Below are 144,179 nucleotides of genomic sequence, written 5' to 3' on the forward strand. Positions count from 1 at the left end.
TATATATATATATATATATATATATATATATATATATATATATATATATATTCTCTTTGGGGGGGGGGTATAGAAAGTAATACTTTTATTTAGGAAGGATGCTTTAAATTGATCAAAAGTGATGATAAAGACACTTATAATCTGTTTCAGATAAATGCTGTTCTTCTTAACTTTCTATTCATCAAAGAAACCTGAAAAAAAATCTACTCCGCTGTTTTAATAATAATAATAATAATAATAATAATATATATATATATATATATATATATATATATATATATATATATATATATATATATATATATATATATATATATATATATATATATATTTTTTTTTTTTTTTTTTTTTTTTTTTGAGTAGCAAATCAGAATATTAGAATGATTTCTGAAGGATCATGTGAGTGGAGTAATGATGGCAAAAATTCAGCTTTGAAATCACAGGAATAAATAACATTTTAAAATATATTCAAATAGAAAAGTTATTTTACATAGTAAAAATATTTCAGAGGAGAAGGTGAGCAGAAGAGAGAGAACACTAATCACTGCCGTTATAAAACTTGGCAGAGCCAGGACATTTGTACTGTATTCATCTGAAGAAGAAAGTCATATACACCTAGGATGGCTTGAGGGTGTGTAAAGGAGTGATTTTCATTTTCGGGTGAAATTCCCTTTAAGTATGGGTAAATGGGTATGCAACACAGGTAGCTTGGTTGTTAGGGTAGACTTGGTAGGTAGATCGCTGGTAGACATTAAATTAGGTTAGGTAGGTCTGTGGATGGGTTGGGAAGTTTTGCTTCGGTAGATATTAATAAGGTTTGCTCACTGGGAATTTGTAAGAGTCTGTTTTCTACAAAGCTGTAAAGCTATTGTGAAAAGCACCAAACAAATATAGTTTGATCTTGCTGGTACAGTATGTGTTTGTCCTGATGGCATTTTAGAAACTGAAATTGTTTGGAGTCAACACAGAATCCAGAAATTATGCCTTGAAAATGTCATTAATTTTGTTATAAATCAAGGTTTCCCTAAAAGAACGTTGCCAGCTTTGCTTTTCACTGACATGAACGAGCTGTAGTATGTTTATTTACATTTCCTGGATGTTCAGCTGTGACAGGTGCCTATGGTATCTGAGGCTTCCACTACATATGAACACACACACACACACACACACACACACACACATACATACATATACATACATATATAACCCCAACCTGAGTGTGTTTGAATGCACGTGTGTGGGCTGTCTTTTGAAGTTAAGCCATCACAGATAAACAGCTTCAGCAGGTTTTCAGCGTGATGAGCTAACTCAACGTGGGACACACTCCGTGCTGACGGTGGATGGAAAAAAGCGAGCGCCCACCACTTAGGATTCCAATCGAGCCAAGATCAATAGTGATGTGTTATTCCGCAATAAAACAGGCTCATCGGAAAGAAGCCGCTCTTGTGTTTTGTCATGTTTGATTTATTTCATCTCGATGGAGTACTTCTGCGTGGGTTCTGAGAGGCCGAGTTCTTGTTTGTTTGGAGAGAAAGAGGGTATAAGTCCAACGGCTCTTATTGTTTCTCTGTTAAGATTACGCAGACCCTCTTAAAGCGGTTGCTAATCCGACATGGTTCATCTTGGTGGCACACGGGGTGCGTTATGTAATGTTTAAAGCTCAGCTACTGTTTTCGAGCCAGACCTGAAAATGTTCTGATGGGTTGAGTGGATGCAGATGTTTTGGTGGAGGTTTTGCAGATGGTTGTCAAAATCTTTTTGTCGCACTTTATGCCAGCTATGTCTTTTGCGACGCATTATTCTATGAATTTCCTCAGACTTTCTGCCGCAATTCCCCAGTACAATCAAAAAGTCTGATTAAAAACATAGATTCTGAATTTCAAGGTATACAGAAACCTCCAGATGTCACGGCCATGTTTGGTCTGTATTGACATTGTCTACTTCAGCTATAAATAACAACACTATTATGTAACTAGAGAATAAGGTTATGCCTGAGGAAATGAACCACAAAAAAATTTAAATTACTTATTGATTTTCTTGCTTTTCAGACCCACATCCATCTTAGGTTTCAAAATATGTTTGACAGTAACCATATTCAATCTGAATAACATAGAGAAGCTTTGCTAGAAATTACCGATGGTCTGGAATGGGTAAGTATTTAGCAATGTGTTCTTTTTCCCTTTTCTTCCTGCATCTGTCTTTCTCTTTGAGAACATGCAGACAGTATGGAAAGAATGGGGAAAATTTGATTAGAGAGGAAATCCTTGAGAAAGCTTGTAAATTACAGCTAAAGTTCAGCAATCCTTCCCCCCCAAAAGGATGAGACAAGCTGCTAAGCGGCATAAATCTGCTGCAGAGAACTTCAGCATATCACGTCTCTATAATTCTCTTTCCTTTTCCTCTCACTCCTGCGCAGTATAATTGATCAGCATGGAAAATTTCAGCCGCAAATCTGATGCAATGTTCCCCATTTACCCAAAAACTTTGATTTAGATTCATATATATATATATATATATATATATATATATATATATATATATATATATATATATATATATATATATATATATGAATCTAAATCAAAGTCTCAAAAAAAAAAATTACAGGATCATAGCAACAAAATATTCGTCAAAATTTTATAATGCCTTTCTTCTGTATTTGTAAATTACTATCTTTTAGTAAAAGATATTTATACATTTTACAGTCTGTACAATTCCAAGATAACTATCTATGTATAATAATGCAATTTTTATCTCAACATAATAGACACAGTTTTCAAATGCTCTTGTCAAAACAAGTTGTTTTTCTTTTTACTGTGAAAGTTCTGCAGAGAGAATTGGAGATAAGCAAAATCTTTAAAACAGAAGTAAATCTTTGCCTTTTATGCTGGTGAGTCTTGTCTAGGTTCGTCTCCCAGAGCTTTTCTCTGCAGCTCTGATGTAATTACTGTATTCTACATTTGGCCGACCCGTTCACCACAATCCCAGAGGATCCCAATGATAAACAAAATATCAATCACAGACAATAAAGCTGGCAGGGGAAAGGAGCTCAGCCTTAAGAAAATACAAACAAGAACTTGGACCATCTTTCATAGAAATGAACCAAAAAAAATGATTTGACCAAAGTAATGATCAAAAGTTCAGACTTTTTAATAGGGCGTGTAGTTGAAAGCAATTTTCCTTTCCAGTCCCATGGGGGGAAGAGCAAAACCACGTTTCATGTTTTGCTAATGACACAGAATTAAAAAAAAATTAAAAATAATTAGTTGAGCACAAATATTAGAGCATGTGAAAATTTTAACTGTGCATGGAACTACTTTAGGTGAGCCAGACAGTTGATTTTCACTTTGCTGAAATGCATTAATTGTGACAGAATTGTTTCAATAAAACTGCATTTTTGGTCCATTTCTTACACAATTCCATCGTATGTCTTAGAATACAGTTTTAGTATAATTATGTGTCATTAACATTATAGCTGTGATATTTATAGTTACCATTACAGTTATCGTCCTTTTGATGCAGTTTGTTTTTCTTCTAGGCTTGAAAGCTTAAAAAGACAATATGCTTGGAAAAGAACAGCTCAGACATTCCTCGAAATATCGCCTTTTGTGTTTCATGGAGGAAACTCAGTCACACAGACTGGAACGACATGAGGATGAGAACTTAACACAAAATAACATCAAAAAGTCATTATAGCGAGTACTTTAAAGCTTTTGTTTGCCTCTGCCTGCAGTAAGTTAATAAATGTTTAATTGTTATGGCATCATGTGCACTCAAGTAAAGCGGTGGTGACCTTGACATATGTCTTCTCTCCTACCTCCTCCCTGACAACCACCGCAAAGCAGCCCAACACGAGCTTGCTATCTCTGACAACGCCTTCGCTCGCTTCCCCTTGCATACTTTGTGGTCCTGCCTGAACCCTCAGCATTGCTTACTGTAGACCCAGCACTTTGTCCTGCAGGAAAGCAGCTCTATCCCAGGGCAGACAAAACGTGCCACTTTAATGGCTTTCTCTTGTTTCTCACAGCTAAATGGAGAAAGACCACAAGCAACAGAACAGCCATAGCAGTGAAAAGGATAAGGCAAGTTTTGAACTTTACAAGAGGTAACTTGCTTGTGAATATGTTTTTTTTTTTCATGTCCTTATACTTCTTATGAACATTCTTTTCAGTCTGGCATTACTTTCTGTGTGATTTTATGCTTTAGTTGTTATCTTGGCATAGCACTTAATGCCAATACTGTTTGTTTCTTCATCTTTTAAAAGACAACTCTTTGGCAGGTAGTCATCATTTTTGTGCAGGATTCGACGTGTCATCGATTTCAACCCATGGACACATCTAGTGCACAGGAGACATTTGAGATAGGTAACTTTCAGAAAGAATAAATGAAAGTCCAACATTTAAGTAGCGAGCAGTGCTCACAAGAGGTATGCATTATTAGTAAACTTTTCTATGCTTATGCATCATATTTCCTGCCAACCAATAATGGTACAGAGGACCGTATTAATCTTACTGAGTGTTTCAAGACAGCGTTATGAAAGTATGATAGATGAGGTCATTATTTATCCCAAAATCATAGGGTTGCAAGCACCCAGTGATTAAAAAAGTTAGAATCTAAGACGCTATGCAATATACTGCAACTTCAAAAAATCCAGTCACATTTAAGCAGTTCAGTTGTGGATCTTGTTAAAGATTGAATTCTTGAAGATTTTTCACTAAATTTACTGCCACTATTTGCAGGGCAGGAATATGCACTGGGTTATCTACATGGGCCTTTCAGGCAATGCTTAGAAAGAGGTATATAACCTAAACTGTATAATGTAACATACTGGGTTACTAACTACCATTTTTGTAATTTGGACTCAGTAATGAATTACATTTTACCCAGCACTTGTCATAGAACAGATGTAAAGATTTGTTGTTATTTACATTGCTACATGACTTTAATTAACTTTAACTAGCTTACTATTTGTGGGAAAGATGCCCACAAAGATGAACCCAGGGGCCTTTTGGAAACTCAAATAAGTCGCGACTATTCTGAGTTGTGGTGCAATAATTAATGTAAATTCACTTGAGAAGTTGAGCCATGGTGGTCGTGTTGGTGAAACTGGTTTGAGTCCAGTTTGCGATGTTTACTGATTCGACTCCTCTTTACTCTTCATAGAATTTCTTAAAATTTCCTGTTTCCAGCTACCAGTCCACACTGAAACCAGAAATTCATGGACATTGAGAACATAGTTGGTATTTATACACTGGAACCATGAGGATTTCACTGGGGGCGAGGTTACCTAGTACAATGCTGAAGAAATACTAAAGAAACTAAGATCTTGAATCATTGTGGGCATAAATAAAATCATCATAATTATCAAGGAAACCATAACTTATTTCCTATGGTTTGTCTGTGAAAGTTGACCTACAAGCTGTTTTGGTTATGACAGACCACTAAAGACTGTTTAGAGGAACTACAGGAATCCTTGTAAATGGCCAGACCCGATTCTTCCCCTCTAATTCCTGGCAAGCGTTCCTGTCTCAGATAGGCAGAGCGTTTGACGTACTTGCGGAGGGGCCTCTCCCTGTCTGTGGGATTGGGACCATGCCATTCTCATTCAGGCACTTAGATGCAGAACTTATCTTGTTAGCTGAGCTGGCTTGCCCGTGACCCAGCCGCTGTGAGAGAGAAACTGCGGCCACAGGGCCACCAGCCCGTCAGGCTAAGCTCACAATCGGTTTTATGTGCAGCAAAGTCACACAATGAAATACTGTTCTCACCTTTGCTTGGTTAAAAGATTCTAAAACGGGACCATCTGCTAAATTGTGCTAAACTTTTTGTGCTTCATCGACATGCAGTAACACACTGATGTAGCAGGTGAAGTATGTGGTTACAAATCTGAGGTCACAGGAGATGCATTTAGGTGTAAATGGCAATCTGTCTCGGCTGATCGCTTATGTTTAGATCAACTGGAACAGATGTTAATTCCAGAAGTAAACAGAGGAGACATGTGTAGGATTAATGTCTTAAAGGGATGTAAATTCTGTCATCATTTACTCACCATTGCATCTTTTCAACCCTGTGTAAAAGTGATTCGGGCTTGGAACGACTACCCCTATCCCTTGAATTTGCTCTTTATTTTATCTTACGAGAAACAATCAGGATAGACAATCAAGACATTTAGCTTGCAGAGACAGAATAAAAGAAACAAAGTGGAAACTTGCTGTAGTTTTGCCAAGAAAATCTGCATGCTCTTGAAACCATGCATTATTAAAGCTTGTAAAATGAATTTCCTTTAGACGAATTAGACCATTTTTTGTAATCATCTGATCTCGCTTACATTTCATACAAGTTATTTTCGGGAGCCATGGAAGCATAGAGAGGCGAGTGATGAAGCACATTCCTCGTCATGTTCTCATAAGAGGACTCATCTCCACTTTTCCCCTTTTCATTCGTCTAATTTGATTAGTCAATGAAATTGCTGTCAGGCGGCGTTACGGGTAGCATCTTGTCACATAATATTGATTACGGTGCTTTGCAGCGTAGCAATTCTTAACTTAGTTTTGGGGTTATCAGAGAGTTGAGGGAAAGAATTTAAGGGTAAGATCACATAAACCACATCGCCCACTTTTGTTATGCATGTTCATGAAGTGCACAGCCTATCCGAAGACATTTGATGTTTAATATGCAGCTACATCACATATTTTAAATTTTTTATATTAAATTGTCTGTCTGATTTACAACTGACATTTTGAATGCTCAAAATTTTTGTGATTGAATTGTTTTTAGGGGCCACTCAGAAGCAAGGGGTCCCTGTTGTATTGCACACATCTGGACGTCTACCATCTCCTCTCCCATCGTGTTGTGTGTCCTCATAAAAAAGATCTAGCATGACAAATTAATCCAGTTGACAAATAGATAAGACATAAAACTTGCACCCAGTGACTCCCACACAGATAGAAGCAGCTGTTTGCTGGAGAAGACAAGGCTTGGGATCAGGGGCCTGAGGAGAACCGAGGAGCAGTCAGGGTCAAACAATGACGTTTGTTGTTAACAATTAGACTCTTCAAATCACAGAGGAGACATCCAAACAAGAGGTCACCGGCCTCTAAGAGATAACCATGCAGCAAGTGGGGGAAACGAGCGCAATGCTTGTTTAGAAAAAATAAGTGTTGAGGTAAACACTGTGCAGGGTTATTCCGAGTTCTGGGAAGGATGTAATGTTAGTGAATATGAGGAAGAGGAAAGTGGGATAAACAGAGACTACTTACGTCCAACGCGGAGATTGATCTGGTCGCGGCGCTGGCCGTCGGGGTTCTGGAAGCAGCTGTACAGGCCGTTGCTACTCATGTTCACTTCCATCAGGATGAGCCGCGGTCCTTCTTCCCGCCGACGGGCCTTCACGTCCGTACCGTTCACCTTCCATGTTACCGAGGCGTCGTTGTCCAGCGAGCCGCACTGCATAGTGACATCACTTCCTATCTTTTCATACTGAATCCTGGCACCTGAGGAAACACAACAGATGGTCGAATTCAATTACAACACATTTTTTTCTAAGCTGAAAAATTCAGCCGCTTTTGAGGCGCAGTGAAAAAGTATCAAATTATGTGTTTTTGTCTTTCCTAAAGCATACAATAAGACATTATTGTCCAGGACAGAAAGTTTTGTAGGTTTATTATGTAACCAAAATACCAATAAAAACCAGAAGAGAGAGGGAGAGGGAGAGAGAGAGAAAAGCATAATGTGGGACTTTTAATTAGAACAAGCATGAAAAACAAAGGGACTCTTATTTTAAAATGTCTATGCTTTACAATTGCTGGCTCCTCATTCTAAAACACCAGGGAGAAAAATATGCACTACTCGTACAACTTAATCATCATTAATGCTCTAAATCGTAACCCGGACTCAAAAAGTGCATTTTAATGGCACAGTTTTCTGTTTCCATTCGGTGTACTATATGCAGAAATGGCATATGATACGCATTTGGTAGATTTAGGGATGTGGGGAAGGTGCATATATATGTATGCCAAAATGCATATTGTATGCATGTCAAACACGTGTGGAAGCACATGCACGCCAAAGTCAGTTTAAAAAAATAAAATAAAAATATTAAAATAAAATTCTGCTGTTGACATGCATTTTCATGAGACTGGGCTCCTGTTTAAGTTTAACTCTTTCCCGGCCAGCATTTTTGAAAAAAGTTGCCAGCCACCTCCAGCGATTTTGATGATTTTCACAAAAATTTGTTGGCCTACAGTATATTTTGCTGTATGAATATTTGAATATGCAATACATCAAAATAAAGATCAAAAAAATCAGTTTTATTCTAGCTTAAAGCATTCTATTTTATCAACACTTGAATATAGGTAGGTTTCATAAAAATTTATAATTTTGAGCAAAACAATGAGAAAATCACTTTTTTTTATCAAAAACTACATTTGGATAAGATTCAGTGCGATTATCAAAGTATAAATCAAGTAAATCGTTTCCATCAACACCTTCGAAGCTTACACAGACATATACCACTTCCTGGATCAACATTTTACTCCGTAACATTATGCAGTTTTCACTGATATGCTGTCTATTGCTGATGATCGCATTATTTATCATATGCATCTGTTAACATAAGAGATCGCTAGTTTTTCCGTCCTGTTCATGTGTTTTTGTTTGGGAGGTTTTGTGCTCGTTCAGAAGATATGTAATAGCACCCCCAAGTGTATAACAGTGAAAACACGAAAAGCCGTAAAAACTTGTCAATGGCAGAGATGAATTGTCTTCTAAATGACAAGATAACTCGTCAAAGAGTTAATAATCACATTATAGGCTGTTTCATGATTCCTTTTATTCCATCCCAAAATTACAATGTAATAAAATATTAAGACTTTTTAGACTATTTTAGACCATTCAAGACATTTTATAGACCTCCCAGGAATTTTTATTTGTAAATGCGAGTGAAATGCTCACACTGTCGAGCTGTGCAACATACTTTTAAGACTAATACAGATTGCATTTCTGTTTTCCATGTTTTTTTTTTGTTTGTTTGTTTGTTTTTGCTATATAAACATGCTTTAGATTAACATATTTTTTTAGGTGTTTTGCACGTGACACACAAAAAAAGTGGTGTTCAAGATAATGTCTCAAGACCTTTTTTTTTTTGGGCCCTAACTCTTTCAATCATCACCACTCCTACAAAACCCCGGGCTCAAAGATAATCCAGTGTGAATTCCCATTGGTATTTGGGACATTTTGATGGTGTACATGTGCGCTCGTCTCAAACATGATAATCTTCATGACTTGAAGGCAGCATGTGACAGAATGAGAAGAGAACAAGGTTCTCTTAAAAGCTTGTTTCTGTCACATTGGATTATATGAGATTGTGTGGGGAACAGAGAATTGATAAATGAATTGGCTATGAATATCAAGTCAAATATTGAATACAATTGGCTTTCTGTGATAAGAAAATAACAGGGCTGTTTATTTTTCTACTTACAATCAGTTCAGTCATTACTTTTTCACAGGAGCAAGAAGTATGTGGTTGTTTTCTTACAGAATCTTTTTTTACACCCCAAGGCGTGTTGTTATAGGCTTTGACATCAAACGAAAATATATTTCTTCATGTCTCAACTACGAGCAATGCCCTATAGATGTCCGCTGTCATGCGACAGCTGCAACAATGAAAGAAACATAAGAAAAAAGTAGGTTCAGAATGCATAATCAGGCAAACAAACAAAATTTGGAGAACACATCAATGCTCTTCTTTGACTTTCATTACGCCGTCGTGACTCCAACAATGCACAGAGGTCGGAAAAAGCAATTTCTCTTTCTTCCACTGACCTGACTAACTACCCCTGTAGCTTAATCCACACGCTCTGGGCAAACCAAATCCATGAATTTTACATTTACTCCGATGTCAAAGCCTGTGATACCACAGTGTTCGGTAGAATAGAAAGTGAAAGGCTGTTGCGTTCAAAAGAGGAGGATGGCGACAGTGGCGAATGTCAAAGAAATGCCCATTAGTACTGGTTCAGTTCAGATAACATGACATGCAGTTATAAATTTGGCTGCACATTTTCTGCTTAAAGCAAACATGTTTATATCTTTTCAGATAATAACCTATAAGCTTATAAGTATTGTCAAAATTGTAAAAAATGATATTAATATCTTTGAGATGCTGATAAGGGAAACTCCCTCTATCCTGTAAGTCAATTTGATGTCTGCTAAGCAACCAAAAACTTATGCCTTGGAATCCAAACAGGACATTTTATAATGTGATCTATCATTTCAAAATGACAGAATGGGAATAGAATATCTTTTTGAATAAGTTCGGTGTTCATTTTAGCTCAAAGAAAAATCTCAGGTCACCCTGTACTGTGAATGTCTGTTGATTTCATCATCCTGATTATCATTCTATAGATTCTTCTCTACTTTAAAATTAAGGGTAATTATATTCTCTTTGCTTTAAACTAACATGTTATGCATTGCATGCAATCGTACTGTTTTGTATTCAACACAACTCCCCCTACACACTATCATTTCTTTGAACCAATTTAATCGTGTCCATTGACCAAACATAATTATCATTCTCAAACACATGTTAGATATCAAAAAAGAATAATTGCAAGGAGGTTAAACGCCTGACTTCAGACTGAACCTCTCAAAAGGCCATTTTATAGCTCCTTTTTTTTTTTTTTTCTCAAGAAACCCTCTGAAGACAGTTCTTTGTGGGGAATCTCAGTTGTGTAAGCCTGTGAAATATCTTCTCTCCAAACATATTTAGCACGGGAGTCATTGCTTTGCCCTCTGCCTTGTTCCCTTTGAGGACTCTCATTAAGGGGTTGTCTCTCACTTGTCGGCCCACTTTTGCCAGACCGTGTTGTTACGGAGCATCAAATAAATCCATTTCTTGTTTCCCGCCTGCTTATCTGTTGAGGCAGTGGCCAGGCGGCGATAGGGCACGTAAATGGTGGCGCATTGGCACAACACAACAAAGCCCAGTAACAATTGCTCGTATCTGCTACCTTTCGATAGCTCAGAATAGCTAATTCCCATTATGTAATTAGCAGGTACTTCTTTTAGGGCCATATCAGATTTTAGGTTTGCTTTCTTTCCAAGTGTTACCACATGGTGGCATAGCTAATACTCCGCAACTCAATATTATCTTTAGAACAGGAAATTAGGGTATCATCTTTGATTCCACAAGCCAAAAAACGTACAACACATGCAAATGTGCTATGAACATGGGCTGAATAGAGTTTCAAGGGCAATGAGTTTGAAATTCCCATTAGGAATATGATGGAAGGAAAATATGGTTTGAGTTTAAAGAAGTAGTCAAACTGACACTTGATAATGTAGATGTAAACTGGCTGCAGAGGTTAGCGGAGGCGTCATGTAGGGATGAGAGGAGAGGGACTTTACACCCACATGGAAGTGCTAAAGGTTTATGAGCGGGACATATGCAGTGTTGCTTGTGGAGGGAATTCTAGACCGGCCAACAGAGGACCGGATGGACTAGAACTAGCAGTCCTGGCTAGATGAGGAACAGCTGTCCTTCTGGAAAATGCGGCAAAAGCACAAAGCAGTTAATTGGCTGCGCAAACAGAAGCTGTCTGTGTAATTGAGTGTCCTTTGTTTTCAAACTTTCGGAGAAAAGGCCGTTCATGACAGCAGAGTACATATTTAGCTGTGTGTGAGAGCATGAGCACATTATTCCACATAATTCGACACTTTAGAAAGTTATTAAAGTGGGAAGTCACAGTCTGGGGTTAGCAATATATATATATATATATATATATATATATATATATATATATATATATATATATAAAGCCCATGGACAGGTTATTGCTAACCTGCAAGGCGAAGCAAAAAATAAATAAATAAATAAATAAATAATAATAATAATAATAATAATAATAATAATAATAAAATTAATTATTTGATTAATTGATTAAAAATACAATAAAACAAATAAAAAAAAAAAAACCTTCATAACATTATCTGTCAGAAATGTTATCAATGCTTTCAATAACAGTAGCACTAGTACACAGAACAAGTCGATTATAGAATGAAATAAAATGTGAAGTATGCCATTTCATTCAGTATAGTAGTTAAATGTTCACAAAGTCATGCTAAAAACATTCATAAGAGCACTAGACAAAATTATCATCTATATAGCAATGGTTCTTAATAAAAACTATAACAAAAATGATCAACCCCTAACATATGTAAAGTCTTAACACATTTTGATGCAATAAATATGATATAATTTAACAATGTTTATCCCTCCAAAACAGAGAAAACTGCTTTGTGAAAATGCACAGTGCAACCACACGTTTCATGCCAGGCATTGCCTGCTGAAAACCCTATGGCAGCAATACTGTCATGTTTGGGATACTGGTGCCCAGTATGGGATGCATGTACAGTATGTTGCTGTCCCAAGAGCATTCTTAACTAACTTAACCAGCAAAACCACACCAGCCAGCTTTACCAGCTTCAAACCTGGCATCAAAATAGTCCTTAACACCGCAATAATTCAAAAAGTTCAATTAGTAAAAGTTTTTCAGAGACTGATTCTTAAAATGTCGTTCCCCCAATTATGAATATTTGGTTCCATCCTTGATTTCATGGCATTAGCATGCCCTCAGAGCTGCATGAGTTTACAAGGACTCATTGCACAGTAGCCATGCCTGGGCAGAACTGCGGCATATGGAAGTTTTCCCTCCCTGGCTGATATTGTATTGTAACACAGAGGGATTTTCACACAAACAAAGGTCATGAAATGCTACATAGTCTAGAAAGGTCAATAGGATTAGAAAGTATCAGATTGATACTACATGGATCAGACAGCTTCATCATCAAACTCCTGGGCTTAGATGCTCTACATTGGGAATGTGTGTGCTGCTACTTGGTTTATTTTTTTTACACTTGTCGGTGGGGGTGCTCGCTGTTCCTCATTCTCTCTCCTCCCAGACCTCCCATGATGCACCACAGATTTTAGCTGAAGACCAACACACTTTCTACAAGTTTCCCTTTAGCTTGTGACCTAAGAAAACTGCTAATGGGTGTATGCTTAGCATGCTAACTACAATAAATTACTATCCAATTTATATTTAGAGATGGATTGCTCAAACCATGTTCAAAGCCAGTGTTCGATCCTTGCCCACAATTTACAGAATTATTGCTGGAGCCATGCTTTACGCCCACCAGTTGATTTTCATACCAAGATCATAAAATGTTATTTTATGGTTGCATTTCTCGAGAACAAATCATAAACAGCCCACAATGAATATTATTATGAATGCATACAGGGATGTCAATATGTGTTAATGCAAGGAATTGTCTATAATCAGTGATGGGATGGTTACTTTGGAAATGTAATAGGCTACAGATTACAAGTTTCCCTATTTAAAATGTAATAAGTATAGTGTAACAATTTAAATTGCTTTATTAAAGCAATGTAACTGATTACATTTGATTGCTTTTTGATTACTTTTCTAAATTTCTAACATATGTTTTCAACTGTTAATCATTTTTAAACATTTAAAGCAGGCAGGGTTAACCTTACAGTAGTACTCAACACTGATTACTGTCAGACTTTCAAAATCCTTCATCACTTGAATTAAGCTTGTAATAATTTAATTGTAAAGCACAGCGACCACAAAATCAGACTTTAGCACCTGTTTTTACTTCGAGATCATTCTGAGGTAAATACAGATTTAAAATTGAAAGAAACTGTTTAATAGCTGTGATACTGTTTTTGAAATGAAATCTTTGCATAACTATGAAACACTGACATCTAAGAATGCACTGAAAAAAATTAAAAACCTCTTTAAAAAGGCATAGACATAAGTCCAAATCTAATCTAATAAGCATGTGTCCTATTCTGTGTCCTAAATTCCTGAAACATTGTCGTCTCATATTTTATATTAGAGCAGTCAATGCAATTTGGGAAAGAAATCAATCATATCTGTATGTGTGTGAAAATATTCAGATGTTAACCCCTTTGTAATGGTTAGCATGTTCATAAGCAACTGTAATATTTAACTACACTTTTTTTTTCTCAGTAACTTTAACAGATTACATTTACATTTATTTTGTAATTAAATTTAGTAAATTTCCAAAACTGTCTATTATTATAATTACTTTTTGATCATTGTTCACAATCTATCTGCTTAAGTCTCATGTCTTACAATGTCCTTCAACTGCAGTAAAATCATATCATCTCTTCCAGGGATTCGGTTTTGTACAGCTCTGATTTATCTGTAACGTTTACATAATATATCTTTATATAACATTTATATAATAACTTTAATAGTCAGAAGGAAAACTGAGTAGGATATAATGATGTGGGCAATACACTGCCCTGTGCAGGTGTGTGTTTATAGAAAAATGATTCATACCATTAAAATAGCCATATTACCAGATTCCGTGCATCATTCTATGGTTTCTTTTAAAATAATGGCTTATTATTTTCCCAATTCATTGCACAATGGAACTTTTGATAAAAACTTGTTTCCCCAGACACATAGGGAGCCAGCCAGAGGAGATGAAACAGGATGTACAACTCAACAGCCCCTTGTGATGGAGAGCAGCATGAGGCAACGCTCCAATGCAAATTGGCACCAGAGGAGATTAAAGCACCCCATCCCACTCCCACCCAAAGCCCTAATACACAAAGGCAACCCTGATTGAACTGGATCCTAATCTCAGAAATGCACTCCACAGCAATGGCACCCCCCTCTTCATTTGCTAAAACATAGTAACATACATCCTTGGCATTCCACATGTGGAGCTGCTGCTGACAGGCTGTGTAGATATATGGAGCTGGGCTCGCTGTGCTCGTGTCATTGATTTGGTGCAATTTCAGGAATCACGTAAGTATTGTAAGATGGCCTATCAAGTGTGCAGGTTGTGTGTCTCAGGATCTCAGCTACACTGTTAGGCAGCATCAGACTATTCCAGCCACTGGTCCATATAGAATGTTACCATGGTGGTGGTGATGCTATGCTGTGATTAGGGTGATTGCGAAGTATGCAGGGCTCTGGTTTAGTCTTTCACCGTGTCCCAACCAACCGGGTGTTTCCAGTGTCACGTACTTATGCTTTTATGCAAAAGCCAATTAGAACATACTTAATGTTTAATGTTGCGTTTCATTCAAAGTTGGATGTGGGATATCTCTCCTCACCTACTGTACTTCCAATCATAAAGGCATTCCAGTGACTTATGGAGGTGCCAATGTAAAAAAAAAAAAAAAAAAAAAAAAAAAATATATATATATATATATATATATATATATATAATGCATGTTTGAGCTGTCTCAACTGAAAATATCTTGCTCTGACATATCTTAAAATATGTAAGTGTCATTGTTCTTTTTCAAGATGCACACCTTCAATGTTTTCTTTTAAGCCATTTTTGTAAAAATTGCTTAAATATCTTAATTTAACTAAGGCCTAATCCTGGCTTAAGCTAAGCCCCATTTGTGAAACCAGGCCTTGGTATGTTTTACACACCTGCAAATATTTGGCTAAACAACCACTGGGATATATTTGGTTTCCTAAAAAGTGTATGCTTATTATTAACTGTACATCTACCAGGATGTCGCTATGTTATGATGCCCAACTTCTGATCATCACGTTGACAAGATGGAATTTGAGTTACCACTCTTCCAACTTAGAATGTGTTGGTGCTTGAGAAGGGCTTAAGTGAGGTTTTTTCATATTTTTTCAAGTTGGAAGATAAAAAAAATTATGTCTTTCCAGGGCTGTCTTTGTTGGGATTTTGGACCAATGAGGCTTTGCAGCAACTCGCTAAAAGCAAGCAGATGGCAGATTCTGTTTGTTCCAGACGAAGCTTGAGAAATGTGATTCATTTCTTGTCGCTTCATTACGTTGCTTTGTGTCAGGGAACTCCAATATAACTTCTGTAAAGATCATGGCTTGACCTTTTGGAAGAAGAAGAAAAAATAAAATAAAATAAAATGTGTTGAACACTGCAGTGTAGCTACGATTTCAAAGGGATGAGTTTTCCTGCAAGCCAAAAATTATTCCATCCAACTCAATAAGCACAGTGTACAGTAAGTTTAAAGTTTAAAACATATATGTTTCCAAACCTGGTTTCATTCATTTTTGAAGGATGACCGTGGGTCAAGATTTTCCAGAGTGTAATGTTCACTGGTAACAAGTCAGATCAAAAAGCATTAAAAAGTCAACTGACAGTGTTCTGGAGTCTTCAGGTAAGTCACTGAGGCTTTCTTGCAGTGCCACAGGCATGCTATCAAGTCCTCTAGCTTATGAATATTTGTATACTTGGACTAATAACTGAGATGGCTGAAAAAAATAAAGCGTGGCAGAAATAAACTGATTGTAAAATCAAGTTTCAAGAACACTTTGCTGCCTGGTGAGTCTGCAATTATTTTCTAATTCATTCTTAGTATGAAGTAAATGGCGTGAACCTACTGCATTGGCCCTAGGCCCTTGGAGAAAACATGCCGTTATACCCAGATTACTTGCACATTTATTCCGCCGCTCTACCTCAGCTCTGCTTTGAATGAAGGAATTGCGTGGCCTTGCTGGTGGAATGTAAACATCCCGTGGCAGGCCTGTGTCTGCGGCCCCCTGTCCTCATCAGAAGGAGGAATGGAAATCTGCCTGCTCTACTCCTCCCTCTCTAACTACATCTCCACCGGCACACATGTCCTCCAGCACTGATCACAGATGAGCCGTACAAAATGAAGAGCAAACATACCTGGATGTCATTACAAAGCACTCCCATCGTTTACAGGAAGTACACTGAGGCCTAAAACCAACAATCGCTCCTTCCCTGTTCCCATTCCCTACGCAGGGTGGCAGCAGGAGGGAGGGTGAAGGAACGAGCTCCGGTAGGGGTCAGAAAGAATCCTGCCGTTCATTTTTTACGTCTGTTTTGACAGCCACTCAGAGCACCAACAACGCTTGGTGTAATTTGTCTCCATTTGCTCAGCCGTTGTTATCGTTTCCCCCAATCAATCCCGATGCAAAGGGTCTTTTGAGATGCTGATGTGTTTATGTCGAAAGAGAAAATTCTTGCGACGGGAATTTGATGATTGGTGCAAAGCATGTACTCCGATTTGAAAATGTTGCTATGCTGAAGCAAACACAAAGCATTTCTGAGTGGATGCCAGTGTCTCGGCCAGAGTAGCACTTTCAGATCATTCATCATGTCAAGCCTAGGCATGTCTCCGAAAGAAAGATAAATCATTCTTCTGATGAGAAAAATCACTTCGACCATGGTTTACAAGATCTCTCTGGACCAGAGGACGAAATGGTCTCTGGTGAACTGCAATCAAGAATATTCCTACATATTCCCATAAAACAAGGAACAACAGAGGATGGCTAAACTAAACATTTTCAAAGCTGATTAGTCTCTAGGTTGTGTGAACAGCTACTTCACTAGTCAGTCTTATGACAACCTGTATAATTAGGCTCAAGTTTATTAAACACCCATCAGATGCATTCCTTTAGAAGAGCTAAGTGAATGGGCAATATAACCAAACTCCTTTATCGCAGTGTCATAGACCACATACTGTAATAATAGTTAACATTGTTCAGAGCAGGTGATCTAAAATCAAATGGTAATTTTCTAGAATTTTTGTTGTAGGGGTGAATTTGTAACAAAAGCACTGCTTTGATGATGTAGAACTTGGGAATGGAATTAAAGACCCAACTTCTCAGAGGGAGTTTTGCGATGCTGACAGTTTCACAGCGTGTCTACACTGCAAATGCAGCAATATTGGAGGTTTGCAGCATAAAGAGCAAGTTTGATTATAATTGAAGAGATCTAATTTTGTTCACTAACCGTACACACACAGCATACCAATCATTATTATATTGTTAGCATGCAAAAAGTTTGCAAGAATTTGCATCTCAAAATTCTCGCAAAATATAACTTTAGTAGTTGACCTCATGAGTAATTTGCTGTCAGAGCTGCTGTCCTTAAAAGTTAGTACCATTTTCTTGGTTTTTGGTCTTGGCTGATACATGTAGTGTGTATTTTGGTTTTGACAACATCTGTTGTATTCTCACATCTGAGGGTGTCGATTGATTGTGAGTTTACAATACATCTTTGAATCAAAGCCATCTTGATCAAAACCTTAAACCTTCATGACGTACAGCATCTCTACTACAGGTTCTCGAGAGACAAGCAGTTGAGATAACAGGGTTTTCGGATTGACAGCAGACAGGAAACTGCAGCTGTTTGCTACGGGATGCTCTCGTTTACGAAGGGTACATGTTGTAGCAGGCCAACAGGCTCTTCTCTGACAAGCCTACTTTGTATTCTACACTATTATTCCCCATGAGAAAACCTTTCATAACACTGTCTTATGCTTCATCCTTATCTGTCCTACCTCCTTTCCCATCTACTTTTCCTCTGTTGTATCCATCTCTCTCATTCCTTTCTCTTAACAGCCCTTCCTAAACTCACACTCTGGGTTGGAGCCCTCACTGCAGGGCAACCAAAACCTACCGTGACTTCATCCAAATTCTCTTGTTACCTCAGGGTAATCCCAGCGTGATTGCCTCGCTTAGTGGCCCTTCTTGCTCCCAACAGGTGGCACGCTACTCACCAGACACTGCCACTTGCGAGGAAAACAACGTGCGAGTCTTGTTTGGATAACACTCTAGGATAATCTGTCCGGAAAGGGAGGGTCTGTTTGTGAGTGTCACTAGAATAACAGGTCCGTTTGAAGAACAGAACATTGGGTGGTTCCTTCAGCTACTAGGGACATAACTCTAGAGAGTGTTTCCAGTGGTGTACAGTCTTTGTAGAGCAGGGGTGTCAAACCCACAGCCCTGCAGAGTTTAGTTCCAATCCTGTTCTAACACACATACCAAGTAGTTTTCAAATAAGCCTGAAGGACTTAATTAGATGGATCAGGTGCATTTAATAGTATAGGTTGAATCTAAACTCTGCAGGGCTGTGGCCCTCCAGGAACTGAGTTTGACACTCCTGTTGTAGAGACAGAATGTGTGATGGATTGTGCAGACCTTCCATTGGTGTTAGATGTTACCTTGCATGATCTTGTAGCCACTGTTGCAGCAAGTCCGTCCACATCATCAGTAACACATGACTAGCTCCCCTGAGTTTTGAGTTCCTCATGTTTCCGCTCTGATCTCGATGGGTTCTGAATGTGAGGACATCACAGTGTCTACATCGCCTTTTATGTGTGCTAAGAATGGAGAAATTTGAGGAAACTAGACTAAAACGCAAAGACATTTGGGCCTGGTTTCACAGACAGGGTTTAGGTTAAACCAGAATTAGGCCATAGTTCAATTAGGACATTTAAGTAGCTTTTATAAACATGCTTTAAAAAAAAATAAAAATAAAAATAGCTGGTGTGCATCTTAAGACAAATCAATGACACTTTTTTTTCTTCACATATTTTAAGAAATGTTTCTCTCTGTTAAAACAGCCCAAGCATGCATTTTAATCTGGGACTAGGCTTAAGCCTTATTTGTGAAACCGGAGATTAGTTGACTAATACTTGTCTAAACAAAAACAGGAGAAGATTGCATTTGATTTAATTGAATTTAAAAGACTAAGACTAAGACTAAATTAAACATGGCTGACAAAATTAACACTACCCTCGAGAAGCAGGAATGAACACCTCTGGCCTTATGCAACACATGATATTATGATATGCACCAGGGGCATCAGAACCTTATGGGGGGAAATGTCCTTGACATTTTCAGAAATGTATAAATTGACTTCTCTCTTCTTTTGTGTAATCACTGCATTTTAAGTTTCGTTTTGAGCTTCGGTTTTAAGGGCCACCAGACAGCTGCTAAACCACACAGGAAATTAAAACTTATTGCAAGCATTAGTTTTTTGAAACAACCATTCCACTCCGATGTTTGCTTCTTCATGCACAACTCAAGCACACACACACACTGAAGCTCGGAATCTAAGAGCGCAATCTATCAGCAGATTTACCGCCACTGCCACACATGCAAACAGAGACATTAGATTATGTACAGTAATTGCACTAATATTATGACTACATATACAGTTGTGGCATTTATGATGATATTAAAACATAATTATCTTTGCACAATTTATCTCAAAGTATATTTTATGTCCATTCTAAATTGCAGCTCAAGGAGCGGAGGCATAAAAATGACAGCATGTTTAAACAACACGGATGTTTTTTTTGTTATGTTTTTTAAATGCATGGCACATCTTCTGATGAGCATAATTCAAGTAACATTTGTTAATTGTGATGACATTCATAAATACAACATAAAATATATTAATATGCACTTGACATGGAATGTGACCTTCAAAGGCTCATTTAGAAGCTGCTAATTGTGTATACTTAGCAAAACCCATATCATCTATCAGCCTGGAGGAAAGCTATCGACCTCTAAAGTTGTGCTTTTCTATTGCAGTGTGCATTGTAAAACACGTTTTTCATTGGTATAATCGCACTGAAAAAGCTATTTTATATTGATAACTCTGAGTTGTAAGAGTGGCGAGAGCTGATAACAAAGGTTAATACTAACAATCCTGAATTTCCTGACCAAATTGCTCCAACACACACCTCTCCGAGAGTGCGTGCAGATGGAGGCGTGAAGATTAATGTCCAGACTTTGCCATTTGACATATGTGGGCTCACTGTTGCTTTGCGAACGCCAATACCCTCTTTTCAAGCTAGGCCTCACGCAAACACAATGCTAGCTTCACTTTGATGAATTAGCATGGCTAGATGGAAATGAAAAACAAACGTTGAGGTAAGGGGACTGCCCTTTAGTGTCTTTAGAGGAGTACTCACCTATAACTGCAAGTGGTAAGAAAAAGTGAGATACAAAGACGGTAAGGGTGTATTATAGAGCTATCAACACAGCATCTGATGAGCTACTCTGGGTTTCTATGCTTGTGGGTGGAGTGAATGGGGCAGGATACATCAAATGGAGTCTGAAACAGATGGCATGCATACTTTTGTTGTCATTATTTGGGCCAATGGGTTCAGTTGGAATGCCTTAGTGACTGGTATAGAGGCAGCTAATGCTGAACAAGTAGATGTACTTAGTTGAATAGAGAAAGAATATCTGTCTTTTAAAAAAAAAAAATGAGAAAACTCAAAACTTTTAGGAAACCAACTTTAGGAGTTTGATACATAACAAATAATAAATTAATTAATTAATAAACAACACCAATAATAATAATAATAATAATAATAATAATAAACAACTGATAAATAAATATTGAAGGGAAGTTTAAAAGTAATGACTCTAAAAAATATATTGAGTAAAAGTTTAAATCTATCACTTAGAATATGTGTATTTGCAAATTATAATAATTATTTTCAAATATATATAAGTATTTCTCTAGATAAGTACTTTTTACAAATATCACAACTTTAGGCTGATTTGTAGTACTGAAAAACTACTGAGATCTACTGAGATAGAGGTTATTTACACTAAGTGCAAATAGAAATGTATTCTATTCACGCTAAGTGAAAATAGCAGTATTTTCTTAGCAATAGATGCTATTTACACTAAGTGCAAATAGTTATAGATTCTATTTACGTGATTGTCTGCTATTTATACTATATATATATATATATATATATATATATATATATATATATAATAACGTACTGAATATATAATTTTAATTCAAATATTAAATGGATGCCACCTTTATTGGGACAATTTAAAGCCCTCCCTATACCTACCCCTACTTTATTTTCAACTTTTCGATTATTTCCTTCATTTTATTGAAAATAAATGCCTTTCAAATGTGGCATGAAATTTTAAAAGAGAGAGAAAAAAGGCGGATTTGAATCTGGGTCGATTGCGTCAAAAAGACAATGGCATGCATTTTATCATCAACACCACTGGAGCTGTTGTTAAACTATTGTGTTTTGGAATGTTGACTACCCCAATCACACATTGGTGTACTTAGTGTACATAGACACTCTGAATTAAAACATGCTCTTAATAGAAAACCTGTATTCAGCAGTCATGCATGCATTGCATTGTGTCATTGACACATTAGCACACCTGCATACGCTTTCAGAATCAACTCTGCAAGAATGCTCACGTTTACGCTCCATGCACAATCTGTAAGCTGCAACCCACATTATATTCTCCAATGAGTCCACTTGTCAGCAGCTTTTATCCTCAACGGACCACAAATAGCATTTTTTTCTTAATAATGCATCATAAGACAATGAAAGTCTAGCACTTTCATCAAGTTCAGCATCAAGTTAAGCCTGTCTCACATAACTAATTTGATGATATACTCGGGGAACAGAGCACAAAGCTCAAAGTCGTTTGGGGAATGTTTTTGTCACCGTCAACATCTTTTGAAGGATTAATGAAGGGCAGAAATAGAAAGTATCACCAGACGGATCACAAATGCTTCATTTAATGTGTTCGGCTTAATGAGCTCATAGAGAGTCAACAGCAGAGACGGAAGCAATGAAAACGTGTGAAAAACAGAAGTAACAGTTAGAGGCACTCACAGGGTATCTTCAGCTATTTTCACACTTGGTTTGATTGTTTGTTTCTGTCTTTACAGCACGTTTGCATCATCATCGTGAGGACCATCATGAATAGTGTCAGCTGTACACCACTGCATGGAAGTAACAATTCAGAAGGAGATGATGCCATCTGCACTGTTTTATTCATGTTTTTGTCCCTTTGCTTTTCTGACCTACACACACACACACACACAATGGCACTCGCATCAGTCGGCTGTGGATACATTCAAAGAAATGTGAAGAATGTGAGCTATGCTCACCAAAGACAATCCCTGAGATCAGTAGCCATGAGAAATACATAACAGTAAAATGTCTCATTATCAATGGCTTTGTGAGCTAAGAACTGATATTTCACTTTTTTTATGATACTGTATTTGCTCTCAATTGTCAAAAAAGTGCTAATTTCAGGTTATTATTTAACCAAATACTGCAACTGTTGCATCATATATTTAAGATGTTTAACACAAGAAGTAAAATACAGTACAAATCTAGTTCAGACATGTTTTTCACTAACAAATATGAAAGTTAATACATAATTTTCACCACTACAGGATTTCATAGTAAAAGTAACTACATTATTTAACCTGATGTTGAAAACAGTTGCTGAATAAGAGTTTTGAATCTGTTTATTAAAGAGTTGGATTGAACTGATTAACACAATTTGATCAATCTGATCAAATTTGATCAATCTTTAAAGCAGTTATTTTTTTCGTATGACGTTTAAAAAATTACTGAATTATAACTTCTCTGTAAAGTTAAATATATTAATTAATATATATTAATATATTAATCCCGTTAAAGTAAAAATGTTTAATAAATCTTGAACTAAAAATTGGCAACTTATTTTTGCAGGATTTTAAATAAGCTTACTGCAATTATATACTACTGTATATGTAAACTGACTTTCATTAAGGTAAAAAAAAAAAATACCATTAACCACTAAAAAAGTAAAAAATAATAATTAAAAAATAAAATAAAATAAACAAAAATCATAAAAATAAATAAATAAATAAATTAATTAATTAATAATAATAATAATAATAATAATAATAATAATAATAATAATAATAATAATAATAAAACAATTAAATAAATAAATAAATAAATAAATAAATAAATAAATAAATAAATAGAACAGGGGTGTAAACTTTTTTTTTAAATTGGATGATCAGGGTAAATTGTACTTATTTTGTCTTCTGGGCAACATGTAAGTATTTGTAGCTTCTAAAGTACAGTACTAAATAGAAGAAAAAAAAATGTTTTACATGTCCAATTTTCACCATCTTTCTGAAGTTTATTTAAACTATTAATTATTAAGCTAGTTGTTTTGGCTACTTTGTTTACTAAATTTTGAGCAATTATGTATTTTACACTGATTATGTATTTTTAATCAGATGGTCATTGAAATATAAACATGATATATATGATCGTTAAACAAAATGAGAATAATTTACACATCAATCTATAGGCAATACAATCCCCCTGATTTTTATATTCCACTGTTTTCGGTTTGACATTGTTGCAGTTTGCTGGAGTTTCCAAAAACTGCGTTCACACCAAGCAACTAAACAAATCTCTCACATCAAAAAGGCTTTGGTCCACATCAAAAGCTGCAGAGTGAAATTGCTTTCAGTCTGATCTGCTTACAAATATGACTTGTACAGTGTCACCTTTAATAATGAATGGATATTTAAGAGGTTTTTTTTTTTTTTTTTCATCAGCCGACCAAATGATTGGAACGATACTTTTTGAAACTGTTCAACTTAAGCAGGTGTATAAAAAATTCAGGAAATCAAAATCACAGCATGATCCACATCATGATGCGCAGCTTGAGTTATTGCTGAAGTTGTTTCTGCAGGTTTTTTTTTTTTTTTTTTGTAAAACAAAAATGGTCCAAGAAAGCATTTGTACCATCATTCCTGATATAATGCAGTTTTGTTTTGTATACAGCAACTAGATTTTATTTAATGATTTTCATTTACTCTACTTTCTGCTGTCTGTTATTATCAATTTGATAAAATTATTATCAGCTAGGCTGTTCACAGCATGAATCTGTAATGAGTTAAGCACAATTTACACCAGGGCATAATATGAAAATGTTATGCTAAGTGGGATGTAGTTAGCTAGCTAATGAATCTAAGTTACATGTGTTTTGCCGCTAGTTACAGATAAAGTGCATGGACTGCATTAGCAGGGGTAAAGAGTATCGGCCCATTTCCCCCCTCTTTTACATGTTTGCCAGCATGATATCTCGGTTCCAACAGTTTTGTATAATTTGGGCATTTAATTTAATGTGATTATTTAGAAACAAACAAACAAAAAAAAAACACCTACATGGACATTCTGAAATAAGAAACGTCCTTGTTTTTGCCAATCAGCATTCAGCGCAACCTTTTACCAAGAACATGCAGCAGGTGCTCTTTTTTAGAATTATTATCTTTAATTTAATTTCTCAGCTGATAGATAAGATTAATGTAATAATTAATCAGCATATCATGTAATTAATCAATCCCTATTTATAATAACACATGAATAAAAAAAAAAAAAAAACAGATTTAGAAAATAAGACATTTTTAGAAGAAGTGTAATGGATGCATTGTTCTTCAGGACTCGACAGTAAGAGCTGTCACACTGAAGGTTTCCACAGTCAATGCTGGTAACATAATGCTCCGGAGGATGAAGCAAGCACAAAGGCAGAACGCGTGGGGCTGGAGGAAGAGAGGGAGATAGAGTAAATGCATCAGTATGAATAGAATGGTCTAGCTGTCCCAGAGAGCTTGCTGGATCGATACACCCCAGAGGTTAAACAGCCAACCTGCACTGTTTCAGATAATAAGTCCCCATCACCTGAAATCAAACACTGAAACACTGAACATGAGATCCACTCAGGACTTCAGGAGACTGTGCACTCCACACTCAACTCATCCTGGGCTTGTATTACGCCGGGTGAAGATTTAACCCTGTTGGGTCCCTTAAACCTTCAGGTTGCTGGTGTTGTGTCTGGTTTGCTCGTGTTGTTATGTTCTCAGGAAATGCTTCGTTTGAATTTGAGTCTTAAAGAAGAGACTTTTTGAAAGTAAGTAATAGCACTAAATATAGTGCAAAAAGAGGCTTTTCCATGAAGATGCAAGTAATCATACGTTGTGTTTCAAAGTTTCCCATTAAAAATTAAAGGTTATTTATTGGCAATGATGGTTCAATGAAGAACCTTTAACATCCATGTAATCTTTTCATTGAACAAAACATCCTTTAAGGTGAAAAAAAAAAAACTCTTTAGACTATTAAAATGTTCTTTGAAAACAACTTAAGAATCACTCCTTTAAAAACCCAAAATGTTATAGAAATGTCTTTTTATTAATTTATTATTTTATGGTTAGATTTTTAAATGATTCATCTTAGCCAGTACAGTACAGTACATACAGAAAGCCTAGAGGGCTTAAACCTTTAAGGGCAGGCCAAGGGCAACATATATGGCAAAACTGTTTTGAGATATGAGACAATCCTTGGTAGAAAAAAAAAAAGAAGAAGAAGAGGCTGCTGAAGGAAAGGAGCCTCTGCTCTGGCAGAAAGATGGACATGTCATTAACCTTCAAGTCATTAAGGTCTTGGAAGAGCAACAGTCCCAAACAGACCAAGATGATGTAGCACAGCTGGAGGTGTGTGCAGGAGTTAAGAGGTCCAGTTCTATAAAGCACGGACAGAGAGCTTGAGGAGATGGGTGACGAGTTGAAGACAGGTCTAGCCATCTAGAAGTGAGCTGGAGAGGGGATCGTCACACGGTCAGGAGGATCCTGAAGTGAAGTCTGTCCCAGGGGTAGAAATCACAGTCTGGTGATTGAATGGGCTACCTAAGTAGCCCCTCGAGACATTAATTAATTAGTTAATTAGTAAAAACAAATTATTGGTATGCTGAGCTAACGAATGTCTTTTTGCAGTACTGAAGACACCAGAACAGGGCAGACCAGTGTCCCATCAGATCATAGCAGGCAAACATGGTGTACCCAACAATGTGCTGTTGTTATTGTTTTTGAAGGAAGTCTATTTTTCTTAATTAATGGTTTAAAAACATTATAACCATTTAAAATAGCAGGTTTCTATTAAATTATATTGTGTGATGTATTTTTTTTTTTTATTTCCTGTGATCAAAGCTGAATTACTCCAGTCTTCGGTGTCACATGATCCTTCAGAAATTATTGTAATATACTGATTTGCTATTTTTTTATCAGTTTTGAAATATTTGAATACTGTTGTGGACACATGATTTTTATTTTCAGGACTGTTTGATTATATTCACAGCGTTAAACTACTTAGCACAAGCTGATTGGTTCATGTTGCATACACAGCCAAATAAGCTTTCTACTTTACATTTAAATGGTTGGTTAGCATTCATTAGAGCATTTTGCAGCACTTTTTCAGAGCTACTGTAAAACCCTCCACCTTCCCAGCTCCACCTGTATAGATTGCTACAGTTATTAATAAATACTCACAGCACCACATTGGCATATGTACTGGCAGTAGCATGTTCCTGTACTTACTTGCTTGAAGCAGCAATATTCTACAACAACAGCAATAACCAGCAGCAGCGTAACAGATCTATTCCGCCAAGACCATTAACAATATCATATCCATTACAAAGCTAAAATCTTCTGTGAGTTGTCATGAAAGAAATAGAAACAGAAATCTATTATGACATTGTAAATGCCTTTATTCTTACTGTCCTTGTGGACTAAATCTAAAAAAAAAAAAAAAACAAACAAACAAAAACACCTTACTGACCCCAAGGTTTTGAACCATAGTAGCAAGATCATTAAATGTAAGATTTACTAACAATGAAGCACCGGCCCAACAAGAGAACATTTCTGTTTTATCAAATGATCCTAAACTCTCTCACGCTGTTCTCAGACTAATGGGCCGACCTTATTATTGAGGCCTGGGACTAGCCTAGCAATGCTGTTCACAAGATATACTGAGGCTGGTTGACCAGCGCTGTATCTCTTGAAAAGCTCATTGACCAAGAAAGTCTTGCTGGTTAACTGTAACTGTAATCTTTCCGTTTAGCTGTGCTGATAGCAGATAGCTTATTGTTGAAATGCTTAGTGTCTGAGCTGGGCTTTCTTCTCCTGCTAGAGGTCTTGCCCGGGTGTCTCAGAAATCTCTTTAGCCCAACGAGCATGTTTAAGACGGCAGTATCCATCCAGGGTGCTGTAGTTTGGAAATCCAATTCCACCTTCCTTTGAACCAATTTCCTAGCTTGAATCACTTTTGCCAGTTTGGCTGAAAAGGTTACAGACAGAGCATGGGGGTGTTTTTCTTACTCTGATAGCTAACAGAGAGGACAGAGAATATCATAGCAAATCAATTGCAGCAAATCTTAAAGAGCTCTACTCCTTGTGCAAGAGCTCCCAGCGCTTTGCAGTATTTCTATTTTATATATGGCTCAGGTTCAAGTTCCAGTTAGTGTCTCTTCATTCATACCATGCACATAATGCACTGGATTGCAACTTTTAAGATTTATAGTACAATACTGAAAATGTGGCCCTGTGCTGCAAATATATATCATTTCTGTAATACCACCTGACATCTGACAGGTAGTTCATCTGCACATTTTAAAGTGGTGTTCTGAGAACACCAGCAGGGAAAACACTCAAATTCAAGCAGGGCAAAGGAAAGTTAATCATGCAATTATGAAAACGCATATGGAAAAATGTCTGCACGGACAGAGGTTGAAAAATACCTGGTAGATTATTCAAGACACTAGGGATTAAATTTCAAAAATCCTTTCTAATACTCGCTTTTTGGCATCTGGGGACCTGCTTATAAATGTTTTGTTTGGGTATGTGTGCATGCAGTGAAGCAGTAATGCACTTTAACAATAAGGGATCAAAAGGTTTAGGCGGATTTGTACCTTAAAGGTGAAGTGTGTAATATTTTCGGTCTTAAAATACTTTCTGCTCTCTCGGTGTAATGTGCAGAGACAACTATGAGTAAGCCATTCATACGCTGATTTCCCCAAAGAGTGTAAACACTGACAAACTTTCAAAACATTACTCTGTTTATTTGAGCGGTCTGACTAGTCGACGTCTGGCTCTATCAAATGCACTGTACGGAAAAAATCTGGAGAAAAACACAAAAGTCATTTTCTGCCAGGACATTATCCATTGAGTTTATAGACATTTCCTTTAACCCTAAAATGCAACACAATTCATTGTGTAATTCAAAATACAGGCTGTGAAAAAAAGAAAAGAAAAACGATACTGAAAAAAAAAAAAAAAAAAAAAATCATCAATAGGAGGTCAAAATGAGCTGTATGAATATTTGGGGAACATTTTTTTTGTTTTTTTGTTTTTTTACTATTACAAATGTAGTTTTATGTTGCTAGTGGCAAATTAAAGAAAAGAAAATAAGTTACCCTTAAAATCTTTAAAAATAAGTTTTATTGATAATTTTATTATTATTCTGAAACTATATATTATATTAAGTTGGAAGTATTTAATCATATGCTGCATTTTATGTGTTTTATTGTATGTTGCTATTATTATTATTATTATTATTATTATTATTATACAAGTATATTTACATATTTACATATTTTATATTCCCAGATTTATAGATTTTCAAAATCAAACAGGTAAGATATCAAAAGACAAAGCAATGCCACACACACACCTATTTGTTTCTACATAAAAATTAGTAAACAGAAGGCGAGAGGGACTGCCACCACATTATTATTTCATATGCGAGTGATTGTCCCAGTATGGTAAATGGACACAATTTCAAACACTGCATGTGCACCTTCACACACCTTTTTACATACGCAATACAGACCCCAGATTTTATTTCCCTATTTGCATCTGTTGTAAGCATTTCATTTTCCACTAAAGGTGCATCCACAGTTAACCGGCAACAGGGAAATAACACACCGTCCACACCAGCAATGCATTGCTCATGTCCTCCACATTAGTTTCCATTTACAAACAAAAACATCTGTGTGGAAGTGTGGGTGATTTAACAGCTGTCTGGATAGTCTGTGAAGTGGCCTTGGGGGATGCACTGATGTGCTGCTATAGACACTGTTTTAAATGAGAGAGAAAAATCACACAGGCTGTGAAGACAATTTGAGCTTAATTTTGCCTAACTCAAAACAATCACCACATTTATTTATTTTTCACTTTAAGGCAGACTACTCCTGTTTCAGTACACAATTTGAAATTGATTTTATATATTTTATTTTTTATTATAAATAATTATAACATTTAACTATATATATATTTTTTATTGCACTTTATTGCAGCTAGGTTGCCTAATTGCCATGCAAATGAATTCCAAAGGAATATGAGAGTGAGATTTTTTTTTTTTTAATATATATATATATATATATATTTCATTTTATTTCATTTCATTTTACTTTAGCTTTCATTTTACTTTAGGTTGCTTATGGAGGAAGATTACAGGTTCACTGAAAGCCAAATAAGAACTTTCAGACCTCAGTGTTATAAACCAAACAGAGCACATCACACTTGGAAAACTCTACAGTGCTGTGGCGGGAGCTTTGTTCTTTTGTGATGCTTCTCTACATCAGGAATTGGAAAACTTATAAAGACGAGGAAAACTGGATGAAGCTAACAATGGAAAAATCCTGTAAAGAAATGTAAGGAAATGTCGCTATCAGCATTGGGGCTGAAAGACGATTCATTTTCCAACAGGGTCATGACCCAAAACATTGGGCAAATGTTGAGGTGGTGTGGCTTAAAACCAGTGAAAGTCCAGACTTCAGTCCAATTAAGCATGTGTGAAATGACTCAAAAACTGCCGTTCTCAAACTGTCTTAATGGCTGCCAAGCAAATTTGCCAAAAGGAACGGGCAAAAATTTCAATGCCAAGACGTGCAGCTCTGCATAGAGACTCACAGAAGGAAGCTGCCAAGAGTTTATAGGGAGTAGGGGAATAATGAACAAGAGAATAGAGTTAATAATCTCCATCTAAAGCAATAATACACAAGTTGGAAGATAATTATTTTTGGTCTTGGAAAAACTGAGTAGTTCATTGTATAGTCTAATCAAGTCATGGCTAGGCACAGTCGTAATGTATCAGTTATTCTCCAGGCACAATCACTAACAGCCGTCTGAATCAAACATGATCACTAGCCCGGCATTGGGCGTGTGCTTTACTTTATAAAGTTCATTAAAATTGCAGAGGGGTTTTTTTTTTTTTTTTTGCCATTTTGCCAGCTTTGATCATTTTGCCAGTTGGGCAGTTAGATGGTCTTAGCACAGGGAATTCTACATTCTGAATAAAATCTAAAGGCTACACCCACAAGGAGAATATATATATATATATAGTGCTCCTGTAGCTCAAGTGGTAGAGCATTGCGTTACGAAGCGCAAGGTTGGGGGTTCGATTCCCAGGGAACACATGATAGGTAAAAATTGATAGCCTGAATGCACTGTAAGTCGCTTTGGATAAAAGCGTCTGCTAAGTGCATATATATATATATAAAGATGTCCTTGGAAGACCACAAAACTTTTAGCAACCCGGATTGATTATACGAATGATGGCTGTCTTGGTCTTCAATGTTATTTATTTATTTATTTTTATTTATGTCTATTTAGTTTTTCAGTTTTCATTTATTTGTTTTTTTTCTCATATTTATATTTTGCATGTTATTAATGGATTATATAATAGAAAAAAAAATCTTAAAATAAATAGCAAAATAAAATAGAGTTGCTCCCTAAATGTCTCGTTCACTCAGCACTAAATAAATAAATAACTTTCTGTATATGGAATAATTAAGGAATAACTTCTTAAATTGATATTATCTCGCTATTTGTTTCCCAGCGCTACTACTAACAAGCAGCATAACTATGAGATACACTTAGGGATTTTAAGTTTTTGCAAGATCATTTATAGAATACTGCAAACTGAATCCTGCTCATCTCTTGGAAACTCTCTTGATCTCACTAAGGAGAAATAATACTAGACTCTCTCTTGTCAAGCAGTGTTCACTGTACTGAACAAGAACACTACGCATGAACTCTCACAAATCCAGCAGGCTGATCCGCAGTTCAGCTCTGCCTTGCCAATTAGATGAATTTAGGCACAGCAGAGCGCTGAGACTGCAATGCATTGTGCAGCTCTATTAAGACTTCCAGCCCAGTGCCCAAATACATATTAAGAACTGCGCTGACCTCCATGAGTAAACATTCCCCATTAGCAAGCTCACAAAATCCTAGAATGGCTATGCTATTTGGCTCATGACCAAGGGTATGGACACTTAAGCTCTGTTCCAAAACCTAGTGAGCGGCCTACCAAAACAGTATTTTAAGGCATTTTAGACATGCTCTAGACAAAATAAAACAAAAAGAAAAATGGTCGGGGGCATCATTTTAGCCTAACAGCCTTATTTTGGCCTAATTGATAGTTAGCATTACTTGAAAAGTACAGCAATCCTAGAGAGGAACTCAACAAGTGCAACGTGTTTTCTATTTTTTTTTTTTTTAGGGTATCAAACTGTTATCTTAGCAACATGCTAACATGAAATGCTATTAATTTCAAATTAGAATGTTGTCTTAAACTTTAATGTATATATATATATATATATATATGACCTCATACTTACGGACACTAAATGAAGAACAAGAATTGGATTTACAAAAACAAGTCCCCGAGGGTACAGAGATGCTATCAGACAGGAAGTAAAAACGCATAACTTCTTCAGAGATAAGAATAAAAGATCGTTGTTATATATAACACTGTCACATTATTAATGATGAGTCACAGACTAGTTTCTGTTCGTACAAGAAAGGTCAAATAGTTTCTTCAAATATTTCACACAAAAATTAAAAAAAAAATTACTCAGACTCATGCCTTTCCAAATTTATTTATTTATTTTGTTCTGTTGTGGGGGAAATAATAAAACAAAACAAAATAAAATAAAACAAAATAAAATAAAATAAAATAAAATAAAATAAAATAAAATAAAATAAAATAAAATCTTGAATCTTACATTTCTTGAAGAATGTTGGTCAAAATCTTGGTAAAAAATAAAAAATAAAAAGAATATTCTCAAAATATCCTCATATTTTTACAGAAAAAAAGTAAGTTTTGGAAGTTCTAAAACAATTTTTTTTTTTTTTTTTTTTTTTTTTTTGGATAACCTATAGCTTAAAGTTGAAGAAATATTGAAGAGATTCATGCATATTTCCTCATTCATGTTTCACCCCAAAATCAGATGAATAAATATACATTTTCACTTATTAAAAACATACTTTGTTTCTGGACTGCCCTTGACAGGATTCATAAGATTCCCCTTTATTGCCTCATTTCCACAGTTTAATTAAATGAGGATAACAGTGCAACTACGGAAGGGAAGTACACAGCCTACATCTGTAGCTTCACACAAAACAGCTGTTTCCTCAGCGCCGTGTGTAGCCATGCCAGTTTTATGCTTTTCGTGTTGGGATTTCCAAGGAGAACATCTTAAGCATTGATTGATGCTGGGAAAAGGAACATTATTGACAGGGGAAAGTTTGAATGATTTATACACTGTCGTGAGAGGTTTATTTTTGCACATCTTCTGAGGTAAACAGTCCTTTAGACGTTTAAAAAGCAAATGTTGAAATGCTGAAGCTCGTTTCCTCGTCTGACACCCAATGTAAGTTGTGTTTAGTTTGAATCTTTAAGTGGTGCTAGAGCACCTTGAAAATGGTAGTGAAAGAGATATGTATTTAGAAGGGTGCTAATGGTGTTAGCACCTGGCTTCTTTCACAAGCTTCTTTTTGTGCTTGAAAATCGCCACCGCATTTGCTTTTATTGTCTCTTCACCCCCTGCCAATTCAAGGTATGAGCATGTGAGATGGTTCACACTTCTGAAGTAAACATAAATGCGCAATAGTGCCACAAAATCCACACAAATTCTCTAGGGAGGCAATGCTCACACACTCTCACACCTCTAACAAAGCCAAAGATGTTGATGAAATTCACACTTGCACCCCAAAGGGAGTCTGGTTTTCTATATTTAGGGAGGACAGCTATTAGACAGCTTCTAAATTATTCATCCATTTGCCTGATCCATAATCACAGATTACCAACCGAAGACAACGTCTTAATCCTGGTTTTAAAATCACGCATTTGAAATGCAAATATCTGAAAATCATCCATTTGCCTTAGATTTGTGTGCCAGCTTCATAATCCAGCAAGTCTGGACATGAGACACATCAGTCACCAACATTATTCATTCCACATTGCTATACTCGATCGAGATTCGTCATCAAACAGGGCACTTGTGTATTGTGAGGCCCTTTAGGCCACTAGAGACAAACATGTGATAGATTGAATTCAACAGCCTCTCCACACTGAGCCGGATTGGAAGTGACCAGGACAATGGATGCTCTGAAATATATTTGCTCTCATTCTCACTTAGGGTCTCATGAATAATTAAACTGTCAGAGATGGGCTTGTCTGGACTCAATCTCACTGACTGATGACATAAAGCAAGGCTTTGTCTGTCTTTTCGGATGGAGGGATGGGGTTGGGTTGTGTTCTTAGTTTTAGTTTAAAAATATCTCTAGACTTTGTCATCATTTTTGTTCAAAAGGATACAGTTTACATTTCTATCGTTTATTTATATTTCTGTTATATATAAAACATTTAAATCTTTAGTTTAATTAGGACAAACACTGAATATAATGTAGGCGGCCATATGGCCTTCTTACTCAAATCAGATATTAACCAATTAAATAAGGTGTCAGAAATGAAAGGTGTCAGATTTAGAAGAGAGAGAGAGAGAGAGAGAGAGAGAGAGAGAGAGAGAAAATCTATTTCATCATGTGCAACCCATTATAGCAAAATAACCAAATTAGTATCTTTCGTATAGAAATTAAAACTACTTCTAGGTACTTCACAATCTTATTAACATTCAATTTACATAAATCTTACACAAAAACTTCAACAAATGTGTACTGAAACCACATATGTTATGTCGTTAGTTTACATGCTCACATACAGTAGCATACTATCTATTCTCAATGATATGCGTAAGAAACTCGTGTAACAATGATTATACAACAACGTATAATGATATACGTTGAAATCAACACAGGTGCAAAGTGTCAAATTGTAAAATTATGTTCATCAATATTGCCTTCAAGGAAGAATATACTTCATGGTGATTTACCTACTAAATATATTTGATTATACTCAAAATATACATGAGCTAAATGTCTAAACAGGGTTTTTGTAATTACAGAATAGTTTTTTTTTTTTTTTTCTGTATACAATATCAGTTACGGTATAATCGTTTTCTGTATACGATTACTAATATAATCAATATACAGTGTTAACTTCACATAATAAATAAATACAACATGAAAAATTATGCTTCCACAAAGGGTTTGAGCATGCTAATATGCTAATCGCAATTAGCAATAAAACAATGTAGAACCAGTGGTCAGTTGTGTATTTTATTTTAGTTGTTTGGGAATTACGAGTAAGCTCTTACGACTCTCATTACTCCTTGTGCAAATTGCGCGCAGATGATAAGCCCCACCCCCTTCACGCAAACTCAGAGAGATTGAAGAACAAATAGTCAATCAAAAAACTTTAAAATTACAGAGCATTGAACTTTCCAGTGTCCGTAGTTAGTGTGTACAGCATGTGCAAAGCCATGAATATTTTTAATTAACGTTTTAACTCTTTCTGTTACGGTATTAAACTAAATACAAAGTTAATTACAATTTGGTCAGGGCTGCATGATGTACAAGAAGAATGTGGAAAGGAGAAAGTGTACAGCACTTCAGTTGTCCGTGTGCCGCTATATCTTGCGCATAGGCCACTATGTTACACAAATTTCTTTATCATAGGGTCCACAGTCTATGTGCACATGGATCATACACATGGTCAATGAAGTGTACGCATAAACACTCAACTGTGTACAAGATGTAACAGCAGATGGAATACGAAGCACACTGTGTACTGTTAATAGTCTTGGATCAACATCTTGGGTCAACCAATCAGATAAAGTTTAGGCTCATGCTGAGTTCCATTCAACTCAGTAGATATTTTCTTTAAAGAATAAAATAAACTTTGTGTGATATGTGGGCATATGGTACCAATCAGTAAGCTCCTGCACGGTGTGATTATTAAACCTACTGAGTAAATGTTTTCGGAGACAGGTGGGTTAAACACTAAAAATGATCCTCTATGTTTATAATCGTACACCTGCAGAACATATGCTAACATTATATAGCATTGTTTATCTTGTGCAGTTAGGATGCCAGGAGGCTTCTTTGTTGAAACACCTGCAAAGCTAACAATAGCATGCCATTCATGAGCATCCAGTAAGTGGAATGTCGGAAGTCAGACATTTTTGGAATATCCCACATCCGTTTTTAGATGGAATGCAGGAGGTGATGGAGCTTGAATTACATTCTTAACCTATCATTTCAATCTGCTTTTAGGTTAGGTAGTTATTGTCTAGGCATGGGTTATAGATAGGGTTAAAACTATGTTTGTTTGCCTGAAATGTTTTTCCGGACTAACAAAAGATTTTGACGCAGGAACACTTCGTTCTTGGCAAAACCAGGGTTTACACCCTTATCTTTATGATTGGCAAGATTATATGAACCTGAAATCTTTGTTTGAAAACGTCATTCGGTCTTCAATTTACTTAAAATCATGGCCAGCAACAGCCCCTGTTTTACACAAACCCAACTTGGAAGGTCTACAAAGCTCTAACGCAATTACTCACATTTGCACAATCAAAAGAAAGAGCCACCTGAAGCTGAATTAGGATGCTTGGGCCACTTTTAAGTGTGTGCGTATGCAAAAGGCTTAACTGGCATTGCATGGTTTGTGTTTGTGATAACTGCTGTCTAGATTAAACACGATCAGCTGACCAATCAGAAAACACGTAGAAGCAGATAAGCAGCACTGCTGATGGATGACGTGGTGATGTCATTCCACCATGACGTCATCGTATCAAACTGCCCTGCCAGAGAAACGCATGCCAATGACTAGGCATTATAGCGATGTAATCAGCTTTAGTGAGAGCCTCGCTTCAACAAAACGTGGGGGGATGACAACAGCATGAGACATCCAAGAAGATGCTTTATCACTCTCAAACAGTGTTCCCAACTGAAGCTACATCTGCAGTTTTGGCTGGCGTAAGTTCAGCAATCCTTCTTTAGTAAGTCGTCATTTAGCTTTACAGTTCTATTGAAAGTGACTTAAAGTACAATATATAGCACAAATTCATCTCTATGGAAAAACACTAAGGTTCTGCGTGCCCAGTCCTGCTCTCGGAGGGCCAACATCCTGCAGAGTTTAGCTTCAAACTGCTCCAACACACCTGCCTGCAGGACCTTGATTAGCTGGTTCAGGTGGGTTTAATTAGGGTTGGAGCTAAACTCTGCAGGATGTTGGCTGTCCAAAAGGAGGACTGGGTACTCCTGGTCTAGATTGGTCACAATGGTGGTACAAGCTTTCCGGTACAAGACCAGACCTTTAACCACTGCACCTCATGCCGTTCTCATCCCGTCCCAAGTTCTAGTTGAAGGTTCAGTAGAAGCATGTTCATCGACAGTCCAAAAGTAAGGTTGTTTTGCATTTCTGGCAACTCTTCCAACTTTTTTTCCATTTTACCCAAAGCTAGAGTCAAGTTTTTCACATTGCATCAGATAATGCTTTGAATCCATTGATTTCAAATGAGATAGGGCATCATAAAGACATAGAGTAGGGGTGCCAAATATTGATCCTAAAGGGCAAATATTCAAAAAGGGTTTAGCTCCAACACAATTGCCTGGAAGTTTCTAAGTTATCCATAAAATCTTGATTAGCTGGTTCAGGTGAATTTAACTGGGGCTTCATATAAACTCTGCTGGAAGGTGGACATCCAGGAGCAGGACTAAAAACTAAAATCTACTAAAGTATGATCTTTTGTCATGTGACCAAACACTTTTGCTGCAATGCAATTGCAGTCAGTTAATACAATTAGCAGTTCCTTCTTCATTTGAAACTGTCTCACTCTTTCCAAACCCTTAAAATGTATTGTATGCATTCCTTTCCTTCAAACACTTTCTCCAGTGTGCAAGCGCCATAAAATATGTTCTGATTGGCTGTGATTGTGTAGCGTTTTGCCTTCACCATGGACAGACAAATTACTTGTTGATGGAAACTTGAGTTGCACCTGGTTAGGAAATGGCGTAATATGCTGTTGTACCCAGCTTGAATAATAACTCAGAAAATGACAATAGCTTTAAAGTAGTAGCTTCCAACGAAACAAGGATGTCTCGATAGCACTTCCACCCCACTGTCTCACAAAATGACACTGAATTGGAATGCAGAAACAACATAGCTGCTTATTCACCCAAGCATGAGAGAACCCATCACAGCCAGCAAAGATAACATGTCTGGTCCAAACTTAGACACATTCATACGCACTCCGAGGATTGCTTTGTTCTGGAGCTCTAGTTTTTGACCCAGTGACAGGCTAGTCTCTGTGTCTCCGGGGAGCCAGGCCATGCGTTAAACAGCCTTCACACACACACACACACACCCCTCCCCACAGTCAGGTGATACTGACCCTCTGCTCACAATGTGACTTCTCTGTTCCACTCCGACAGACAGATTGAAGGAGGGACGCAAAGAAAATGACAAGTAAAAAGAAAGAAGACAGGAAACATAACCAAGAAACTGATCCCTAATCTACAAAAGGTCTAACTGATCTCATTAGGAAATTGACTTGCTCCTGTACAGACACATACAATGGAAACCCACAACAGATGGAGGAAGTATCCAAAATGTAGACTTACCTTGCTGGCTGCGCCTTTGGGCATAAACCACCACCACGGCTGCAAGCACCACACAGCAGAAGGACGTCACAATGTTGGCCATCTGCAGAGACACACACAGAGGTAGATCGTGAGGCTTCTGGCCTGCCCGAGAGAAACTGGGTGGCACCAATGCCAAGACAGCATGAGGACAGTTTCCTCATTCCCTCCCTCCCTCTCTCTCTCTCTCTCTCTCTCTCTCTCACTTGCTTGTTTTCTTTCTTTCAGTGTCTCTGCCTCCTGATTCCCCGCCCCATCTCTCTCTCTTCCCTACTTTATAGCATCTCATCAGTGGAATCAATGTCCTCAGGGACTGATATTCTCTCTGCCCAACTGGCTGCGGGATAGACAGACCTACATGAGAAATAGAAAAGACAATGCCAGACTGTTTGGATCCAGGATTGACCATCATAAAGTCCTTCACAGTCTCTCTCCATCTGGCCTTATATCTTTCTTCTTCACTCTCTCCACACACAAACTTTTTTTTTTGGATCAACGATTGCTATTTCACAGCTAGGGACAACGTTTCCTAAAATGGTTCCTGAAGTACCTCCAATTGTAGGCCCTATGTGTTTGTATGTCTTTCTTATATGACACACACATTTCGAAACCTGACAGGTAGTTTCGTTCCAAACCCACTGGTTGAGTCAATGTTGTTGGCCACTCAAACAAACAGCCAAGAAATTCCCACTACCTTGCATATATCATTGAAATATGTGTCTTTATAAATCAATTCAACTGTTTTTGTGACAGCTCTAGACTGTGAACAGCAAAACAACCTATACTTAGAAATATACTAGAAATATTCTAGGCCTGTCAATCATTTTGAGTTTTCATGGATTTTTGAGAGACATCGAGCTGACACTGCCTTTGGAGGGCACTGTTTTGGAGAGGGGCCATGTGGTTGGAGTAGGCAAAAGATTGGAAGTTTGCTGAAATCGCTTACAGAAACTTTAATAGAGCTCCAGTTTCATTTTAATGTGCCGTGTGTAATTTTTGCACCACAAGTGGCACAGAACAGAATTGCAAAAATAATTACCATTTTCAATCGAGTTTCAAAAACTCCCTTGCCTGCTGTTAGGTGCAGAATGTGTAGATGAAGTTTGGTTTTGGAAAAACTGGTGAATTGTGTTCATAATAAGATGATTAAAACCTTTCAAATCTTAGCTAATCTTAACACAGTTTGAGACGTTTGTGAGATTACTGGGAAATCTGAATCTAGGAATATCTGAGTAGACTTCCATTTAATATAATTTACATTGAGGAGAAATAATTGAGATATTAAAAGGATCCCTTTGGTGATTTTCTTTCCTATGGGAAGACTTCAGAGTAAAACATTTGAAATCCAGACCAAAAACAACACATTGTAGGGTCAGGAAGTCAATTTGTCTCCCTAAGCACACCAGAATGTAAAACATTAAAAAGAGCCCACAGTTAAAACAAACACAAAGAGAGGCATTCATCAGAGCGAGACAGGGAATATTCATAACTGGAGAATAAAAAACTTTCTTCTGGATGAATGCACACATAAAGCCACGGATGGAATACAAGCATTCGTTTTTTTGTATACTCGCTTGTTTATTTGTCTCCCATGATCCCAACAGTAGTTATTCATTAAAGTTAAACAGGAAATTACAACACGCCCCATTATCAGGATGGTTAACTTGCTAAAGGAAATGTATACACACTTTATTTATATATTTAACATTGCAATCACAACACCGTCTCACTAATTGTGGAGAACCTAGCTCGCACTTGCAGCAAAAGTTCTTGATTGTTTTTGCTGGCAAGAACGTCCTCGTCTTGGCTGGCGTTGTAGACGCAAGTGGGAGTGATGTGCATATAATATTTGCACAATAATTTTATTGATGTGGGTGTTTAATATTGTGGATATTTAGCTTTTGTCAGCTACTTATTATGTTCTGATTCATCGGTCTGCATACTTAGGTTGTCTTTTATCAACACGCTGTGTTTACCCAGCATTCGTCACTCACTAAACACAAGGTTCACATACATACAAGTGTGAAGACGAGAGAGCATACTATTTTCTTTGTTTGATCAATGTCGCGGACTAAAGTCAATATTGTACATTCTCGCTGAATAACGTCTTTGCATTTGTTTGTCTCTGTGTGTCGTTCATCTAGAATCCATCATAAACATTGCATGAGGTCATCATTTACATAGAGATAACAATAAACCCTCTGAAATCAAGCATATGTCTGGATATTACTCAAATATTGTTGCACAGCATAATAGAGGGTACAGTTGATAAATCTTTCACATTAAATTAATTCATAAATATATCCAAATTTAAAGTATTTTGAAGAGCACATTTCCATTTTTTTCAATTATCACCGCTTATAAAACTAAAGCTTCCCTCTATTCTGCTGAGATTCTTGAGTAAAGCAGAGAAATACTTTAGTCTGTTGACTGACACTTCATATTTATTCCAGCACTCAAGGAAAAAAAAAATGGACTGACAGGAGTGAAATTAAAATTGTATCTCTCTGTCAGTTCTTCAAAAATCCTCCTCTTTCTGGCGGCCATAAGTAGCATTTAGCCCATCAAACTAGAGAACAATACATTTGATATCTGACAGCTCAGGGTCCTTTTCTTAATGACATCCCATGGCACTGCAGATTTTATAATAACGCTGCTCAATGAGACCCATTTTGCTCGTCTTTATCTTCTGTCTTATTTATTTATTCATTTCTTATTTATGGCCATTGCTGCTGAATAGACGCATTTCCCTCACTGGTTAATTAAAATATATAATTCATCGTTGGTGCCGAATGATTTTTTTTGCACCCATCTCAGGTTCCTTGTGATGTCCTGTAAAATTTGCATTTAAATTGGAAAGCCTGAACTGAATACTCGCAAAGAAGGTATGAAGTATCACAAAACAGTACCAGCCAGGAAAATCCCACCACACCTTTAACTGACAGATGGACGGAAATCGCAAAGGCTTTTTATTATCTGTTTTTTTTTTTTTTTACTATCCCTTCAGAAAAATCTCTCAACTTGCCATGGCATTCTTCAATATGAATCAATGTGGCCTAAAGGATATGGAGATTGGTCTACATGTTGAATACAAATAGCACTGCCAGTGGCAGTGAACTCTAAAAAATCTTCAGTAGCATATCAATGCTTTCTAACAGCGAATGCTGTCTCCCTAGAGTTGCAAAGACGAGACATAAAGCATTAAGGTTAAATAGCTAACCATTACATGCATGCAGTTAATTTTTTTTATACCTGCACTAACACACATTACACTGGCAAATCAGTTTTTGAATCCCAATATCACAGCTGATACATGGGAAACAAAATGAAAGCATTTTTACATTTGCATCATTAAAAATAAATAAATAAAGATTTATGAATTTTATTTGAACGTACTAACCATAATGCCCTTTTTACTAATGAAGTTCAAATCAGATGCTGCGTTAAAGCATCTCTGTCTTAATCATGGTCACGACGCGAGAAAGGATTGCGAAACCAGTCTAATGACACAGCTTGAAGAATGTTAATGGCCAAATAAAAAGCTTGCCTTCAAATCATTGTGATATTCATGATGATTCCTAATTTTGCATTTCCGGCAAAATCATTCCAAATATATCATGAATATTCAGCCATAAATGTGACTGAACATCCAAAGATAAAATCTCAATCAATTTTACACAAAGGCTCCAGTCTTCTTACTGGCACACACAAACTCTGAGGTCACATCCTGTAATTAAAGTCTTGCATCCAAGACCCCTCCTGACACTAATTCCCTCCATCAATCCAGTTGTATCAGAGATCTCTCAGATTAGCACCCATGCAACAGCGCGCATGGCACCCAGCCATGCACGCATACAGCCAATAGCCCTGACATTTCAACCCGTCACATCACCCCTAATCACATGCAAAATGCAATGTCAATCCTGTCAAAGCCTGGGGGCTGTGATCCGCAGGCTGCTGTGCTGGTGTTATTTTAAAAACAGGCCAATGATCAATACTGGATCAGTGCTTTAGCACTACGCTACAACTCATCTTGTTTAGTTGGTTGGTACTTGTATTCACACTGAAAATGTGTATGGGGGAGTGTGTTTAGATGAATGTAGAAGACAGCTCTTTAAATGTACTAGTTTGTTTAAAAGTACATTAGAAATACAGTTCATACAAAGAAGTATTCTTCTGTGTTGCACATTTTTAAATCAATCAGTTCAATATCAAAAAGATATCATAGAGGGAATTTACAACTGTAATGTCTCTTAACAGGTTAAAATGTCAGATAAATTGACAGGATTAATTAATAAGATAGTTTGTATACAAAAAAAAATATAATGTGGTGTGACTCCCCAAATGCACAATATTTTGTATAAATTAATAATTCATGAAATTTTGTAAGAAAAATATAAAAATATAAAATATGTGCATGTTCACATGTATTCAAGAAATAATGAAATTATGTAGTTATTTTTTACTCATTGGTTACAACACATGACAATTTGTGGAGGTATTAAATATAAATTTGGTATAAAAAGATCACATATGGATAAATTTTCACTATTAATTAGTTTCTTATTAGCATGCATATTAATAGCATATTCTGCATGACCATATTCTACATCCCTAATCCTACTCAATACCTAAATCTGTTAATAAGTAGCAAATTAGGAGTTGTAGTTAATGCTAAATAGTGAGAACTGGACCTTAAAATAAAGTTTGACCAATATCATGTTGGTAAAAAATATATAAATATAAATAAATAAATAAATAAATTGATTTTTAAATAATAATAATAATAATAATAATAATAATAATAATAATAAATCAACATGAACACAAACAGTAAATTTCCAAGAAGTGGCATATTTACACTAGATTTTTAAATATATATTTTCCTTTTCCTAATCTTGGACACTCTTCTTTATCACTGATCAATTTACAGCATGTATGCAATGCAGTGTTCAGATATGCTGGGCCATTCTCTGTTTGCAATCTAATTACGAACCCATTGTGTTCCCCATGCCAAGTTAGCACAGCTGTATTTTAAAGCATGTGGCATAAAGAGTTTATCATGCATATGGCACCTTTAACAATTTTATGATAAAGAGTGCAGATGGACCTATGCAATGAATATTCATCTGTCAATGCCATTAAAAAAAACACTTTATGACTATATTATCCAATGTGAATACATAGGCCATCAACAGAATTGGTTTATGGGCTGTAATACAGATTGTTAGGTGTGATTTTACACTGTTTTTCTCTGCCATTACTCATCTGCATGATATGTATCAGCCCTTGTGCAAATGCAAGTAGAAATTCCCACTCCAAACAGTGTGCTGTTGGTATTTACCCACAATCCCACTTTGCAGTAAATACGTAGTTCATATTCTAAATGAGTTATTGAAGAGAGACTCGTCTAGCTGTAAACCGAGCTCTATGTAGGAGCTAAAAAAAACTCTATTTACTTTTTTTTTCCCACAAGGACCTTAAAATGCAGCACCCATGAATAGACCCTTCCTGCTTTGGGCCTGGTCCTTACCCTGGCCACCCTGTGTGCTAACCACACTGAGCCAAATGGGACATTACAGGGAGACTAAATAAGCAGTCACCCTATAGTGGAATGCACACAGGATGCTTTTACCCTCTGTAAGAGGTCTGTGTGTGTGTGTACTGACATTACTGTGTGTGTTTGCGAAGTACTAGATAAGGATAGCATTGTTTACATCATTTAACCAATGGATAAAACAAAAAAACAAGTGTTAAGATACCACCACTCAAAGATATTTTAAAGGGTGAATTAAGCATTCCGGGAAGCAAAAAGGCCAGTTTTATTAGGGATTTTGACATTACGCATTTAGACATAGAACTTTGGAAATGGTAGTCTTTCCTTTGAAGCAGCTGGACCCTGAACGACTAAAATGTACCTTGGTGGCCACCAAGTGCAATGGCTATAAAAAGAATTTTGATATCGTCAAGTGAAGTCATAAACTCCCATCTCATTTTTGGGAATGAGTAAGTTCTGCAGGCATTACTCTTGCTAATGTCTGTGGCCCCAGAATGCATCAGTCTTTAGAAAGTCTTTGCTAAGAAGGAGCAGTATGGGGTCTCTTGACAGTGACTCAGTGATCTGTGACTTGTGATGTAATTATCCTTTTTCTATCGGTTTACTGGCCTAAAGAGGACATCTGTCATGCAGAGCCCAGGCTAATGGTCTAGGACACTTTGTTTCTCCCTTTCTCCCTTCATAATCACAGACGAAGGCAGCACTTTCAATCTCCAAAGGCTTTGGGAAGATCCATGGATCACAGCTCATTATCAGCCAACTGGCTGTCCAATGAAAAAGCAGAATGCCTTCTATTGCTCCACCCGTCCTTGGTACCTCATTGTTCTGATTGGATGATATTTATGCTTAACCACATCAAAAATGGCCACAGGTGAAAAAGGTTAATTTGTCAATGTAACAAAGTCTATAAATAAAAATAACAGTGCTTGGAAGGGAAACAGATGTTTGACAGAGTCAGCCATTCAGATAGTTCGGGTTCAAAGGTTCCAGCTGGCAATTGGCAGGCGGAATGCCCTGTGGTGGTACATGGGTCTGTCTCTGCCACCTCTGTGCAAAAGCAACATCTGTTCCTCAGACAAACTACTGAAACTGAAGCCAACTGTTTATGATGCTATTGTAATGTGAGACACCGAGCAAGAAATGTGGAAAGTCACAATGTGAGGATCTCTTAAAAGAGCTTTAAAGAGAAGACGAGAAAGGCCAGGAGAAAGAAATACAGAAATAAGAGAAGGAAAAGAGAGCATCAAGAAACTGACAGGTGGTTAGCCCTGAAGCCAGGGCGTTTTTTGCCCACTCGCAAAATAATTATTTGCCTCCAAGAGTCCTTCAAACCGAAATACCACAGTGGCTCTGTCCTTCTCTGATCGTTTCTGTCCATGGGCCTGGCAGATGTCAACCGTGAAACCTCACCACTTACTCAGTTCTCAGGCAGTGTAGTTCTCTCTTTTTTTTTCTTCAGAGGACCAAAGAGGCCAGAAACTGCCAATGACTGAAATGTTAGTGTAGGTGCAATTTACAAAGAAAGATACAAACAATTGTACAGGAAGATTTTAGGTGGGAACTTAAATCCTGACAGATCAAACCCTGTTTTTGTGTCCATAATCATCAAACTTAACCCTAGTTTACATAAAAGAAGCTGTCCCCTTAAAGTTATAATTAACCCAAAAATGAAAATTACCCCATGAATTACTCACCATCAAGCAATCCTAGGTTAAAAAAAAAAAATGTCCTGGCTCTTCCAAGCTTTATAATGGCAGTGAATAGAGGTCAAAATTTCAACGCCTGTGGATCCCTATATATATATATATATATATATATATATATTTAAAATGGATGGATGGATGGATGCACTTTTTTGTGCTTCAAAATCTTGACCACTATTCACTGTCATTATAAAGCTTGGAAGAGCCAGGACAAATTTTTGTATTTGTCTGAAAGAAGAAAGTCATATACACCTAGGATTCAGGACTCAGATTTTACACTTGACATCAAATGGTGGCACAACATTATGGCTAGCAAAAGTCCAACAACCATATTTAGTGCAGCCTGGGTTGTATTTTCTTTGACCTTGCATAGTTTTTTTTTTTTTTTTTTTTTAGAGGTGTTTAAGGATGAGGGTATGTCACACAACATGGCCTCTACCTATTTTTGCATTTTCCCTCAAGGCACAGATAAACTTGCACAAAAATATAACAGAGTTTTGACCAGAAACATAACCTTTCGTGCCACTCTTTCTACCACTGTGCTCATGGGCAAATTACAGTCACTTAATACATTTAAGAATATTAGATGACTGTGTGGAAACTGTGGAGTCATCTGTACTAGGCTATACCAGAATCTGTTCGGTGAACTCTCTCCTTTCACACCTTCATGTTCACACTCCAGAGGCTGGTGTCCTACAGCTAGTTGAAACCATTGGAAATTTGCCCAGGGGCCTTGAGTGAGCTGTAAGGCAGGGCCCTGGTGAGGTGCTCCTCTCATCAGCACTCTGACAGAGTCATTAGGATTCTATTCCCAGCTTCCTTCTCCTCTCAGTGCTCATTAGCCATACAATCAATTAAAGGCAGTCCACACTCACATCATCTTTCCTTGCCAGATACCTAAATTACAAATGTGGGAGAATATTCCACTGAGGTGGTTGGTCACTTTCCCGTACTCTGAAAAAGTTTGAGCTTTGTGAGATAAAGAAAGGGTGAGCGGATCAAATATAAGAAGGACGATTTGTTTTGAGATGAAAAGTCTTTGCCTCAGACATCACGCCCACAAACCACTGGCTGAACGTCTGATGCATATGCTATACAAAATTGGAAAAACTTCAGGGGTTTCAAAGTCCTCATCTGATTGGTTGAAATATTTTCAGGAGACGTCCTTTAACATTCCAACTGGAAAGAAAGATGCCATGATGTCAAACCCCCTCATGGAAGAAAAAAAAAGCGTTCATGTTTACAACTGTGATGATGAGCACTTATCAGGATCAACTAGATCTGGTGGATTTTTCAAAAGTATGTGAAATAGGTAAAGTTAACAGCATAGACTCTGTAAAGTGGGTTTTACACACTGGTCTGTTATTGTGGGAACATTTTGATGCGGCACAAACAAAACGTGATTGGTTGCTGTACCTGTCAGTCACATGACCTCTTGGGCGGGACTTGGTCATTCAAAGCAGCCAAGGTTCCCAGCCCTCCTGCTGTGAGTCTAAAGGTCTGGCTACTTGAGACTAGTTCTGACTAAAATTTGATGAAGTTCATTAAAACCGTTAATATACTTGGTCAAATGATACCTCAGATAAACACCATGACCAAAATGATGTGCTTGATGTGTACTTACAGTCTCATGGCCAAAATATGCCAATTGGGAAACCCAGTGATCTTCATGACCTCATGGACACATGCTAAAAAGCCATTTGATTGTGTTCATGGGGTTATAAAGAGCACCGGGTGTCCAAATTGGCAATTTGTGGTTCAGAAAGGTGCCTAGTGGGTGTCTTGGTTGATGCACCCACAATGTGCTCTTTTGTGAAGATTGCATTGATTCATGGTGGTACCCAACAGTCTATGCAACATTACGTCATTCCAGTGTGGAGTCAAATGAGGACTGCATGAGCCGTGGTCACCATTTAGAACAGAGGCAAAGTCTGCTGATGTGAAATAATCATTCCAGTGTGGTAATTTTTTTTCAAGCCACTGTGTATGGGACACAGTAATAGAACAATGTCTTCTACCATAGGTGCCATTTGGAGTTTCATTTCGGTTTTCATTTTCGCAGAGACCCGAAATCACAAACAACATCCTCCTAATTCAATGCAATTACACCACCAACCTGGAAATCGGTGTGTGTGCACTTTTCGCTCTGACAGAGTCCATCGATTTGTGCTGACAGAGACAGACAACTCTCTTGCATCACTGAGTGCAACTGCTGTGGGTCTTTTCACCTTGATGGGCAACTCCTGACTCAACATCACAAAGATATTCATCAGCAACCTCTTTGCTGTGCTGGATGGTACAGTAGAGTGAACTGCCATCAATGAAACTGTTGGTCTAATGAACAATGGGTCTGAAGCATGCTAGAAAGACAGGAGGCCATAGTGCAGGCATATTCTGAAAGTAAAGGCCACTTTGGCTCAAAGGAACCTTAAATTTGGTCACTGGCACATATTAAAAGTTGATTCAATAGACACTGACAGTTCTTCCTCTGAGAAAAAGAGACCCAGATCATGTCTCACAGTCCGCCCGCCCCTTTGACTCAGTCATGCTGCATATTAACCACCCTCTTTTTGAGTACAAAACTTTCCCAAGTGACAGGTGTTTGACTTAGTAAGCCCACTCCAGCAGAGCGCCGGCTCACCAGAGTGCAATTGACAATTACATTTCACACATATTGGAGAAAGCCTGTCTAAAAAACGTAGAATTAGGTTATTGATCCACTGACTCTTATTGTCACTGCTCTCAAAGTCAAGCCGATGGTGTAGTCTCCCATTCATTAACAACCATATCGTGGAATGGTAAACCATGACCAAATTCCGAAATGACGACATGCATCAGTAAATAAGTGAGAGATCATTAAAATGGATATTTTCACCACAAAGCATTGTTGGCTTTGGGGGAGTTTCAGGCCACTTCTGTGATCACGTTCTGCCACGTATATGATGACTGAACTTAGACAAGGCAGCTGGCATGTTTGCATTCAACCCAGAGGGATGCAACTCAGCAAAATCTATAATTGCTAATAGCATGCTAATAGGGAGGGATAATGGAGTTTATTTCTGGGGCTGCTTTTGTGCATCTATTGACTACATTCGGCAGGGATAGCCATGCTAGCTAATCCTTACACCACCTCTCCTCAGTCGCCTTCAGTCTGTAGACTAATAAATAATGAGCTTCAGTGAGTTATTGATCTCTCTCGCTCTCTCATGTTACTCAGAAAGGTCTTTTTTAGAATAAGAAAATTAGAGGGAGCGAAAGCTGCTAGCATTTCAAACAGAAAGGATATTAGCATTTTGATGGTTTGAGGTGAGGATTAGTTCTTTCTTTAAGAGAAATCCAAAAGACATAGATTAGGTATCGCTTATATCATTCGCTGTGAAAGACGGACGCATGTTCGATGCACACAATAACTCAGGTCTGAATAATGCTTTTTAAATGTCTTTTTTGATGCAATTACCATCCATGCGGAAATGACATTGATTACAAGGTATGTAAATATTATAATAACCGAACAGCTCTGTTATATTTGTTTACCCTGATTGTCTAACATTTCAGCCATTACTGACAGAGAGCCAAGAATATCTGAATAACCCTTTTCCCCTCGTTCTTCCTGTTTGGTCAGTAATAAACACCACACACAAGCAGAGCCGCTGCTGTCATGTTGAGCAAAATCAGCTCACAGTGCATTAGCTGCTCTATCGGAGAGAGTATTGATCCCTCCGAACATGGTTTACAGCTTCAGAGAGAGGAAGAGGGGAGGGAGGAAGAGGGAATGCATGCATTTTGCTTCATATCTTGGCTTAAAGCCGATGACTCGGCTTGGCTGTATTGCATAACTATAAACATTTATTTATAAAGAGAATTGCAATTTCTGTAAGTGCCGAGCTACAAAGCAAACGGAGTGTTTTTATTTGATTGGCTGTTTATACTTTGTGGTCTTTTATGATAACCACACTTTTTTTTTTTTCAGGTAACTTAAAATATTGCCTTGGATTAAAAAAAAATATTAAAACTAATAAATGCATTTTATTTGAGTACAAATATTGCTTTTACATTACATTTAGTTACTGCAAGTCATAACAAGGGTCCGATCAAGTGCAAATAGCTCTTTAAGGCAATGACTTCACATATGTTCACACCCTTTTTAGTGGAAGTATTGATACAATACAAACTAAAACTGAAGTGTGATGGAAGTAAGGAAACCATAGTTTCTATTTTATAAGGCTGGAATGTTTTTATCAAGGCCTGGAATGTAAGGTGTGCTCGCTGAACTCAAACATGGATCGAATGCTCCTGTCATGTGGATTCTGGATTGTTCCAAAGGTGTAAGCTTAGGGAATAGAGAGAGAGAGAGAGAGAGAGAGAGAGAGAGAGAGAGAGAGAGAGAGAGAGAGAGAGAGAGGTGAGCACAGGTCTTTCACCCTGACTTTCATTGTATCTTTGCCTGTTGAGACTAGTAACATTTGCACACTGAGTTTGGTCTGGGAGGAAATGTTAGCATTTTGAGTCCTGGTGTGACTTTGATCGATGCCAAATGGAGGGGAAATAATCGTTCAAAGATTCAACAAAGGAAATATGATGTTTTTGTGCTTTTTTTCTCTGCTCTCTCATGAGGACATTGTGCTGAAATGCACATTATTCCCATGCATGCATTCAGCATGGAGCAAGCAATTTACTTAAAGGGATATTTTAATTTTGGGATAGAGTATCCCTTTAAGTAATGTGACAAATTTCCTAGTGCAACAGAGAATTCAAAGAGTGCAAAGGAGGTTGGGGCTTGATTTTATCCATGGGCAGATGATTGGATCTTTTTTTTTTTTTTTTCTCTCCTTAGAAACAGTTGGACCTAATGAAAGTGTTACTAAAGCTTAAGCTAAAAATAAAATGATATTTAAATAATATTATGTAAAATTTGTGTATTAACAAAGCAAAAAGAGGTTGTTTCTGCATTCATGTTGACTATGTCTATGTTGCTAACTATAGAGCTATCTTGACAAAATGCATACAGGATGCACAAACTTGCTAAAGCTAGTCTATTAAAATCATTGATGTTTGATGCATGAGTGCACACTGTATATGGTCAGGTCACCTCCAAGTTGGTTCATTCTGAAAAATTGTTGTGGGGTAATTGAGAACAATGCTATGAATAATAAATCGATTCGCCGTAGCAATCGTGGCAGTGGTCTGTTTATCAAAAAGGATGCTTTCCCCCTCCTTAAAATGTCTGGATTTAATATCTCTTTAATAACACTAGAAACTAAATCAGTGACAGATCATATATTATGCCAAACAAAAAACAAAAAGCCATTACAGAGGGAGAAGAAGATTCTTTAAGAGGGATTTGTGGGTAATTCAGTCCTTAATTACTCTTTCACCGACATCCTGAGGGACGTTGGGCAAAGAATGACATCACTTTCAACACAGGTAGATCTATCTACGACATTAAGTTTTAACCACACATCTCTCACGCAGAGTAGATTGAACTTGGCTCAGATGTAAGCCTAAATGATGAGGAATTTAAATGACATTTTAATCAATCTGAGATTAATCTGTCCCTGTTCTATTTACTCAGCGGTATTCCATAATGCACTACGGAAGATTAGCATACAACTCATTAAGCAGCCAAATGAGTCATTTTTCTATATAACAACTAATGTACAGTCTAATTATGCAAAAAAAAAAAAAAAAAAAAATACATTTTAATTCTCAGTTGTTGCTTTCCAAAATGATATTTGATGAATGACAAGGGAAATTCTCGCTTGTGTGATCTGTGAGTGGATTATAAAGGTGGAACCGTCAACTTTCCTCTGTGCATTTAGAATAAAGGCAGGCGAAGCCAATCGCGATCCAGATTTCATGGCGGCTTTTCAAGGATTAGACAGCAAGCCCCTGTCTTTTGCATCCCTGCCTTTCAGACAAACGAAGCCCTTGATCTTTTTTCAGATCATGTCGCGCACCATTCATCATTCTGACAAGTTTTAGAGAAAGGTCTCCACTTGCAAAGTTTCTTTTGTTAAATGGAAGATTATATTGGAGCAGACACAATAATGGCCTTTACTATGTACACCAAATTAAGACCCTGTGAGCTGAAGATGTCTGCCTGTCAAAAATGCTAAATGATTTTCTGCTATTGGCACATGAGTCATTTTCTAATTCGTACAAATCAGTTCAATGTGCCGCAACGGTACGCTTTGCATGAATGAAACTTGCCTCGAAATAGCCTGATTGTTTATAAGATGGTTTTTGGTTTAAAGTCAACATGAAATGCTGTTTGCAGCCCATTTTAACTGAGGGAAATCAAGGCATGAAATGGGACAAATGTAGGGCGGGATGACCAGAATGGAGCCAGATGGTTGGAGGAAAGAGGTTGAAAAGCAAGAGAGATTCACAATATCATCCAAAAAGTGATGCAATAATAATCTTTGATGAAAGATTATGCAGAATTGTAGTTAAAATAATGTGCCACAATAAATTAATTATCCAAGAACCAAGAACGTGCATTAAGGAAGTAAACAATTGTGAAAAAAGAACTGTAATTGTATTGATTGTGCAAATGTAGTGCACTGCAAACATTAAAACTATTAAGATTTTCTAATTATACAGTGTACATGCAGATAATATAATATTCAATATGGAATATGAAAGAGAGACACTTTCGTGACTTTTTATAAACTCACTTAAGTATAATTTTAAATCACATATAAGGTACTTGATTATAATTTTACCTGTGCTGTAATATTTGATGTTGAATATTAGTATTCAAAAAAAACATTTTTTTTTTAATATTGATATTTTAAATGTGTGATTTGCAATAGACCATAACTGTTTGTCAGTACATTTAACAGGATACTTTAACTACATTTCAAATGCAATACAGTACATTAAGTATTATATTAAAATATATATAGATATATATATATATATAATATATATATAAACCCTATGTACTTAATATATTAATAAAAAGTGACCCTATGTACTTAAGTGAAAAAAAAGAAAAACAAAATACCTCTTTAGTTTTACTAATTGCATTTACATTTTTAATACAATAACATGCAATTAAGTGTCTGATAGCAATACATTAATTTAAACTTAATATTATTTTACAGTATTTTTATAATAAGTACTCATTTTAGAAGTATGCTAAAGTGTAGAGGATTAGATGCAAAATCATGCTAAATGTGTATTTTTAAGCAAGTTTTTCAAACAGCATGCACATTCCCATCAAATAAATAACCCTGAATGCGACCCAGTAAAGTTTCTTATAGCTGTGCCTTGGTAAATGCATGTCCCTTTGTTGCATTATTAAATAACCCTATGAGTTATGACCTTTACTCTCACATGGGGCTTGGTTTACACTCAGGCATATTAGAGGACAGCCCATGGGTGATATGAGACCCGCAATACATGGAGAGCATCATCAATAAAAACAGTAAGGGAGGCAACTGCTGCCAAGACAGCACTCAGAGAGACTGAGGCTAAATCCGGTCTCATATTATCATTACACATCCCAGGCACGGATGAAAGGGAACCCTCCTTTAAATGGGAGTGAGATGGATCCTTCGGCATAAAGGACCACTTGGGACCAGAGACAAGGAAAGCAATTACAGGTTTACAGCGCTGATATTCTGCAAGTCATTCTAAGTTAATGCTGGGGAGGGAGAAAAGATGAGGTGAGGGAAGATGACCTGCGACGGAAGGTACTGTAGCATTTGACGGGGGAGCACGAGAAACGTGTTTACAGCCACACTGGACCATGCTTTCTAGATTTACAAAACAACCAAAGCGCCGCTGTGGCTAGACAGCTCTTTCCCAGCCCTAGCGAAATGGTAGGCGTTAAATAAATGTATGCAACAAAGGCGCATGGGAAGCAGTGGATTAAAGACATGGGGGACTTGTATTAATATAAGACGTGAACGGCCCACAAACTTCAGTCGGGACTAGCAGTCTGGAACAATAACTGCAGGGGATTAACTGCAAAAAAGGCCTTCGGAAGGAAACAGTTTGACCAAACTAATTAAGTTAAAAGTATGGGGGCAATAAATAAATTACTCGATTGAGAGTCATTCAACCAATTTGAGTGTGGAATACATGGGGTGTTCTTGAAAAGCAATGCGATTTGCCTAAAAGAAAATAAAAAAGAGAGAGCGGGAGAGAGAGAGGGAGCGAAAGAGAGAGAGATTGCTTTAAAAATGTCAAGGTTGAAGATTGCAGTCTGAAAAGAGAGAGAGGGAACTGATATTTCATGCTAAAGCCAACAAACCCAATCCCCATTATTCTAGCAAGCAGAATAAAAATGTTTTATAATATGGCAAAGACAATCTAGTTGAGAGATATATTGGCTTTTGTACACTAAAATTGTCTCTTTTTTTTAAGAAAGAGAGAATATAGGAAATATATATGCATTTGTGCATTTTGGGGGAGTTAACTTTTAACCTTTTTTTTTTTTTTTATTACTTCACATAATTGACCGATATTCTATACAATCATTGTCCCATAAGGTGTGCAAAACTCTGGCATGTGTAGCTGTATTGAGCTCTCCGCTTCTGCTTTTCAAAAAAAAAAAAAAAAAAATATCACCTATTATTCAGTGTTTTATGTAGAGCATCATTAGCTAATATGCTATATTTATCTTCCCGTGTCCCTGAAAGCTTGTTACATGCAGTGGCAGCGCTAGGGTTGGGCTTGTCGGGGCCATAGCCCCATCAGAAACTTGCTTAGCCCCGGCACAGCCCGGCTATAATATCTCTGACTATCGTCGACACGATATAACGCATCTCAGCACGGGGAAGTTATTGCGGGGCCCCACTGCGTGCCCATCCGCTATGCCACTGTGTGTAAATAGTTATGGTTAATAGTTAAATAGTATGGAAATAATGTCAGCACTTTATCTATTGTAAAAATGGTTAGAATTTACCATGTTTTCCTGCCAGTTGTCATTGAGAGTGACTGACACCAATTTTTGATGGTCAAAAAAATTACTAAATAGATAGTGTAAAAGTAAAATAAAACAATGAAAAATGAAAAAATGAAAAAAAAAAAAAAAAAAAACTACTTGCTCTCTTTTCTATGTGCGTTCATATTGTATTATTTGTAAATGTCATATTTGGCATTAGAATTGATATTATTAATAACTGGCATATGGTAAGTTTAATACCACAGGAAAAATAAATAAATAAATACATAAATAAAAACTTCAAAATGTGCCTTTTTCGAAGCTGCTGTATATAAAAAACACAAGATGACTGAATTTGCAAGCTATTTAGATAGCTGAAGCTTATAGATGTTCATTACTTTCACTCAATTTAATTAGTTTTTTTTTTAGCACCCCCTCTGAACTGTTAAGCCTCTCCTTAGCACCCCCAACAAAAAAATCCTGGAGCCGCCACTGGTTACATGAGGTCATTATAACATTCCAAGTAATGGCATTCATTTCTTTATCCATTAAAACAAAATATTCTCCATTTATTTGTATGTTTTGGTTCAGTTATCTTCTTTGGTTTCACTAAATGCTATGGGAAATTGTATCAAAACCACAACAACACACACTGAGCCCAGATGTCTTCTAATGTATTATTTCTGGCAACCAGAGGCCATGTTCTGCAGTTTAATCTGGGGTCATTTGAGATATCACTGTAGAAAAGGAGTAAAAAATACTTTGTCAAATGAGACAAAATGACTTTTCCTTGAGCATTGTCTTCACGCTCTGTCAGAGAGGCGAATCAAATCACAAGCCAGATGAAACCTGCTCATGCGTTTGCACTGATGCCTATTTGAGCTCTGCTTAGATAATTAGCCAACTTAACAGCACAATAGTGCATTAGCATCTACCACCACATAATAACCAAGACAACCTGACTGTAACACTTATTAACACTGCCTCAAGTCATTATCATAAGAAAAAAAGTAAAATTTCTGCAATTAAAAGTGACCACACACCACCTGCATATGTAGAAGCTAAATATTTGTCCTTGTGACTCAAAAGTAGACGATTCAAACTACAGAAGGATCAATCAGTGGATCGCCATGATGTCCTTGATACTTTACCTCAGGTCGCTCCTGAGGGACTGTCCCTTTGCTACTGTAAATAATAAGTATTTATTTGGTTAAATACATCAGCTGAATATGCCTTAGGGAAAGAAATTAACTATAAAATTTTCAGTAAATTCCAATAAAATTATATTTGTGTTAGTGATAGGTATTTATTTTGAAATTTTCAGTAAATTCCAATAGACCCATACTAGAATTTTGCTCAGTCCGAAATTCCAGAGCATTGAACACACACACACACTGTGAGCAACACCCGGAGCAGTGGGCAGCCATTTATACGCCCCGGGAGCAGTGGGGGTTTCGATGCCTTGCTCAAGGGCACCTAAGTCGTGGATGTATTTTAGTACTTAAGGTGGAAACACCAGATGTGTGTGTGTGTGTGTGTGTGTGCATGTGCGTGTGCGTGTGCGTGTGTGTGTGTGTGTGCCATATTGGATATAACCAAAAGTCAAGACTGAGTCAGGGTCAACAAATTGAGTAACTGTTTAATTCATTGGATAAGACTGATTTGCTTCAGACAGATTAGATTGAGAGTCATTTATTAAAATGAATCTGCTAGTCAGTCGGACTCTACTGGTCACTGCGAGACCAGATAGATCACTGCAACAGAAACATGTCTATTCGTTGTCTCTGCATTATTTCACGGCAGCCAGTCTTTCTCTCTCATCACATTCAAGTACAACTCAGTTAAAACATTTATTTTAATGGTGGAAAAATGCAGATGTTCAAGAACCGGTTAACCTGTTCTCAATTCCCAAACCTTCAAATTACTAAATATATATATCTTAGCTGATAGTGACGATGGTACACTTCACACAAGATATACATCTACTGGGATGAAAACAACTTACAGTCCTGGCATCGCTCATCTCCTGTACTTTGCTCCATGAGCCCATGCATCTGGACTGCCATTGTATCAACACACAGTCTTGACCATTCAACAGCCATCTGGAGCTTTCGCCTAAGTCTAATAGACACGCTCATTAGGAAGTAATGTCACAGAGAACATTCTGGAAAGGAGAGCCATGGATCCAATGGCAGCGCCGAGTTTGGCAGGAAACAGGCAGCCGTCCATTCGTCCCCCATGACAGAGAAATCCACAAGCAACCCATCTGGACTAAACTATTCCGATGTGCAGCGATAGCCTTCAGATCATTCATTCGTTTAACCACCATAATTTGCTTGCTTGTTAAAATGTATTGGGATATTTTACGGTGCAGAGATAATGCAGAATATTCCACAACAATTGCCTGAGTTGAATTGGAAATTGGCAAGGCGCACCTGGCATGCGTGACATGGCAATCGACACATTAACCCTGAATTATGCAATGGGATGCACAGTATATTTGCAGATATAAACAGGCACATGCATGCAGCTGGCACGAATTAAGAGGAAACAACATATGCAAGGTTTCTGAGAATAAGAATTACTCTAGAATAGAACAGAGCACTCAGCCCTTACGACAAACTTGAAAGTAAGGCTGATGAAACGCGCACAAGACCTTGCGAGAAAGCGAAGGTCTAAGACAACCATTTCAGATCAAATTTAGCATCTTGTGCATTGTCTGGATACACATTTTCTCCCAGATGCATTAGACTGATTGATGGCACTCTCTTCTCTGGGCTTGCTTTCCTTTGAACCTAATGGCATAAAACTACTCCATTTGTGTACAAAACTGAATAAAATCCCCTTTCATGCAGCTGTCTTGTTTTACAGTAGCTTTGAAGGTAGACTTACACCAATGCACGAAACAACAGACAGGATATGTGAAGCATACCCTGTTTCAAATTGCAGAAGAAACTTTTCACCTACACCTTTAACATTGCCTTCAAAGTATAAAAAACCTCCAAGTGTCAACATTAAGGGTAGTGTGTTGTTAGTGGCAGCTTCTTTCAACAATGTAAGCTTTGACTTTGAAATAATTCCGATCCCGAATCCAGGCTCTTAGCACTCATAGGCGGTCAGATTCCAGATGTTTTGTTTGTGGTAATGTGATTTTAATTACCGTCCCTGAAGTGTGAAAGTTTAAACTGGGAGTCAGTCAACTCTGCCCCCCCCCCATCTATTTTACAGTTGAGTGGGCGAGTTGTACATCTCAGACTAAGTAGCCTGTCAGGTAGTAAGCCGATCAAGGACACCAAAACCAAATGCTGCTTTTCCCTCCAAAAATCAGTTGCCAGTCTTAATGAAAGTCGGAACAATTTCATCAGCTCTCTCAGTTGAAGCTGATCATGATGCAGTGCACCTCACCTTATCTTTGGGCTTTTTCTTGCTGCTTGATATTGAACATTTCTTCTACAGAGAGGCTTAATCTGATAACTCTAATCCTTCAACCTGGTGTAGTTTGATGCTGCAGTGGACAGAAGTGAGATAAAAGAATGCCCAGTGCCTTAAACAATAAAACCTGTATCTCTGAAAACTGCGAAACAATGACTTGTCTTTAATCTAGCCCACAAGTGTTCAATCTTCCTGTAGTGTTTACTTCCAGCCTTAATTAAACACACTGAACCAGCTAAATGACCACTGAAATTCTGAAGTGTGCATCCGATAGACCCTTTTCTATCCCATGAGCAGGGCCACAGTAAGCAATTATCTAGGACATCCAAAGCGAACAAAAGATCCAGTTGTTCTAAATTCTTCAGCTGCCCTGCCCATGAGGCCAGGCAAGAAAAACTGTAAATAGTAAACTGTCAGAAAACCCTGACAGTACCCTCAAAAAGATAACCCCTAAAAGGTGGACATTCTTACAGTATGCAATTTCGGATGCAGCTCTAAAAACTTCCAGGCAGGTGTGTTGAAGCAGTTTGTACAATCTGTGAGAAGGTGACCCACCAAGACTGGATGCCCCTGGTCTAAATATTTGCTTCGCAGGGCTTGATTATGGTCTCTTGAAACCCCTGATGGCCCTAGTGAACAGCTAATATTGTATGTGCCCAGGCGCCCTATTGGTCATGCTCTATTTTATATGTCAAAGTACCCAAAGTATATGCCCCATTTAGATGTCCCTGGTAGCTTGAGGCCCCAGGCAATAAGTTGGTCCATAATCTAGTCCAATTCACCAAGTGAAATTAACAAGATATTTTTTCATGCACTTAGTAATTTTTTCAGATTCCTTCTCTTATTTAATTGACATATTGTGACCTTTAACCAAACTTACTATGGTAATCTGAAGTGTCCACAGTCAGAACTTTATAATACTTGCTTTAAGTAAACGGCTTAAAATAGAGTAGCACATATTTACAGGACAAATATTCCTAAGCTGTATTAAGCTTGATCTCTCAGACAGGTTGGGTTCATGTCCTCATAAGCAAAGCTCCATTATATTCCCTTCCAAATATGGTTCTACTTCTGGAGGAATAACACTGTGGATATGTCATTCCACTTTTGGCTGCCTTTGTGCTAACCTTATCCCTTGGATTTCCTCCACCATGTTTGGCCCTAACCGAGACCTTTTCCAGAAATGAATTCAGCTGAAGGGCCCGATGACCTTTTACAATAGAGCGAGCCATGAGACATTAAAACCAGGCATCTGGTGGAAAGGGTACCGCTTTCGCGCATTCTGGGTTCTTGTCATTACGCCGATATACTGCATATTACAACAATGCCAAGAAGTGACATTTCTGGTTGGATGTGATGCCAAGTCACAAAACGTGGCAAATTGAACTGAACAATGTGGAGACAAGGGTTACCTTTCAATTTCATAAGAAACTGAACATTTCCTTGGCTCTTTACTGCAAAAAAAAAAAAAAAAAAAAACATTTCTTTATTCTTTATGGAGCCCCGCATATGCCATGCAGGAAAAAAATAGTAGGCTAAATCATGATTTACTATTTCGTTCCCTTGATTTATAAATTGAGCACACAATTTTACTAATTTGTTTCCCTCGATTTGCTAAATCGTGCACACGATTTATAAATCGAGAGAACTAATTAGTAAATTGTGCACACAATTTAGCAAATCGAGGGAACAAAATAGTAATCGTTTGCACAATTTATTTATTTTTTCTTGCATTTCATGTGCGGGGCTCTGTAATTCTTAATTGTGGAGTGCTGTAGTATCTTTTGTAAATTCTCAAGGACGGTCCACCTTGTACGTATGAAAGAAAAATCTCTGGCACAGTTAATTAGAATTGTTCGAAAGGCTGTTTAATTGATTTCACATTTTGGTATTTTCTTATTATCAGAAGGCATTTAATTATTTGAAGGGGGTGGCTGGATAAAGCATAATCATTATTGCACATTTAAACCAGCAGAGACACATATTAGGTTTCTTATCTATCTGCTCGTTGAATTAGTATCTAAGCATATTTACCATATTAACCACTTAAGACAACATTGGGAACTAGTTTAACCCAAGGGGTGAGGGTTTGGTGTGTTAGCATTTATGCTAACTTGTCCTTGCTGATAGATGACATAAGCACACCATTCTTGAGGATAAAAGCATCATTCTTTTTACACCCTTGGAACTTTAGATTTACAATGTTAATAACTGTAGAAACATATAATCACACTCTCTAAAAAGTGTCCATTTATAGCCATTCTAAAGTACCTGTGTAAATCGCAAATATTTAATTACAATATAGTAGATGTTTTGCCAAAGATCGATTTTTATTTGGAGAGCTCTTGAAAGTGCGAAATGGACGTCAGTATTTCTTCGATGATTACCTTTTCACGTCGTAATTCACCTGTGAGTGATTTGCCCATGACAAAGATGGCAGCAAGCAGGTCGTGTACTTCTGGTTGGGTCCAGAGTAGCTGTCATCGAGATGAATGGGAATGGTAATGGATGGCTTTCTCCAGGTATAATAACCTCCTTGGTTTAACCCTGTCTCTATTATCAACTCCCCACTTTTAATTCATGCCAACTCTAATGCAAATGTGATGTAAAGGAACTGCTGATGTACAAAGTGGATTGCTAAACTGCACAGCATTTTTTTATGAGCCAGCTCGGTTCTGATTTGAAGGAGCTGTCGTCCCCTATCTGGTTGACGGACTTGTGTGTCAGACTTGTTTACTGGTTGGCGCGTGGAGCTATCCTAACGGCTGATGCTGTTGAGCCGAGGCAGGCGTCCAGCATCTGCGGACTGCACGGTAGGAGGGATATCTTAATCATGTAGGCACAAAATCGAAATCAAGGCTCAAACTGAGGGGGTCATTACATTAGGATGACTTTATGTTGCGGCATACTGTAGTTTGTTGTGTTCTTTTTGGGTGTGGACAACATTAGTAGGATATCTTAACAATTGAAATAAGCAATTGGTACTTTCCTCTTCATGTCAAATGACAACTGGCAGAATGACTGATTTGTTATTTTCCCCAAAGAGATCTCAGGGTTTCTTGTTTAAATTATAAAAAAATCCACGGCTCTGTTTTCCTTTGTAAACACTTGTATCACAGACTCAAAAGCTGTTTGCAATGCAACACCAACTCTTTCTTACACCTTCTCCCACACCGACTCATCTACACATCAGATCCTATCATGTCTGCAGGGCGAGACAGTTTTTACACTGCTTTGGAATCGATTATTGATGATGTTTGTTGTGTTTTATTTGACAGGAAGGCTTTTTCTCTTCAGGAGGAGGAAAGGGGGAGTGATAAGAACATTTGGGAGGGGAGGCAGCCACTCAAAAGAGGATATAGATCCATTGAGCAGGTCAGAGTTTGCTGGGCTTGGAAGTTCTGGAATTGGAGGCGCAGTTATGACTGGAACAAACATGAGACAAGCTACCAATTGACCCAACATGTTGAGGTTTACAGAAAGAGATGAAGAGACACTTGGGATAGAGAGAGAAATGGGTAATGACTTTAGGATAGTGTGCTAACGCCTCAGAGCTGAGTTAAAAAAAAAAAAAGATTTTGTTGTGTACCGCAAAAACTCATAGATAATGTTTAAGTAGTTGTAATCAGTTTGAGATTGTATGAAAACCGTCTTAATTATGTTATACACAATAATTCATTATGTAATACACTTAACAATCACTGAAATCCTTGAACAATCCTCTGTCTTGAAAAAAAAAAAAACTTAGCTTAAGGTCATAAAGATGACTTGACTTTTTTAATTGAAAAGCGTTCCCTACAGTCACTATATTGAGTGTTTCAATTTCCCCTCTTCATAACAAGTCTCCAGCTCATGTCTAGTTATCATGTTAATGTTACTCTCTTATTCACAGGCAAACACACACAGTCATGTACACACATACACATACTCAGATTTCTAGCACACACACAAACAGCCATCCTAACGACCATCTATATCATGCCCTCCATGCGCGTTCAGATTTGCTGCAGAGTTCGCAGACAGCCTCTCAAGTTTAATGACGCATAGCAACAGGATCGAGAGAGAATGAGGGGGGTCACGGCACTAATGTCCGGACACATCGCCAGAGGATCAGAGACTTCCAGACAAAGGACATCAGAGAAAGTCTCTCTCTCCACAAGCACATTTCTGACCTCTTATATCCTCAAAGAAACCCATTCACAACTATTTCTGCTGCGATTCCAGTTCGGTAAATAGAAAACATTTTGGACAGATATGATGACTATAACCAAAATGCTGATGGAAACTTATAAATTTTCTCCTCAAATGCATTGTCTTCCGAATCCTTTAGAGATTTGTCCTTTGCTGTCAGAGAAGTCTCAGATATCGCATGATGTGGTTTCCTGCAGTATATAGCACACACTGTATATTTTCATAAGACAAAGATTAATTGAATGTATTGAAATAATTGAATGATTGCAAATCACCCCTAACCACATGACTGAAATGGTCAAATCCATCAGTATTCAACTATCCCTGCCCACTGGCTTGTCAGCGTAACCTGATTTTTGGTTATTAATGCAACAAACACAAGATTATTTCCCGTAACTCTTCATGTTCAGTCATGGGAAATGCCATATTTTTATATTATCTTTAATATGTGGCTTTTATGGCTCCTAATATTATTGAAGCCCTTGCTAGAATTTGTCTAATTTCATAATGTTCAGCATGATTACCTAAATACAATCAGAACATGTAAGAACTGAGCAATGACCAAAGCTATTACACATTCACAATGCATCTTACTGCTTTGTGTTTTACAAAGAGAAAGTTCTTTCAGTGGAGAGAATGTCAAGTTATACCTGATGGGATAACAGTGCTTCATCTCACTCTGTTGTTATATCTGATGGTGTTCCACACTCCTATGACTACTTATTTCATAGAACACATGAGTACATTTTCAGATTTCCCTGAGTGCTCATACAGTATGCATAATGAAAGTGCATGTAGATGAGTGCTGTCAAGCTGTAAAAATGTCAAAGAAGTATAGAAATGTATAGTCTGAACAATGTATACTGCACCTAACGTCTCATTGACCTCATATAACCTCATATAATGGATGTACTAAAGAGGAAGTATGTCATACTGTACAGCTTCAGAACGACTTGAGGGTCAGTAACGGATGACAGTATGATAATTTTTCAGGTGAACTACTCCTTTTAACTGTCTTTTTATGGGATGGGGTGGAAGGGTTTTAGTAGCTTGCCTACTATTAGTAATTGCATTTTAATAATTTGCCACTAATTTACCTTTCTCTTACTCTTCCCCTTTTTGTTTTTGGTAAAATGTAAACCTTTTCCTTACATCAATACTGACAATATATATATATATATATATATATATATATATATATTAAATACTTTTTAATTACTAATAGCAGTGCTTATTTCTATGAAAGCAAGAGATTGTGGGTATACCACAGGTCATGGTGGCACCAAACATCATTAATAGTGGAGTGTGAGAGAGAGAGAGACAGCGGACGAGAGAGAGAGAGAGAGAGAGAGAGAGAGAGAGAGAGAGAGAGAGAGAGAGAGAGAGAGAGAGAGAGAGAGAGAGAGAGAGAGAGAGAGAGAGAGAGAAGAGAGAGAGAGAGAGAGAGAGAGCACTGGAAAGGAAAACAAATAATGGAGTGAGACTCCATCCCTTAGGGAGCAGCACTTAAGTAATTAATGTTTGAAATTGCTCAAGTTCAGCATGGAGACTCCCAAGAGAGCCAGTATCAGTCACACACACACACACACACACACACACACACACACACACACAAGAGAGCAGGTATACACACACACACACACACACACACACACACACACACACATGCAAACCACCCAGAAAAGAGGTGAGCAAAGAGGAGACCAGTTCTATTCCTCACTTAATATCTGCTAGATTTACATTATCCACTTGTTTTCTTGCAGTACACTTTAAGCCTTTAAGACAATCAAATTGTGATCAATACACTGATAAAATGTATCTAATGAGAAGTTTCTAAAATCGTCACTTTTGTTTCTAATTAATAACCTTTTTTGTAATGTTTATTATTAATATTAACAGACAATATTATATGATAGGTTGTTTGTTATTGTGTTTACAAATAGAAATGTCAGAAAAAACTTGTATTCACATCTCTATTGATTGGAATCTTTATATTTAGATTCACATTTGAGTTAGTGACTTTTTTTTAGGATTGTACATTGTTTATTAATGCTTTATTAATGAGTAATCATACAGTTATTACATATACATAATTTTTTTTTTTTACTGTTTTTGATCATGCGAAACAGGTAAACTAAATGCATCTAATTTTATAAGAATTCACCTCAAAATTTGGAAGTGACTAAATTTTACTAGTTACTGCACTACCTAGTAGCTGAAAAGATGTGTTTTCTTTAGCAGGTCTCATGAACACTTCCCTTAATCTGGCCAGACAAATAAATATCCTTGTCAAAACCTGGTCAGGCTTCTCAAATGAACACTGTCAAAATTACACACAGCAAGAAAAACTGGATCATTCATTTCTTTTTGTCATTTAATTGGTTCTTGTTACAGGTTTAATGAGCACTCTAAACTCTTGTCTTTATCATCAAGAGCTTTAGTGAAACACCTGGCTGTAGTCTTTGAACACTCTCAAATGGGACTGAAGGGACTCTTCAAACTGTCAGCGGTAATGCCACGTGCCTTACTGTTCCTAAACCTTGCCGTAATGGATTTCTTTCACATTTTCAGCTTAAGCATGGCCACTAAGCTACAGTAGATGCAGCCTCCAGCCAGACATACCTGAAACCCGACTCTTCTCTTACTGTCCCTTCTCTTAAAGATAAATTGAGATGGAACATCCATCGGCACAACGTCAGTTTAGGATGCCAGCTCATTTTTCAGTGGAACTGAGAATCAGACAATGACTGAATTTTAAGAGCGCAGATAAATGCAGTCCCTTAGGACATCACAGACAATTACTGTCCTGAGGGAACAAAGGACAGCAGCAAGGCAGTTTTAAGCAGATCTGCTCTCATCAGTCCCAAAAGGATTAGTGTTACCATTGAATAAAACTTTATCTATTTGTTTTACTTAATGCTATTTAAAAATGCAAAAGAACAGAAGGACTTTTATTCCAAATTTGAATACCCTTATACAACAGCTTGATTATGTTGTGGCCTAGCAGCTACAATACATGAGCTGTGGAGTTTTTGTGGGTGCCACAAGGTCAAATCCAGTGGCATTTCCCAAACTTATTTTCTGCCATCTTGCTACTATCTGCTTCAAAAAAAGTGTCAAAAAGGCCATGAAATATTAAATAACTAAATCTAGCAAATGAGGCTGGTGCAGGGGTCTCTAACCCTTCTCCTGGAGAGCAACTGACCTGCAGACCTTGATAAGCTGTTTCAGGTGTATTTGATTGAGGTTGGAGCTGAAATCTGCAGATCGGTAGCTCCCCAGAAGCTGCGTTGGAGACCCCCATGAAAGTAGCTATGGTCTTTAGAGTCCTTGTTAGCGCGCCTGCCTTTCATGCTTGTTGACGCTGGTTCAAGTCCCTCTTGGAGTGGAGTAGGACCAGTTAAATTGGTGCCGGGATCTAGTTGAAAGTGATTTTAGTGGGGTGAGTATAACAGAGGTCAGCTAATAAGGGCTGTGCTGGTAAACCTTACTTACCTGAATTTAAGAGGCACACTAGAGGCTGCCATCTTTAAAGTACTTGTTACCATGCCTGCCTCCTATGCCAGTTGACGTTGGTTCGAATCCCATTTAGAACCATGCAAATAGGACTAGTTACACTGGTGCTGTGACCCGGATGTTAGTGAAGGTTATGGATTGAGTGTAAAGGAGGCCACATAGTAAGACCTCACTTCTCTGGCTTTAAGTGGCACACCAGAAACTGCATTTGTAAGGGTGGTTTCCCTACAGTGATTCAGGCTGTAGGATTGCCGAATGACTAAAGAAACGTTGTCAGCACAATGGTATAAAACTGTACATTTCTAGTCTATTACCACCCACTGCCACTTATACCAATGACGGAAATAAGCGCAGTTAGAATAGCTAAATATGCGGGAGAGTATTGCTATTGAGTGACTATATTTTATTGCAACAGGTAGCACTTCAAAGTTAATATTGAATCAAAACTAGTTAGCACATCATTTATAATTGAAATGGTTTAATAACTGTATTTAGATATGGTTACACTTGAATTGGATACAAAATAGATGAAGGATGGTAAAACATAGTTAATTGTACCCAACATGTATGTAAAATATTACCTGAGAGAGAAAGAGAGAGGGGGAGATGGAGAGAGGGAGAAAAAAGAGGGAGAGATGGCAGAGCCCCGAGAAGAGAGCTGGGGAGATGGAGAGGGGGGGAAAGAGGAGGGGTAGGCGGAGGGGAAGAGAGAGGGGAGCGGTATTGCAGTCATGATTTTGTAACTTCCTTGACCATGTGACTAAAAAACAAATGTGAGACATTCAAACTGAACAATCAGCAGATTACAGCTTCACCCACTGGCTAAAAGGTGTTACAATTAGAAGACCCCTGATGTATACACATGTTGGCCTACAGACCTTGATCGATATCAGCACTTCTGTGCCTTCAGTAATGTCAAAAGGCCCTTTTGTTACTAAAGATAGGTTTGGGACAGGAAAACAGAAGTTTCTGATAATTTTTGACCCTACACATTAATTTTAGTTCTTTTTAGCCACCTCTCTCTTATCTGAAATGATGCTAGGAACAGTGAATTCTCAGTTGAATCCCACTTGGAACAGTGTGAGATGAAGTTAAATTGGTGCCGTGACCCAGATAAGGTTTTAGGGGTTAAGTGTAAAGGAGGCCTGGTAGTAAGAACTGTGCTGGTAAACCTCCACTTTCTTGCCTCAATAAGCACACTAGAAGCTGCATTCATTTGAATTCTCACTAGCTCATTCTCACCAGCTCATTCTCACCAGTTAACCCAGGTGGAAGTAAAGTTTAGGGAGGTGAGTATAACAGAGGACCAACAACATTAGTGCCTATGCCAGTTGACATGGATCCCACTCGGAGCTGTGGATGTAGGATCTTGCCTTTTCAAAGTCACTGTCACAATACTCAATGTTGTGGGAGGTTTCCAGAACACTGCAATGGTCCTATGGGTGTTTTTCAGCATGTTGCGATGTCGTTGTAAGGGTGTTTGGATGGTTGCTACCTTAAGTGGTTGTGTACTGGCAAAAGTGAAAAGAGTTCGGTCCACCTCAGAATGTTTTATTTATTTTTAAGCACCTGTCCCCCCTTAAATGAGCATTTCTGTTGATATTTTCATCATCCCCCAAATAAAAAAAAATAAAAAAAATAATCTAATTTATTTTTGACAAGTGGTCTGGTTTAAGGTATTATGTCATATCTGTAACACATTGCAGGATTGAAATTTAATTTCTTATGGCTGGAGTTTTGTTCAAATACCTACTCTAAGTACGAGTGAAAGTGATGTTTGCCTCAGTGAGCAGCACTAAAAATGCTAGACTATATAATCTCAACTACATATCCACTGAAAGATGACAAGATTGAACCTGCTAGACAATCATCGGCACCTCCATTCGAGTTTCATCACGTCTTTCATAGACTACATGACATGTTGCGCGAACGTTGTTTTGCAGTTTTTCTAGCGCTTTTGGCTGTAAATCACAGCATCTAAAAAGGGAGGCTTCAGTTTTTCTCCAGCTGTTCTTATGTAGGAAGGTGTCAGAGCTCACACATGGCAAGAATCAAATGAAGTGGAGACAGAGCAAGAGAAAGAATGAGAGTGAAAGAGAGAGAGCGAGAAAGAGAAACTGGAGAAAGCAAATCACTCAAGGGGTCCAGCAGACATCAATGAGTCCAGCTCAGACACTCAGAGTAAATGACTTCCTTGTGCGCTCTCCTCTCTGGTATGTATTTTTTTTTTAAATAATGCGTAGGATCACATTGCCGCTGCTCATGGTGTTTGTGATGTTCCATGCTGGGCGAAAGTAAGAGAGCAGAGGCTAGCCGTCCTCCGATGAGAATACGGAAAGGAGGTGATTGCATGGCATTTCCTTTACAATCAGCTTTTCTTTCATAGAGAGAAAGAGAATGTGCAAAGGAAGCATGTTCAGAAAGTGAGTGGTCAATAAGCTGGTTCTACTACATATTTACATCACTCACTGCATTTTCAGTACATTAAATAACAAAATATTGTATTATTTTATAGAATGCAATTAAATTAATAAAGTCTACTCTATGTTTCCCAATACTTTCAGGGGTCACCAGATCAATACAGGACCAACGAAACCATGTAGAACTTACATAGAATGTGCAAATAAACTTTAGGTAGCTTTGAACAATTTTCAGTCCTTGAATTGATATTTCCTTTTCACCCCCAAGGGGAAATAAAATGACTGTAGTCTAGACCTGTGGACAGAGGGGACGTTTCTGATCAATAAATGTGAAGCGTTTCAAAACATCCACAGCCAGAGGACACGCGACTGCTGAAACTCCACTGGATATCATTATAGCAGGACACAGAGGTTGAGACAAAGCAAGACCAGTGACATCAGCAAGAGATGGATTTTTATTGCCAAATTACGGTTCTGAGTTGTTTAATTTTGGTATTGTTATTGGAGGCAGTGCACAGTAATGTTTGTACTGATATTAGTAATAGTAGGCTAGTACATATATTCAAAATATGTAGTGTATTTATATTAAATATTTATTAAAGTAAATAAATATGTATATGATAAATTAGAATTACACCTAACATTATTATTGTATTTTAAAAAATCTGAAAAAATATTATAATAAAAAAATTCCAGTATATTATTATTATTATTATCTAAATATTTATTTATTTGAAAGATATATTTGGAAATACACCTGTCATCAATGTTGTCTTAAAATAAATAAATAAATAAATAAATAAATAAATAAATAAATAAATAAATAAATAAATATATTATTAATTGGTAAAACTATTCTGAATTAAGCAATACGTACTACTCTGAATCAACCAATAATATATAAGTTTAGTGGGTACTTTTATTATATTTACATACATTTATTTACATTGCAAAACAGTTAACTGTTTTTATTTAAATATCACATGTCTGTCATATAAATGGCATAATCATGTAATTATTAACATTATGGAAGGTCTGACGAAGCACTTCATTTGCCAGGACGTCCCTTGGGAATTGGCAGCATCCGTTATCAAGGGAATGGAATCATTGTGTAAAGGAGTAGACTGAGATAATGGAAATGGTAGTGAGTGCTTTTCCTCTTTCTCTCTCTCTCTCTCTCTCTCTCTCTCTCCATATCTGGTGTCTGTTTCTATTTCTCATTGGAGCAGCAGACCTACTGACGTCGGCCGCATTGATCGCAAAGTGCTGGTGACAAAATAAAAGAACCCTTAGGGTTGGAGTAAAAAAAAATAAAAAATCCAATTCAATCTCTTTTAGTTGCTATACGTCTATGTAAAGTACCCATTGTGGAAGTTCTCTGACACACTGTCCAGCTATACCTGCCACATTATTTTCACCAACTGTCTGTAATAAAAAAAGATTGCATGTGTGTGAACTGATTGCTATTGATTTTATTTGTTGTATTCACAACTAGTCAAAAGTTTTGAATAATAAAGATTTTTTTTTTAAATAAGTCTGCTCAGCAAGGCTGCATATTTTTATGATCAAAATACAGTAAAAAAATATTGATTTATATATATATATATATATATATATATATATAGCGTTAAATAATATTATAATTTAAAATACCAGTTTTATATGTGAATATATTGTATTTTTTATTCCTATTTTTAGCATCATTACTCCATCCTTCAGTGTCACATGATCCTTCCTGAAATTATTCCAATGTCCTGATTAGTTGATTAATTTAATAATATTTTTATATATATATATATATCAATGATTTTTTAAAAAAGAAGCAGAAATGTTTAAAAATAATAAGAACTAATGTTGATAATTGAGCACCAATAATTATTGGATGGATAGTTCAAAATAACAGAATTTATTAGAAACAAAAATCTTTTGTAATATTATAAATGTCTTTACAGTAATGACAATTTAATGTGTCATTACTAAATAAATGTATTATTTTCTTTCTTTCTTTCTTTCTTTCTTTCTTTCTTTCTTTCTTTCTTTCTTTCTTTTTTTTCTTTCTTTCTTTCTTTCTTTCTTTCTTTCTTTTTTTTTTTTTGTTTTTTTTTTTTTTTTATTTTTCCTAAATGTTTAAATGGCATTATATCTAGGTTGTAACAAAACATTAAGGAGCAAAAACTTTTCAACACTGGTAATAATCAGAAATGTTTCTTGAGCAGCAAATCAGCATATTAGAATGGTTTCTGAAGGATCATGTGACACTGAAGATTTAATAAATTTCATTTTTAAAATGATTCAGCTAGATGAATAGCCATTTTAAACTGTAATTATGTACTATTAGTTTTTACTCTATTTTTGATCAAATGAATGCAGACTTTGTGAGCAACTGATCTTCTAATTTGAATGGTTTGTTCCTACCAATAAGTACAGTATACACCATATAGTTGCAGAAATGCTACAATTGTGTTAAATATACAATTTCAAAAGCACAATTAAAATGAAGTGATGTTCACTTTAAAAAGAATGGTGTGTTTTTTCTCTTTCCTCCACGAAGAGTCACGAGGGCTCAGGACACAACAGCACCATCCCGCTGGTTTTAATTGCAATCAATTAAAAAAAACTTTCCAAGCGTGAAATACGAATCCTGACACAGGACGTTCTGAAGCAGGCCGAGGTGACGAGCCACGCAGCTTTGATTAAAATCAATATCAAACTCCAGCAGGAGCGTGCTTACAAACAGACCTGACCTTGCGCCTGTAATATTAACCGACAAAAGAATAAGCACAGGATCGTTGGGATAGATGGACAAAGAGAGGGGGGCAGACGGAGGAAGGAAACGAGAAAGACAAAGTGCCTCCTTGAAACCCTAACCAATGTCTCTGAACGCCGCTTTATTAAAAAAAATTCTCATCGCGTTGATATTCGTCTCCAGTTCTCCGTCCCGCCGCGGTCTGGCCCTGACAGCTCAGTAATCAGAGTTTTAAAATTGTTACCATTTTCCTTGATGATTCTCAATGTGACCGCGGTAAGTATTAATACAGGTCGCAGAATAATAAGCAGCCTGTCAGCACAAATACAATGGCATGTCTGACTAGCGTTTGGTTATTCAGTTTATCTACCGTGAACCAGCTTTGCCTGAAGGATAGAGGTTATGTGTTACTTGTTATTTAAATGGCGACGACTGTGCCTGCAACGGCAAAATCACAGCCGTCCACCAGGCCGAAGAAACATCTAATATTGCTGCAAAGCCAAAAATCATTAATGCAACATAAATAAAGATTTTATTTTAATTGGAATGGTGTATTTATTATGTTTTGTTTTTTTATTGTTAGGGTTGGTTGAAAGGGTATGTATATAGATAAACATGATGCCAAATAGGCCATGTAGCTGTAATGTGGTAAACAAGACATTTTTTTGAAACCAAAAATAGGGTATATAAGAGACGACTGCTGTGATTGAACCATCAAATCAAGTAGTAATAATAATAATAATAATAATAATAATAATAATAATAATAAGAAATTAATAAAATAATAAGTATATTTTACTTATTTGTTTACTTGATGAAATATATATAACATTTTCATATGCATGATTTAAAAAAAAAATAAGTAACATGACATTATTATTGGTCTGAAATTTGAACAAGTTATATATCAAAATATATAAACAGCCCATTCACTATATATATATATATATATGGGGGAAAATGACAAAATATTAAAATCAAACATTGTACTGTTTAAATATTACATTGTCATAATATATATTATTCTATTACTGAATGTGTCATTAGCATTCTCATTGCATCTTTGCCATTTTAATAAAATAAAATGTTAAGAAAACAGAACAGAATTTTCCATCCTCATCTGCTCAGCCTAAAACACTTTTAAGCTTGAATGTCAGATGTCAGTGCTCAATAGATCAGATATCATACAATGACATTTTCTGCTTATCGCACGAGCTCTGATGTGGCGTAAGGGATTCTTACCCCACGAAAAAGAGCCCAAGAGATGGCCATGGCCTTGAGAAGATTAGTGCCCATTCTCACTTTGCCATTTTTAATAAAATTTTAAGAAAACAGAAACGCGTGAGACAGGGACAGTGCATTATCAATGACAGTGCATTACTGTAGCACAGTCGTGTACAACAGCAGACTTACAAGTGTTTGCATACTGCAGAGCAGATGGTCCGAAAGACTACTCAAACGGTCAACGCAGCATGACCACACAAGACTGATGATTATGTTTAAATAAATCCAACCATATTTGCATTATTTCCAGGAGGTATATTTAGCTCTTTATTTCTGTGTGATGGACTGCAGTGCGCGTAAGATCTATCTTTGTAACGGAGACTCAATATTCATAACTATACACACCACACTGAACATTTCTCATTACACGTACATACATTCTTAATGCATATCCTAAACTCTACTCTATATTCAAACTGTGAGTGTTAACAGTAGGTTTTTATTTAGTAATTTATTTTATTCATGTTTTTTATAATATGTTATTATAATATAATAATATGTTTATTATTCATTTATTAATTTTTTCCACATTGACCTTCTAAAATGTCTCATTGTACTGTCACTTTATTGTTTTGTTTTGTTTATTTATTTTATGTTTTATTTATTTAATTATTATTTTGTATTCATTTTTTCCACTTTCACTAAAGTCAAAATGAACCCTGATATATTACTTGTTTTATTTAATTTTATTACAATTTATTTATTTTATCTATTTTTATTTCTTTCTTTATTTAAGCTGCTATTTTATTTTATTTTATTTTATTTTATTTTATTTATTGTTTTAAAGTCAATGTCACTTTATTTATTTTTTTATTCATTTTTGTATTTTTTATTATTTATTTTTATTATATTTTCATTTATTTGTTTAGGATAGGGAATAGAGATAGGTATGTGCTGAAAATGGGTGATGTAAAGTAGAAACCTGTATACACTCAAACTCAAAGCTTTGATCATCCGAGGTGCAGCACAGCATCTGAACAGTGCATCAGACACAATATCAGACCTCTTCCTCTGATACTCCCGTTCCCCAACACGACTGGCAACTACAAAGACCCCCAGCGAACTTTGCCACGGCATTCGGGACAATTAGTCACGGTGGCGGTGAAAGTGCCTTAACTGAGTTTTGCAAAAGCGAGCGAGACAAGAGCAGGAGGATGGATTACACCGTGTATCAGCACTCAGGACAGAAGGGCTATCTGGCCCGGGATGTTGTAGATTACATGCTAGAACACCGTAAACCAACAGAGCCAGATGGAGTCAAAGAAATGAATCACGCAGGCACTGAAAACAGTCCGTCAGACGTTCCCAGCTAACACAACTAGCCATTTTCTCATCACGGTGTTTGAATATTCAAATGATACAATGCAACATTTGAATATTCAATCACTGATGTCACAAATAATCTATTGACTTTCATTATAACAACTCTGCTGAAATAAAATGCTTAAGCTAGTCTAGAAATTAATTAATAGGTGGTTAACAAGTCCTAACTTGTCTCCCAGAATGGTCAAGCTGGCATTTAACTGGTTTAGCTGGTCCACCAGCTGATCTCCCAGCCCTAAAAATGATCCATCACACTCTTATGGCAATTCATAACAATTTCACGTTTTGGCAAATTGGTGACTAATTCACACGAATTTGTACAATCTGATTTGTACCTTCATGCTTATTTTTCTTCTAAAATCATAAATTTCTGTACAATGTTGTATGGAAACATACGATAAAAAAAAGTTAAATTAATACCAAATCACCATACCATAAAACATGTTTATCTTTCGCATGAATTTTGGTGCGACTAGAGGTGTGTTTCCCGTACAACAATGTAACTCATTGCTGAAATACCATATTGCGATGCATGATTGGAGAAATTAACTATCTAGTCCATTTCGCAAAACTGCATTTCTGTAATGACACCTCTTGGCAAGTTTAACATGGTAATTTACATGACAATGTTAATATGCTTTGGCTTGGCAGAATAGATCTGCTACAATGCTGCCTCATATATAACATACACGATATTAGCCCATAGCAGATTTATACAGGTGGAGCTGGGGGAGGAGGAGGGTTTCGAAAAAGTGCAGCAACTGCTAGAGCATGCAATGGCCAAGTATTTTAATTCTGAGCAGCAAGCTCATTGGCTGGCGATGTGAATTGTAACCAGAATGTTGTGATTTTATCAGATTGAGTTAAACCTATCGGTCTGCGCCATCTAGAATTTCATGACATAATTTTATATTAACATGTTTGCAACTCATGTTGGTTTAACAATATAAGACTGTCATTAAGGATGTTGCAACCATTGTCAAATAATTATAGTTAATTTACACAAAACAACAGAACAGACATTTGTTATTATTATTTTATTTATTTATTTTTATCATGTTAACATGCAATATGTAACTAGTGTACACTTTACTACCGTAGGCTATATATGCATCTGATAATACTATTTTGGTTTATTCCATGTTTGACTATGGGCTCCCTAACACGTTTACACACATGCACAGTTGCACATTTTTCAAAAATGTTGCTTTATTAACATACTAAAACATATAGAAGGGAACTTTGTACATATTTTACGAAGTAGCTAAATTGTACAAATTCATAAGTATGTTTTTGTATGTTTTCTGTGAGAGGCAAGTTTAGTGGCGGGGTTAGGCAATGATTCATACAAGCCAGGTCATACGAATTTGTACATTTTGAGAATGATTGTGGCAAATTCGTTGGAATTTGTATGAATGACTACCCCTAAACCTCTCACAAAGTGAGATCATAAAGATTTGTACCGATTAGCCATCTTGTAAAATGCGTACAAATTGGACACTAGATGGTGTTGGCTAGTTTAAGTTTGTTTTGGTTTTTTTTGTTTTTTTTTCTACAGAGTAACCACTTTCTGCTGGTTTAAGATGTTCAGTCACCAAAGTAATCTCACAAGCGATGACTGTGAATCCAACACAACCATCTCAGAAATGTGTACAAATGACACCAAACATTACCCATCCCAGAAAAACACATGTTTAGTGTCTGCTACATGCTTTCTGCTCTGGTTACAAAGCGAGCACACAGAGCAGCTCTCATGGCAGCCGGCCGTCACTGTCATTCCTCTCATTTCAGGAAACGCAATACTCTGTTTAAGTGCTTTCATCACTTGCCAAGGCAACAGACATAGAAACACAGCCAAACAAATGTGAGCATGACATCACATGATGTTGGCTTGTAGACAACCCTGTAACGACGATATTCCTCTCACCACCAGCTGCAAATATCAACACTGTCTGGTGGTCCGTCAGCGAAACGACCCGGCAGAGTTCGGTTTATGTTAATGCCATCATATTTTGAGAACATGTTTTGGAAATATGTTGGGATACTTAAGTTTCAGACATAACAAGGTCTAAGATTTTGTCTTACCTAGCAACTAATGCTGGGTGGTATGACTAAAACCTTACTACTGACCTTTACATAACTATATATTAGAATAACTGTTTTCTATTTCAATATATTTTATTGAATATATTTTAAAATGCAGTTTATTCCTGTGAAGCAGAGCTGAATGTTCAGCCTCATTACTCCAGTCTTCAGTGATCCTTCAAATAATTATTCTAGTATGCTGATTTTCTGCTCAAGGAACATTTCTTATGTTGAAATATATTTTGTGGAAACCATGATCCACTTAGTTTCAGTATCTCTCGATGAACAGAAAGTTCAAAATAACAGTATAGTAATATGTAGTTCAAAATAAAAGCATAATGAAAAATGACAAAAAAGCAACAAAATTACTAAAGTAAGGTAAGATTATAAGATTATGAAATATAAATATATAAAAATAATAACTAATTCAAAATATTATATAAAAAATTATAATAGTATCTCAATCTTACTACAATAACACTGTTTTAGTATTGTTTTATCAGTCATTGTATTCTTAGCCATAATTCAAAACCATAAAAGCTAGGGCAGGAAGATATTAAGGGAAACAAGATAATAGAAAAAGTTAAATAAATAGAAGTATTATTATTATTATTATTATTATTATTATTATTATTATTATTATTATTATTATTATTATTATTATTTAATGTGTCCATGCTGAGTAAAAGCATTAAGTTCTTTAAAAAGTATTTATATGTTACTGATAATAATATGTAAAATTAGTATATTATCAATAATATAATATATTACTGATGTTATAGATATTATATAAACACATTTTATTTGTCTGCTATGTTTAACCAACTGAACATAATCTAGAATTTTTGAGGATCTCATTACTCTGGCAAAATACCATTTATTTATTTATTTGATCAGCTGCGGTCATTCAGTATGCACTGAGCATCTGGCAGGAAATGCATTTGCCCCTGCCTGCTCATGTTTGGCAAGAGAGAGGGACAGAAACAGCTCAGAGCGCATTTCTTCCCGGGCATGTTACATTTTTTGTTTGACATTGAAGCAAACACATTTTAATGGATGTTAGACCGCACGTATCAGTGTGTCACTGCCGCTGATAGAACTGTAAAGCAGGTGAAAGTGCTTAGTGCGGAAAGACTGGGAGGGAGGCGCTGATACGTCCGGCTTTCTGGAACACTCAGCTCTGCTGAGATGCGAGCAGACACTCACCTTGCGGGTGTCACCAGCTGCGCTTTTCTGCGTGAGTGCTTCTGCAAACATTTCAAAAATCATTTGCTTTTTTTGCTTTTTGGATAAAGACACTATTGCACACACAACAGCGCAAACAGAATCGGAAGAGTTCACACCTGAACCAGACAGATGGACCGGCTGGCAAACACTTTTTACGCTGCCTTTTGACAGCTCAGCGTCTGTGTGACACACAAGAGCGTTACTCTGTGATAAATGCCAAATATGCAAGGAGACTGGCCAACAGTTGAGGTTTGGTGTTTCCTTGCTATCCACAGAATTTAGAAAAATCAAAGAAGAAACAATCTACTGAACCAATCAAAGCAGAAAGTGCTGTGGGTTATTATTCCAATCCATGCATTTGACACAGGATCTACATATTTAATTAGGTTGCTAGGGTGTGCTGGGTGGTTGCTAGGGGATTGCCGTGTGAATGTTATTGTATTCTAAGTGGTTTCTAGGGTGTTTTGTGTGGTCGCTGAGGCATTGCTACAGTGTTCTGTGTGGTTCCTAGGTCGTAGACAAGTGTTTGTTAGATGTTTCTTCATATGTGATTGCTAGGGTGTTTTAAGTGGTTGCTAAGTGGTTTCTAGGGTATTTTGTGTAGTCGCTGGGACATTGGTATGGTGTTCTGGGTGGTTCCTAGGTTGTAGAAAATTGTTTGCTACATGTTCCTTTGTATGTGGTTAATAGCATGTTCTAGCTAGTTGCTAGGGGATTGTCCTACGGTCGATATGGTTTTCTTGATGGTTTCCAGGCATTTGCTAGGCTGTTGTGGGTGTTTCTTGTGGTGTAGCTACTGTCGGTAGTTAGGTGCTGTAGCAGTTGGTAGGGTGTTTTTTCATGGTTGAGGTTCAAGGGAATTTCTATGTAGTTGATATTTTGTTATAGGTGGTTCTTGCTGTGTAACTAGGTGTTCATCAAGGTGCTAGGGGTGGTTGTTAACCAGTTGGTAGGGTGCTGGTAGGTGGTTGCAAAGGCATGATTATGCAGTTTCTACAGTGTTCTAGGTAGTCTAGGGGTGGTTTGGTTGGCTCCTGGGGCATTGTTATAGTGTTATGGGTGGTTGCCAGGGTATCCTGGGTAGCTGCTAGGGTTTAGAAAAGTGGTTGTTAAGTTTTCCTACATATGTGGTTGCCAAGGTATTGTAGGTGGTTGTTAAGGGATTGCTATGTGGCTTAAATGGTGATATGGGTGGTTGCAAAGCAATTGTTGTGGTGTTCTGTGTGGTTCTTGACCTGTGACTAGGTGGTTGCCAAGGTACTCTGGGTGGTTGCTAAGCATTTGGTAAGGTCTTTTAAGGTAGGCATTATTTTGGTATGGTCTTTTAAGGTGGGCATTATTTTGGTATGGTCTTTTAAGGTGGGCATTGTTTTGTGGTTGCTATAGTGTTCTAGGTGGTTGTTAAGCAGTTTCTGGATTGTTTTGGTGGAGCTAGGTGGTCCTAGGCATTACTTTATGATTGGGAGATTCCCGGGGTCATTGCTATGATGTTCTGGTGGTTCCTAGGGTGTAGCTAGGTGGTTGCAAAGCCTTCCTATGCCATTGCTAGGGTGTTATAGTTGGTTGCTAGGGGACTATTTAAATTGTGTTATGAATGTCATCAAGTATTTCCTAGGGTGTTCCAGGTGGTTCTTATAGTGTAACTAGGTGGTTACTGGAGTACTCTGGGTGGTTGCTAAATGGTTGATAAGGTGTTTTGAGGTGGTTTTAAATATGTTTTTTAAGGTGTTTTGAGGTGGTTGCTTGGGCATTACTATGCGTTTGCTATAGTATTCTCTGTGGTTGCTAGCTTTTTTGGCTGCTGCATTACTGATGATTGCTGTGTATATTGTGGGGTGGGTTTCTTGGGTGTTGTGGTGTTGCTTTGTGGGTATTGTGTGTTTTTTTTTGTGTTTGGTTGTTGCTGTGATGTTGTGTTTTGTTTGTTTTGTTTGGTTTGTTTGGCAATGCTAGCTTTTTTGATTGGGTGGGTGGTGTGGTTTTGCTGTGATATTGCTGCTATGTGGTTTATATTGTGATTATTAGTGATAAATCATTTGACAGCCATAGTTATGAGTGTTGCCTAGCATTTCCTAGGGTGTTCCAGGTGGTTGTTACAGTGTAGCTAGATGGTTACCAGGGTGCTCTGGGTGGTTGCTAAGCAGTTGGTAGGGTTTTTTTAGGTGCATACTAGAGCATAGATATGCAGCTGGTGTGGTATTCTACGTAGTTGCTTGCTTTCTAATTAATTCCTCTTGTAAGTCTACAGGATTTTTTTTTTTTTAATTTATCGTCTACCAGGCACTAATAGTCCAATCACCTTGAAAAGCAATAGTCCTTCAACAAGACACATGATTTTATGTATCGGTCATGTCCGTAACACAGACATTTAATACTCCGCAATAGGCTGACATGTTGGGTATTACATACACCATCATCCAAGGCCACATAATCAATAACAGAAAGATCATGGGATCAGTTGGATCCATGTATGACCTGTGCAAGGCTTAACACAAGCAGATTAATAAATCCATTATGTTAAACAGGAAAACACTGCAAAAATAAAGAGCGCTCTGATCCAGACACTTGCAAGTGACTGTCTGGTCAGCCATCCCCCCGCTGTGAGGCCACAGAAGGTCATCTGGACATATAATTGATAGCAAACGCTGACCTGCTCTGCACAAGGCATCCCTGATCGGCAAGTTTATGAGATCCCCTGATTTAATAGGACCATTTACAGGGCGATGCAATGTCAGTTAGGTCACGGCCGTTGAGGCGAACCGGTGGGAATCAATTAATGAGTATACAGGTAGATGCCAAGTCTCTGATCAGCAGAGATTATGCAGCAGCGGTGGGTGAGAAATGCTATTGCACTAAACATCTGTGCACTGAGGGATGCTGGGGGCATTTGACCTTTCCCATGCTGTATGTTAACTCAGTAGTGTTTTTGACTCCGATTAAAGTTTTAAGTTTTTTTCAGCAGGAAGGAAGGTGATTGATGTTATTTATGGTTTGTTTGTTTTTTTTTGTTGGTTTGTTTTGGTCTGTTTTTGATGCTGTGATATATACCTCATATTTTGCCAGACTGATGTCCCACCGCCAATACTGGTTGCTTTGATGATTTGCTTCAGATAAGACAAGCTTTTGTATACAGTTATTTATTTTGACATTTTAGTCATCTGTTGCAAATCGTGACATCAGAGTAAAATTTTCAAGTTATTTTTAGTTAATCACGTCATATTTAGATGGGCATATATTGGGAAGTTAAAGGATATTTCAGATATTTCGGGTTCAATACACATTAAAAAGCTCAATGAACAGCACGTGTGACATAATGTCAATGAAAAATAAATGTTTCATTAAAAAAGAAGGTTATGTGCTCTATGCGCTATTAAGCTCTTCAAAGGGGAAAACAATGGGGCCATTTTTTGAAGTATTTAAAAGCAGAAATTTGTATTTTTTGTCCCACTTTATGTTAGGTGGCTTTAACTAATATGTGCTTACATTAACAATTAATAATTTGATACATTGCACTTACTCTGAACATACATATTTTTACATTGAACACATTTTAAAATACCGGCATGCAATTACATCTGTAATAAATTTCTGTAATTACATTTAAAATTACACTGTTGACCTACCCCTTACAACTTAACCCACCCTTAAACCTACCCACACCATTAAACATGTCTCTAACCTTACCCTCAATAGCAGCAGAAGTGTTTTGCAACACAATATGAATACAATAATTACATCGTACTTATTTTTTGATGTAGGTACATAGTATTTATACAATAATTACATTGTAGTTGGTAGCATTTAAGGTTACATTGATAATTCTGTTAAATTGTGTGTATTATTTGAGCTGTTAGGTACAGAAGAGAAAAAATGTAAATTATTTTTAATACTAAAATCATGGTAGCATCTTGTGGCTATAATATTGAAATCTGTGAATATTTTAACATATTGGCCCCATAATCTGCCATTGGAAGTGCTTTGCTGTTTTTATATTTTCTTTATTGCTTTATAAAACATCAAATCTCATTTTACAACTATACATTTAAACGTGCATTAGAATAGAGCATAAGCTTGTGTCATGGCAGATAGCAACAGTTGATAAGGTAGGATTGGTCACCAACATTTTTAAGGGACAGTTGCAGGTTCAAATTAATATCTTGTGATATATGGCAACATATTTTTCCTGTTCGCTTTTTTTTGATTTTGAATATAGGAATTGGATGTGTGTATTGTGATGTGATGTGGAAGTTGGTGGCTTTTTGCATTGTTATTTGGTGTTTACCTTTTCAGTCCAAACTATTTAGCTGCTCATCTCTGTCGCCTCTTATTCTCTTCTTCATTAACTTCTCTGTCGTTCTTTGTGCACGCTAAATAAGCTCCGCTCTCTTTTCCTCATTCTTCTCTAAAGCTTCAACTTAACATTTAATTGCTCTCTGTGAAATAGAGGTGAAATGTGAGTGTCAAAGATCTAATTGGATGGAGATGGGAAAATGCCCAAATTGGCCCCAAACTTGCGCTGGTAGCCACATTATTTTGCCAATGTAACTAATCTCAATCTTATTTAAAATGCTAATGAGACAGCTAACACTGATCTTCAGTTACAGCTCTATCCCGGCACTTGCACATTAATTACATTGGCGCCTTGACAAAGAGTCTGATTGGTTCTCTTTTAATATGGCCATTTTGACTATATGGCATTATGCTTTAAGTGATATATGTGCGTTGCAATAACATGCCAACATAAATGGTTTTTAGTGGTTTTCTGTACAATAGTTGCGCTACTGGCTTGATAAAGGTGTCATGCTCTGTTGTTTTTCGATTGGTCAGTGTTTACAAGGACAGCAAAATATGAGGCTGTCAGCAATGTCCTTCATCTAGACAAAGCATTCCCCACCCACTATGGTAGATGCACAAATGAAGACTCAGACAGAGGAGGATCTGCACAGTAAGGGGATTTTAAGGGCATATGAGAAGTAGGCACAGGAGGTGCCCATATAAGATCATTACAAAGTGCATTAAAATGCTATTTAATCTGCTAGCAGTGCATTCTCTAAAGTGGTGTTCATCGGACAAATCCAAATCTAAACATGCACCTTAGACTCCGGAGTTTGAAGCTGGTGGGGGGGCAAAATACAAAACTCAGTATATAACAAAATGACTTAAGAGCATGCAATATGTATCTTTTCTGTGTAAAGTTATATCCAATTTTGCAACAACAAATAAAATATTTAAACAACTCAAATATTATTATTTATTATTATTATTAAAAGGATCTGGCATAATGTTACTCATCAACCCTGTTGCCATTATATTCTTAATAGCATTTATATGTAATATCAAATTATTTATTACAATAAATTACATAAGCAACCTCCAAAAGCACATTAAAGCCATTTTATATTACATTTCTGACATAAAAAATAGAAAAAGGTCTAGTAAATATGCTAAATTGTTACCATCAACCATGTCACATTTCTGAATGCAAAATTGTTAAATATTAAATATACACATACAACTTTGTTTTTATTTCATAAAATTATTATTATTATTATTATTATTATTATTATTATTATTATTATTATTATTATAACTTCAAGGGATAGCTCACACAAAAACGAAATTGTCATCATTTACTCAATAAAATATTTTTAAGAATATTGGTAATCAAACATTTTCTGGTAGCCATTGACTTCTACAGTATAGGAAGTAAATACTATGGAAGTCAATGGGTACCGTCAACTGTTTGGTTACCAAAATTCTTCAAAATTTCTTATTTAATGTTTAACAGAAGAAAGAAACTCATGCAGGTTTGTAATGACTTGAGTGTGCGTAATGACAGAATTTTCATTTTTGGTGACCTATCACTTTAAACATTATTTTTTCCAGTATGTCTATTTATTTATTTATTTATTTATTTATTTATTTATTTTGAATTAACTTATAAACTGAAAATGACATCCATTTTACTGATTGAGTCATTAACTGTTAAATCGTATCCAATCTAGGACAAGATTAGCATCACATGAATAAACATCACATAGAATGCATCTCGCATATTCCAGTTTGTGGTGCGACCTAATCGCCATTTTTTGACTTCCTCTTATCAGTGTAAGCATATCTCCATGACTTATTTTCGTCTCATTAACACACATCTCCTCCCTAACCACCATCCTCAGCCAGCATAAAATGTCAGTAAACAACTAATTTATCATAGTTTGTCAGCGCTGCCTCCTGCTCTGCTGAGAACATCTATCCTTGCTTCAAGAGTTCACATGTGATGTGGAAAGCGATAAACAGGTTTGGCTTGCCGTAGGTTCCTGCATTAGATGCAATTGAAGTTCAAAGCTTCCTCTTTGACACAGCAGCAGAGAAAATGGCGATTGAGGTTTCGGGAGCGACACTAGATGGATTGTCGGGGTGAGCTAAAGTAAGCAGTAGTTTATGTTCAAGTTTAAGGTTGTAATTAGGGTTGCCAAGTGTTCCATATATCATTCAGTATTTAAGGGCACATAATTATGTTCTGGATTTAATCCAAATACACGCAGTTTGTCCAGTATAAAGGCATTTGAATCAGTTTCACATGCAAGTGTTTAGGTACAAAAAATACAGATTAGTCTGGGAAATAAATACAAAGATAAAGATAAATAAATAAATGTGAAAAATGACTGAGTTTTGTGCATGAGTTTTGTGAGAGCTGTAACATTTGCATTTGTTGCTTTAAAAAAAAAGTGGTTGACATGGCATTAAAATGTAAAACTATCTGTTTAATTAATAATTTTAATTTGTTGCAAAATGATATACACACTAAAATAAAAAATAAAATAAAATAAAATAAAATAAAATAAAATAAAATAAAGCATCAAAGTTGTAATAGAACAAATATTATTGGAATATGTTTTACAGACTTCAAAATTTCATTTGATTCAAAGTGTTACTTGAGATTACTTTCTTTGTGAATTTTACTAGCAATCTATAAGTAAATAAAAAAAAAAAATATGCATACAATTTTGTGTCCTGTTATTTTTCAGGAAAGAAACTGAGTGTTTCTTATTTTCTGTTGAGGCTTGCATCCCTAGTTGTGACTAGCAAGATTCATGAACATGCTCCTATATAGCTAAGAAAATCAATCTGAAAATTTTTTAAACAGTTGTAGGCCTATCCATCTGATTAGACCATGCACTAAAATTTGCTATCAAACAAATCTGTGAAGGCTGTGTCGCAGGTTGACAAAATCCCTCAATCCCATCTTCAAAAGTGTACTGATGTCTCTCCAGCAACCCGGAGGTGAAGCAAGCTTAAGTGTAAAGTCCCTGTCTGCACCTCCTCCGTCTCTCGTCCTCCATGCTAAGAGCACTGCTGTGTTGTAATGTGCCGCCTTAACGTTAACTAGGACAAACTTGGCATTAACATGCCCTCAACTTTGTTTTAAGCTGATTTTATAGTGAAGCGTTGATGCTTTAGACTAATGCATCTGACAGGTGTATCAAATGTCAAAGACTATCCGAGTGCCAAAATGCATATTAACATGACAGCTTAGCACAATATAAGTTCTGTTTGTGAGCCTTGATGTTTTATTGCCTATGTAGGCAACATCCTAACTGGACCTTATAAGTGACTGATTTGGAACACAGGCTATTCAGTAAGGATTTGCATATTGCTAAACTAATACTTTAAACACAAAAATGCATAGTTTCTGTAAAACACACCTTTTAACCTCAAAATCTGATTGAGAACAGCTGTTTTTATGATTTTAAAGCAATGCAAATTGAACAAACATTGTGTGGGATGCATCTTCCATTCTAATTGTAATTTGTGGAGTGATCTAATCATTATCTTCCCACATGCGCTCTTTTGACTTCCTCTCCTGATGTGAAGTCTGTTGAAAAACATAAGCTGCTGCCTACCTTTTGAAACAGACTTTAGATTGGACGGGTGATTTCTATCGTGATTTCAAATGCTGCCTATGTAGGTAGTGTACTTGGTTTTGAAACAAAGCCTACATGTGAGCATTACCTTAACAAATCAGCCAAGGCCCTGACAAAAAAAAAAAAAAAAAATCTTTGATAGAACAGTTGTTAGTCTTAATTAGTCTAATCACTTTTGCATCATAACTTGCATGTGTTGAATGTATGCTTGATTACCTGAGAGCCCAAGACGTTGAGTGGGGAAAATCAAGCTCTTGCCAATTAAGTTACAACAGGTTTTTCAAATGTAGCTGTTCCCTCTACGTTAGTGTGATTTCTTGTTTATATATCTGTGTGCCATTTCACATCAAAGTTCATTGTTTTCACTAGCTCTACATGGCCAGACTCTTGCTGCCATCAAGTTATGTTGGAAACATCATGTTTATGGGATGAATGAACATGAGCGGCATTGAAATGTTGTAATTATTGGATTTTCTTCGAGTCCAGAATTTGCAGGATGTATCAATTAAACAACCATTTCTGAAGCAAACTGGTATTGGATTTAAAAATATTTAATTGTGGATGTTAACTGATGTTATGTTGGTACACATATGATACACAATGATATATATATATTGTTTGAGAAGAATTTTTTATATTTGTAGGAAGGAAGGAAGGAAGTTTTTGTGGATAATATAATAAAAAAAAAACAACAGCAAATTAAAAATTAATAAATAAAAAAAAGTCTTAATGTTTTATCATATATATATATATATATATTGAAGAAAAGTATTATATATATATATATATATATATATATATATATATATATAATATATATATTCAAATGGATGCAGTTTGTCCAGTATTAATGCTTTTGAGTATCACGGTTAAAAATGGCAGATTATTATTATTATTATTATTATTACATTTATATTTATTTTTATATTACAATCATATCATATCATATTATATTATGAACTGTCTTACAATTTTAAGACTAAAATCAGCTAAATGCAGATCACATAATGTCTGGTGACAAAGACTGATAGCTTTTGTTAAAATCCACTTTTAATGGTTCAGACAAGGTTTAAATCTGGGCTGCACTCTCTCTCAGGTAAATTACACGCTGTTATATTTTCCACAACACCAGCACCTAAACTGTCAAAGCGCTTAAATTACACGTGCTTTAATCCAGCCTTGTCAACTGTTTTATTTTCAGCGACCATTAGCGCATTTGTTCCTCGCTATCTTCGCCACTCACTACTTAATCAGGATGTCTTATTATTTTGGGAGACATAAAAAGGAGAAGCGCAGGTTTTGCAAGATTGGTTATAAATTCAGCCGAGAATTTATTCGCACCTCCACCTTGAGTCAAGCATTTGTCAAAACCGGCTCATTTTGGAAACAGGAAATCAGCAGGAATATGTGGGGAAAACTATTTGCGAGATAAGAGTTATGGTTTGTGTCGTAATTAATGAACGTCTTAAGGAGACTGCCTCCCTATGGAGTGAAGGAGGAATAATTATGACTATAGAGACAGAGAGGAGGCCATTTCTCTAAGCAGATTAACTACTTCCAATCATATTGCCCTACTTCATTATGGTGATTAAATCAGATGAAACAGTAAATAATTGTTTATTTTGTTCACTGCACAGTTCACAGAGGCTAAGAATCAATAGAAAACAGACCGTGAAAGACACAATAACTTTTACGAGCAGAGCCAAGCGCCTCAAGAGCTCCCGATCATTTTAAAACATTTTGAAAAAGTTTGAAAGCTGTCGGCTTGTATTCGTGAGGTGTGTGCATTTTAATGAGCTAATTTGTTGATCTATCTGAAGTTGACCAATCAGGAGCTGAGCAGTAGCGGTTTTTGGCACGGGCGAACTGGGAAGCTGCCCGGGGCGGCATGATTTTCATGATACATGGGGAGCGGCACGAGCAGTTAAAAAAAAAGAAATAATAATCCTCTGCACTGCCGCCACGAAGCGGTTTTCTATTATCTATCATTTCACTGTGTGGGGAATTGGCAAATTGGCGCCCCTTCTTGCTGAGAAGGTGCCGTGCACAGAAGCTGTGTGAGAAGGGGAGCAGGGAGCGGCACGGGGACAGTTTCAACATAAAATAAAACAAATCTGTTACAAGTTCAGTTATTATTTATTTCCATCAGTTGGGTTAACGTTAGGCCCTGTAATTAGCCAACGGAATTTTCAAATCTGTGTAATTATAATTTAAATTGGACTACTTTTCAAATTGTATTTCATGAACTAACATCTCAGATGTTGTGTCAAAACGTTATGGGGTTTCAAATTAAAAAAATGACTTTCTGTTACAGAGCAGGGCATTGATTTCATACATGTCCACTGTAGAGGACATCAGGATATAAATCATGTTTATCAGGCATTTTGGGAAACACAACAAGTGAATATGGAAATAAATTATACATCAATATTCCTATGAAATATTAGATATTATTATTAAAATGTTGCCAGTTATTGCTCCAATTATTACACTTCTTTTTTTCATTAAATGTTGCTCCAAGAACACATTAATATGCAAATTTTATACAGTGTATAGATACATTGCATTGAATGGGAATATTATATGATGTATGACCATTTTAGCCACATATTGCATAAAGTAAAATGGTGTATCAATGCATTTCATTATATCTTTCATAACATAGTTGAGAATCATCTTTATACAAATTTTGGTTAAAAAAAAAAAAAAAAAAAAATCCTGAAACCCAAAAAGTTATTGGTGACTGAAAAAAAAAAAAAAAAAAAAAAAAAAAAAAATCCCATTGTTTTTGCTTATACATATAATTTTATGTCATTTTATTTTTTAAACAACGGAGTCCTAGTGTCCACAACAGAGGACATACCATAACATATGAATAAAATATAATTTTTCAATTTTTCATTATTATTATTTTTTCTCTTTTTTTTAGCATTTGTTTCTTATGCTCTAAACAACGTGATGACATAAAAAAAAAAAAAAAAAAAAAAAAAAAAAAAAAAAAAAAACTAAATTAAAAAAACTCTCTGCTCTTGTTACATTTATTTAAGTTCTGATAACTTATACTGTCATATTTTGTGCAGAATTGTGTTCATTTCTTTTGGCAATGTTGGAAGTGGAGATTGTGCACCTTAAAAAGTGTGTTTCCTGTTGTAATTGCAATAGTTAAATAACTCGATTCTCTTAAGTGTGTTTTTCAAATGTTCTAATGAAGGATTTGTGCAGTTGAGAAATATAATTTTCTCTTTCACTTATGTTATTATAATAAAATATTATAATTTTTTTGGGGGGGGAGAAGAACGACAAAAAGGAAGATTATACAAACCGTAATACAACCATCAACAAATAAAAATGACAGACAATGACAACGAAATAAAAGGAAAATAAATAAATAACAGAAAAGCGGTGTTTAATACATTACAAACTGAAAAAAAAGAGAGACTTACATGTCATTAAAGATTGGAAAAGTTACAAACAGATAAAGTTTTTAAAGATATTTTGTTCTTAGACAACTGGATCAATGAAAAGTATTGCTCAAATTCTTTCATGAAAACAAAAGAGAGAGGTCTGGAGTAACTGGGAGCTCTATATGAAGTCATGCAGTGTGATATACGATCTTCCGACCGTCAGAAATCACACCTTGTACGCCTGGCTTTAGACATTAAACCTAAATACCATTGTCCCTATGGAGAAAAAATGAATATTTGTTTTCGGATTGCACCTGTTCTATGATGAGTCAAAGCAGGAAAAAGAAAAAAGAAAGACAAAGAAAAAGTCAGCACTTTTTAATATTTACATATTTTGACATTTTCATCTAGCATTATAATTTAATATCTCATCTGAAGCACTCAAGATATTCTTTAGAAAATCTGAAATAATGAGTCCAAAATGTGTCTTTCTGCACTTTACTTGTGTTCTGACTTTCAGACTTCTCTTCTCTTCTCTTCTCTTCTCTTCTCTTCTCTTCTCTTCTCTTCTCTTCTCTTCTCCTCTCTTCTCTTCTCTTCTCTTCTCTTCTCTTCTCTTCTCTTCTCATTTTGTTTCGTTTCATTTCGTAACCACTTTACATGGACCAGTATATTTTATTTTTTTATTAAAATTTCCCCTTGCATTGCTATTCATTAATTCATTTGTATATTCAGCTTTACTTATTTTACATTGAAATTAATATTTACAAATTCTGTAATTTTTCATTTGATTATTGGAATTATATTTTCATTCAAGAAAGACTGAACAGACTCGATTGAGTTTGTTTTTCTTGATCTTCACTGCCTTCTAAACTAAAAGCTTGAACTAAAATGTCTGAAATTTACATTTAATTTACAAAATAAATATATGATTGAATTAATGAGTGAGTGAGTGAGTAAGCGAATTAATGAATGAACAAATGAATGAATGAACACTACTTTGAAGAATCCAAAATATAAAAGCATTTTTAGTTTACTAAATATTTTAAACATCTGCATGTTTTCATAGTTTTAATTTTTACTGCTATTCTAAAATTTGTAAAATAAATAAATAAATAATAATAATAATAATAATAATAATAAAATGACTGTTTTTTTAACACACTAAAACACACACTAAAAGTGTTAAAAAAAAAATCACACAACCTTGTGGAGTCTCAAGGAATAAGATATGACGTGCATCATGGCATTCTGTCAATAATGCATATTATGTAATACATAATATGTATGCAATATTAAAATTAATTTATGGGCACATTTAAAAAAAAAAAAAGATGCTTACCAAGTGAAGCCATGTTAGTCAGATAAACCCCTAATGAGCAAACGGCAGGGGGTCCTCATTTTGAAAATATTGTCAGTTGATGATGTCAGGGTGCTCAGCATGACATTTCACTGTAATCACAGTCCAATTATTTCTAAAAACGCAGCAAAGACAGACTCAAAGTAAATGACTTTCTTTTAACATTTGCCATCTGGTGACGAGATACAGTCATTTGGTGCTCATTAAGTAGGCAGTTAAGCCACCTGGACACTGGCTCATTCAGAGACGTCCTTACATGACCAACATTTCAGCAGCACTGTATATCACCCATATGTTGTGCTTTGATGGCATTGATTCGTCTCAGGCCTGACGAGTCAAAATCCACTGCTTTCAGAGCAATTAGAATTTCAGTATTTATCTGTGAATCGAAAGTTGCAACTGCAGTTGCTAGAGTTGCAAAATTGTTACTTTTGATGAAAGGGAATATTTTATTTTATTATATTATTTTTTGAAAGTTAGCGTATGTTTTCACAATACAATGAAATTGTTCACCTTAAAAGTTCAAGGAAAAATTGACTCCTTATAATATGACCCCTTCAAAAGGTCATTCGGAGGAATTCACACAATTTTCCAAAGCAGCCGTAACTATTAAGCCACATTAATGAGATGAAAGTATTTCTCTTGAAGGAACAGCTCCTCGATGGAGGCACTAGCAGCTGCGGGCAGCAGGGAGCACAGCTAATTCAGTATGTTTAGTGAAAACAATCGTATCACACCCAGACTGCTAGGATTACAGGGCAGATCGAGTCCACCTGCAGGGCTTCACAGCACTGTTAATAAAGCCACCGTTTTCAATTAAAAGCCTCTTAAACACTCTAAATCTAATCATGCTTGCAGGTGACAATACGAGTTAACTTGGCATGTTAAGTTAAGAATTAGAAGAGAAGATTATTTTAAACGGATTTCACAATATCTAATCACCCAGGTTTGCCAATTTAATAGCTGCTGAGTGAAAGGGTAGACTTATGCAATATTAAACAGTCTTTTCTCGCCATTAAGACAGTTTAATAGTGTTGTTCATTGTGAAGATGCATGGCGGTACTCAAGCTGCATTTTAAAAACACAATTTGCAACCTTGTTGTGGAGGAAACTAAATGTAATGCATGGTAGATTTGTATGTAATCCTGGGCAGTAAAAGCAAAGTCATGATACATGGAAACATTTATTGTTCATACAGTATATCTCATACAGAGTTGGTAAGATTATTTTAATGTATTTTCTCTGTCTTTCTTTTGCTCACCAAGGCTGTATTTATTTGATAAAACATGCAGTAATAACAGTAATATTGTGAAATATTATTACAACTTAAATTAACCCTTTTCTATGTTAATATATGTTCAAATGCAATTTATTTCTGAGATGCAAAGCTGAATTTTCAGCATTATTTCAGTCTGCTTCAGTCATTACTTCAGTCTTCAGAAAATATTCTAATGTGCTGATTTGCTGCTCAAGAAAGTTTTGCAAAGATTAAGCTGAATTTTCAGCATTATTTCAGTCTGCTTCAGTCATTAAGTTGTCATGTGAGTTTTGTAAAGTTTGAGGAAGCTGTATTATTGCAAGATGGCTTGTGTATGGAATGAACTGATTGAGAGATTTTTTAATGGATTGAGTAGAATCTGCCAACAATGTAAACTCTGCTTCATGTTGATCCAATAACTTCTTCTTTAATGATGGAGGGAAATGGCAAAATAGCGCTAAAAAGCCAAAGCCTGCATTGATTAGAGTTTAAGGATCAGCAGTTAATAGATTAAAAGCTTGCGACGTGGCCAGAGAAGAGCTCCAGCATTTTTCTGGGTTGCTCTTTGCTCAAGGGTTGTTGTTTGGGTTACTATTTTCTGGTCATCCTGTATTTTGCACTGTGCCTAGAGATACGGGTCACCCTTGTGCCCTGACCTTGGACTGCTTTTCCTGGCTTAAACCTTATCTACAGGTGTAAAAGCAATAGAGGTGGTCAGTAAATGACACTCGAAAGTTCAGGAACCAAATTTACCTTCAAGGCAACAGCAAAAGTGTCAACTCCTTGACCTTTTGAAGGCATGCTGGTGATCTTATGGCCTTCAGCTTATAAATAACCATGTATACTCTGTGTTTACTTTGGCAAGGGTCACGATGCGTCTTTAAATAGAGTCTGAGATGGAGGACCTGGATCTGGTATTATAATGCCTTATGTACAGTAACGGAGCCATTGAAGAGAGGACCAATGTTAAGTCACATGTTTGAGTTAAACAGGTAATAGAGGACGCTTTGTGGACCGGGTTAAATGGAAGAATAATAGATTTCATGCAACCAAGGGAATAATTAATTTCAAGCAGAGACAAATCTTGAAGACTCTTTTTGGAGGGAGGAACATCAGGGTTTGGTGGAGTTAGTGCATTTGAATGTTCATAATAGGAGGGATACTTTGGGTTCGAAGCTGACTTGGTGCCCCAAAGGTGTCAATGAACAAATATATAGATGGCTTTACAACCCCTATACATGTTCAGCCCACCTACAGGCATGAAAATTAGATAAGACATCGGGGAACCATGCAACATGCAGAAGGATTCATCTACAGCATATAACATATAATTTCCATACTCAGGCAGAAACAATAGGTTTCAATCAGAGCAGCAAGGTGCAAAGACACATTTATAATTAAAATAAATTTGAATGCACTATGTTCTAAACTCATGATATAATTGTTATGTTTATGTAATTTCTACCTGAATTGCTAAATTACTCAATTCAAACTTTGTGCAGTAGATCTTTTCAGGCTTAGATGTGCAGAATATTTCTTTTTATGGACAGCATTTAAAATGCAACTGGCTGTGATGACATAATATTGTGATTTTTGTATTGTGTTCTTATTGTTGGTCATATCATCAAAGATTTTGTATTGTTTTGTGTTTTTTCTTCTATACAGCCAACAGGAAACAAAGCAATGCCATTTAATTTTTTATTCCCAAAGCTGAACTTGTAAACACTACATTTTAAGGCAAAAGTAAATTTCAGTTTTGGTGCGAACGCTTAACGTATACGTATAGGCGAGTGCTCTCCTTTATAAAACTTTCTTGACAGTGTGCACGAACATAGACAATTGACACATGCACACAAGAAATTTTCATCTTTGTCTAGTGTCTGCGCTATTTCTCTCCAGACGTTATGACTGATAAAGATATCCATGTACGTTACTACAGCTGCATCTATCTTCTAAGCTTGTTAATGCTACCGTCAGTTGTTGCTGCCATCTCCAGTAGTTTGTTAGCTAGCATGCACATCACTAGCGTATTAGATGTTTATTTGTACTTATAAAGCACATATTAATGCCTTATTCTGCATGACCATATTTTAGATCCCTTAATCCTACCACATACCTAAACAGCCTTACTAACTATTAATAAGCAGCAAAATAGGGAGTTTATTGAGGCAAGTCATAGTAATTAGAAATAGACTAGTTTTGTGACCAAAAATTTGAGCATGTGTGAACTGAGCAAAAACGTACAATATTATTATGAATTTGCACCAAACACTGTACGCACACCCTTAAAAACCCATAGTAAATACATATGTGTTCTAGGCTTCACTGTCTTGCAAAAGAGCTAGTATTTCCATCAGGGAATGCAAATCTACTCCATATTGTCTTTCTAAGTGATATAAATATTCATTTCCACATAAAAACCCATGTGGAAGTCAAAACAAGACTTCTCGCATTTGAATGCATTTTGATGAATACTAATACAGTGCATGGGGTTGATGACATTCACATTCTCAATATCAAACTGTAGCAACATCACATTAGTTAGCTCAGTGAAGGGCTAAATTGAAAGAATCAAGAAAATAACATAACTGCTCACCTTGAAAATTCTTATTTACTGCATAAAATACACAGGCTTTAAATTTGCACCCAAATGAAATGATAAATAAACCAATCAAATCGTAATCGAATAAGCAGCAGATTACCAACACATCACAACAGCTTTAACAACTCAGTTCATAAAGATCATAGACTATTTCATCTCAGTGTGGATCTGGCTCTGAAAATGAGAGCAGTTGGAAATGTTTTCCTGGCGGATTCCTCAAGCACCAGCTTCTAATTTGTAGAATTTGTGTATGTTGGGGAAGAAAGCATCGGTAGCCCCCGTTGTCTGTGATCAGCCTGCGTTCTGACATCTGTTTAAGGATGTTTATCCAAGGGGTAAGTATGTTAAGGGAAATATTATGCTGGTGTTATTTTACTTTTCTTCTGTTTGAATCATAAACATGGCTCTGGGGCAGGACGGAGAGATTAGAGCGAAAAACGCAAGCATGGGGTCTCGAATCACACCCCACGAGACGAATCCCTACTGTGATTCCAGACCTAAAGACGTCCCGCGTAATCTGCCGATAGGAGTGTATTCATTTAATTAAGCCTAACGTAGCACATACGCCACACTTTAGCTCTTTTATTGAGCCTGCAACGTTTTATTTACATCCACACGAGCTCCCGGACCGGCGCGTGTTGCTCTTTTACTGCGTTTGTGTGGAAGGAGTCAAACTAAAACCAGGTGCCAAGCTACAGGCTGCTCAGATGACAGTGAGAGCCCCTTCGGTGAAGGCTTTACGAACTGAAATGCTGCACAGAGAAAGCAGAGACCCTCGTTTAAAAAGAAAATAGGTGTCCGGCAGCCATTCAGTCACCGCTCTCAATAGGGCTTGAAACAGGGCATCATTAAGGCAGTGTCAATCCTGCCAGAGTTAAGCTGACCCCCTTTGTGCTAATGTGAGGAGGGCAGAGTCTTTAAAACCAAAGAGAAAGAGCTTTACCCCCGCAGCATGTCCCTGTGTTACAGATAAAGAGATTTAGCACACCAATAAATGGATGTTGCATCCCAATAAGTCAAAAAGACTAGAATATATGCATAAGGATGAATCTCATGAAACCTGTCAAGAATGTGCCCAGGTCATATTTTAATGCACAATAAAAAGGAAGTAATCAAAAATTATACTTTGCTTAATGAAAATTGATATTTTTCCTTTTAAGGCTCTTTGCATTGTGACATTGTTTTCATAAATAAATAATGCCAATAGATAGATAAAATAAATAAATAAATAAAAGCAAAAGGGCATAATAATAATAATATCTGTTGTTTTCTTCATGCAATTTTTTTTTTTTTTTTTTTTTTAAATATGACTCGGACAAGTTACCATGAGATTTATACCCACAACGAAAGTCTAAGAGACAGATGAAGAAAGTAAAGGCAGGGAGACCTGCAAGATACAAGCCCAGCCAAAGAACAAAAAACGGTCAGCCCGAGCTGTAGAAGGAGGAGGAGATGAGGAGATTTCCGCTAAAACTAATCAATCAGGTCCTGATAATGGCTTCCATGCAGGAGTGTTGACACTGGGTCAGCTCTTCCCTTGACCTGCGCCTTCAGGGCAGCGGCTACAGAAAAGGCACAGATAACAGAAGCTGGGGCTAATTGTCTGCCTAGTGTCAGGGCTTTTCAAAGCCTTTCCACTTTCACTCGGTCACCCAGTCTTTCTCTCCCATTCCTCCGTACCCTGATCCTCACCCCCATCTCTCCTCTCTCTGGCAAACTGGCCACTTTGTTTGCCTTCTCTTCCCGGAGTGAGGCTGCGTAAATCACATTTCTCGCATGGTGCACGGCTGTCTAACACGCTCGCTCGCATCCTTCTAACATGTGCATAACAGGCAGCGGAGAGCCAGGAGACGCTGCGGCTAGTGAACACTGTGAGACCTCAAACAAACAGGAAATAATCCATTAGGTGCCAATCATTTGTTGATCCCAACAGCTTACAAAATAGGAGCTCCAAAAAAAATCTGTCCATCTTTGCATGTCTCTCAAAGCACAAAACCAAATGGCATCGCATGCAACAAAACATTCCTGTTAAAGAGGACTGACAGTTTATAAAGAAGAGATAGATTCAAGGTACTTACTTAAAAGCGTTTGACTCCGTCTCTTGCCTTATCTTCCTCCGCTCCTTAATGCCTGTGTCTTGTCCTCTATAGCTGCACACAGATGTGAAAGTGTGTGCGTGTGTTTGGGTAGATCAGAGAACCTCCAGTACAGAAAGTTGCTGTTCTGTAGGCAAAGGCGTGTAGTGTGTGTGTATGTGTGTGCGTCTCAAGCAAAGGCTCACACTGCACTGGCTGAAGGGAAACCAAAGCACTTTTAAACTCGCACTGGCTCCCCATGTGACCAGCTCACAGCAGCCAGTGAGGAATATATTAGTGTGGCTTCCTCTGTCCACATGCACCCCCTAGCCACTGTTGCAGGAAGTGTGCGCTGCCAGAGAGACACACACGCGCGCACAGTGACATATGCTTGCAATACCCAGGGCACGATTAACAAAAACACAAACGCAACCACCCAAGGAGAAATTTATGTTGCTCAGAGTTTGTTTTTTCATAGCTCAGGAGACTTAACCGGGTTTTTAGTCATGCTTTATTTAAGTGTTCGATTTTTCTCAGCTGTTCGTCTTGAAGTTAGGCATTTGATAAAAATAAAAAATAAAAAATCAATCAATAAATAAATTGCAGACTGAGCGCAATTTGAGATTGTTGAAATCTCAAAACCTCTAACATCGCCATTTTTTATTTGTTATTATTCTTTTTATTTATTTATTTATTCATTTTATTTTTTATTTATTTATTATGATTTTTTTTTTTTTTTTTTTTTTTAATCTCCCTTTAATAACGTTATTGTCTAGGGGAAACAATCGAGACACAAAAGAGATCTCATTAGCCATATTTCCTTCCTCTTGGCACTTACTGGGAACATTTTGATTTGTGGTTACTGCATTTTTAAATGCACAATATCTGAACTCCCCCATTTGGTATTTGTGTTGTTAAGATAAATCGCTTGCTGGATGCATTTAAAGTGTCCCCTAAAAGAATAAAAAATAAAAATAAAAATAAAAAAATACAAATATAAATGTTGATAATTATACAGATTTGTAAGTTCATCTTTTTTTTTTTCTTTTTTTTTTCTTTGACGTTTCTACAACTGTTTATCTACAGATTAAAAATCAAAGGGAACTTGAGATTAAACAAATAACTAACTAACTAAATAAATAAATACAGTATAACAAACAACGCACATTAAACTAAATATAGTAAACAGTGCACACCAAACACAACAAACAAAGCATAGCAAACATCCTATACACCGAACATAAAAACAACAAACCTCAGATTTAACATAATAAAACATGCACACAAAACGCACACACACACACACACACACACACACACACACACACAAAGCACAACAAACAGCTTATAGTACACTAAACATAACAACAAATTACAGGTTCAACATTTACGTTTAATAATTTTGCAGACACTTTTATCCAAAGCGACTTACAACTGGGGAATACATAAAGCAATTCTTCTTAAAGAGGCAAACAGACACAGGTAGTGCTTGTAATACCAAGTTTCAGGCATTTGCTCAAATAAGTACAAGCTAGAAAGAGAAGGAATAAATAAAGACAAAGTGTTTTTTTTTTGTTTTGATTTGTTTTTTAACTTAGGATGAAGTCAAGTAGCGTCGAAAGAGATGAGTTTTCAGCTGACGCTTGAAAATTGTAAGGGATTCAGCATTCCGGATAGGGGTGGGACGATCATTCCATCAGCCAGGAACCGTGAATGAGAATGTTCTGGAAAATGATTTTGAGCTTCTCTGTGATGGAACCACGAGGCGTCCCTCACTAGCAGATCTCACACTTCTGGAGGGGATGTAAATTCGTAATAGTGAGTGGAAGTAGGTGGGTGCTGAGCCTGTGGATGTTCTATATGCAAGCATCAATGTCTGGAACTTGATGTGAGCCGCAACCGGTAACCAGTGCAAAGTGATAATGGGAGGTGTAACATGGGCTCTTTTGGGCTTGGTGAAGACCAGTCATGCCGCTGCATTCTGAATCATTTGTAGAGGTTTGATTGTGCTTGATGGAAGTCCAGCCAGAAGAGCATTGCAATAGTCCAGCCTAGAAATGACAAGGGCCTGGACAAGAAGTTGTGCAGCATGCTCCGTTATACAGGGCCTGATCTTTCTGATGTTGTGCAATGCAAACCTTCAAGATTGAGAAGTCTTTGCAATATGGACTTTGAAGGTCAGCTTGTCATCAAAGATTACACCAATATTTCTGACCAAAGTTGATGGGGTAATTGTAGAAGAACCTAGCTGGATGGTGAAATCATGCTGTAAAGTTGCAACATAATAAGCAATCAATGAATACACTTGAAATGCAACAATTAACACACACCAAACATAAAAATTGTATACTAAACATAGCGCAAACCAATTGTAATGGAAAATGCACACCATAAATAATAAACAGACACCCTAAAAATCAAACAATAATGTACAACAATGAATGAGTGAATCTTATAAAATGGTCTTTCCACCAGTCACAATAATCAGCAATTGAACATTGCACCCCACTTCCTTTAACTGTCCCTCTCCTGTTTTTTTTTCTTTTTTTTCTTTAAAGCACATCTGAACTACAGCTCATCACCACTTTATGCCCCCTCCTCCTCCCCTCTCTCTCTCTCTCTCTCTCTCTCTTTCTCTCTCTCTCTCTCTCACTCTTCTGGGCTCATGCTTGTATGCAAATGTGCCTCCTGAAAACAATGGTGAGAATCTTAGCCGGATAAACACACGTAGCGTGCATTTACAAATCAATACTCAGAGCTCAGCAGGGCTGTGCATTAAACATGAGCTGCTCCACAGAAAAGCAAAGTCACTACTATCCCTCCTATCAGTCTGCTCACCGTTCAGCCAGTGGGGGAGACTACCCACAATGCACCACAGGAACACACTGTCACACTGTAAAGTTACAAGATGAGCTGGGATCGACAGTGATACTGTTAAGTGATTACAGAAATGACTGGCATTTTGGTTCAGAGGACAAAATGATTTTTGATGCAGTAGCTTCAAAATGGAAATAGCATAAAAAAAGAAAAGAAATAGGGGTCAGTTTCTTTATACCGAATACCATTAAGTCATTAATGAACATTATACAATGAATACCAGATCAGTAGTTACATATTCATATATGGATGGGTATGAAAAATTCACAGTTAAAGTTTTATGAAACTATTTGAATGAAAATGAACTTGTGATCTTTCATGCACCGTATAATATAACTAAATTTTTAAATTTGTAAAAGAAAATGGTGCTTGGCCATACAAAAACTCATAGCCATCATGCTTACACTTAGAGTTAAATTCTTGAAAATAAAGGTTATTTATTGGAATCTATGGGTCCAAAAAGACAGTTTAACATACATGGAACCTTTCCAAAGTTCTTTTACAAACTGTATACTCAAGGGTTATTTAAGGAACTCAAAATAAACTCTAAAGAACCTTTGTGCACTATATACAACATTTTATTCGATTGAAAAATTGCATGGATGGAGGTTCCCCTTCAGGAACTCGAGCTGCGTCAAACGCTTTGGGAACGCCCCTGGCGAGACCCCGTACTGAAGCATGTGTGAAATCAGTCCAATAGAGAAGTGAGACGTCACGAGCAGGGTGACGTGAGCAACCAGGAAACATAAAGACGCATCCGGCACATTCAGGTTAGTTTCCGCTCTTCAGCAAGCGCGTCTGTCTATGTGTGTGTGTTGCATAAGCACTTCAGTCAGTCAGTATTTCTCTGTTAAAAAGCGATACAATGCTTAAGTGTAAAATAAGATCTGATGTGGCGTGCGGACAGTGTTTCAAGATGTATGTTCCTCCCTGCCCATGCTATATCTCGGGTGGGATACACATGATTTGTGTGTTGTCTGTTTGGGAGCGGGGCATGCTCAGCGGCGGCTGTTATCGTGGGGATCGCAAGTGGATTTAGCCCAGCCCACGGTTTTTCCCCAATGTCAATGCCGAGGTGTCAAGATTGTCGGAGAAACCGACTCTTCAGCCCAATTGTCAACAACTACTCTAACATCGTTGGGCTAAATGAGAAGGGTTATGGGGCGATGCTGGCGGTGGAGCAGATCTCTCCCTGTCCTCAGCATCGTCCTTGAAGGCCCCGAAGCTTCCCACCAGGCCAGTAAAAATTACATCCAGCCTAGTTGGGAAAGCTAACACAGTGGCAGGTCAGGCCGGTGTGTGTCTGTACACTATGGCGGTGTTGAAGGCGTACCAGGCTGAACTGTTAAACGACTTGGATGATGGGGGAAGAGGATTCCAACGTTGTCGCTGAACTGTGTCGGTCCGAAGACGTTTCGATTCGGGAATCCGAGGTAGTTGCCAGATTGTTGGGCCAATCCATGGCAGCCCTCATGGCTACGGAGCGACACCTGTGGTTGAATCTGTCCAAATTACAAGACAAGGACAGATTCTTCCTACTGGATGTCCCACTATTGCCTTCTGGCCTCTTCTGCGGCACAGTAGACAATGTAGCCGATAGGTTTCAGGAGGCAAAGCAGCAGGCAGCAGCATTCCAATGCTTTCTCGCTCATGTTCCCAGGTCTTTGGGACTGCTGAGCAGGTCAGGGTCCTCGAAGCAGAAAACAGATCCGCGGACCATTATCATGTCTAAGAGGACCTCGGCCAAGCTGAGGGCAGCTCACCCTGGGGAGGAGAGGTAGGTAGGGTGCCTACCTCTTAGCTGGGTCCCATAGCACTACAAGCCTTCTGTCCTCCCCCCTCCCCCCTTCCAGGAAGCAGATCAGGAAAGACTCAATCTGCTCTGTCCAGTGCGAGCAGATCACGTATTCGTTTGCTTTCAGCGACCAAGCAATCCATGAATCAGTCAGTGGTTGAGACCATTACACTGGTCTACAAGTCCTCAGGCCTCCCGTCACTGATGGGGGTCAGAGCGCACTCGTCCCGGAGTATGGCCCTCCAGGATATTTGTGATGCAGCGGGCTGGTCCTCTCCACACACATTTGTCCAGTCTTATTATTATTATTATTATTATTATTTTATTATTATTATTATTTATTTGTTTGTTTCTATGTATCATCAATATTTAGGTAAAAATTTAGGTCAGGTAAATTTTAGTTATAGTAATTATTTATAATTTGGTTTTTTGTTTATTAGGTTTTTGTACTGATTTTGCATATTTGTTTGTTTATTTATTTAGCTATTTTGCTTTTGCAAGGATGGGAACATTTTAGAAGTTTCTGTAACATTTTAGAATATTATTGAATATCCTCTTGCTTTCTGGAACATTCCAGAACATTGTAGGACTAGTGAAAAAAAGACATAAATCATCCAACACACTCTTTTAAAGTTTTGGAAGACTCACTTTTGTTAACTGTTTATGTCAGCTCAGTATTATGCATGTACAATGTCATTTTTACGTATGAGTAATAAGACATTACCTTATATAAGTTGTCAACATATATTTTTAGTTTTCATGAGCACTGTTAATGATACATAAAAAAGTAATGTGATTAAATTAATTAAAATTACACATAAAAAATAAAATCGAAACAAAACTTTAATAAAATAAACAAATGTTTCACTGTGTATTAGTTGCCTAAGCACACAATAAATTAGTTTATTTTTCCCCTCACAAAATAAATTATGTTATATGAACATGATAATCACAGAGTATCATATTTCAAAGTACCACACACTGTATAATCATCTAAGGTATTCCCTGAACCAGGCACAGTACTTTAAGAAGTGTTACAGTTAAACTGGTTTCCATCTACAAAGACTTTAATGGTGCAAAGTTACAGGCATTCTTGCTGACTATTTTAAACCCATTTTGTGTGTAAATGTTTGTGAGTTTTAAAACTATCTCCCTGCAGCTTGTGCCAAAGCTCCACCGCATCTGGTCAATTAAGTACAAGTGATTCATGTACTTGTTCTTTGTTTGCCCGGCCTCAGATCTCTACTTTCAGGATTTGCTCATTATACCAAGTTTTTGAGAAATGACATAAGAGTAAGACATGATAATCATAATCAGTTTATTTGTTTATTTTTATTTATTTATTTATTTATTTTGGTTATTTGATAATAGAACTTGGTGAACTTCTCTGGAGGTAATTACAATGCTTGCAAGGCAGCACTAAATTGATACTTCTCCAATATTCTGTTTCGGGTTTGTTTGTAAACATCTAACCTGAAATAATAAACCTCGGCGGTTAGTTTCATCCAAATCATGCAACATGCAAACTCTGTTCAAACTTTGTTTTGCAGATAAGCTTAACCTTTTTCTATAGATTGCCATTTAAAATGTAACTAACAGCAATGAAACCATGGTAATATTTGCAGACCGACTTTCAATTTGCTTGTTTTAAAAGCTAGTCTTCTAAAAGCTCCTAGAGGAACCCTGAACACGCAGGAAGTAACTGGCTATGAATGTTCTCTCCTTCCCCACCGTGAAGAGTGAGAGTGATAGTTTGATTAGTGTTTGATTTTTATGCATGTCTCATCATAGCATATTGTATTTACGATATGAAAATGCTAATATGAGTGAGAAATCCTGTAGAGGCTTGTCTCGGGTTCATGGACACTGAATGGAGAGAAAACTGTCTGAGGCTGTTTGTTACTCCAAAGAACTTCTGAGAGGAATAAGATCACAGGCATACGTATTCCTTGAGGCATGTTTCAGATGATTATTATTAGCTTTTTATTTTTATTTATTTATTTATTTTTTAATCTAACTAGCACTGTTTAAGTGTCACAAAAAGGGCCACTGTATGTAATAAAAAAAGGTTAAAGATTTTGAGGTTCCACTTTATACAGTAGTTTTTATTGTTGTTGTTGTTATGTGAGTTTGGCCTCCAAATTATATTTTATCACACTATTTGAGCCATAAAAGCCTGATGTATCACATATAATAATACAAAACAAACAAAAACAAATTTTAATTGTTTTTATTTTGTATATACATGCATTTTTGTTTTAAAAAAGATTCAGTAAAATCTTCCATTTTCTACATTTGTCAGGCTATATATTATGTGCATTGTCTCTAAATGTTAGTGCATAGTTGTTCGAGACACTTAATATAAGGTGGGTCCAATTTTGCCAATGTGATGTCATGCGATCTTCAAGTGTGATTTAAGACATTGTTTTCTTGCATTGTCATTGACATTTATTTTCCTCTAAACCAACACCGTCAACACTGAATGAACTTATGACACTTCACTAAAGAACGTCGCAACTAAACTTTCAGATGAAACTGTCATTTTGACAGCAGTCACTTTTATAGTATGCGCTGTCTGTCAAAGCTTGTGTCTGTCAAGGTGAACGCTTTGAACTTTTCCCTAAAAGCCTTGTGTAATCGCACAGGGCACATCACACCACATTTCGGTTCACGTTGTCGGCTTGTTATGACAAGAGCATCATTCAGCAAACACTCTTGGCCGTTATCCACAACTTTGATAGAGTGCACCTTAATACGCTCAAACCCTCGCTGGTGTTTCAGCAGTGTTGCATCACAAGAGAAAACAATAGCTTTTTTTGCATGAAGTTCAGGGACTTTGCAGACTGGCATGTTAAATACAACATCCACTAAGAGTCTGCTTTGTCTGGTTCACGGATCTCAAAGTCTAACCTGAGGGCTACTAGTCGGGTGGTGCACTTCATCAATGACGTCAAATGGATTTTGCAGCCATATATTTTGACTAGAAACAGTTACTGATGCATGACAGGCCTTTTCAGAATTTCAGAACGCTCTGCATGTTTAGTGAACTACTGACGCCTGAGATTGTGTTCCTCGAGAACTGCGGGTTACAGGAGAGTGCAGAGCAGGTCAATGGCACAAAATGTATCTGACCCAATTCTACACATAATATTCTACGTAAAGTGCTACAGAAGAGGTCAGACATATCAAACAGTTAGATAGCCTCGGCATTATAAACAGCGCTGATACACAAAAGACGAGACTGCTATGCACTAACATAAATTATTAACAAGCTTACAAATCATTATTATTATTAAGTTGGCTTGAAAAAGCAAACTTACTGATCTACTATTTAAACTTATTATTATTATTCTGAGCCAAAATTTAAACAATATCTCCTCCTAGAGCTTTAAAGCTATAACTACCAGACTTGGCCTAGACCTTCATTCTGATCTGACTCGTGTTGCTGTATCTTTTCGGAATGATCCGGCTTATGGTTTTTGAAAACCAGACTATCAAAACCACCAAAAACTCCATAGACTTACATTGACGGAATGTTCAAATGAGCCAAAACTATTCAAACTCCAAATGTCAAAATTCAAACTTAAACTCCCAGAATCCCTTGAGGCTCAATCAAACTTCCCTTCTATGTACTATTTCTAACCCATTCAAACTCATTCAAACTTCCACTCTAATATTTCTAATCTATCTAATTCATGATAGCAACTTGCTAATCATGCTGTCAACATGCCGATAACACGCTAATCATGCTAGAATCATGCTAGGAACTTGTTAATCATGTTAGAAACATGCTAGCAACATGCTAGTAACTTGCTAACCATGCTAGAAACATGCTTGTAACATGCTAATCATGCTAGAATCATGCTAGTAACTTGTTAACCATGTTAGCAACATGCTATTAACTGGTTAATCTTGCTAGTAACATGCTAATTATGCTAGAAACAAGATAGCAAACATGCTAGTAACTTGCTAATCATGCTAGAGACATGCAAATAACATACTACTAACATGCTAATCATGCGAGCAACAATGCTAGTAGTTTGATAATCATGCTAGCAACATGATATTAACATGTTTATCATGGTAGAAATATGTTAGCAACATGCTAAAGACTTGCTAATCATGTTAACAACATGCTAGCGACATGCTTATCATGGTAGAAACATGCTAGTGACTTGCTAATCATGATAGTGTCATGCTAATTGTGCTAGCAACATGCTAATAATGTTGAAAACATGTTAATCATGCTACCAACATGCTAATAACATGCTATTCATGCAAAAAAATAAGTTAGCAACATGCTAGTCATCCTAGAAACAGCCTACCAACCACCCCAGGTACCGTAGCAATGTGTTTTATACCTATCTGTTTTGTTTTTTTTTCTGATCGACTGTATTGCCTTGAAAAGATTCAAACTTTAATCTTTAAAACTATTTTAACTTTAAAACTACTCCAAACTGAAATCTTTCAGATTGCAACCTTTTAAAACTACTTCAAACTTTCTGGCTAGGCTTTTTCAAGCCAACTTAAAGTTTGTCTTCAAACTTTACTCATCTAGTTATAAATTATCATGGTTTTGTTTTAGTGATAGTAACTGGTTTCATGATACATTACAGTTTCTTTTTACCAGTCCTAATTGGTCATTCATCTGGGTTAACCAGCAGCTTATAGTAAATTTGAATATTAATATTACTGTAAAAAATGTGTCAATGGTTTTTGTTACTTTTTTTGTTTGTTTGTCTGTTTTACTTTGTTTTGTTTTAAAGGGACAGTAAATCCAAAAATTTTAATTCTACATACATTTCTCAAAATATCTTGTTTTTTCATGTTCCACATTATCTCTTATATAATCTAACAGAGAGAATCTATTCAACTTTTTATTATAACTTTCACTTTCAGGGTGGCTTTTTTGGCCAGTGAAGTAATATGCAAATGCATTGTATAATATGATATAAAACTGACACATATAATGTACAAAAGAGAACTTTTATTTCAGTCTGGCTAAATAAATAAATACTTTTATTTAGCAATGATGCATTAAGTCAATGTCATATTGAAGACATTTTGTTACTATATACACTTATATAGTAGATGTATAAAACGTATATAATATATACCTCTGAGCTTTCTGTTCGTCAATAGACAAACACACACACGGTTTCTGAAGGATCATGTGACACAAAACAGACTGAACTCATGATGCTGAAAATTCAACTTTGCATCACATATATAAAATGTATTTTCAAATATACTTAAACAGAAAACAGTTGCTTAATATATAATATTACTCTCTCTCTCTCTCTCTCTCTCTCTCTCTCTCTCTCTCTCTCTCTCTCTCTCTTAAATATAACTCAAGATTAAACTTATTGTATTCAGCCATTTCTCTTAACAGTTGCATTATTTTCTTATTCAAAGTTTCCTGTTTTCACATCAACTTTATTATAGTTGTTATCTTAAAATTCATGTTCTGCTGATATTCCAGGTCTCGTCTTTTCCGGCAGTGCCGCTCCACTTTCGCTTGCTTTTTGACCTTTCAGTCTTCTTTCACCTGCAATCCTTTAATAATGAGATCACCAAAATCAATATTAATTTTACTTAAGTCACAATCACTATTTCCTATAAAAAATAGATTCTGAATTTGTGTGTAATTATTTCCAGTAAAGAATTGATCTAGGCCTATCACTATCGACTATATGTATTGTGTTTTTGTGTGCCTTATAATATATATATATTTTTTAGGCCTAGATCAATATATAATTTTTTTTTGTACAGCCTTGGTGAGAAACTTCTTTCACAAAAAAAAAAAAATATATATCTTAATAAGACTCAGAGATAAAGTAACACTATTTTGTATGATCAAAGGCCAAACAGATCTTTAGTATAAAATGATTTGTGGGTCGAAAGATGAATCTTGACACACGAGTGGCTGTGAGAAACGATCTACGGCAGATTGAGACCTCTAGTTTAGTTGCTGTGTTAGGTATCGGAAAGTCTGGCTAGTCTTTGAACAATGAAGAAAACAGGGAAACACATTATGCAGCCTTGAATCTGACAGTATGCTCTTCTATCACATGAGAAGAACAAAGCATGCATCATAAATTAAGATAGTGATGATTGATGGGTAATCTCAGTGGGTAACACTGCATTCATTCTCAGGGGAAAAACAGCTTTATCTAAATAAAGGGCCATTTTTGATGACCTTGGATTGAGATGAAAACTTTATCTAGTATCTAGTATCCAGTATCTACAGAATGAAGCAGTTCATCTTATTTTGAGGTCTGTTTCGAGACAAAAATGTGTTCAATGGATAGTCACCGATAGCAGGGCATAATTTAGTCACAGATTAGGTTTCATCCATGGATAGGACTTTATCCAACTTTCTCTTTATGTGATTCATATTATAACCGAAGGCTAGAGCAGACTTGCCTGAATATGGCTGGGCACGCGGCCACTTCACCTTGATTCCCTGCACCATCTGGTGATGGCTCAGTAACGTCTGGCTATGAATTGAGTGATCATTACAAATTCCAATCTAGTTAAACAGAGCTGGGTACTGAAATCTTTTTACAGGAAGAATATTATCAAATATCATATAAATATCTTTCATGTGCATCAGAACCATCCGAAATGTGTTAGGATTGTCCAGTTTGAGCATAATAATTTGCTTCATAAACCACACGTTCCTCTGTGCCATTTAAAAGTTTTAAGGAGATTGTTAGATAATGAGACTTTTTATTTTTCTGAAAAAAATTGAGTGACTCTTGACCATGCAAAACACTGTGCTAGAGATTATTTCATTGCTATGCTATGCTGATTTAGGTGGTTGCTTATTGGCCTAAACAAAGCACAAAAGTCTCAGAGTATCTGATTTTCTGGCTCAGGTCCTCAATGTTCTGTGCATTTTATTATCCATCAAATGAGAACTGTATTCCCAGTTGCTAAAAAAAAAAAAAAAAAAAAACATCTACATCTTTTAACCTGTTAACCTGCACCTGGACGGCGACGCACTGAATGCTCATTTAAATGGACAATTATAGATATCAATAATTCAAAATAAAATAAAATTAAATTAAATTAAATTTAAGGCCTGTTCACACCAAAATGAATGATTCTTCGTTTACTTAGAATAACTTTCAACAATACGTTATTTGCTTTTGAAGATGGAAGTCATGTTGGTTTTCTGTTCAGGTTTTCTCAAAGAATCCTGATTTAAGTAAAGAGACTGCATTAACATTTTTATAATTTACTGATTAACTACTGCTCTTTTTGTTTCCTGTTTAAGAGATGAAGTCAGTGACAATGCAGTATCTTAGCAGTAGTGATGCACCTTTATGGTTCATACGGATTACATAATCTGAGTATACTTCTTTTCCATTTGAATTGGTTCATTTGAAAGTAGACATTTCACTCTCTATAGATATATATGCATGTCTGTAAAAGTATACACAGAGTTTTGCGCTCAAATTCCAATGACCAAGACGGCAGAAAGCGTATCCTGTATGCTTTCATTATTTTACAAAAGCACAATGTTTTGTTGTTATTTGAGTGCACACAAATAAATGTAGAGCCTTTACAGATTCAAAATATATATTACTCTTATCTGTATGAGTAAAAATAAAGGAGTATTTTTAAAGATCAATTGACAGCGCATGCAGTGAGAGCGCTACTGTGCAGCTCCACACTCCACACATAATAGCGTACATTTCTCTAGGTTAACATTCGATTGAGCGGCCATGTAAAGTTGCTGTTACTTACATAATTTCAGATGATAAGCCATATCTGAGGTTGATAAATGATAGGCCAGCATTTGGATGTCCTGTCTGATGTATTGTATTACCAAATAGACTAGCTGTTAATGATCTGTCTGTCACTGCGTGACTTCGCCTGTGGATTTTATTTATGTATTTTCTGTGACTAAGCAACTAATTCAATTTTGGTTGACCAAGCCTCTTCTCGTCGACTAATGGTTAGTTAACTATTAGGAGGCAGCTCTAGAAATTGAATAGCAGTTCCAGAGAGAAAATTGTAAATCCTTTACCATTTTTTATTTGTTTATTTTTATTTATTTATTTATTATTTATTTATTTATTTGCATCTTAAGAAGCACGGTTTTCAATATTGATATAAATAAGATTGTTTTAAGCAGAAATTTAGCATATCAAAAATATATCTGAAGAATGCTGCTAAAAAAAATAAAAATTGCAATCACAGTAATAAATTTCCACATATATTGAAAAATATATTAATAAATAATTTCCCACCAAATACAATTCAGGATATATAGTATGGTCACTCTTGACAGTAGCATCAGTGGACATAGGAAGCATATACAATATGCTTTAACATGCTAAAAGCATCGATTAAATCATAGGTGTAACAAATATTTGGCATTTGACAGCATCTTTACCTTTCTGCACTAGTATAAAAGGCATGTCGTTGGAGAAATCTCACATCCTAACACACCAAAAAGCTTGGCATCCAAGCACTCTGTATGTGACAGACGCTGCTCTTGTTCATTCCAAGAAGAGCTGAGAAACAGCAACAATAAATAACAAAACAACTGCACTCATACAATGTCAGACAGAGACAATGATACTTTACCCAGTGGAAATCACTCAAAATGATGTTTATACACCATGTCCTTGGATGATGAGAGAGAAAGATTAATGTATGCAAATGTCTTTGGCTAATTTATTGACTTTCTGGCTTGCAGGTAAGTGCGTTTGCAATGTGACAGGTTTGACTCCAAATGTTGACCTTTCTATCCAGATAAGGACAGTTCATACAAAGGAGAGCAAAATGCCAGGTCTCAGATATATGTCTTACTCAGTTGACTATCTATAAACACTGTGTTGAAGCTTATTTGAAAAATTCTAAAAAGTAGAATGTTTTTGGTCAAAGTAGCAATAATAACAATGTAATAACTATTTTATTACATTTATATTCAGTTAAGGCAGCCTTTGAATTGGTAAGTTAAGATAAAAAAAAAAAAAAAATACAGACAGTATATTTAACCAATACATATTGGTATAACCAATAAATATTGTCAAGGTTGAAATATGTTTTTAGATATATATGCATCCTGTTCAGCCGTGACTACAGTATAGTCTCAGAATGTAGCACAGCCTTGAGTGTCTTTCTCAACACAGTTAGTCAGTACTATCTTATTTTATTGAGCTTTCAGTGGCTGCGCGATATATTCTACAAAACATATACGCGATATATTCTACAAGTGATATACATAGTTGCTCTAGGTGTAAATGTGTTTAATGGGTTAAAATGTCATTGGGAAACGAGTTCATTTTCTTCACATGCAATAAAATAATGACAAAGGGACTTTAAATAAACTAATAAATGTTTTTGCTTTAAAACATATGTAAAAAGATACAACTTCTGTAAAGAAATCTGTAAATTCTTACCTCATGTTTAAAAACTTAACACCAAGACAAGCTGAACAGTACCTGAAAACTTCACTGTATGGGCTGTATTAAGTCCATAGATTATGGCGCTGTAAAGCAGAACATTGCTTTGGGGTAGCTGACTTTCGGTGTAAAGGGTGCAGCTTTTGTGGAAATTCAGCTCTTCAGATCTGCTGCATGAAGGTATTAGCTGTGAGCTAGGCGCTGAACATAGATTTAATCACTGAAGATTTCGACCTTGAAATTCTTGAAAATGGAAACATAGTTGTCATTGAGTTTTCAAAGCCTGTAAATCAGGAAAATAATGAAAGAGAAGCCAGCATGTTCTGAGAAAGAAGACCATTTGACCAGATTCAGAGAAGAGGTCAGAAACTCAGTCTGCTAGAATCTCAAAAGTGCCTAGATGAGGTTTTTGAAAAAAAATATAAAGGAGACCATCATAGTTGACCAAATGAAGCAATTTTAGCTTATTAAAGACCCGTTAGATGTCAGCCTTCATAAAGTGCTGCAGTAATGACGTATTTGTGTTGGTCGACTCAAAAGTAAGCATCAACCTGGTTTCCTCACCAAATGGGAATATTTTTATTTTTTTTTGCAGAAAATAAGCTCTGTGATCAACAAAATATTTAGATTCTTACACATTTTGTTCAAGATAATCTTAACAAACGTATGCAAGTTTTATGAATGCTGAAACCTAAATACAAAGTAAAAAGCTAAATTGAAGGTAGAAATGAACTACACCATGGTCACATGACTTCAGTGTCACCACTCTTTATTTGAAATCTAGAAGCTGGAAAGTTAGAATAGTTCACAGGAGCATGAGTATAAACACAATGCAGATGTGAAAGCGGAAATAAGTAGACAAGTTTTCTTGTTCACTGTTATGACATCTAATGTTCCCAACAACCTCTGTAGTCCCATTTCGCCACTTATTAGCAACTGCCTAGCCAAAATTTTCCAAATGTTTAAAAAAAAAATTGGGAAAGTTTCTATGCAACCCTAATTTTGTCGTAGGATAAAACATAAATCCTTAGCTTGCTTTCACCATGGATTTATTTATTTGTTCGTTTATTTTCAGGGATTTCACCAAAAGCTCATTACAAAATAATAATAATAATTAAATAAATAAATAAATAAATAACAATTAAAACTAGGACGATGGAACCAAGAGTGCATAAACATGTTTCCTGGGTTTTAAGACTATACAAGTGTATTAGGTAACACTTCAGTATAGGGACCAATTCTCACTATTAACTAGTTGCTTATTAGCATGTGTTTTGTTTGTGTATTTTTTGTTTATTAGTACTTATAAAGCACATATTCTGCATGACCATATTCTACATCCCTAATCCTACCCAATACCTAAACTTAACAACTACCTTACTAACTATTAATATACAGCAAATTAGGAGTTTGAGGCAAAAGTCATAGTTAATGGTTTGTTGATAGCAAGAATTGGACCTTAAAATAAAGTGTGTCCGTGTATTAAAATTAAAGAAAAGTTCTGATATAAGGCAGGACCATTTGAGCAATAGGGAAAATAATAATTCATATTTCCTAGTGATCACTTAAATTCATTCATTCATGACCTACACTTGTCTACAGTCTTTCCAACCTAATCCCATCCATGTTCCAGTATGTGAGAGAGACTGATCATAAAAAAAGTCCAGTGAAATCCTGGTGAACTGATTGGCTGCATGACAAATTGGTTCAGTAAAGTCAGGTAACCTGTGAAAAATCACAAATGTGGAACTTACACAATCAAATGGAGCTGTGCATGAGACACATGAAGGCAGTTTATGATGAGATTGTACACTGAAGAAACTATGGAGAAGCACAAGAATTTGACTGAGTCTCTTCATCATATCTACATGACATGTAGGCCAAAATCAACGTCCCAAATGAGCTGCACCCAAACACCTCAGGTGGATATCTAGATTAAACAACCACTTATGTAACCCGGTGGTAAGCACAACCAGACCACGGGTTGGTGATGAAACTTTAGACAGAGTAATCACTTGCTTCAGTGTTAGTTGGCACTCTATGTGCATTTCAAACCAGTCACGGGACACAAAGGGTGGCCTACATATACACATGGTGGGGCGGCACGGTCTGTTATCCATATGTGCTACATATACTGTATGTTTTTATAATCTGCAAATCATTTATGTGAATGTATGGAAACACTGTGAAACATCACACCACTTTTGACGTGATAGATCAGTCTAAGACCTTTGAAGAAAATTTCTGAGAATTTCTTGCTTGTGATATGTCTGAACGTGGTGAAATCTTGCTCTTGATCTGCTTTAGTGGTCGCTCTCATTTTGCTGATAATATTCAGCTGCGGTTGTGATGGGAAATAATCAAGTTTTGTGGAGTATTTTTAATAGCGTTGAGCCCATCTCGAGAAGCTGCTGTAAAAGATTAAATTCTTGTTAACAGCGAATATGAAATAAATCTTTGTCAGAGTCTGACACTGAACAGAATTGCTTTCAGACGAACTTCTGTATGTGTCTGCTAAGCCAATTAATTCCCTCTCATGGCTAATCCTTCGTCAATTAAGTTTCCAATTAGAATGGGGAAAATAATTAACTATATACATTCATTAGTGGAGGTAAAAAAGATTAACTGTTCCACAACTTTCACAAGTTCTTGTTTAAGGTTTTTGTTAATTACACAGACATTTTGTCACAAATCCAGATAACAGCAATTGTGATAGATCAAACAGATTTGACATTTTCTGGGGGAGAACTTGCAGGTGAGGAAAAAAAAGACAATGGGAAGGTTTTTTGATTTGAATCAGTGTTGACTGGTTGCTTTCTGGGGAATTGCAACACAGTAGCTATAATGTTCTGGGTAGTTAAGAGTGTGTTGGTAATGTGTGTTTAGATGGTCACTAGATTGTTCTGGATGATTGATAGGGTGTAGAATGATCTTCTGGGTAATTACTTAAACATTTCTGAGAGGCTGCAAGAGTGGTTGTTATTGTATCTTTGAGTTTATTATGGTATTCATGGTGGCTTGAGTTTTGTTTGGTGGTCGCAAGGTTTTTCTGGGTAACTGGTAAGTTGTTAGCAGGGTGGTACTAGGCCACGGGTATCCAATCCTGTTTAGATCCAACCCCATTTAAACACATGTGAACTAGGGGCCTTCATAAGAAATAAGACATTTCTTAAGCTGAATTCCAAGAAGATTATAAGAATGTTCAAAAGTGTGATTATTGAAAATTTCTTAAAGATGTTTTACATAACACATCTCACGTAACATGGATGTGATCAGGTTGGAAAGACAGTAGACAAGTGTAGGTCCTCAATGAATAAACTGAAGTGATCAAATATAAATTAGTATTACTCTCCCCATTACACAGATGGTCCTGCCTTAAATCAGAACTTTTCTTTCATTTTAATACACGGTCACACTTTAGGTCCAATTCCCGCTATTAACAAACCATTAACTATGAATTTTGCCCCAGTAAACTCCTAATTTTCTGCTTATTAACAGTTAATAAGGTACATTAGTTGTTATGTTTAAGTATTGGGTTTGATTATGGATGTAGAATACTGTCATCCGGAATATGTGCTTTATAAGTACTAATACACAGGCAATATGTTAATAATGTGCATGCTAATAAGCAACTACTTAATGGTGAGAATTGGTCTCTATACGTGTCACCTTTTTTCTTAAAAAGAAAATGACAGCCTTTATCTGACTGAATAAATGGCGGCTCTTGCTGAAAACTCATTAACTAAAAAAAAAGAAAAAAAAAAACCCTTCAAGGGTTGTATTTTTTGTACTGCCTGCAGATTACTGTAATAATCATAAGCAAGCACACTATTTTTATCACAACCAGCTTGAAGGGCATTCAGCTTCACGCTTTCAATGTGTTGTGTTTTTGAATAGTTACTTTTAAAGAGCCTGATTCAATATGGAGCAATCGGCTTCATTCTTTTTGCTCTTTCTACAGCGAACGAGTCCTGTTTGTAAATGCTGCTATAATAAACGTCCTGTTTAAGGACGTGCTTATATATGCTGATTGCTCTCAAAGATTGTTGTATTTATTGCCTATAATTGAAAACGAGTTCCCTATCTGACAATTTTTTTTTTTTTCAAATTCAGCAAAAGTCTTGCTTCATATTATCATGACCAATCATTGTTAACATATAGTCAGTTATTGGTGACACTTTAGAAAACTCATGCACATCACCAAATGTAACACGTAGTCCTACTACATGTAACATTTGTCACGGTTATGCTGTTGCATTGGAACGAAGAGCACGGAGTCGAAGGAGCTTCCACTTTACAGTATTTAAGGGTGGTTGCTAGAGTGTCGTTAGGAGGTCACTAGATTGTCCTGGATTTTATGGGTAGTGGCTACTGATGCATTACTAGACAGTTGCTAGAGTATTCTAGCTGGTGGCTACCCCAAGATTTTCTGGAAGGTTGCTAGAATATTTGAGGTAATTACTGGGGTGCTATGAGGTGGCTGCTAAGGGTTTGTAACATACATGTTAATATACACACATGCCTCATTAGCAGCTGTCTCTATGGGCTGTTATATGTAATCTATCCGCCCTTTTAAGAATGGTCAAAGCAGATCCAAGGACACTCAAGAGCAAGTTGACTGTGGGTCTAAAACACTAACAGTGATTCCGCTAAAGTGTTTGGTTTGTTGTTGTTTATTCTTTTTTAATGTGCACTCTGAACATTTCATTACGTCGTTCCTGCTCAGTACGATTCTGAAGGTCATCACAATCGGGAGATGTCTGCTCGCTAATTGGTTTTCTCCTTTGTTTTAATTGCATGTCTTCATCTCAGACAACCAAAAAAGGGGAATTTTTAGACCTGTTTGCTGTCATCATGATAAAAGTGCACAACTTCACGCTTGGCTGTTTGAAATTAATGGAATACATTAGCTGAAACTGTTCTTCTATTGGTGACACACTAACCGGACTGCATCGCTTTTCCCCAGGATGAACTAGGATCTCGGAGGGTCACGTGTTACAATGAAAACAATGAAGAAATATCAGATGCGGATGTGGACAGAATTTATCTTTGAAGAGGCTCAGCGGAATACAAATATATACACTTGAAGTCTGCAACTGCTGAACTTCACACATTCTGTGGCATGCGTCTGCTGAAAGGGAGATGGCTAAGGAAGAGAGTTGTGTCTGAAAATATTTAAAGTTTGGTCCGAGATAAAACACAGGCCTAACCTCAACAGAAGAGCAGGGGGCGGACAAGCAGGAGAGATAAATGCATACAAACTGCTCTTGAAGATCAGATCTACCAAAGACTTTAGCTACATTTTTTATTAGCAGACTGACTTCACTTCCTACAGCTCGCAAAGCATATGAATCCAATCTCAGAGTTCTTTGACGAATTTGTCTTATGAATGTCAATATTTGGGGAGCTATAACTGCATACAACATGGTTGTTTTGAAGCAGGGTTGTGCATCACTGAGAATTGAATTGAGATTGCGTTTCGGTTCAGTGCCACATACTGAAGATCTCTCTTAATGCAATGATGTTTTGGTTGCGGTTGGCAAGGACAAGGGTCAAGATCCTACACATGCACATCTTAAATGTCACACCAAACCCTCAATAAGAGTCATGTGCTATCCTCTGTTAGCCATGTTTTACGAGTAAAACCATGTGTGCAGCAGTGGTCGTACAAAGGGAACTCATGGGGAAGAACATTATTTGAATGCAATTGAAAAAAAAAACAGGAATGCTCTCTAATTTTTCAATTAAACTAAGTGTAGGTTTAGAGGCCGTTATGAGCATTTTTGGCTGGGAAAGTAAGGCCGGTCTCTTGCCAGGTTTATCTGTGGCCACTTCTACTGTATGTGCTCTGGAATTAATTGAAATGTTGAGTTTTGTGGGTTTTGGCACCTCGAAACATGACGACTGACAGAGTAAATCTATCTTAATACATATAAACTGCATGATTAGTTAATTAAAATGCTCTGTGGATACAGTCAAAAAAGCTAAGTCATTCACTCGAGTTGCTTTTCTCTTTCACATCAATGGATATTGAGGTCAGAGATTTATAAACCCCATTTTTTAAAGGAATAAAAGACATCCCATCTGGATGCTATTTGTTTACAAAGAATGGGAAAGCGTTCAATTGAGCTGAAGTGAAATTTCAGTCTATATTCAGGCTTAAGTGCAGACAGTTGGCACCTCAAATCTTTTTAAACACCATTCCATGGACTAGAAAGTACTCTGTTGTAAGACTGCCATGAACTCATTTTCAGTTTAATTCAAGGGAAACACTTTAAGAGATAAGAGGATGCAGAAATATAAGAAGATTGATTAAATTTGAAAGCGGTCACACTGTACATCTCCCTTTTCTCTGGGTCCATAACAAACAATGCCCTTGGGTTTGAACTATTATCTGTTTTCAATAACTTTAAGAAGATATTATAATAGACTTGCATTGAAAAAGTGGATAAAGAACTATAGCTATATAACCTTGAGCAACTCTCAGTTTAGACTCACAGTTTAATATCATACATGCACTATTTATGGGGATTGGTGTCACATTACACACATACTTTGTAGTCACAAATAACCATGTGTTCTAGACAGGGCAACAGTGAGTTAATACTGAGTGACAGAGCATGTAAATGCATGTTTTATTCACGGTATGGTCACATTAATCTGCTCGCTACTACTCGAGTGAATCACGGGGTCTGTCATTCATAATAAATATATCAGGAATGTTTTCTTCTTCTTCTTCTTTCTTTCTTTCTTTTAACTGATCAAAACACAATCAATAGTTTTGTTACTTTTATTACTTTAGAAAAGTTTCCAGAGTAGATATTTCACACAGAATACATTGTACATTTTGTGCATATGATTGTAATCAGCTGAATAATTCCTGTAATCAAACAAACTGTTGGCCAGTTATTTACCAAACTTTAAAATAAAATGTGACACTTGTGGCTAAATGTGGGGTTATATGATCCGTAGCACTATATTTCCGTAGTGAAACTTGTAAAAATATGGATACAATATGCATATTTTTTTTATTATTATAAGGTTACACTATGGTTCACATTATGTTCTAAAAATATAAGCATTTAGCCCATTATATTTGTGACTTAAGCATATGGATAAAAAAGGAAAGAGGAAAATGGAAAGTGTTGCTACAGTATGTGATCATATAAAAGGAACACTGCACAAAAAATAAAAATAAAATAAAATATAAAAATAAAAATAAAAGGCTTATCTTACTTAGTATTTTTGTCTTGTTGTTAGTCAAAATATATAACAATACTGTACTTAAATCAAGACACTTTTACTGGATAAGCAAAATGACTTAAACTATTTAGTCTTGTTTCCAGGGGGGAAAAAAATATCACCAGGTAACATAAAAGATATAAAATTATCTGCCAGTGGGGTAAGTAAAATACTCTTGTTTTAAGAATATTAAAGAATATCTACCCCACTGGCATATAATTTTACTTGTTTTAAGCAAAAATACACTTAATTTAGAACCCCCCCCCCGGAAACAAGACTAAATATCTTGTTTCAAATACATATCAAAACATTAAATATCTTGATTTAAGAATGTTTAGATATTTTGACTAGAAATAAGACAAAAATACTAAGTAAGATAAGCCTTTTTTTTGCAGTCGAGACAGATATATATAAACACTTGCAATAGGCCTGATGTAGAAAATCATTTTCTTTTGAGCTCATCTCACTCAAATTCTTTTGCTTTTATCTAGTATTAATAAAACACCAAAACACTATATAAAAACCTCTTTTGAAAGATCTTTTCGTTTCCATTTCTCTTGTTATTGTCACATTTTTACACCACGTCTTGCTGCTAAAGAACAGCAGCACACGGGAAAAGTACACATTGTCAGCGTAAGAACAGAACAGAGTGAAACAGCCGAGGAGGTAAAGGTACATACTGACCATCGCAAGTGTGACCCCGGTGCACTTCTCTGATAAATAAAGTCATGTAAGTTCCTTCGGTCTTTATAGAGTTTCTTAGTAACTATATTCTCCACAGGAGATGTTGTTTTTCTCAGCGGGCTGGAAGGCACTGCTCATTTCAGTCTAAAAAATATATATCTATGTGCCGTTTTAGACCTACTGTAGGTGGAAGCTCTCTTGTAATAAAGTTTGTACTTGTCATGTTAAATTTGACTTTGGTCCACTTCACAGAACATTAAACGCTGAAGTACTGTTTGACAGTTTGCATTACACAACTTAAAACACATGAATCACTCTCCAGGTACCGAATTAAGTTGGTTGTTGGTTCTGCTGGTACCCCAAGCCCTAGCTAGATTCTTAGAAGGTTATTAAAATATCATTTTTCCCCTGCTTTATTACATCGTAAGCTTAGAACAGCACATCCTTTAGACAAATCTTAAATCTTCAGATATTAATGACTATTTCTGCATATTCAAATAGCAAAGCCTAACAAAATAAATGTCAAGGAGCAGCTCTACATATTTCATATATTTCAGTATTATTGGTTTGTTATTCAGCAACCACTGGAGATAAAAACACTACTTTCTGAGAAAAGCTGGTCTACATTCATTGGCTCGTCTGCATGGCAGAAAGCTACATGTCGCCCCGGGCATTCACACATGTGCATAATTGCCTTCAGGAGCAACACACACTTGTGTGTGTGTGTTAAGGATGAGGCAGTCATGTTAGGCGTCTTTTTGTAGTGTCTGCTTATAAAGCTGGCCCCTCTTGGCCTTTTGAAAACACAGCCCACTGTGTTTAAAATCACATTTTTGACTTTTTAACATTCAGTCGGGCTGCTGTGAAGAAGCACAACCAATCAGATTTACATAATTCACATGCCAAGGATTTTTCTTGGAACACAATTAACCGAAGATTATTCGTTGTCTAAAAATATAATCATGCTGTAGAGTCGTTTCAATCTCTCTGAAGCCATTTTCCAGTGCTGAGCAAATGACCAATGTTGCCCAGTGTTAGGAACAATTATAAATCAACCTGTTATCTCTTTCCGAATTAATTTACATTTCACTTTTATGAGGTGAACAAATATCTTGGAAACCTCTTCCAGGCTGTTCTGGGGCACCGCTAAATAACTGCAGTTTTCTTTGCACAGAGACCTCCAAGTTTGCTATGTAAAGATAATAAAATGGTTCCTCTTGAGATGTCGAAAAGGCTTTCGATTTTAAGAGGCCAACAGGTTTAGTGTGCAGTTATGAATAATAAATCACAGCAGCTTTATGTTCGCACTGAGGAACAGGGTTACTTGCAAGAAACAGATGTGTGCGTTATCAAAATATTTCAGATAAACAACAACACTAATTTAGCCTTGAGAACGAAACAATGGGTATCTAGAGGAATCTACGGGAGAGAGCACAAAATTCAGGGAAGTACTCTAAATATTTACATACTACTTATTTCCTGTTTAACTCCACATGGAAATAAACAGAAAACTCTTACTAAAATCTGGCACACTTTTTGGGCTCTGGCACTCCAACTATATAGCACCACCAACTGATCAAGGGTTGCAGATTCATCATCTTAAAATTCTTGAACCCTTTTGACCACAAATGCATTTGTTCTTCTTATCCAGTTGATCAAATTGATTACATGAAAAGTTATATGCCAAGTTGAATGGGTGCCATCTCGGTTTACTGTTGTCTAGCATTCACCGAAATGTCAGCACTCTGCTGAATGGGTTCCACGTGGAGAACCAACCAATGAAAGACCTGCATGTGAATCTGGGCTCCACTACCAATGAAGAAACAAAAAAAAAAAGCTGCCTGGAAGATCAATGGGAAAACACCTGGCAACAGACATCATGGTGGACTTGCTGCAAGAGACACAGGAGAAGGAGGAGCAGAATTTAATACAGGATACATGGACAAGCTTCCTAGGATAGCAGACGTTAGTGACTGTCAGAACTGGAGATGAATCACGCACCTGTTCCTCCCCAGCAAGGTTTTCACCCGGGTGATACTGGAGAGGAAGAACAAGCAGGATTCTGAGCCGGAAGATCATAACCAGTCCAGAAAGAAACTCCACATATTATCATTGAGCAGTCGCTAGAGTGCTTCATAGACTTCAAAAAGGCTTATGAAATGGTAGACAAGACAGCAATGAGGAGAATCCTGAGAATCTATGGTATGCAGCAGAAGCTAATCAATCTTATCCAAAGCTTCTGCATGGACATCTGCATCATTTGCAGTCAAGAAAGGAGTATGCTGTCACTGATAATCTTCTCCCTTGTGACTGACTGGGTGATGGAGACTATCACGGATGAACCGGGGTAATGCAGTGGACCCTCACCCTGAAGCTGAAAGACTTGCCTTTTATTGTCCCCTTTGGGGTTAATTTGTTCTGCAGCATGGATAACAGTCATATACATCCCTAGTGAAAAATAAATATACTTAAATGTATTTGAAACACATTTCTTTCATGCTAAGTATACTGCAAATACATTTTCATATTTATGTACTTACTAAACTGCCCTGCAGTAGTACTTTTAGTATATTAAGCATCATTTTGGATCTGAATCGTACATTGGATTTGAATCATACCTAAAAATTCACAACTCCATCCCCTTCCCTTTCCACTAACACAATCGCTCTCTCTGTGACGCTATCTGCAATGCTTTTCATGTGGAGGTCAAAGCAGTGAATGACGCTCGTGTTGAAAGGTGCACTGAAGCTCTGACGCCAATCACAGGAAAGGGCCTTAAGCGCTCTAAGAATAGATTTACAATTTTCCCTTCAATTTCAAAGTGTTTAGAACTTTGTTACTTTGAAATGAGAGTTATTTGAACTTAACAAGATTCAGGTACCTTTTTGAAAATCTCATTAAATGTAATTTGGCTGTCAGAGTTAAGGGGGGCATTGAACAGGCCTCCTATAGTCAGGAGAAGCAACAAGACTCACCTGCACACCAATTAATGAAACAGTTCAGAAGACGTCAATTTATCTCGTCTGAAATAAGACCAAAGGGCTTCAAGGAGCTGATATTTTTAGTCTTAATATAATTAGATGAATTAAAAGCTAATATGTTAAAAGTAATTTGATATGCCGTGACACTGGAGAAATGGAATATTAATGGAACAAAAATTGGACGGTGTGTAAATCAGACAAAATGTTTAAAGAATTAGTTCACCCAAAAATGATTAACCTCACTGTATCATATTTGATACACTAATTTATAAGGTCTCTGAATGATCAACATGATCAAAACTTTGCTGGAAAGCCTCTTATACATAATGAACTACATGCCTTCTGTCATCTGGTTGGTAGTTGATTTTATTAGCAAGAAAACGGCCCTTTAGTATAATTCTGAAAAAAAAAATCATGTTTCCTTTTGCTTTGAAATCTTTACAGCTTTTTATAAAGCAAATGTGACTAATGCATATTGTTAGATATATATCAAAGTAAAAACTTGACTGAAGCAACTTACCTTTACTTAATTATCCATACATATTTATTCATTTATTTATTTATTTTAGAAAAATCACTTTAAAATGTATCAAATATGATCATCAGGCTGTTGAGAAATGTTTATTATTATTATTATTATTATTATTATTATTATTATTATTATTATTATTATTATATTTTTTTCTTTTTTTTCTTTTTTTCATCTCTCAATCATCATTGTATTGTTGCATCATGTTTTGCAATAAAGAAGCTTTGACCATAAAACATATCATCATAATAAGACATTATTTTATGATATAAAATATATTATATTTATATTAATTTTACATAAGTAGCTTGTTATAAATTTCTCATTGACAGAATTTCAGAATTTCATTTTACTTTTTGGTCATATAAATATCAGCGTCTGCACCAAATTGCATATTTTTGCTCAGTTAGGGCCTCTGAATAAAACTGAGGTGTATTTTGTTCCTTCTTAGGTATATAATAGTATGCCGGTGCCAATGGCCTTGCCCCCTGTTTCCCCTCTTTCTCCACACTTTGCTTCCTGTTTACGTACTGTCCTATCCTAATAAAAGCCAAAAAAAAAAAAATTGCTTTAAAATATATAGTAATACAAATATATAGTAAATATGTTTAATATTTATTTATATAGTAATATTTCATATTTAAATATATAGCCCTGTTTGAGAGGACTGTCAGAGAGGTGCGCACACGTTAAGATGCTGATTAAGAAAGCGAGTTATTTTTGCCACTTTATAGGCCTTGACCGGTTAAATACACACAATTGTTTGTTTCACAATGCCCATCTTTTCAAGTGTCCTTGCAAACACAGTACTTTAGGTCTTAAGTGAAAGCAAACAGCTGAGCTTAGAAAACGTTTGAGAAAACACATGTGTAACAGTATATTGGATGTGGGCAGCTCTTAAAATGACAGCAGTTAATATTCTTATATGTCGTTCCAATATCCTATGGTGTTATTTATTTAAATATAATTTTAATTTAAAGTCTGCAATGAATGAAAATTCACCCTATATGTTCTAAAATTCATTTGAATGTGAATGTGATTTATTCATGGTTTTTTTTTTTTTTTTTTTTTTTTTTGACCTCGTAAATTTTCAAAGTGTCAAATCAGATTATTATTACTGTTTTTTTTTTTTTTTTTTTTTAAACATACAACAAACAACAACAACAGACATCCTCTATATAATCCAGTGCTTTACAAAAAGTACACTGCCCAACATCAACACCACCCGGTTTGGCCCCATCAATTTGTGCTGCTGTACATTAATAACACATAAACTTGGGATAACCATATAATCAATTTGTAGTAACAAGGATAAAACAAAGTTTACATGTGTCCATAGATTATTAACAGAATAGGACACTCCCCAAACATATGAAGAAAAGTACCTGCTGATGCAGTATTACAGAAATGGCAGTTGTAATTTGGTTGTAGTTTAATTTTGAATATTTTGCAAGGATACATGCTCTATGAATAACTTTGAAATATATAAGACGATGAGCCAAGTTTTTAGAGGTTAAACTGAGGTTAGACCACACTCCAAGTCGACAGACAAATTAAGTTCAGATAATTCCAGATTCCAAACAAATTTGACAGAGAAAGGCATTGTAATGTGAACAACAATTCCACCACACACCAAGGAAACAGATGGTCGACCAGACGATGGCACAATCCAATCCCGCACAGAATGAGATCTCCTTAAATTAACTCTATATGCCAAACCACCTGAGTGTGCACTCCTTTTAAAATTCAAATGAAATAAATAAAGATATTAATGTCTGTTGTATGAAATAAAAGCAGCACAAAAAAGAAACGACAAACAACTTTGAATCAGGAACCAAAACAGACCGCACATTACCGAAAATATAGGTCTGCCTAAAACAAACAAAAAACGAAAAATATTTGGATACGTGATCGATCCACTCCAACGCAAAACCTTACCCCAGAAAGCCCAGAGTGTCAAGAACTAGTAATCAAACCTTCTCTACATTAGCTCCAAGAAAAGATTTTAAAGCTTATCAGACACTAGACAAGTTTGAAGGATAGAAGATCATACCAGAAACTTGAGTGTCCATGTCCACCTTTGTTATTCTCCTCTCCTGGGCAGTTAAGATGCCTTCTTCTGTGGCAGTGAGCTGATAAAATCCTCTGCTTTCTGAATAGAATCGAACATCATCTGCTCACCGTTGTGCCGTAGTTTAATTATCGCCGGATACATGAGAAACGGCTGCAGACCCAGTGCTGTCATCGTCCTAAGGACTGGGTTGAGGTTCCTTCTCCTGGCAGACGTGGCTGGACTGAAGTCAGGAAAAAACAGCAGCGTGACATTATCCTGTGTATATTTCACCGGGTATGCCTGCCGTGCACCCTTCATGATCGCCGATCTGTCTTGCCATCTCAGCACACGAAAGATAAGAGTATGCGGCCGCTCGGAGTTACTTTTTCTTCCATCATAGACGAGATGAGCCCACTCAATTTCAATATCGCGTCCTTTCGGTGCAGGAATCCATTTGGAAAGATTAGCTTTGAGGAAGCCGGCTGCATTGGAGCCTTCCGCCCCCTCTGGCAACCCCACCAGGTGTAGGTTATTTCTCCTGCTACTATCCTCCATGTTCGTCACTTTATCGTAAGTTGTTCTAGCTGCTTTCTCAGGTTTGTGACTGTCCTCCTATCCTCACGTGCAGCTACTTGAACGGAATCGACCCAGTCACGTGTCTTTTCCGCAGCGATGGCTAGCCTTTCAACTTCTGCTTTTAGCTCTTTTACAGAATTGTTGGTCACCAGTATGTCCATATGTAGGTCATGCAATACCGGTGTCAGTACAGAGTTTATCGCATCTCTTACTGTCGAGGCCACAACCAAATCCAAAGTACTTTGCTGCTCTTTAAGTGCTAGCTTCATACCATTAGCAATGGCGCCATCGAGATCCTCTTTTGTTGATGTTGGAATCCTTGAATTTTTTCTTTATTGGCGATTGCTCAATCACTCTTTTCCGATTGTCCTTGACCGATGAAGTACTCATGATGGAAAAGATAGAGAATGGTTTAAAATGTACTTTCAGGATTGTAGAATAATTGACAGGGTAAGCAGAGCGAAGAACCGTGGGTGCACTGCCGTCGAAGGGTCACATGATCTCCAAAGTGTCAAATCAGTTTTCATGTGAAACGATGAATTATTAAGTCATCTTAAAATCTGTCTTTCTTACAGTCAAATGCAAACTCACATTCATATCTGTCTCCATCCAGTGTCCCTGTCCAACATTTATTTATTTATTATTTATTAACTCAGATATTCGTCACGTCAATATGAAAGCCACTTCTGTTTCATTCTGAATGTACTTTAACTAAACACAAAGGAATTATTTTAAAGGATATTCATGCGTCTCTTTTCCATACAATGACAGCTGTAGTGATGTCTCTTTTTTCACCTTTACCAAAGACAAAACGTTTGGAATGACAAGTTAATAATGGTTAAATAAATAATGATAGAATCACTTTTTTTTTATACATTTTTAGCAACATCCTCTAAAATGATGTGAGGTTCTTCAAACAGTTTCAGACATTCGCAGAGTGATCTTTTCTTCTATCAGCATCTTTTCTCAAAACATTAAGTGAAACTTAATATCCGAAACTCTGAAATCCAAACATATTTGTGGACTTGATCTTTACACTAATATGCCAAGTTCAGATTAATCCACTTTGACTCCCAGCAGAGCGAAACCGGGACGTTTATACAAATGTTTTCAAACCATTAACTGCTTAGCTGACCTGCTAAATGACTTTGACAGGGGGAGAGGCAGCTAATGTAAATGGTACAGTTTATTTACCCAGCAAACACACCACTTTACCGCAGCAGCTAATTATCAACAGCTAATGGTAAATGAGTTTGGGGTGTCTGTGTTAGCTTTCAAAGTCAACCTTATGCTCAACCATGTTGATTAAGACCAAATGGATTGTGCTACATTCAGTTAATGTCTCCTCAGATGTTAATAGTTGTACTGGAAGAATTTCATCCTAGAGCTAATGGTGCTGTACTTGAGATTGGATGCATATTTTAAGTCAGTATTTCTTTTGTTGGCAGAAGGCATGTTCTACATGTTTGACAATTTTGGGCTATGGTCATCATTTATAGACAATGCATGTTTAAAACAGGTGTGTGTTGTTCAGTTTTCCAGTCTTTAGTGTCACATGACCCTTCAGAAATCATTCAAATATGATGATAAGCTGCTCACAAAACATTTCTGATTACTATCAATGATGAAAACATTGCTTCGTAATTTTCATGGAAAACATGAATTTTACCAGGTTTTTTTTTTTTTTTTTTGATGATTAGAAAGTTCAAAATAACAGCATGTATTTGTAATGAAAATTGTAACATCATAAATGTCTTTACTGTCACTTTTAATCAATTTAATATGACCTCGCTGAATAAGTATTCATTTCTGAACTTTTTTTTTTTTACTAACCTTAAACATTTGAATGGTAGTGTATGTGCAAATGTTTCACTTTGAGTTGCCAGACTTAAGTCTTAAGTGTCTAAAAATTGACTAAATGTGCTAATCTGTTAAACATCTTTTTACAGCCCTAATACTTTTCCTGTTTTGCAGGTTTAACAAAGCAAAATCTTGAATCTGCTTATAATGTCCCCTGTGGTACACTTACTCCTGGTTGGGAATTGGTGTATAAATAATGCACTGAATAATACCTTCTTTACCGTAGAGCTGTAGGGAATCTGGCTATTTTCACATTTGAATTGTTTCAAAGTGTTTCGAATGTAAGCACAGCTGGCTCTTGTGGAAAACCCAATACTGTTTACTCACCATGTTCCGTTGATTTTTACTGGAGTATAAATGCTATGTAGTTTTATCTCTGTCTGAGAACTGTCAGAATGCTCATATATCTGTTACTGAGATGCAGTTGCAGACAAATATTCAATTTAACTTTGACATTTTTCAGTACCATGGACAGCAGATATAACTAGTATATCTAAAAACCAAATGACATGCATTCCACATATTAGTTCATGTCTTTAAATAAGTACATTATTTAGTAACATGTCACCAATTCACACTTATGGAGCCATTCACATGAGAATTACCACATATCTAAATTGGGGGACTTTTCAACTGTTATTGTTATCTAATATTAGTTGTGATTATTTTTTTAAGAATAGTATGTACTTCATTTGATTACCTTTTTATTGACCGACTGCCCTATAAGTCATATTAAAACAAAATAAACACTATTATTTCACTATTATGTCTCGTCTCAGACTTCCATTGCTGATTCTGCTGTACTATCAAAGCATTAGAGCACTATCTTTCCCTCAGGCTCTGGTATCTGTTCAAATGACATTGACACAATAATGCATAATCCAAGCTGAGCGGCAGTTTACAGCTGAAGGCTTTTTCAGTCTGCAATTATAGGCTCTGTGACCTTTTCTACTGTTATTTAGACACAAACAAAGGCTGCACATATCTGACTCTGGAAATAAATGGAGTGGTACCATTCCTATTAATTAAGTGTGGGTTCAATATTAGGTTGAAATCCTAATAAATGTGTGAAAGTGAATGATGTGTGTGGTTATTATAGAGTAAAAGAACTTTCTGAGGATTATCTGAGATTATAAATGCATTTTACTTGTGCCATAATGGGCTATTCCCCTCGTTTCAATTATTTTCTCTTCCACATCAAGGTATTTTGTAAATATAAAATGTGAGTGATATATGTCTCTTATAGCATCCATGCCACATGGAATAAAATTGCCCTTGATCTTTATAGATGAAAGAATGCTGTGATGTACAATAAAAATGCTGTAACTTTCATAACTCAAACTTTCTTCACCAGTTCAGAATAAGAATTTACTAAAACTAAGCTGCAAATTGACTCTATCTGAACTTCTGCTCTTCTTTGACATCACACAGGTTAATACATCAAAACATGAACACTTACATTTACACTTCAAAGATACATTTTGGGAGTTCAGAATACTATAGTAATAGAAACTAACAGTAAAATAGGAAGTCAACATTTTTCCTAAATTCTGAAGAATTGATAATAGGAGGAATGTGTAGTAAATTTTGTGGGTATGTGTAGCACCTACAGCTCTGTGTGTCAGTTTTAAAACCCAGTGTTACCCATCAAAAAATAAAATAATAATAATAATAAAATAACACAGTATATAGTAAAACACATGATTGCTTTGGGCACAAATAAATTCACTCATATAAATTCCCAAAATGTTAATTATTCTGTATCGTGGAGTTGAATGTGTTGAGGCAGTCCTTTCTTTTCATTCCTGTTCAAAATGAAGAAAAGAGATATAAAAATAATTAGATGTTTTCAAAGTTGGTATTTGCACTACTGGAACTGGAATAAGAGATTTCTATATTTTTTTTAGAAAAGCAACTCATGGTTCAAGGACGAGACACTCTACAGCACAGAATTTAAAGTATTTTAAGCTTGTGAAGTATGTGTGTGAGCTTGAACTTTTGAAATATATCAATTTCCTCTCTCATATCTGTTTAAAATATTAAGCGTTTTTTATTTATTTATTTATTTTTATAAAATTTCAAGCATAGCTTTTGGTCAAACTATTTTTATTAGTGTGCCTCCCCTAACCAAAGTTTTGTAGTAATTCTAGTGTTAATAATTATCATATTTACTGTATATTATATTTTAGTTTTTTCCTCAATAAATTTGATTTGTGTGAATTGAAAGTGATCTTGTTAGTGTCTGTATATATTTGTTTGTAAAATATATATCAGTCATTTTGTCTCCTGTGCATGTTTGCACCAAGTCAACACTTTTATCACTTGCATATTTAGATTTATTACTATAATAATAGCCTAGTGCACTCTATTAGTTAAAATGCCACATTGCATTTGAACATCCTCTCGTTCCCTGAATGTGTTAATGTCAGCTGTGTTGCGAATATTTGCAAATGTGATTATTTGTTGAATATTCAAAAGCCAAGAATGAATTGGCTACCAGCTGTGCTTGTCTAAGCCCATTTCAGATGATTTGTAAATTGTCTTTCTGAATGTCCATCATTTCCGGAGTCTGGTATTTCTCTGCAGTCATGCAGAAAACCTCTCTAAAAATGTGTGATTATCTGAACTTGTATGCATCGCATCTGCATTTGGTGATATTTGGTAATGTGATCACCAAAAAGAATGTGTCAGTGACCTCCACTCATTATTATTCTGAGGTGAAATTATTTTACAGAGCTTGGTGAGTCATTTAAAGTCTACATAATGTTTGTGCTGGCATTACACAGTAACATGTTAGTGATGTAGTACTGTTGCTATACAAAATCACATGTGCTAAGTTAGCAGTCAATCTAACACTGCCACTATATGGTGTTGTGGTAAAGATCTGGGCTGGTTACAGACAGATTGCAGGTAAGATGTCGGAGCTGACAACATTATTCTCTTGAGTAAGGCAATTTACCTCTGGTTGGTCCAGGAAGGCTGTTTCTGTAACTTAACAGCCTGAGGCATGTGCCAATAAATATGATGTATACACATTATAATGTATAGTATGTGAATGCATTAAAAAATCTGAAGTGTACCATGGATAAAATAGGTTTCAAAGCAACCCTCTACAATGCAAGTGAATCACACACAAATGGGACTAAATTTCACGCTCAATTTCAATGTCATTACCCATTAGCTAAGAAATTGTTAGATTTAGGTTGAGTTAGAAGTTAGGAATAAGTTTAGCTCATATATAGAATTTTTATTTTATTTTTTTTACATGCCTACACTTGAGTATGGAGTCCCGCACATGACATGCAAGAAAAAATAAAATAATATAAAAAAATGTGTGCAAAATGTACTAATTCGTTCCCTCAATGTACTAAAACTTGCACACGATTACTATTTTGTTCCCTCAATTTGCTAAATCGTGCGCACAATTTACTAATTTGTTCTCTTGATTTATAAATCGTGTGCATGATTTAACAAATTGATTAAACAAATTAGTAAATTGTGCGCACAATTTATAAATCAAGGGAACGAAATAGTAAATTATGCATACGATTTAGCCTACTACTGCATGCCATGTGCGGGGCTCTGTACTTGAGCACTCGTTTGAGTGTTTGAGAGTTTCACTGTTTGTGTCTTTACAGCACATTGAGTTGATATCTATTCATGTTAATATCAATGGATTCATACTGCTTACACCAATACACCATCACTTGGCTGAGAGAGATAATGCAGCATGCAGCAAGAGAGATAACCAGTCTTACATTCCATACAGTATTTACATGCCTTCTCATCTTGATTCTTTTTCAGCATAAATAACTATATTTTTGATTTATTATTTATTTATTTATTTTTTTATTTATTTATTTAATTTTTTTTTTTTTTGATGACCAGGTTACATCTTCTTTTAAAAGTGACCCATATCCGCATTTCTGCATTTACCTGCATTTACACTAGGGCGGAAATGATTATTCAACATTATTGACAATGTTGACAATACCGAATTGTCCACAAATATTTTTGTTGTCGAATTGACATTTGATCTCATATGACCTAATGTAAGGACCTGCAGTAACGTGGTTAATTTAGCTCTCCAGGCTACAATCTAAAAGAAGAAGACACACACAGCCGACCAGACACAGCTAAAAGTGGCATTTAGACACTGAGGAATATGTAAATATGTGCTTTCTTCTTTTCTTTTAATAATGAAATAAACACAACAAAAATGAAAGTGGTGAGAAAATAGCAGTTAAGAAAGCATCTGATCATAGCCATGTTTATTTATATTGTGCTTTATACAGGAGACTGATTTAAAGCAAGCAGCTTTACAATAGTTAATATATATAAGTGTCAGTGTCACTTTCAGTTAGAACTTACAACTTGATTTTCTGTTATAAAACAGCTCTCCAGTACGGAGCTAGCTAACGATAAAATCTTTTTATTAGTGAGTGAAGAAAAAAAAAACACAAAAACATACATACTGTTTTGATTGTAACACTATAAGATGTGCGAGAGCTAATGTAAAATTTGTATATATATATGTTTTGCGATATATATATATATATATATATATATATATATATATATATATATATATATATATATATATATATATATATATATATATATATATATATATATATCCTATATATAGTAAAAAAAAAAAAAAAATGTCTTGTAAATCACAAATTTGTTCCTTACCCATATGACTTACAAAAATAGATTTTCGGCAGAATGATGCATCAGTCAATTACTTTTTCATAAAGTTAATTAAATGATTAATAATAATGTTTGATAATGTCTGTAATCTCATTTTGTGTGCCAAATATATGTATTTGTATTGTTAAAGTATAGTAAAATTTTCTTTTTATTCATTAGCAAGAATACAGCAGGTAAAAATAAGTATTGGACATGTCAACATTTCTCTCAGGAAATATATTTCTAAAGGTGCTGTTGACATGGAATTTTCACCAGATGTTGATAACAACCCAAGTAATCCATGCATTCAAAGAAAACAAAACAAATAAGAGAAATTAAGATATTAAGTAATGTTTAATAAAATGGAATGGCACAAGGAAAAAGTATTGTATAAATAAAGTATGTATGACTCAGTATTTTAACTGAGTGTAAAAGCTGAATAATCGATCAAAGCCTACTGATTATTCCGTGGAATAATCGAAGATTACTTGGTTAATAGCTCTAATAATCATTAGTTTATTAACGTTAGTTAATAATCAAAATAATTGTTTATTGCAGCCCTGCACTACACTTCATAAAACAACCTAAGGTATAGATGTACTGAACCTGAAGTAGGGTTGCCAGGTCTGCAAAACAAAACCAGCGTAATTGCTAATCAAATCCAACTCAATCACTTTTTTTTTTTTTTTTTCATTTTCCCCTCTGTTGAGATTCCAAAATGAGTTTGTTTGGAATTATTCGGACTTTAAGAACAAGCAAAAAAATATTTGCCTATTGATACCTTTAGTTGTGGGAATAATGTGAAAGTGGCAATCCTATTGGCTAGCATTTACTATTATTATCCATGTTTTGATAGCAGCAAATCAGTTTGAGTGAACACAAAACTATGTCATTAATATTCATGAGCCCAGCAGCTTCTCAAGCCTTGAAGCATTTATATTATTAGTAGTAGTAGAATTGGTTGCAGTATTAGTAAAATTGTTAGCTAAAAATATTACTAGCCAATGGCAAACAAACAAGCTTAGCAGGTGAGTTGGATTAATGTTATTACTTCAGTAATTGTGTGTATGATTCAGTCCCATTTACCCAACTCCCAGCATACATTGGGGCAAAATTATCATGGTTACATTGTTTGACCATTTTGCACTGTTGTTGTTGTTTCTGTTGACAACTTGACATTTTACAAGCATATTATACCTATTATACATTTATACAAGTTGGGGGAAAAACAAACTGAAATAGCTTTCTTTTTTTCTTTTTTTTTTAGTGAAGGTTTGTCACTCTATCTTGGTTTCCTTAAAGTGTTTAGATTTGTTTAGTAGTGTTTATGGGATATTGGAACATCAAAGGAGAACAGCGTTTGCAGTCGTGGTCCTGTAACACAGCCTGATATTCTTCAGGGCGTCTTGTGACTGTGCAAAGCAAACGTCAGGCATAATGAGTCCCATGAGGTGGCTGCAAGTACCATTACAGATTCCCCACCATGATTAAAAACCTACAACAGACATCGGTTGAAGGAATTCTGTGGCTTTCAAATGTAAACCAATCTGGATGCTAGAAATAAAGTGAAAGATGACACATAAAACCACATCAAAATTGCTTTGCCTCATAGTTTAGATATCCAGGTTTTGTGCTTCTAATTTCATGTTGTGTGTCATTGTGTATTGGGCCTTGATATATTGTATTAGTAGGGCACTTTCACTGAATGTGTTGCGCATTTGTGTCCTTTATGTGACTTCTTTTTTTTTTTTTTTTTTTTTTTTTTTAAGCATTCAACATGCAGTGTTTTTGACTAACTAAATTATAATGACCAAAATATTTAATATGACTCAATTAATGTCACTCATTTTGTTCACAATTTGTTTCACATGTTACAAAAATCCCCAAAAGTTATTGTTATTACTATGTTATTACTATTGTAAATGCATGTAATGTACAGTGTAAAAAAGGCATTTTAAAATAAAGTTGTTACATGTTACATGCACTTACTATTATAATAACAATAAATTTTGCATAATTACATGCAAGTAAACCAATCCCTAATCATAACCATATAGTAAATATATGTGGTTAATTAATATTACTCAGTATTTAAATGTATAATTACACTGTAACTACTAATGTTGCACTTTATTTTAAAGACAATGATTCTGTCATTGACTTTATTCAAACTCAAATGTCAATTATTTGTTTCAAATAATATTGCCTATTGGTTCATTATGGACATTCTTGAAAAATGCTTTGATGTTTAATTCACAGTATGAGAACATGTTAAATACACATTGTGTCAAAATGTACCTATAATGCCCCAAAATGCTGTCTAGTTAGGTACCTATAGCGGTCGCCTTCATCTTTGCGCAGATTTAACCGGTAGCAGCCTTCATCTTTGATCTTATGAAACTTATAGACCTAAAGAAATGATATGAAAACGCAATTCTTTTTCCAATTTCTCCAACTTTAAATAAGTCAAGTGTAAGTGAGCGTATGGAAAGACCCTAATAAATGCAACGTGGTCAGACTTTCCCCTGCAAAAAATAAATGTCAGACTTTCCATAGTAATATATGTCTGGAACATCATAAATCAAAATAATCTTGTGCAGTGGCGAGGCCACTTTAGGGGTAAATGCAAACCAGACTGGTCTGCAAAACAAAGGCACCTTGACTGGACCACTGCATAGTCCAGGGAGGACTTCATTTATATGAGCTAAAAATAGCCTTACCCCTAGTGACATCATGAAATAATATTTCAGTACTTAATGGCAAGTATAAAGACTTTGAAAGAGGTTACATATTTGACCATTCACCACAGAGCATGCATGGAAAAAATGCAAGTTACATTTGTATTAAGACTTTTGTAGATGTTGTGTATTTGATGATTTGTCAAAAATGTATTTTGGAAGTAGTGTCAATACAATATTGACACATGGCTGTTTTCAGCCGACATTTCTGCTTTGAATTATTCCCTTAATTGCACAAATGCAGTTTAACAAATGTGCCTGTTTTCAGCAAAGACAAGCAGTTCTAAATGAATACACTGTCTGCATATGAACATCTATTCAAAAGCTTTAATGTTGTTATTAATGATGTCAATTTAACCTTGTGAGAACGACATTGTTCCTTTTAGCCCTGTGTTTTTGTAAGATGGTTTAGTTAGTGCTCCTGAGATTGCTTATGAGTCCCTTTTTGACAGCATAATTTGTGGTCATTTGTATTTCAATGTAGTGCTTTTTTTTTCAGCTAAAGAACAAATTATGGCATTTGACATATTAAAAATCCTATTTGAAATATCTGGGTACTTTTTATTGTTGTGATATTCTTCCCTTCAGCTACTGCTGTGATGTTTGAGGGTGCCGGTTGATGTCAATTAGGGCTGCTCGATTATGGCAAAAATCATAATCACGATTATTTTGGTCAATTTTGTAATCACGTTTATGTAACACGATTATGAGGGGGCCATGTGACCAAAAGTTTATATGACTGATTTATTTAAAGAAAATGATTCTTATCAAATATGTATTTTCTGTAAATAAGGTTACTATGACATCTACATTGTAGAGGCCATTTCAAACAAACAAAAAGTCCTCAAAATTATTGAAAATTATTGAAAATAATTAAACTGTCAGTAATAAAAAAGCAAAGGACAAATACAATAGAATAAAAGGATACAAATGAAACAAACTGTGCTTTAATGTTTTTTTTTGTTTTTTTTTTGCAAGTCTCAAACAGTTTACAGCCTACTACAGAAATTAATAATCAAATGTAAAATAACTTTCACTCAAGAGCAGTGTGTGATTTTGAATTTGTCTTTTGTTGTTTGATTAAAGGGGTCATGTGATGCGATTTAAATTTTTCCTTTCTCTTTGAAGTGTTACAAGCTCTTGGTGAATAAAGAAGATCTGTGAAGTTGCAAAGATTAATTCTCAAATACAAAGAGATATTCTTTATAAAAGTTAAGACTCTGCCACTCCCCCCTGAAACGGCTCGTTCTAACACGCCCCCACATCTCTACGTCAGTATGTGGGAAGATTTGCATAACGCCGCCCAGATGTTCACGCAAAGAAAGAAGGCGTACGTTTTATTCTCATTGCAGTATTGTTGTTGCCGCCGCCATGTCGTATAGACGCTGTGTATTTCACTGTGAAAGCGAAACTACTTTGTTTGGCCTTCCAAAAGAGGACGATATCCGATCCGTGCTGGTTGCTGAGGAAATACATCAACTTTGCATTGTGGATCGCAGAATCGGCTTTCACCGTGGACGAAGCGGAGTCCAGCCCGGGGTTCGTCACATGAGGTTGCCACAATCACAAGGTACGCTCCTTCATGGAATCCACCTCAAGCCATCCGCCTCTGATCATTCAAGCCAGCAGCTGCTCACTCAAGGCCGCTGTGTGTGACGCTGTTTCGTTGAGAAAGCGAAACTTCCTTGTTTTTGCCTTCCAAAAGAAGACACGACTAGAAATCATGTTTATATCACGTCGATCCGCCCGGACAAGGCATCACAATACGTTAAGAGGCCTAACATTTCCATCACACTCTTGAGCCATTCGGCCAATCATAAGCGATGAGTCTTGCTAAAATCGAGGCGTTTCAGAAGGCGTGGCATAGAGGAGAAACAATAATGTACAGTATGTGGAGAATATTGTGTTTTTTTAACCTTAAACAACATAAACACATTTGATTACACCAAATACACAAAATAATGTTCTTTTTAGCAACATTATATTACCCCTTTAATAGAAGCTTGCAGTCACAGCAGAAAAATAGCCTGCTGTCACTTTAAGAGCCGCACAGATCCAAATTACCGTTATACGCGTATTTTCATTCTCAACTCTTTACGTTAATTTATTACATGACCGAAGGTATACATGAATAATCACTAAGTGCAGCATTGACCGACAAGTGCGTGTATTTGACCGTTTAGGTGCGCACCTTGAGCTAAAAGATGACTTTACATGTCCGTGTTATGTTTCGTCACTGAGCGCATATCTCTTCCTGGGCAGCACAAGTTCTCTTTCATGCTTTTAAAAAGAGGAATAAATAACTTTGATAAATCAAGCACGTCCCATTTTGCAAATGTCATGTTACATGATTTTACTGATTTGCACGTGAAATTGTGCTTTTATGGTTATATCTTATATAATCAAAACAGCTTAAACCAAGTGTTTCTATTGAAGTGATCTATTTCACAATACCCCTTTTATCTACATCTAAACTGCATCCGCTGTAGTAATAATGCATGTCTTCTAGGAAGAATCAGCCACCACGGGTTACACACACCAATAAAATTCTGCTCTGCTAATGTATTTATATTGTTCAAAGGATTCTCTGAAGTCTCATTTGTCCTTGGACCTTGGAAAATTTCGTAAATTCTTACTTAATTTTTTTCTTTTCTTCTTTTTCCATATTTATATTTTCTTAATGTACTTTAAGTGTTATTTAAAATGAGTCAAAATTCAAATGGCTAACACACACACACACACACACACACACACACACATTGATATTCCGATTATATTTTTTTCCAAGCACATTTTACCAATTCCAAACCACAGCAATCTTAATAACTACTATTCATTTTGTATTTAATAATTTATAAGTGTTATTTAATTTTAAATTAAGTGTGGATTTATTTTAAAATGTAATTAACACTGTTTGTTTTATTTTTGTGTGCATTAATTTTATTTTAATTTGATTTTTTCATTCTGTAACCTAACTTAGTGCTAACCTGTATATTGCACAAATGAGGTCACACAGGTTGCCAGATTGACGCTCTGCCCCCTTAAGTTTGCCAACTTCCATGAGTGACATTAAATACGCTGTGTTTCCCGCCAACTGGCAACCCGGGGTGCCGAAATACAATTGGGTAAACTGGCAGTGGGCGGGTTTCACAAACCAAAACAGAGACTGACATTCCGGCCCGGAACGCACATTTTTAAAGAAGAATAACTGAGTGTAGCATTGTTTTTCAGATAAACAAATATGTTAACTTAGCATGTTTCTTAAATATCTGCAAACATATTATGGTATTTGTATGCTTTAGTAGAGTCAAAAACTTACGTACAGCACCTTTAAATTTCCTGGAAGAGCCCCTCATCTGTCCTGTGATCACACTTGTGATTAGAGCGTGTTGGGGTATAATGACGTGACACAGCCAGTGTGATCTGTGATCTCAGATGAGTGCTGTGATGAATGACTCTAACCTTCAGTCAAAGACACAAGTTCGGCTCTCAGCTCACAGCTCACAGCTTCATCACTGGAGTAAACAGCCCCTGTAATTGGCTGGTAATATGTAAGGGTCACCTCAATCTAATTACAGAGATGCAAGACATAAATATGATATATTTATATCACATAGTAAATATTATAATTTTATTATAATGACTACCTTTGTGTTTCATCCTTTTTTTTTTTTTTCTTCTGTAGAGAAGGAATTCTGTAATCTTCCAGAAACAGACTTTTGACTGTCAGCAATGTCTAGTTGACTGCGCAACATTATTCTGCCCAGCAAGTGGTCATTTTAAGTAATAGCTCACCCAAAAATGAAAAAATCATGTAGTTACCCATATGTCAATGCAAACTTCCTTCTGTTCCCCAAACACAAAAATGAAGAATGCAGTCACTCTTTACCATGCAGTTACAAATAATGGAGGAATTTTGACATCATCTTTTAAATTGATCTTCAATCTATTGCAGAAAAACAATTTATTTTAAATATGAAATATCCAATCCAATCTGTGTCCCATTTTATTCCCCCAAGCAATCCTGTCTTTTTCACACACACACACACACACACACACACAATCTGTGTCCCATTTTATTCCCCCAAAACATATATATAATATATATATATATATATATATATATATATATATATATATATATCATTGCATTTTGAGACAACGTGCAAACCCTTTCCACAGCATGAATGGGATACTGTAGTTTTTACACCAGTTGAACTTTTAAGTTTAAAAATGTCATTAGTTTTATTAATTTATGGATAACTACAAGCCAATATTTAAACCTAATTTAGTTAGCCCCATATTATGGTTAGGAAGTTTTGTTTTTATTTTATATATGTATTTTTTATTTATTCATTTTTAAAATAAAATTAATACTTTTGTTCAGCAAGGATGTGGCAAAAAATGACAGTAAATACTTTTATAATATTGCAAATGATTTGTTCTATTGAACTTTTTAAAAAGGTATCTCAGTTTCCACAAAAATAAGCAGCACAACTATATTTAACATTGATAATAATCAGAATGATTTCTGAAGGATTATGTGACACTGAAGACTGGAGTAATGATGCTGAAAATTCAGCTTTGCATCACAGGAATAAATTATTTTTTTTAAATATATTTTAAAAACAGAAACAGCTATTTTAAACTGTAATGACTTTTTACAATATGTTAGTTTTTAAATAAATTCAGTACATATGCAAACTGGATCAACTGTTCAAAATTTAGAAACAGGGTTACAACAAAATAGCAAAATCCTCATATAAGTTTAGATAGAAAATATATTTAACTTTATTTTATATATATTTATGTTAAGCAAGCATCATTTTGTAGCCTTTTCATGGGAAGTGCCAAACAACTTCACTGTAGGCCCTAAACTTCCTCTTGAATATTTTACTCTGCCACTTTGCCAAACCAAACAATTAATCAATTTTGTTCCCAAAAACAAAAGGCTGAATTTTTTCAATTACCTGGAGAGCAGCTGGGAGAGCTAATCAAGGTGATGCATAATTCAGAGAGCTGACTCTCTGCGTCTCACGCTGCAAAGATGATCTGTTGACACGGGAACTAAAATTTACATGTCAAAGAATGTTTGTACAGGTTCTGCGTTGGCCTTCCGCCACATCCAGAGAGAGTTGTAGCTCACGTTTGAGAGGTAAGAAGCTCTGCTGCCGCGTTGCAGGTCTCATGGTGAATGTAAATGTGACATTGCTAATTTCTAAAGAGAGCTTCAGATTATATTTAGTGACTCTCGCTTTGACAGCACAACCTTTAGATAAACAAAGTTGAAGGAATTATTAGTTTTCATAGTTTTCAGATCCAAAACGTTGTGACTTCTTCAGTACAATGCAAAAGGAGATATTTTGAAGAATGATCATGCCGCTCTTTTCCAAATTTCCTCAAAAACATACAGAGGAAATCTTTATACGTTGATCCAGTTACTTGAAGCAATAGCTGTAAATGTCAAAGCTGGATTAGCCCCTTGAATAGCTGATTAAGAACTAGCCAGATTTTGACTTTGTAAATTGTACATTTCAACACTGTCTGCAAGAAACAGTTGGCATGATAGTTGTGATTAATATTTGCTCACTGGAAGCTGTTGTAGTTTTCCCTTTGACCTAGCTATATCACATTAATGACAGCATTCTCTTTCGTACAAATAAAACTAATGAAGCCACAGTGATCGACCAATATGTCCTGCCTTGCTAAACCATCCGCCAGATAAGCTTTCTACATCTGACTTAATTAAATCAGATGACTGCCTTTCTGGGTGGAAGCTTCAAATGTTTAAATTACACGAGTAAGTAAGCAAGATTAATTAATATGATAATCAAAAAGGTGAATGTGCCTCACTGTTTGCACAAGTTTAGCAACTTCTCCAAAATTAAAGCAGATCTTGTGCATCTTTTTTTCTGCAGGGATTGACTAATTAACTAAAGTAACGCAAGTATGGCAAATTAATTTTGCCTCCAGGACCGCAAAGGGCTGGGGGTGTATGTTTAATGTAAATGAGTCAAGAAGAGCAGTAAATAGCACTTCACGCATTAACAATCAGGTCGCATGCCACAAACAAAGCTCCATCTCACAAAAACAAATATGAAGTTGCTTAAACTTTATATTTTCCTGGGTAGTTTCAAGAAACTATTCCGGGAATATGAGGCCATCCGAAGTTAAACAGCTGTTAAACAATATTTTTTTTCAGACAGGCAAACAGCAAACACACCCATTACAGAGATGTACGAGTTTGGTTTAAGAACTTTTGCAGCATTAAAAAAGAAGACAAGAAGACAAAGAAAAAAAAAGAAGAAGAAGAGGACTGCACTGAACTAGGGAGCCAATTATGTGCAGTTTGTTTGTTGTTTGCGTGCCCATCTATGAATGTTAATGAAAATGAATATTTAATGTTATACTGTTGTACGAAAACAGTAATGCATCTTCTGATTAGCTAACTGGTAACTTAATTTTTTTTTAATATTTAAGTCAACTCATTCAGTTTGGAGACTTTTGTCCTGCATCATCAAAATGCATCAGTCGTAATTAATTCTCAAAGGATTGTAAACCCGTTTGTATGGAAGCCCATTTATGCCACTGAAATAAATAAATAAATAAGGTAATTGCAATGTTTTATCTTACAACTCTGACTTGTTTTCCTCACAATTGCAAGTTTACATCTTGCAATTCTGACTTTTTTCTCAGAATTGTGTGATAAACTGTAAACTCGAAATTACGTGTTATAAAGTCAGCAACGTTTCCTTATGAGACTGCCCTGCGAACATCGATTCGAGTTCAGAGGATCTGAAAAATACAGGTGAAAGCTGTCTTCTGTTTTTGAGAGTTTCTGCAAAGCCTGGCACGATTTTATCCGATGAGTTTCCAAAGAAAGCAAGTTTTGTCATTTCAGAAATTTTATAGTGTTGTAAATCTACAGTTTTTAAGCATATCAGTAGTAGATGACTGAGTAAAAAAAAAAAAAAAAAAATTCAGATATGAGTTTAACCTTTAAAAGTTGTTTGAAATTGACAGTCATAGAGGCAAACTGGGCTCTAAATGTAGACACACATTCCTCTCAGAATAAATAAGTTGCCCACATGCATAAAAATGTCACAGCTTGACGGGCCTCTCAGAAGAGCTGCTGATGAGCATTGATATTAATTCTAATGGTTGATATTTTGTGATGGCACTCCATCAAACTCAGTTCATACTGCAGACCTGAAGTGGTGCTTTAGTCTCATTTCCATGCTTCATTTATCAGTATTTAACATAATTCATGTGTGGACATTTAACCAGCCAATTATTTACAGAAGCACTTGGACATTTTCATCAAGGGTCAGTTCTGAGTTTATTTGAACATTATTTAAAAAAAAAAAATAAACAAAATTTAGCATAAAATGTTTTTCAGCATCCTAATCAAGCGAGTACATGATTGGAAAATGTTGTCTGGTTACAGATATTTTAATAGCTAATTAGTTGTCATCAAATTTTTTTGATTATAATAATCATGAGATTGCATTATTGGAAAATTTTACTGTGCCATATCAGCTATTTGGCTACTGGTTATCATTAACCAATAGCCTACATGGCCTAGATGATGTCATCAAGAATGGAATGTTGCTTTATTGGGTTTATTTATTTATTTAGAATATGTGCTGATAAATCATGAATAATTAGACCAGAGATGTGCTTTAAGAAAACAAATGGGGTAATATATATATATATATATATATATATATATATATATATATAATGTATATATTTCAATGTTGACTTTTAAGTAAAACCATGATTATATTATGCATGAAAAAGCCCAGCCGAGAACAGCGAAGGTTTGTTATATATTCCTAAACAAATCTTTTTTGTTCTCTCATATCACCTACAAATACTAAAATATATTATGGATCAAAGACGCTAAACTGCAGTGGTGCACATTCTGCCTCTGTTTTCCTGCATGGTGATGAGATGGTAAGTTGCACAAACTAACAGCAGCTACACACAGTAATCTCAGTTGTTCCGTTTTCCACCTGCCTGTAAATCTTGACATTTGAGCATATAAATAAACCAGAAAAGAAAAAGGCCATAGTGGGTTATTGTCTACAGAGGTGTAATATAAATAACAGTGGATTTTGTAAACAGGATATTGTCAAAGCAAATAGAAATGTCATTATGAACTCATAGAAAGTGAAGCTTTATTGCTGTATTTTTGTTGTTTTATGAGTTTATGATTTTTTGCGGCCAACTAATATTGCTTTAGTAAAATTACAGGCGAAGTTAATGTATTTTTCCCCTCTGTAAACAACAAAATGATAACTAGTGCAGTAATTACAGGCTTAAGCTGTCCATCATGTTGGCAGTATCGTTGCAATGGCAACAGATCTGTTTGTAAGCAAGGAGCAGACAGCTTGTGTCCCACATGGTATGCAAATCGTTTGGGTCCACGACCAAAACGACTGTTATTACACTTGACCTTTACAGTAAATTACTCTAGGGTTCTGTTTGTGACAACCGTGGCTTACCATTGGCTGTGTCCTGCTCTGTTTATATGGCATGAGTGCCTCCTAAAGTTGGGTGATGTCAAGGATGTGGTCTGACATCTGCAGCTTTTCTCAAAACTCATACCCACCACAGCGATAAAAGTTCACAGGTTCATAACAACGGTTGAAACTTCCTAAACATGAACATGCTTACACTTTTTCAAAACTTTACACACAAATTCAAGAACTGCACACACAAAATGCAAAATGCCTCACATCTCTTGCAAATGAAGCACTGCATTCAAAGTATCACAAACACATCTCAAAAGCAAACATTTGCAAACACCTTTGCCATAATATTAATTTCGATTAGATTTTTGTGCGTTACATAGATGTGTTGTGTTTTGCAGAAAGTGTTTTATGAAATTGAAAAGAGTTTTGAAATTGAAAGATTTGGTGTTTGATTCTGGTGTTTGAGTGTCAGGTTTCAGAAATTGTGAGACAAGTAAAGATTTTGTGTGTAAGCAGTTGAAAAAAAAAAAAAAAAAACCTTACACACAATTCAAATACACAGATGACTTTCCTGCCCTGTCAACACTGAGATCAATAACACTGTAACAAAAAACTCTTACTAGGATGTAGGAATTATATTTGCAGCTCAATGTCTATTACAGTATACATAAACTAAATAACAGATAAAGATGTATAATTCAGCAATGAACTTTTGAAAAAAATAATAATACTAAGTAAAGTAAATTTAGCATCCTCTGCACATTGGGCCAAATTTCATTACAGTATACAGTACTATAGCAGTTTCTTGTTCTCCTGACACAAGACTATAGCTATATCTTTATATATCTCAGTGTGTCACCAGTTTTGCTACCTAATGTTTAACTTAATCATTGTTAATTTTTTTTGAGAAACATGTTTTTGTTTTTAAACTGAATTAATGGTTTGTGAAAAAAAGTTCCAAATAAAATCAGCTATATTTTCATTGAAATACTGCAATATGACTTTTGTTTTTGAATTTATTTATCCGAGGAGGTTGACGTGGAGGGCATTGATGAGGACTCGCCCCCTCAATCGCCCCAGGAGCAATTGGAGGTGGTTACTCACACAGTAGCCAAGCTAAAAATCGACTGGCCCGCGAGAAACAGGCTGAACCGCAGAAAAGCAAGCTTGATGAATGCTTTCTGCAGAGTAAGCCGCCACCTCCATGCCAGAGCCTGCCTTTTTACCCCGACCTCTACACTGAGGTGTCGATGTCATGGGCGAGTCCCTTCTCGGCCTGTATTTTCAGTCTCGCCTCCAGTCATTATGCCAACGTGGAGTGATAACGGCTACAGGGCGATTCCTTGGGTCGAACAGACGCTTGCAAGCTTTCTGTCCCCCAATGTGGCATCATCCCTGAAGGCTCCGGCATTGCCCTCCAAGCCGCTACAGACCACCTCGGCACTGGTGGGCAAGGGGTACACAGCAGCAGGTCAGGCTGGCGCTTGCTTGCACACCATAGTGGTGTTGCAGGCCTACCAAGCCGATCTGCTAAAAGAGCTGGATGAGGGTGAGGAGATTAAGTCTGAGGACATCACCAAGCTCAGACGAACCACTGATCTGTCTCTCCATGCCATGAGCACCATCAGCAGGTCTATGGCAGCACTGGTGGCGGCAGAGAGACAACTGTACTTGACCCTGTCTGATATGAAAGAGAATGACCGGTTCTTCCTCATGGATGCCCTGCTTGCACCTTCTGGCATGTTCAGCGATGCCGTCAGTTCCGTCATTGACAGATACCAGAAGGCTCGTAAACAAGTGGTGGTGTTTCAGTGGTTCCTCCCTCACCTCTCTCTAGCTCTTGGGGCTGCCACAAGGGAGCAGCCCCCCGTGTACCGGCTCCTTATACAGGGATGCACAAAAACAGAGTGTCACCTCCCATGATCCCCCGCGTCGTGTCCTGGAGTCTACTAAGGTGAAGCCAGATCTGCAGACTGTTCTTCTGTCTAAAAAGACTTCGGCCAAGAAGTCCTGACGCTTGTGGCTCAGGACTTCTGAGGGTAGGCCCCTCTGAAGAAGAGCGGTGTACACCTCATCATACAGTGCCCGTCTCTTCACACGCTTCTTTCAGCTTCTTTCAGTTTCTACCCGGAAACGTAGCAGTACTGGGAGGCTTGCTGCCTCTTTGGCTGTTTCTAGAGCAGCTTGTTCCGCCATCCCCTGCCAGTCTGCTGCTTTAAGGCACAGAGCTAGCTACTCTGATTACACCACAGGTCAGTCTCAAGAGACTGATTCCCTTAGCGTGGAAACTTCTGCCAAATGTGTCTCAATGGGTTCCTGCAAACTGTAGAGAGAGGCTACAGAATCCAGTTTGATTCTCCTCCACCCCGTTTCAACGGGGTCATTCTCACTCTGTTGGGCCCCAAGCAAGCTCTGGTAATGGAACAAGAAGTAAACACTCTCTTGAGGAAGGAGGCCATTGAGGTGGTCCCTACTATTGACAAGAGAGTCCAGGTTCTACAGCCAGTACTTCATCATTCCAAGAAGGAGGGTTGCATCCCATTTTAGATCTGCGTCAATTGAACCACTCATTCATGCAACTGAAGTTCAGGATGCTTACAATCAAACAAGTCATGTCTCAGATCAGGTCCGAAGACTGGTTTGTCACGATCGATCTAAAAGATGCATGCTTTCATTTCTCCATTCTTCCCCAACACAGGAAGTTCATAAGGTTTCATTTTAGGCACAAAGCTTACCAATATGGGGTTCTTCCCTTCGGCCTAGCACTCTCACCCTGCACTTTCACAAAGTGTGTGGATGTTGTTCTGGCTCCTCTGCGACTCCAGGGCATCAGAGCAGATGGTGGTTCGGCATCACCAACGCCAAGAAAAGTGTGCTTTCTCCAGAACAGTGAACCACTTATCTGGGCG

At 36.3% G+C, this 144,179-nt stretch overlaps 1 long non-coding RNA gene across 1 annotated transcript; it reads right to left on the reverse strand.

The window, feature by feature from the left end:
• Nucleotides 1–2,609: 2,609 nt before the first annotated feature.
• Nucleotides 2,610–95,634, reverse strand: LOC122138650. Its single transcript, XR_006155716.1, has 3 exons — nucleotides 95,345–95,634; nucleotides 38,320–38,401; nucleotides 2,610–7,493 (listed from the first exon to the last, which is right to left on the reverse strand). It is a non-coding gene; the product is annotated as an uncharacterized LOC122138650 (long non-coding RNA).
• Nucleotides 95,635–144,179: the final 48,545 nt, after the last annotated feature.

Source organism: Cyprinus carpio, chromosome B10 (genome assembly GCF_018340385.1).
Source record: "Cyprinus carpio isolate SPL01 chromosome B10, ASM1834038v1, whole genome shotgun sequence".
Taxonomy (NCBI): domain Eukaryota; kingdom Metazoa; phylum Chordata; class Actinopteri; order Cypriniformes; family Cyprinidae; genus Cyprinus; species Cyprinus carpio.